We start from the raw sequence: 144,179 nt of genomic DNA on the forward strand, positions 1-144,179 counted from the left end.
GAGGAGAGAGTGGTCATTTCTGTGGATGACAGGAACATCCACAGTATCATAATTCATTAAAATTGATTCAGTGCAAGAGATGTTGAACCACAGCCTTCAGGATTTAAGCCAATTTCAAATGATTACAACTCAGAATAAGCCTTCAAATGTCTGTGGATGAGCAAAGGCCACGTAATCCCGTTTTTGTCTGAAGTATATGACACTAATCATTGCTGGAGACATGGTATGGGATTAGGTGGGCTTTGGACCTAATCCAGGATGGTATTTCCTATATGCCCACTCAGTTCTACTTTTAGCTTTTCTGCTAACCCCCTTCAAGGTGCCCAGAAGCAAAACAACTATTGCCTGCGTTTGTCTTAGCTTGAAACCTTGAGACTAAAATGCTGTCAAACACACCCAAAGACACAGTGCTTCATGTAAGGGTCAGGAAATGAATCCTCCTCCCTAAGGAAGAAACACTATCAAAATATCTCCCAGTTTCCATAATTTTGAACACTGCAAACATTCAGGGAAAACACAGAACTGAGCAAAACTTTTTACAAGTTCAGATGTTTTGTCCGAACTATACTTTTCTATTTAATCATTGTTTCTCCATTCTGCTTTTTTTCATGATGGACTTGGATGGAAAGGGCAAAGACATCTAGCTAACTTCTGCAGAGTCAAGAAGGTTGTTTTGAAGTATATCAGGGTTTTAGAAACCTGGATAGATCCAGGACTATTCCAAGCGTTCCAGTACTACAGGCCAGATCCCAAAGCATCACTTCATAGGCTTAAAAACATAAGAATTTTAAAAAAATAATTAATTTTCAATCTATTTGCCTTTGAAATTAGAACATTTATTCAAGCTACTTTTCCAAATTTACTCATATGCATAAAGCACTAAATTCCATGGTTCAAGGCTTTAAAAAATAATAATCACAAGATTACAAGGACTGGGAATTCTCAGTTCTAATGCCACTACAAAACAGCCAGCATGCCAGCACTTTTTTCTTTTTTCCTCTGCTCTGATCAAGCTGTGAAAAAAATGAAAAAACAGGCAAAGTCCTGATATCAAATAAAAACCTCCTACTTGATCTCCTGGAGCCAGACTTTCATCTTGTGAATTGTTATAACGTGGCCAAGAATTATACCCAGCTATTGTTCAACTAATCAAACATCCCCTTGATAGCAAACCCATGAGATTCAATGTAAATCAGCATCCAGACCTATGAAAGGATTCCTGGGAAACTCCTAAGTCATCAATTCTGTTATAAATAAGGAATGTGTTTAAAGAAAACAAAAGTATAACCGGGTCCTCACAATATTGCACTTTTCTTCCTGGAGCTTTTCTTTACCGTTCCAAATTAAACAATTCACACGATATCTTTTTTCGTCTTTTGCATGCCCTGTTCACAAGCACATATTGCATCTGCCTTCTCCTCAAATTTTCTTGCTGTCTCTGGAGCTGCCGAAGACTTATCTTTACTTTTTTGATATATCCCAACTGCTAATATACTTTGCACATGTTTTTTCCAGAGTAACAGATGTTGTTGCTCAACGAAGACAACAGTCTATGTTTAGGCTAGGAAGTGCAGAAAAAGCATTTAGAGGTAGTTTCTGCTTTTTCTCAGTAGATGCTTCAACAGTATAGATTCTATAAGTAAAGGGTATTTCCAGTGCACGTGCCCAGTGTTTACAAAGCAGGCCAAACTGCAATGGACCTACATCATTCTTGCTGCTCAAGAGTGCAAAAGGAGCATATTTCTCACATATAAAAAAATGAAGGCTCTACCCCTCAAGTCATCATTAATTGTATGTTATTAAATCCACTACAATTATTTTATCTTGAAGAAGGTATTAATATATGATGTATTAATGCATACTAATTGTATTAATTCTTTTGTGTTCTGGTTTTGAACCTTGTTGCTCACTAATATACAACACCATTTAGCAACAAAATATCTCCAACCTGAGACAAACACATAAATCCTCAAATTCATAAGATCATAGAAGTGCTGGTTGGAAACCACCTCTGGACACCATCTAGTCCAGCCCTCTGATTGAGTGGGAGGACCATCTCCAGCACTAGAGCAGGTCATCCATGGCTTTGTCCAGCAGAGTCCTGGAAGCCTCCAAGAGTGCCAATCTCAGATATTTTTGGCAACCTATTCCAGTGCTGCACCAGCCTTCTAGCCAAGAAAGGCCACTCTGAACTTCCCAAGTTGTGATTTGTCCCATGCTTTACCATCTTTCACTGGCCAAAAAAGTGGGGCTTTACTCTACTTGTAACTCCCCTTTAAGTAGTCTGAGGCTGCCATCAAGTACCCCCTTAGCCTGCTCTTCAGTAGCAGTACGCTGCCATTAACAACCCCTCTCTGCCATAGTCCCTTAACACCCTTATCCTCTCCCCACAAGTCAGGTACTTCTGACTATCTTGGTAGCTCTCTGCAAGACCTTCTTTCAGTCCAACATCCCTCTCGAATCAGGGGACCCAGAAGAGGACACACTACAGCAGCCTCAGTACTGCCAAGCAGACAGAATAAAACCTTTCTGCTGGCCATGCTTCATCCAAGGTAGCCCAGCATGGGGTTTGCCCTACTAGTCATGAGAGACCACTGTTGACACATATTAGCCTGGTTTCTGCTGTAAAACCTGGTCCTTTTTTATCAGAGCTTTTCAGCTGGTTGCTCCATGGACTGTGCTGATGCATGGAGTTACAACTCATAAGTCCCTGCTGAGACTTATTAGTTTGTTGGTTTTCAGTTTTATCAAAGTCCATCCTAATTCAGTATCATCCACAAATCACATGGTCCACAATGTTTTCAGGAACAGGGGCAAGGAAGACTAAAGCTCCCCTCATCCTCCACTTACCTTTCCCATCCACCTGCCATAGTCTCTCACCTGTTACTCTCAGTAATGGCTCTCCCTCTTCTTTCCAAACCATCATGGGTTTGGTTTTCATGTGAAGACTGGAGGGGGAGGAAGAAGTGTTGAGTACTTCAGCCTTCTCCGTGTCATCCCTCCCTCAGTTGTCTCCTACCATTCACCCAAAGCCCACATTTTCTCTGAACTTCTCTGTGAAGAAACGTGTAAAATGCTGCTGTTATGCCTCTTGCTACTCTCAGCTCCAGCTGGGCTTTGGCCTTCCCAATATCATATCTACATGTCCAAGCAATGCTTTTATACTACACCTCTGCAGCCTGTTGTCATTTCCCCTTTTTACATGCTCCTTTTTGCATTTTAGTTCATAAAAAAACTCCTTGTTTAGCCAAGTAGGCCTTTTTCCAGAATTACCTGGCTTCCTGTAAAATGGGATGATTTACTCCTGAGCCTTCAGGGCATTTTCTTCAAAAATAAACTGCTTTCCTGGACCCCTGGCAGCTTCTCAGTAGATTTTTACCTGGCCACCCCCTGAACAAGCCAAAGTTTGCTCTCTTCTAAGGGGTACTGGAAGGACAGACAGATTGCCCCTGCCTTTGTGGTATCTTTCCATAACATTAAATTTCCTGAGTTCTGTGTTGATGGAGAAGTTCCTAGCATACCATTCCACTCGCTGCTTTGTGGGTGAATCTTCCCTTTAACATATCTTCCTCCTACAACAAACATCCCATTACTATTTCCCACTTCCTCCTGGTTTCCCCCCAGAAACACTGGAGCCTTTTTTTCTTCCTGTAGCCTTGATGATTCACACAATATCACGTGGAACTGCCCACAATTTCTACAGAAAAACTGCTCTTAATGTGAGTATTCCCTCACTGGTACTTCATATACGTTATTGAGGGCAAAATACGGAGAAATTTGTTACTTGGAGACATGAAGTATTTCTTGTAGTGACCACCAGCTTGCATTTCCCAATATCCAGTAGTGTAGGACACTGGATGTCTGGGAATCCTGGGCAAATAGGCACAATGTCAGTGGGCATCAGGAGCCTGACTGCCCATGCATCAACACTCTGCACAGCACATACGTACCTGGTACCGCGGATTCACTCTGTAACGCAGCCTCCACATGCACCCTAAGCTCAGAGCATCAGGAAGGCACGCAGCCCCTAGGGACTCCTTGCTTTCCCCAGTTTTCTTTCAGGCATAGAAAGACATTGCTCACTATCCCACTCCAGATACGTCCTGTCTGCTTCTTTGGACCACACTGCATGTTAAACAGAAGATTTTATTACCTGGTCTACAGACATAGGCCAGCTGTCTCTTAAGTAGAGACACTACAATGATATAAACAGCAGAAATGCAGTAAAATGCTCTTTAAGACTTCCTTAGAAGTAAATGTCTGTGATCCCATAATTTAATTATCTCATTTTCTTCGAGCTTTGCTGTTTGCCACTAGAACTTGCAAGCGCTTGGAAAAAGCTAAGTGTTTGACCATTCGTTTTTGTTCAACAGCTATAATAAGAACTTCCTGAATTTCTGTGCTCCTTCTGTGGAAAAGGTGTCACAGCACTCAACTGAAAATAAAAATATTTCTAGATGGTTGTGGATTTTTTCCCTTTATAGAAACATACTGATTTTCTATTTATCACATTTTGAAGGCTGCAAGCAGCAGCCTTTCCTGATTTCCCTCACCTATGACATGTCTAACTCATTCTGCTAAGTATCCACTTTTAAGAATATTGTCACAACTTTAGCCTCACTGTTCTCCTTCATTTACTATTTAGGGCTACTTTCTCCTATGTGTTAGTTTTTGCAGATCTGCTGCAGCACTGCTTTTTTATTACCCATATTTGGGTAATATTTCTTCCCATTGCATTTGCCTATGCCTCCCAGTTTCGAGAAAAAAGGAGAAAAAGGCTGAGAAAGGTACACAAGACTAACCAAAATGGCACACAGATTTCATTTTGGCATAAAGTAATGTAACTCCAAATATTTGGTATTGCTATTTCAAATCAGCTCAGCTCATGAACTGTTTGCACAAGACCTCAAAGTCAGATTGTATTTAACTAATTCATATTCACTTATGAGTACTATCATTATTCTAGGAGAGAATTGTTTTTAAGCTATTAAATAAAGCCAATAATTTCTATGACATAGCTGTATTTAAAATGTATATATGCTGCACCTACGTGTTACTTACTAAACTTTAATCTATTACGTTTATGAACAAACTTAAATGCCAGACAGTGAATGCCTAAAATTCATTATGCCATCCTCTGAAAATATGCCTTTACTCTTGTAGCAGTGGAAAAGCTGCACCTTTCACCTGAAAATAACAACAAAATGGAGACACAATACTGCCCTCCACTTAACAAACTCTCAGTGGAGCCTGGACCTGCGCTGTTACAGCACAGATTTCTAATACAACAAAATGCTGTATTTGCCAAAAATTTTTATAAATATGGGTCACGTCTGTGCTATGATGCGCTTCACAGCTGTGATGCACTTGTGTCTAATGCGATAGAACTATCAAAGCTGAAAGTTTCTCACAGACAGTTTACATTTTATGATGACATTCTCTTGAATCTTAATGCAGCAGCCTTCCTTGTTTGTGGGCTTAGAGCACTCCTCCAAGAATGGAAACATTAGCTACTGACGAAAATATTCATGAACTCTTTGTCATGCTGTTTTTATGGAAGGAAATTCCACCTATATCATGATCATGAACCGACAAGTAAACTAATCTTTGCCCTTATGTATTAGTCATATTTTCCCTTGTGCTCTTTGTAGAGCAAGTGGCACATGCGTATTTAATTTAATTCCATATAAATATTCAACAGGGCCTTTACCATATCACCTTGATAGTTCATTTGGGCTAATAGCATTTAGCCTTAGAGCCAGAAAAACAATAAATTTTTTACACTTAATACAACAGCAAGTGACGTTTATCAGCGCTCACCCTTGCTGATTTAAGAATAACTAATCCTAAATCTGCGTGTCTTGTTAAGGAACTGCCCAATGACAACTAGGATCTCCGCTTTATTGGTCACTTTCAGTTGCAGTATTCATCGAGTTATCTGCACATTTCACTCATTATTGTGTGCACGCATTGTTCAAAGAAGTTTTCCAGCGATGATACACTTGAATTCTCCAATTCGCATGTCTGTTGGTTTTCTGCACATTGTTAAACGGTTGATAGTGAAGAGTATAGGGTATTGACACATCCTGTGTATTATGATGATTATTAGTTAATACCTGAACAACTTTGTGACACAAGACAAATAAAACAAAGCCTCTCCTGCACACAAACTTACTGCCCTCAGAACAGTTCCCACAGCTTTCTGATGGGATTTCATGGTTCCAGCTCACAAGAGACCTCTGAGAAACTCTTGTACCTTTTCTGCCTTTTATCTATTGCAGAGAGAACTTCTCATTTTCATCTTCATCAACAGGACACATTTGTGCATCACTATTAGTGTTACAGTTGCCATTAAAGGAGCACGGTAAGCACCTTCACTGCATGGAGCTGCAGTTTTCCTAGGAAGTGATGGGGGAAAAACTTCCCACCTAGTATTCCTCTTCTTTAGAGGACATGCCATCCAGGGCTCTGCCCCTTCAAAATGAAACAGCTAACAGGGATGGGAAGAGTCATGACCATGCAGCTGCACTAATTACATGTTGGATGGGGCACAGAGAAGCAGCCTCGACATCCCTGGCTGTATTCCTGCTTACCATTGCCAATGTTACCTCATCCCACTAGCACAGCCAGACCAGTTTTTAAACTGCCATTGAACTGGAGGACAACTGAGTTCATCTTTCCCACCTGTACTATTTATACGTAAGATTTTCAGGAAAATGTGTATTGCGTGCTACTGTATTTCTGACCCAAACATATGCTTGCAAGACAGCCTACAATCATGTACAGCTTAGAAATACAGTGGGACGTAGGAAGGAAAAAATTCTTACGTAAGCTCCGGCATCACTTAATGCTGTAATACCAATTGAATTTTCCCTACAAGCCAATGATAGGGAGTTTAGAGTTATCAAAAGTGAGTTCAGCCATCTGAGGAATGCGATTTCCATGATTACCCACTCTGCTCCCCGATGCCTTTCTTACGTGGGAAGATGCTCTAGCTGCTTAACTTTGTCTCACTGGAATGTGTTTTGCAAATGTTTTAATAAGTTATGACCCTACTTGTCTATGTAATGCAGTTCCTCAAATACTTCAGCTGTGCTCCTATCCTCTCAGCTGCTTAAGCTGCAAATTCCATAACTCCTGGGATGTTTAGGAAAAAGGGAAGTTTATACCTCACTAAATAGGGCTGTTGCTACCCCAGTGACAAATTCTCTGGCTGGATTAATATCTGAGAGGCTTTTTTTTTTATTATTTTTTAAAGCACATTTATCATCTTTCATGGCTCCTGAGAACCCTTCAGAGTACGCTGGATGTTTTCCACCTCCCACAGCGTGAGTGTTGTGGGAGATGTAACCTGCTTGCAGGTCTCTCCACATCTGGCAGCTGCAGCAGCTGAAGAGATGCTCACAGAGAAAGACTACAGTACTTCCCACTTAAATGCTCGTTCCCAGCATCGGCATCATGTCCTGCTCAGGTACATGTCCTAAGGTGTGGGAAGCCTTGCCGTTCATCAGCTATCAAGGGCCCTCTGCCTCCAGGAGCAGCTGTCAGAGAGACATCATTTGTGTTTGAATAAACCTTGATATTACCATACCATCTAAATGTTTAGGTAATAATTTTATTTAACAAATCCAGATGAGAGAAAGATCAAAAGGCTAGAAGTGGCTTCAAATCAAGTTGAAGAAAAAAAACCAAACAACAAACAACAAACCCAACATGCCTGTTACGTTTCAAGAAGGCCAGCCTGAAGAGACTGTTAAATGCTGTTTTGAATGAGTCTGGAAAGAGGAAACCATAATCAGTTCTTAGTTTACTGAGCCAACAGCAACAAATGCCTTTGAAGATGTGTTAAACCCATTATGTCTACATGAATGCTAGAAGTATAGGCTAAGTAGTGATGCCATTAACTGTTACTGCCTTGATTGTTTTGATTGCTCTTGTGTTTCCCCCCTTGTTAAGGCCTTGAGAAACTGCATGAACTGCTTTTTATATGATTTTAAACATTATATTCTTCTCTCTTCCAAGCAACCCAGAGCCTTATTCTCCAAAAACCAGCCTCGGCTTTGGTCTCTGCAGCTTTCACCCAGTAGCAGTCAGCCTACTCACTTAGTGGAGATATACTCATCACATCTTCACTGCAAATGAGACGTCAGCGTGGAATGTGGAAGCAAGATTAGTCAGTAGAACCTAGGTTCTTGTCATGGACCCATCGAGCTATTAATAGCTCACCCTTGTGTTCCCAGTCCAGATCCACCTGAGTCACTCCAATCTTAGCAGCCTGATCCACCTGGTCATTGTTTCGATGTTCTTCATTGGCCCAGCTCTTGGGTATGTGAGTATATACATAAAGTACTTTTACAACCAGGTTCTTTACCCGAGCAGCAATATCCTGCCATAATTCAGGGGCCCAGATGGGTTTACCTCTGTGCTGCCAGTTGGTCTGCTTCCATGGCTGTAGCCACCCCCACAGAGCATTTGCCACCATCCATGAGTCCGTATAGAGGTAGAGTACTGGCCATTTTTCTCATTGAGCAATATCTAAAGCCAGCTGGTTGGCTTTCACTTATGCAAACTGACTCAATTCACCCTGTCCTTCAACAGTTTCTGCGACTTCTTGTACAGGACTCCACACAGCAGCCTTCTACTTTTGATGTTTTCCTACAATACACTGGGATCTGTAAACAGGGCGTATTGCTTTTCATTTTCTGGTAATTTATTATACAAAGGGACCTCTTCAGCACGACTCACCTCCTCTGGTGGCACTCCAAAGTTTCAACCCTCTGGCCAGAATTCCTGGGCAGTCGGGGTTTCCCTTTCCAGCCTGTTGTGTTATCAGTGTCACCCACTTACTCCATGTAGCATCAGTTGCATGATGCATAGGGGTGACCCTTTGTTTGAACATCCAGCTGAGCACAGGCAATCCAGGTGTCAAAATGAGCTGTGCTTCAGTACTAACTACTTTTGAAGTGTCTCGAATTCCTTCATATGCTGCAAATATTTATTTTTCAGTTGGAGTGTAATGGGCTTCAGATCCCCTACATCTCCAGCTCCAAAACCCTAGAGGTTAACTCCGAGTCTCTCCAGGCACTTTCTGCCAGAGGCTCCAGGTTGCGGCCATTATCCCTGGCTGAGGTCTAAAGCATTTTTTTCACATCTCGTTCTGCCTGGACTGGCCCAAGTGCTACTGCACAAACTATCTCCCATTTAACTTTTTCAAAGGCTTGCTGCTGCTCAGGCAAAGAAGTCATTCTTCTTCTGGGTCGCTCAATAAGAGAGGGTTTATCAGACCTGGAATATGCATTCTCCAAAACCCCATGACACCTAAGAAACCTTGTGTTTCTTTTTTGTTAGTTGGTGGATGTGCACAGATACACACAACACACACAGGAACTGGACCACATGCTCCCTCCTGAGAGATGTGGAGTCTTTGCCCTCGGAGGCTATCCGCTTAGAGCAGTCAGTGTGGTTGGTAGATTTTTGTGAATGCACCTTAGACTTGCCCCCCTGCCATGAGCAGGGAAAAAAAGAAACAAACCCAAAACTCTTAGACTTCTAGAGATCAATCTATGCAGTCAGTCAAGAAGAAGAAGAAGATGCTAGTATCTTCAGGAGGGGACGATGCTTTTCTGCGTCCCATAGCCCAGCAAACACAGGGTCACTCAAGCATTTTTGCGTGCAACATACCCTGTGGGCCCTGTCTAATGTGCCCTGGTCCAGAGACCAGAAAAACGAGAACACAACCTGGAAACTGAGCCACATGCATTAAATTTAGCAGTCAGACACATGTTTTTGTTCATATTTTTGGAAAGTTAGATTAATTACTGTAACAAACAGCTAGGAATTAGTAGGAGTCTTAACACCAAGACCTAGTGTCACTGTGGAAGACAGGCTTGTGTGAAGTTGTTTTTATTTAGGCAGGTTGTGTTCAGTTCAGTTCTAATGGAGAAAAATATAATGGCCTGTAACGTGCCAAACTGAGGTCAAACTAAGTGATTTAATCAGCTTTCTGACTTAAATACTATAAAATTTACACACAAAAAAAAATCCTAACATCCAAACAAACCATATGAAAACACTCAATAGAATAGCAGCAAGAGAAGTCATCCCCAGCTCTTCCGGCAGACAGAAGAATTGCTCACGTTGGCTGAAAATGCAGTTATTCTAAATCCTTTCCTCAGCATTGTAGAAATAGATCAGTCTAAACAAAAACTAATTATAAGGACCTCTGTTGGATTACTTAAAAGAAATTCATATTTATCCATAACTGACACACTTTCTCACCATGAAAATTACTCTAAGAACATACTTGTAAGTAAAGTTGACAGCTCAATGGATGTTTTTTTTTTGTTAAGGCACTTCATCTAATTAGCTTGTAGTGGAAGACCACTCTAAAGGCCCAATTCCGAAAATAGTTACCTAGCTATTTAAGCTCATTATAATGAACGTACATTTGCTTAGTCTCACAGCACAATGTCAAGAAGTTTATAACATGACTATTTTAGTTTTCCCAACATAAATTAGCATCAGCTTCCCCCCCTCTTCCCTCTTTTCAATACCTGTACTTTCCTCAGGCGTCAGAAGTATAGAATCATTTTTAAGGACACATTTGGCATAAATCTGTGAAAAAGTATTTTAAGTGAGATTAGATTTCTTTTATCAGTGTTGAAAAAACCCAAATGTTAAATTAGATAGAACAGATATTGAGAGCTTTAGCTTATACATGATTAAAAAATACCTTTAAATAAATATATATCTTTAATAAAATCCCAGATGGCAGCCTTTCTCATGAAGTGTATTTTTATTTTGGCGCATGTATTTCTTTGTAGATGGTTGTTGGTCCCTTTTATTAGTTTAAAGATGTTGGAGAAAGGCTCTAACAATATTTTTCTGACGAAGCTGGCCACTGCATGATCCTGCAAAATCTCCCATGGTGTGTTTAATATCTAGGACTGCTTGAACTCTTGCAGAACACTCCAGAGCAGTTAATGGACTACCTTGTCCATGGCATTGCAGATGTTAAAGGAGCCAAGGGTTCATCTCAGCAAGACACTAATAGAAACCATTCTTGCTAAAGATAAGGATTCTCATGAATAATGAAAAAAATCAAAGGCAATTTCATCAGTTGTCTTTTGGCTCATATTTCCTGTCACAGATGACTTTTTACTAATTTTGAAAAAAAATAACATTTCAAAGCAACAGCAGGTTTTTTATTAGTTTCATAACTTCCTGGGAATTTCCCGTGTTGTGGCTGTGACATTCAGGAATTCAAAGTACCAAAAAAATATCTGCTTTCCTCACTGATACCCATCTAGTTGCCACCACTTTGTCTAGCAGAAAAATCTCTACCCCTTTCTCCTGCCAGTCAAGAAACTTAGTGGCGTAAAATTATGAATTCCTATCACAGAAAAAAAGAAAAAAGAGTAAAACTACCCCTCCTAAAAATTGGCAAAAAAACGTTCCAAACTCTGAATAGTTAGGACCAGTCCACTAAATTCGGTTTATAGGTGATGTTTTGCTGTAGCCTGGACTTGCAGGTCTTCCTTTACATAGCACTGCTCTGCACTCAGGAGGCATTACATTAATTTCATTTGGCATCACTGTGCCTCAAAGCAAGAGAGCTGCTTTCCTCCATCAGGATGGAAGATCTGGCATTTTTATTTCACTTTCTCATGTGTCTTGAAGTCACTTAGACCTCTATTTGCCCGTCTCTGAAGATATCTTAATTTTCTTATGAGATTATCTTATTCATAAACGCTGTTATCAGAAAGAACCACCTTTCTCCCTGAACACATCATGCTACTGCTGCAGTGTCAACTGCTAGCATCCTAAATAACCACGGATTTTAAATAACCACAGACTTTAAAAAAAAAAAAATATTATTTTTACTTTTAACCATTGTCTGTTTTGACACTTCAATGTTACAGAAACTGCAGATAGGTAGGTTTCTAACACGACTATTCTGAGGTTTGTTTTACACAAATCAGAAAATGGCAAAATACCTTGAAAATATAGATCCTAGATTCTTGATGGCTTTGGGCATCGTCTTCCCCGTCAACCCACCCCCCACCCAGTGCTTTAGAATGAGGAAAGCAAGTACCTGGAATCACGTATCTAAGCCTGGACTCCTCTGCAGAGGCCCCAATTTCATGCTCAAATTGTGGCTCACAACAAACATTAGACATACATCAGATATGCTTCACCTGAAGCCACTGGGATGTTTCCCTGTAGTAGGTGTCTGTACTATGTAACATCACAGCAAAGCCTAGGCAAGGATAATGGTACAGAAAGAAATTAAGGGTAAAAGCATAAGTAAGGCAAGTATCTATTTTTCCCCTGCCATGTAACACAAAACATCAGAGTAACTCTGATCTTCCCCAAGCCACCAGCTCGGGTGCTCCTGCTCCTCTTGGCCTTTATTTTTAGCATATACAGCAGAGCCTTGAGCGTTTCTTCAGTTCCTCCAGTCAAAGCACCATGAAAAGGCCTCCTCAAATCTCTGACCTGGTCAGAGACTTTCAAGTATTCTTTTAATAATCTTTATGTAACACATGAGGGATTGTCATTCTGCTCTGGAAATACAGCCCCATGCAGGATCAGGTGTCTTTCATTAACTACTTCATATATTTGCATCTTACTAAGAGTGAGGATTATGGGAAACTTTTCCCATGCTAGAAAACCATCCATACTGGGAAAAACAGGATCATCGGGGTATTTGGTGAAGCACATGGCAACCTTCAGAAAGCGTCCATAACCTTCAGCACAAACAAAAAGCAGCACACCTCGCACTGAGCCATGCTACGGATGCGTAGGAGGCTGATATTGCCGGTGTGTAACCCTTTTGCCCATGTGGAAACGCACCTCAGCAGGCACCGCTCTGCGGGTGTCACTGGTCCCCCCTGAGCCCCATTGGCTTTCCCTGGGGTCACAGCCACTGCTTCCCAGCAGCCTGCACCCAGCCATCTTCCCTCAATCATCCTTTTGGCTGTGGCAAGATTAAATCAAAATTTCCTTCGCCCTTCCAAGTCGACAGCTATTTCTGTTACGAGAATATATAAGCTATGAACTTTCTTTCAGGATTATTCTAAAATCTGCACCACATTGCTAATTTCCACCTCAACCCTGAATAACGCCATTTCCCCTATGATATTTCTTACAAGTACTGAAGCTTTTTCAACCATCTAATACCATGAATAATCAATTTTCACTTCTACCCTGAAGACAACAAAATTTTTCTTTCCTCTTCATAGTTTAAATATCTTCCTGAAATGGAAGCAGCCATTTCCTCCTTAAAATTACCATCAGAGAGGCACTAAAAGTCTGAAGTCTTCAGGACCAAAGCGAACTATCAGCAGATGAGCAATAGCTGCCCGGCATTGCTCCGCTCCTCCTCTTCTTTCACAGTTCAGGACTGTGGGGTAGGAAATGATGCAATCTACTTACTCAAGGAAAAAATTCTATAATATTCTCCTACAGTATCAAATAATGAAGATGAGAAATCAGAGACAAGGAAAACAGCAAGGGCTAAACATGCCAAGGAGCAAGTAGAAAACATCACAAATGGGAGAAAAGGAATAAGATGCAGAACAGCTGCAGGTTGTAAGGCTTAGCCTACGTGATACATGGACCTGGAGAAGCAACTCAGCCAAGACCCTCATTTCCATCTACCAAAACATTATACAGAGAAATGAGTGGAATCATGAGTAGCTGCTATTACTAAGAACGAAACTACAGTATAGTAAAATATTGTTACTTATCCATAAGAAAGTATCCACTAGCCCAATAGCCAGTAAGTTATTTTATCCGTTAGCTGTGGTTCTTCCTTATGATTTGTTCTAAAGCTCCATTATTTCTCTGAAAGTTGAGGGGTTTTCTTCCTTGAAAGCCTAAAATGTAGTCTGTACGGTCAGTTCCATATAATGTCCCTGGTAAGGTCAGTCCTTTATAATTTTTCCTTTCTTTCTTTTTTTTTTTATTTTTTAAACAGGAGATATTTTCCCTTAGAAATCAAAATTAGAACTTAGTGGAAAGAGAGGAGATACGGGCTACTTAAGCTAATGCCTTGCAGGAAATTACTCTTTTTTGATGTCTGTCTTCAACACATGCAACTTTTAAAAGCAGGCCTAGAGGAAGCGGGTCTAATGAAAAGACGAAAAAAGATCGCTGTTTTCATGCTACATAACCTATATAGAAACATACGTTAGAAGCAGGGCACTAACAGCTCAGGCACGCTGCCTTGGTCACAAACCTTTTCTAAAGGGTGAAACACAGAAGGAAGAAAGCCAGTAATTCCATTGTAGCTGTTACCATATTTATTGTCTACTTTTATTATTCATTAAATAAACACACGTGAAGGGTGTCTTAAAACCACAAAATAACTGTTTAACTACCCTGCACACATAATTAGATATAGTTCAATAAAAGAAAACCTCAATTTTTTAAACTCTGTTTTTAAAATAAGAAAGCATCTAATTCTGTATCTTTAAAAATAGATTTAAACATTACCTATGTCAAAAAAATTGTATGAGAATAATAAGCTTGCTTTTTTCCTGTTCGTTGAAGTAACCCACGGATTTTGTGTTATAAAAAGACTCCTGGATTCCTGGGACACACTTGAAATAGTAACTCATCAAGATCCATTTTATGCCTTCAAAAATTTAATAATAGTTCTCCCCTGCATTGGAATTTCATCACAATTTTTTTTTTCACATCTAGAATGGATTTAAAATGAAAATAACTACTAAATCAACTACGTTAACTTCCACGTTATAATCATATGCTTGTTTAAAAAGGAATAACTAAGCATGCAGAGAAGGAAGTGTTACTATTGCTCCCTCATTTATCTAATAACTGTGTTCATAGACTTAACAAAAATATTCCCTCGGAAAGAACCCAAAGAAAGTTATGCAACAGTGACAGACATCGTCCTGTGGAAACCATTCATCTATTGTAAGAAGCTAAAAATGTGGAGATTGTACTTTCTGGAGGTGTTTTAAATATATATAAATGACACAACTGCAGGTGGTTTGAATATTTGTGATTGGGAAGAGTTAGAGCTGGCAGGGTAATGGACTGAATTATTTTTTTTTGGCGGGGGGGAGGTTGCAAATGACTACTTCTTGCAGCATCACACTTCGTAGAAAAGGGGGTAAGCTTCAAACAGCGTCCTGGGTTTCGTTTCTTTGAGAACAACATGTGCAGAACTGCTTCGCCACTGGATCCTGCAGAGACGCCCTTAGCACTCAACTGAACGTTAAACTTGAAGAACAGTTTCAGAAGTGAGCTTCTGTTCTGCTGGCCAAGGAGCTAAAACCTGTAATAAAATGGTCTGGACCATCTGTGTACCAATACCTGGGGTTTATGTCAAGAAGAATCACAGGAGGCTTCTGGCAGGGCTTCTTCAGTCCTCCACTGTCCTCCTCTTCCTTACACCTACATCCAGGGGTCAACGCAGCTGCAGCAGCCTGGCTTGATGTAAGAAAAGGCACAAGGCAAACCAACATCCTAAAGAACCTGCCCCTGTTGATCCTGCGTCACGAGGACGGTCACAGGCCAAAGGCAGAGTCTCAGCATGGTCTACTGTTCCTCAGCATGTATTCAAGCACCCACTCCCTCCTTCGCTCCTTTAAACTGCCTCCACCACCTTCACCGAGAGTTGACAGCAACAGGGACGGGGCTTGTAATATAGAAACAAACCAACTCCAGAACCCACAACACAGGACTTTGCAAGCAGGTCACACTGTTAAAGCATCATGTGGGAAAGAGCATTTTGTTGGAAGCAAATATTTAATTCTCCACAACGCTAACGCAAGCGGTGGGATAATAATTACAGCATGAAGCAGGCAACCTCAACATCTGACTAACAACGTGCTGCGAAAACACATCAAACAAGTCGCCCAGGCGGCAGAACTGGCCATAAACGGCGGGTGCGTCGCTCCCCTGGAATGTGCACGAGGTACCATTGACAAAGAAAGCTAAAACACTAAAACCAGAGCGGAGCAGCCGGAGAGCTGAGACCATTTTGCTGGTGCTTTCCATTACAACCGCTACAACCCAGCCCGAAGCCAATGCGTTTAGTCTACAGCAAAGCGCCGCCGCCATTAATTTCCCACCTGTAAATTCAGCAAGAGGGTCACAAGTATAAACAGTGCACGCAGGGAGGCCGACACCGTATTTACTGAAGATGAGAAGGTATGGCCATAAGAGAAAATAGCATCCAGCCTGTAGCAAAGGGATTCAGCTTCTGCAGAAATCCCCATGGCAAAAATAAAAATCCCACCAACCCAGGGAAATAATTAAACAAGTTAAAACCAACAAATATGGAGCAACTGAAAACACGAAGAGTAGGTGAAGACTGTTTATAGATGATGGAGTAAATTCTGTGACAAGTAGAAAGTAAAAGGATTTCTTCCCCTCTTTTCCTTTTTCGTACCAGCATGGATTTCTCCCCGCTGGTCATTAAACAGCGTTCCTGTACTCAGCACATGCGGGTATGAGCTCCCACCCAAGGCTTTCTCTTCTTTAGGCTGTAAAAATTCACTTTTGTTTCAAAGGTTTCCAATTCATTTCTCAGTACCAGTGAAGACGGTAACCATAAACTTTTAAGAATATTCTTCTCACACCAGTCAACATATAAAGTTCAGCAAAAGAGAAATGTAGCCACTAGTGCAACATAGCAGATTTGCCATTTTTCTCATCTTTTAAATCTCGTTTCCAAGAACATCTACTGGGCAACGATTGAACAACCTTATCATTAGATTTCCTTCTTATTTAATTACTTTATGCTTAAAAGTACAAGACATACTTTACAGATTTCTATTCCTTACAATAAAAAGAATACTTTTTAGTATAATTTTGTCTCTCTTTATCAATATCAAGGATGCATGAACAAAAACTTCTATAAAGTTGGGAAAAAAATATCAAATTATGCATTGAAAACCTGAATAGGTTTACAATTTCATCTTCTATATCTGTCATAGGAAGCAAGGAGAGATGCATTCATTTGAATAATTACCATTACACAATACCATCTTTAAAATGTTGATTTTTGCCTCAAAATTTGATTGCCAGTGAAATTACAGCAGAATTACCTAAGCTAGGCTGAGATTCAGTGACATCCTAAGATGTTTCTGCAGAATAAACTGCTATATAGCCTGTCGTTTAAAACAAAAGATGCAAGACAAATGTATTGATTTCAGCTGAGAAATACAAAACCCGTAAGTCATTGCCTGATGGGTAAAGGAAGACAACATTACAAAAATAAGTTGATAGAAAAGTTTAAAATACCAACACTTTGTTTAATGGATACAGAAAATAAAATCATTTTAACCTCTTTTCTTTCTCATAGTTTCTTATTTATCTATTAATATATGTGGTTGTAAGACTGCTTTGTAGGTAGGAGAGAGACTGGTGCCACTGATGGCTACTAAACAGCTGTTCCGTTGAATAGAGTGTGGCAGTTTTGATGCTTAATTCTTGCAATTAAGGAAAAAAAAAGAAAAAAAAGAAATATAGGACCCCTTGGAGAAAGCTGTTTAATCAACACCCTAGTAGTTAGACAGCAACATGTCATCCCTTAACAGCAGATGATTCCCTCCAGGCCACATTATACTGTGGCATGTCTATTAATGAGAAGTTTCCTAAATGTTAAATGTTCTTCTAGGGGACGTTTCAAGTTCGTAAGAGTTGGGATTTTCCAAAAAAAGAGAACTTTCTACTACAGACTTACCAACCAGCTCCAGCACCAAGGCATAAAAGCTTATACACGACTTTTTGTCACCAGTGGATAGGTTAAACTAACGTACGTGCAAAGGAAAATATGATTCATCTACACGATGAGATAAATGCGTTTGCTTCATTCAACCATACATGGACACGATTATGGACTTGAGTTGTCAACAGTAAGTTCCTCCTTTCGGAACCCACTAACGAGCTGGAAAGAGTAAAGTGAGACTAAAATGAGAGAAAAAGAAAGGTTCTCAAAGGCAGTCAGAAGGCACCATATAAGAATCACAGCTCTTCCTGAGTTTCCTCTGCAGTATCGAGTCATAAGTTTAACAAAATTTCTCAAGATGATTGCTAAGGAACTATATCACAGTTCCTTAGCGCAGAAAGATTGGAAGTTCAAAGTGACACTTGCAGATTAGGAAAGAAAGAAGTAATTTGGCAGATGAAGAAGCACTGAGATTGATTTTTCCTTCCTTTTTTCCAAATACACACAATATGGAAGTCTAATATAAAGCCAAAAAATAGACATCAAAACCTACAACACTCAGCTGAAAATAAGTGACAGCTTTTTAAATCAACCATTGTAAAAAATTATTTTTTTATTTATTGTGTGTGTTAGGTCTTACTCACAGATAAATTCTAAAAGGGGTATGTGATTTTATGTGCAGCACAGTACAACTGCCTGCCTTGTGTTATACAGGAAACTGGATTACAGACTACGAATTGACCCTGGCAGACCACCAACCTGCAGTCCCCCAGAGGTACCCGAGAGCAGAATCAGAAGTGTCAAACAGGGCATGGATGCAAGGCTGCAATTTTTACTTCTGGCGCTATGTGCCTTTGCACGCACCGTTTTACGTTGTAATAGCAGTTTCTCACTTCGATAATGAAGAGTGCACAAATTGTGAGAGCACAGTATTTGAAGACATAAACTGCTATGCTCTGAAACAGCAGTCCAAGTATTGGTCACCCTGGTTTTCAGGTACCAAAAATAAGGGATAATCTGGAGACCCTCACGTCTTAGCGTAAGAGGCACATAGCAAGCATCCTGCTTGGAAATGGTCATCATAAAAAGCAGAACGTAATCTTATGTTCAAGGCAAGGTTTTAATGTATAACCACGAGAACAGATGCAGAAGAGGGAAAGAGCAGGAAAAGAGCACCTAATTAGCTAATTGAATACTGCATCCTCATGCATATGAAAGCCAAGTTAGACAAGCAGTCATAAGCTGACATTTCCTAATTTTTCGGTGCTTAAAAACTTAATCATTGCAAAAATTGAAGCATATGCCATCACAGTATACACACACAACACAATCACACGTAGGTTCAAAAGAACTGGTATTCTGGACCACCCACAAATCTAGCACAACACAATATATGTGTTTGCACTTTACTGTTAACTTGGAAATTTTTTTGCAAACTCTACACCATATTGCTGGAAAGTCAACAGAAGCATATTTAACTGCATGCATCATATCTGGCAAATTATTTGTGCTTACAGAAGTTCACTTATACGTAACAGCTACAAACATAAGGATTATAAATACGATGAGTATTACAAGGTCTAAAATTAAAAGAGGGAGTTTTACTGCTTCACTGTTTTGTTGATCAAATACTTTTAAAGGTACAACCTCTGAAAAATTATTTCGGTCCAATTCAGGAATGCTTAGTATATACCAAGAAAGGTTATTTCCTGCTTACAGCCTTTTTTAAAAGCAGACAGTTGATTTTGGGCGGTTGGTTTCAGTTGAAACTAAATACCTTTTTTCTGTGTATAGAGTAGTTACATAAAATAAAGCTCTCTTCTGAAACTTAAAAAATTACCAGTTTTCTACAACATTACCAGGAACTTCTTTGCTAACTTCAGTATTCATCATAAGCTTTTTTTATTATTTCAATCATTGTGCTAAAAATACACCCCGCCATTCACAGGAGACGTGTCAGTGAATTAATGGTGACCAGCCTCCTGTGAGAGCCATAGCTCAGCAGTCTCCCAGTTACAACCACAATTACATTAGGCATTACGTGCTAACATTCCAATTGCTTAAATTAATAGACTCAGAGGTGCAAAGGTTCTTAAAACTGACCGCTTCTCCTTAAGTGTCCAGGATCTTCAAACTATTTTATTGGTTCTTTCTTGATATTTTTCCTACGATGACTATAGAATGCATAAGCTTATAAATGTTAAACTCTAACAAAACAGAAATGCTTTGGTTATACAAACACGCAGGTCCTAGTCCTGTAGCTAACCTTCACAAAAACTAAAAAAATTAAAAAAAAAACCAACAAAACAAAACCACACAAAACTGAGGCATTACTTACTTTCTGAATTCTCCTGGACGTCTAATACTCCCAGCACAGGTAAACAGGACCAAACCATAGCAGCTTTGGCTGCAAGTATCCGCATTTGTTAAAGGTGCGTACACAAGCATCCATCCATGTGTTTTGAATAGGTAGAACCCATGTAGAAACGTGGGGCAGAAATAGGATTTATTAATCTACATGGGTGTGATGACAAAGGTTCTCTGTTAACAACCTTCAGTGAACTGTAGAAACTCTTGTTCAGGAGATAAGACACTAGCAGCACTCCTCCCACCACAAAAAAAAATAATGAATAATCTGCTCCTTGCTCAGTACTTTTGTCTAAAAAGTAAAATACATGGTGAAAACCACCTGTTAAAGAAAGTCCCATGACAAATAGGTAAAAGGCAAAGTCCAACAAGCAAAAGTTAGGGAAAGAAAAGCAAGGCTACCACCCATACTCAGTGTCATTGAACTGCAACAAAAATACGGAGCAAGTATTCAGCAATGCAGTGATATACCATAAAATCATGGCCTGAAACATTCTATTGAAAGTATGAAATGGAGTTAGTACACAGAGCAAAAATTTGGGGTGTTTGCCAGGAGGAGCCACAGAAATAATAATTTGGCAGCTGTCACATTTCTTGCATTTAAAATTAAAAAAGCATTTTATAGTGAATGCGTATTAAAAGCTATCATTAATCTAAGGTAATGAATTTTTCGAGGGGAAAAAATTGATATTACTCAAATTATACCATCAGTTTCAAGTCAGGCTTCAAAACACAGGACTAAACTGAACGTTTGCATTTGGCAAGTGTTGTAGTTGTAACCTCAACACCTTCAGTAAAAAAGTCACAGCGATTCAGCCTGAGCAAGGGGTTGGACAAGACGACCTGGGGAGGTGCCTTCCAACCTCAATCCTTTTCAGTCTGACGCCCTTCGAGTGTGTCAACACTGAACCCAATTCTTAGCCAGTATTTGGAGTCTGGGGACTAGATTTTCCCATGCTGCTCTGTCTTATATGTGGATGCTGTTAATGTGAGTGTTAATGTAGTGACTGTTAAAGGAAGTAACTGTTTATCATTTATCATCACTGCTTTAAGACTGCAGAATGGCTCATGAAGTGATCTAAAGGCATCGGTGACCTTAAAATGCAACGCTGAGCTCACTGAAGTTTAATAGCCAAATGTAGCTTGAAAAGGCAACTGAGTTCTTCTACGGTAAATGCTCCGTTTCTAAAATTATCAGTTTGGCATTAGGAAATAATTAGCTGCGTTGCAATTTATTAATGAAAAAAATTTTCAGAATGAATACGCATTACGACGTAGTATTCAATTTTTGGTGTAACGTTTACAGCCAATCTGGCTTCTAGCTAAAACTCCACAAACCAAGAAAGAATGCACGATTAGGTCATGGAGAAAATCTGCGCTGCAAAAAGGCACAGAATAATTTTGCAGAGCAGAGGGCAGATTTTCCAGTCCTGCTATGCAACATATGTAATGACAACGATATTTAGGGAAAAGAGTACTTTCTTTACACATACTTAAGTGTAAACTGGTCCTACTCATAGACCACCTTAAGATTTAAATGAACCGGGGCTGAATTCTACACAGCGCAAGCTCCTGACTCGAGACCTACTGCAGAGCAGTGCAAAAGCCATGCGCTTCTCAGAGCATTCAAGTGGATACAGCCTTCCAAGAAAACTGGGGGGAGAAAAAAATCCTTTTTAAATTATTGCATCCTTTCTGTGTTAAGTCCGCAGGATAACATTTGCTGTCAAGCAACTTTCTCTGCCATTCATGTTCCTTTTTGCACTTCCAAAATATAGTTGCCTTTGTCTAAAGCCAGACTTATGGAACGAACAGATATTAGCAGTAGCACAAGAGGCTTTCCTGGTAATCACTGTTTCCCACATGAAGCTGCGCAAAAGAATCAGAGAAATCTCCGATCATCAAAGTTATCCTCCAACTTCCCCCCATTCCCTCTGAATACGCTCCTCATCCAAATTATATAGCTATATACCAAGTTTTATTATGGAGCAAGATGAAACACATAGGTGGTGCATAACAAGCATAGTTTCAAGAACTAGTAAGGCTGTGACACACAAAAAATATGTAAACTGCATTTTTTTCAATGACTGTTCAGAATCATTACTGAATATGTTAGGAGTTTGTTTGACAGAATTTCCACTTTGAATATACATAAAGATTATAAAATGAAACACATGACAAATATTCCTAAAACCCAAGCCCATTGCTGGTTATTTATATTTTAAAAATAGGATGTCATGTAACAATAACAGATACATCCTGGTATTCTTTTAAGTGGCAGATATCAGCAGGGAAGGACTTTTTCTTCCCTCATGGTTTGCATTACAGTACTTTATTTTAATCAATTTATTTAGGTGCTTCACAAGTTCACTTTCATGTATCGCTCACGTGTTTCTAAGTTACATAAACGTCACTCACGCCTTTATCTATCTTAAGCTAGAAATCAAGCCAACCTTCACAGCATCATAAATCATCATTGCTACTGTCCACATACAAGCTTAACTATATATATTTTTTAATCTGGGCAACAACGTACTGAGACTAGAAAGCTTAGATTTTTTACAGACAAAGATGAAAGGATTTTTTTTGTGGTTGGTTTTTTTTTTTTTTTTTTTTTTAAATTCTCAGCATAGCGCTGTGTACTCAGCCTCACTTCTGCATTCAGGACACCATGCCAGAGCCTGCAATGAACTTCAGTGTTTGTCAAACTGTGGAATAATTACTAAATTGGCCAAGAATACAAAAATACAGCATTGTTCACACATTAAGGAAAGTCATAAAATCAAGAGGCTTCTGAGGTAGAATACAGCCGCAGCTAGCACACGAAGAATGCAGCATCTGTGATTCCCTGTACAAGGTTGTTTGCGAAACTACATGAGGGATGGAACGGAACACGCTTGTTCCGTGGCCTTCCCTTGTGACGAATAGCAGATATGGGGACGAGATGGTACTACGGAACTGATAAGCGGCCTACACGCTACCCGAGCCAACATTTCGTCTAATGTTGATGAAATGCTGTCCTTTTGTGCGAACTTTGCTCACCACAATGTACCAAAACACACCTCCATCCCGGAGGCTATCCGCCCCCGAGGTGTGAACACTCCTCCTTGAATACATTAATCATAATAAAAGTATGTATGACTAAAGTCACTCAAACTCCACTTTGAAGATAAAAAAATAATATAAAAATAGCCCAAGAGAGAGGGGATGTCAGGGAAGACACCATCGCGAAGGATTCCACCGCTGATTTCCAGGATCAGTCGACGGGCTGAGCCTCTCTTCCCCCCCATAGGGACGCCTTTGGGTAAGACTTCGATTACACTGAGCGCTTTCTCGGGGACTTAGAAATTTCTCTAGAGAATCTCTACCCTACATTTATAGCCAGGCTGTATCGTTTATAATTTTGTCGCGCGTTTGTATACCTAGCAGTATCTTTATTTGCACGTGCTTTGCAGACAGTGTATTTATCACCGGCAATCCTAAAGAACCTGTATATCTGTTGTTTAAATAAACTGCACTGTTTAAGTAGCTAGTCGTTCCGCTTTCTCACTGAACGCGACCAAAACTACAGAGAGGCCGTGCTAGTTCAGGAGCACGACTAGACTGAAGGTGCAGTCCACTATTAGTGTATCCAAATCGTAGTAGTTTAATATATATTAAACGCGATTGGACTGATAGTGCTGAATTGGGCATCACTCAGAATTTAAACCTAGCCGCACCTAGCCTCCCACCTCGGTGAGGAGTGTTAGAACGCAAGGGGGTTTATCTTCTGCCAAAACCGCTTGGCCCCGTTTCACGCAACAGAATTGGCGTAGTCGGCAGGATTGCCATGGATAAACTGCTGCAAAAATATGATTGTGCCCCTTCCCAGGCTGGGAAGGAGTGGGCCCAAAAATTTTGGAAGGATGAAGAGAAAGTGGTGGAACGTATTGAAGAGTGTCGGGTTTCACAGAAGCTCAGAGCAGGGAAAGGCAAGGGTGTGATTTGTGCTGTGTTAGGCGCCTGTTTATCTTGTGCACAACAAGAAGCTAGAGAAACCCCTGCTCCTAATCTGATTTCAGCTGTAGAATACGCAACCCTGAAATCGGAGAATGAGGTGCTGAAGTCATCATTAGCCTTGCAAAAGGAGACAGGAGAAAAATTAAGAACTCAAGTTGATAAGCTTGTGAGCGAGAATGAATGTTTAGGAAACCGGAATGCTCAACTTGGGAGTGAAAATCTCCAACTTAAAATGTTATTGGAAAGGGTGACTGGGCTCTTAGATAAAATGCAGCCCTCGACCCAGGTCCAACAGATTCGTAAGTTAATGTGTTATCCAAATTCCGGAACCCAGACCGGAGATTTTTTGTCTAATAGTGAGGATGACGAAGAAGATGAGGAGGAAAGGACTTTTACTTTGAAATCCCAAGTTTTTCCTTTACGTCCTCTGGTTAAAACTGAAACTGCGGTTGATGACGATGATGAAATTCACACCACTGTGCGTACCGTTCCATGGACACCAACCGAGTTAACAAAAATAAGGGAGAAATATTCGAGGCGACCAGAAGAGTCAGCTGTTGAGTACGTGTGGCGAGTTTCTTCTGAAGGGGGGGACAGAATCATGCTGAGTGAGGAAGAAGCAGGAGACTCTTGGGGACCAGGAGTGTTTTTAACCACTATGCCTGGGGATCATAATTATTCCCTAACTGCTCGAGCAGCCTATTGGGCAGGGGGTATGGATCCGCGAGAGAGGGGGGAGCCGTTAGAGATTAGAGCTACAGGCTACTCTGATCTGTTTGCGGCTGTACGGAAAGCAGCTTGTCTGCAAGCCATGTATGACAGAGAGGAATTTCGGAAATCCCCAATGTCAGCCCCTATCGACCCCGATCGATTAGCCCCTCTCATCCGTGGTCTTCCCGATTGCCTGAAACCGTTCCTTGTTCGTACTCAAGATCGTATACGAGAGGCTCGGGGTGCTCATAGGCGGGGCCGTCGTCACTACATGCCCACCTGGAATGAATATGTACAGGAAATAGATCAATATGGGCGCCAAATGGGCTGGGCCAGCCTAACTAGTGAGAAATCCTCCGAACACCCCCGAAAGGTTCGCCAAGTCCGAACTCACACAAAAAACCCTAAATCGGAGGAAAGGTTTAAGCCTGATAAGGACCGGAATGAGTTGTGGCGTAAAGCCCTACAATTAGGGGTGCCCCGACAATTCTTGCACGGTGTCCCTACGGGAGACCTCCGTACACTAGTCCAATCTCTAACTAGAAAGAATAATTCGGCTGGGGAGAAAAGTCTAACCAGAAAATCCCCAAGTCGTGAGAAAATTGTGCCTTCTGCACCGGAACGTAACTTGATTGATTTGACAGAGTCCCAGCCAAAAAACTCCTATCCCCGGGGAGGGCAGTGAGCCACCCTGTCCGGCAGGTACTAGCAATTCAATGGCTCTCTCATAAAGACTCTGAACCCGTTATTGTCATTCCTGTTGGACCCCGGAAGATATTGGTAAATTTTATTATTGATACTGGAGCCCAAATGTCTGCAATCACTAACGAAACAGCACAACTTCTAGGTATAAATCCCACCCGACGCAGAGTCAACTTCACAGGAATTGATGGTGTGGTAAAAACATGCCCCACTGCAAAAATTAACCTCTGGTTGCCGGGAGAGCAGCGAATGACTAGGGCAGAAGTGTTAGTGGGTGCCTCACATACTAACCTCCTAGGATTTGACGTGCTGCGTGGGCGAATGTGGAAATTCCCGGATGGAACTGTGTGGAGTTTTGCAGGATGCAAAAAAGGATTAGACACAGTTAAACTGGGCCTATTAGAAACATCTATACCTTTGCCTCCCTCTAAAATTACCAACGTCCGACAGTACCCACTGCCTGCAGCTGCACTTGCAGGAGCAGACGGGGTGGTATCAGATTTAGAAAAAAGAAACATCATTAAGAGGACTCACTCGCCTTATAATTCACCGGTGTGGCCAGTAAAGAAACCAACCGGGCAATGGCGTTTCACAGTAGATTACCGAAAGTTAAACGCCAACACTGCACCCCTGACCGCTGCGGTTCCGAGTATCGCTGAAATTGTGACAATGATAAAAGGAGCTGCCCATCCTTGGATGGCTGCCTTAGATGTAAAAGACATGTTTTTTATGATTCCCCTCCTTGAGCAAGACAAAGCGCAGTTTGCATTCACGTGGAAAGGAGTCCAATATACCTTTAACCGACTTCCACAAGGATACAAACATTCCCCCACCATTGCTCATAATGCTTTAGCTAAAGTGCTATCAGAGATTCCTGTTTCACAGGGATGTACAGTATACCAATATATTGACGACATCTTAATAGGGGGAGAGAGCCAAGAAAGTGTACAAGACATGATGCAAAACATCCGAAAAACATTATCAGATTTGGGATTGGAAATTCCAGACTCAAAATGTCAGGGACCCGCACAGGAAGTTAAATTCCTGGGGGTCTGGTGGATTAAGGGAGCTGCTTCTGTCCCTCAGGATACCCTGAAAAAAATAGAACATGGACAGAATCCTTCCAGCACGAAGGAGTTACAGCAAGTTCTGGGAACTTTAAGTTATTGGCGTAAACACATCCCTGGCTTTTCCATCATTGCTCGCCCCCTTTATTGTTTGCTCAAAAAAGGTAAATCCTGGGAGTGGACTGAACAACATACTAATGCACTAGAATTGCTAATAAAAGAGCTAAGGTTATTCCAACAACTTGGCCCCATACATCCAACTGACCCTGTCCATGTAGAATGGGGGTTCAGCGAACATGGTTCTCATTGTAACTTATGGCAAAAGGGACCAGCAGGACCGGAGAGACCATTAGAATTTAGCTCTCACTCCTTTAATGATACTGAGAGCAGATATTCAGACCTTGAGAAGGGTTTACTGTCCCTGGTGCGAGCATTGCAACGAGCAGAGCAGATAAGGAGAGAACAGAGCGTGATTGTTCGGGGCCCTTTTCGTCTCCTAGATGTGGTCCGTAAAGGGACAGCACCACCAGCCGGCATTGCCCAGAAACCCACAGTTCGAAAGTGGTATGCTTATTTAGAAGGCATTAATGATATCATGCCAATCTCTGAAGGTAGTATCAAAGTATCCAAGCTCCAGAAGGATATAGATGGTGCCCTATTGTTCCAATCCCCACCAAACAGACCATCTCCAATCCAAGAAGCACCTCCTCTGAAAGAAGGCAGTGATCTTACAGGAGTGTGGTTTACTGATGCGTCATCTCACCGTGAAAACAATAAGTGGAAATACAAGGCCGTAGCACTGGAAGTAGCAACGGGGGAAAGAGCAATTGAAACAGGAGAAGGTAGCGCACAAGTAGGGGAACTCAGAGCCGTCCTACTAGCTGCACAACATGGGGCTACTTACATTTACACTGACTCATATGCTGTTTTTAAAGGAGCCACTGAATGGATTGGACACTGGGCAGCCAATGATTGGCAGGTGAATAGAGTCCCAATCTGGGAGACAGATAGTTGGAAGCAACTGTTAGAAATGGGAGGACAGAGAACATTGCACATTGGTTGGGTAAAAGGCCATGATCGTTCGAACTCGATCACTGCTCAATTCAACCAACAGGTAGATAGCCTCACGCGGTTGCAGCAAATTGACATTGTAGATGATGGTCGGGAATGGGAACGCTTACTCGAATGGTTACATATTAAGCGTGGCCATACAGGCCGTGCTGATCTGTATCAGGAAGGTCTAGCCCGGGGGTGGCCTGTGTCAGTTAAGCTGTGTGAACAAGTAGTAACCGCCTGTTCACAATGTCGCCTACGACTCAATAAAGATCATCCGAGTAAGGCGCCTCCTTTACACATTCGGGACAAGAAAACATTGTGGCATTCATGGCAAATTGATTATATTGGGCCCTTGAGATCATCAGGTGAGAAAAGATACGTCCTAGTCGGAGTGGAGATTATCTCTGGCCTCACTATGGCCACCAGCTTCAAATCAGCTACTGGGAACAACACAGTGAAAGGCCTAAAAGGGTGGTTCAGCACACTTCCCCTTCCTGAGGAAATCCAAAGTGATAACGGTTCACACTTTACCGCTACAGTGGTACAAGATTGGGCCAAAGAAGAAGGGATTCGATGGGTATTTCATACTCCCTATTATCCTCAGGCTAATGGCATTGTTGAACGCACCAATGGATTGGTTAAGCGTTTTGCAAAAACTCATGAACCTGGTTGGCATTTGCGATTGGATGATGCCATCTATCAATTAAATAACAGATGGAGTGGAGATGGCTGTCCTAAAATGAAAGCTTTCTGTGTATCTGCTGATATCATCACTCCAAAAGTTCCCAATGAACCACGAAAATACCTAGGACAATTTCACCCTGGGCAACCTGTGTTAGTGAAAATGCCTCAAATTGGCACAGTACCAATGGTGTTAGCTACTCCCAAAAACCCCCATGCATGGGAAGCCAAAGACTGTTCAGGGAAGATACACCGGATCAGCACCCGGTGGATCTCGCCCTCTTTTTAACCCCGTCGGTCAAATGAGACCGAGCAGATTTTCTTTTCCTTTGTGTCTTACAGGAACCTTGGAAGAACTGTACTGGACAGACGCATTGGCCTACGCTAACCTCGAGTGTCTCCAGGGAATCCTGACATTGATCCTGGCAATAATATTATTTTTGTTATGTATGGCCATCTGGAGGCCTAAATTTTAGAATGACGAATTGGCAGATGGAATTGATGCTATTCAGTTTTATCTTTTTACTCCCTGTTGTTTGTAGTCAAAGAGACCCAGAATGGCCGTGGTCTCAAGCTTATGTAAAACACAATGCGATGGCAGGAACAGGAAAAGGAAAATTGAGCCTGGCCACTGTAGTCCTACATGAAAATGAGGTGTTTTCAAAACATGAGATAGATCAAAGCATAGATATAGTCGAACCTGACTCAACTCCACAGACTAGTCTGGTTCCACTGCCACTATCTGAAACCCCCGATAATGACACCTTATTGAGCGGACTTAAGAATCTGCCCCTTGATGATGAGCTTTGGGATAATGCACTGTCACGATACACTGCAAGCACTGAGACACTAGAAAACATGAGGGATTTAAATCTCTCCACTCTGGTTATACAAGGAAGTGAAGTATATTCCAGAGATAAATGGAGTTGGAAAGACTCACTCCAAATGGCTAAGCTTGAAGCCGTCCCAGGAAAGAAAATACAAATTAGCTGCCGAGTAATCAATGGGTCTGCTCACCATAGACCAACTGTAATTGAAACCATCCATGTAGACTCTACTAAACCGGACAAATATAACACTGATTGTTACAAAATTATAGAGCCAAACTCAGATTGCTGGCACAACTTCACCTTTATCAAACCTATCGTAGTATATTGTATTTGGGGCTACAGGGGCACGGAATTGTTATTTGAATTTATGATTGACTCAAATACATCTGAACCTGTTGAAATGAACCCAAAACCTACACCCCCACAAACTTTCAAGGGTGTAGCTACTCAGCCCTCCATTAGTCTAACTCCTTACACCTTTAACATTGGCCCTTATGCCATTAAACACACAGGTCAACAACAAATACTGTTTAACCCAACATATTCCCTCAAACGAGTAGAATTGTCAATGCAGATTAATATCTCTGCGATCAAACCCACCTGCTCACCATTCCTGAGTACATCTTATGCAGGATGGTCAGCATGGTTAGGCCGGCGAACTGTTGCCACCTCACAACGACTGAAGAGAGAGGTGACTGGTATCTTAGGAACAGGACTGGGAGTCTTAAATAGTATAGATGCTGAGATACTTGCAAACAAACTAGTCACAACTACTAGTGATCTAGACAAATTAGAACATCCTCTACAGTCCTCTCTATCAGCATTGGGAAATCACCAATGGCTTTTATCGAATATATTGCCTCAGTGGGAGGAAACGGGTGAAAAAGACCATCAGCTGATCACAAATGCACTTGGTACAACCCAAAACAATGTTTCCTTGGCCCTTAGTTGTATCCAAGCCCAACTGTGGATGCAATCTATGACAGCCGCAATTATAAGGGAAGGTGAAGAAGGCACCTTGCCCACCGAAATTCGAAAAGTAATATGGGATAATGCAATTGAGTTTGAGAGAAAATTTCAATCCTGGTGGTATCTGGTTAATTTCATCTATGATCCCACTGAGAGCAAAGCCACAGCTTTTGTCTTAACGATACGCAATGCCTCAGTATACACCATATACCCAATCATTGCACTGGGGTTGAATCACCATGGAGCTATACTCCATCCGGTAGAGCATAGAGTGTGGGCACAACAAAACGAGAATAAATGGCAAACTGTTGATGTTGAAGCATGCATTTCACGAGATCAACAAGGATTCATTTGTGAGAGTAATACTCTCAAGGCACAAGACATTTGTCTTGACACCAACCAGAATGTTTGTCATTTTGAGATACAACCTGATGAAACCCCAGAAACTGTGCTTGTATATATTGGGAAAGGGTGTGTTTGCATGAGGTCTCCCTGTACTTTTGTATTCGTAGATGACATAGCAGTAGATATAAGTAATAACTCAAATCTTTGTGTTTGTAACTTTACTAACATCATTGGATGTGACTTCAGTTATTCAGCTCCTGTTACGTCTTTTCAATTGCTACAATCTAATTACACATTGATTCGAGATTTGCTGCCTACCCCTATCGGAATGAATCTCTCACTAGTGAAGAAGTTGCTACAACACGATGAATTGAAGCGATTGTTGAAAGAGGCCCAAGAAAATGGACAAAGAACTCTGATTACTGTCCATCATGATGTTGAAGAAATACACCATGTACTGGAAAGGGTCAAGAGAGACGGAGGACATGAATGGTGGGACACCCTCTTTGGATGGTCACCAACAGCTACAGGACTTTTTAACAAGATGCTCCATCCTGTTGTTGTTCTACTAGTACTCACTGTATTGTGCTTTGCTTTGACAGTTGTTTTGTATGTTAGACTTTGGATTATGATGAAACGCTTAACTCGCTTAATCACCCCACAAGAAGTATTTGCACTTGATATCCCTCGCCATAAGAGGACATGTGATATTCCCCATCAGTATTGATTATCGTGGAGCTTGAGTGACTGTAGTCACGGGGTGGATTATGTGGAATAATTACTAAATTGGCCAAGAATACAAAAATACAGCATTGTTCACACATTAAGGAAAGTCATAAAATCAAGAGGCTTCTGAGGTAGAATACAGCCGCAGCTGGCACACGAAGAATGCAGCATCTGTGATTCCCTGTACAAGGTTGTTTGCGAAACTACATGAGGGATGGAACGGAACACGCTTGTTCCGTGGCCTTCCCTTGTGACGAATAGCAGATATGGGGACGAGATGGTACTACGGAACTGATAAGCGGCCTACACGCTACCCGAGCCAACATTTCGTCTAATGTTGATGAAATGCTGTCCTTTTGTGCGAACTTTGCTCACCACAATGTACCAAAACACACCTCCATCCCGGAGGCTATCCGCCCCCGAGGTGTGAACACTCCTCCTTGAATACATTAATCATAATAAAAGTATGTATGACTAAAGTCACTCAAACTCCACTTTGAAGATAAAAAAATAATATAAAAATAGCCCAAGAGAGAGGGGATGTCAGGGAAGACACCATCGCGAAGGATTCCACCGCTGATTTCCAGGATCAGTCGACGGGCTGAGCCTCTCTTCCCCCCCATAGGGACGCCTTTGGGTAAGACTTCGATTACACTGAGCGCTTTCTCGGGGACTTAGAAATTTCTCTAGAGAATCTCTACCCTACATTTATAGCCAGGCTGTATCGTTTATAATTTTGTCGCGCGTTTGTATACCTAGCAGTATCTTTATTTGCACGTGCTTTGCAGACAGTGTATTTATCACCGGCAATCCTAAAGAACCTGTATATCTGTTGTTTAAATAAACTGCACTGTTTAAGTAGCTAGTCGTTCCGCTTTCTCACTGAACGCGACCAAAACTACAGAGAGGCCGTGCTAGTTCAGGAGCACGACTAGACTGAAGGTGCAGTCCACTATTAGTGTATCCAAATCGTAGTAGTTTAATATATATTAAACGCGATTGGACTGATAGTGCTGAATTGGGCATCACTCAGAATTTAAACCTAGCCGCACCTAGCCTCCCACCTCGGTGAGGAGTGTTAGAACGCAAGGGGGTTTATCTTCTGCCAAAACCGCTTGGCCCCGTTTCACGCAACACAAACACACAGAGTAGCACGACATACTGGTCTTAGTGCTTAGTGGGATTAGAGTTGCCGGAAAAAGAGTTTAATTTTTGTATGCCCAAAAGAGTGCTGCTTGGAGGTGCAGAGTCCTGTAGGGCTATCATCAAATCTGACGTTTTATCCAACTTGAAAGAACTTGACAAACACATCTTTTCTCCATGGACTAAAATTTTTGGGACTTATCTCTGAAGTAGACAATAAAAGACTGGGGTCTACATTGCCACGTAGATCCACTGCTGCTACTCAAGCAATGTCCACAGAAGAACTGTCCTCCCAGAAATGGAAGGACTCTGTGCCTCCTAGCTCAGCCTGGGCGCCTCTGGGAGGTAACTAGTTCCTGAAGGACAAACAATATTCACAGCAGCAGGGAGATTATCTGAGGCTGGGAAAGTTCTGTCAGTGGGGTAAAAGATATCAAGGCTTCTAAACACTTGGCACATTAGAAGGAATGAATCGTGCTACGTGTGCACCTTCTGAAACCACTTGCGACTCAGTTGACTAAAGGAACAAGACTGCACCAAATCGCAGACAGAACTGAATTCCCATTTTGAAGGTCAAAAATTCAGTGATAAAAAAAATAATATTGCATCATGATTATTTTTTTTTTGCCTTAAACCTGTACTATAGATCTATGTTATTTACATATTTGACACTGGGGAATACTCAACTATGGTCATATATTGAAGTACAAGGCACATTTTTTTGACAAGTAATTTACAAAAAAAAAAAAGTCAGTACATCAACTATCAAATTTAACAAATGCAACTTGACAAAATGACATTCTGCTTTCCGGAGATCAACTGTTTTAGATTTATTTCATCAAAGGTGTGATACAGTTACAAGCCCATGCATTTCATAAAAATCTGAACTTAAAATTGTTATGGAACAAAGTTTTAAATAAAGCATATACAGAAGTTTCTGGGTATTCAAGTGGACTGGTTAGTCTGGAGGAATATTATTTGCAACATATGGGCAGAAGCACTGACATTTTCATGTGATCATTTCTTTATCTCTTTTACTCCTCCTCTCCCCACCTTCTGAAGATAAATCACAGTTGAATAACTCTATGGATTAAGTCCTAGACATAAACTCATAGTTGAATCCAGAATTTTACCTTCCATTGGCTACACATTTATAGTACATCTTTTTATACTGTTATTAAAAAAATAAAATAAATTATTAGCCAGTATAACTATTTTGAAAAATGGCATGTATCCATTTAATACGCCGACAACATTAATTTCTGTCTACTGAAATTATTTTTTATTATTCCAAGGTAATTCTTGTAATTCCTGAATGTTGTCGAATATTAATGCCTCTTGTAGAAAATTTAGGTATTTCTATGTAATGAAACTGCTGGAGGAACCAGAGAGAAGCTGCAATAGACTAACATGAAATAAATACTATAGATAGTATTTAAAAGGCACACAAATACTTCAAACACATACAGTTTCAAATCTTTATTGTTTTAAAATTCTACATGTCTTTTACAATTACAATAATTTGTTACTTAAATGACTCTTGAATGGTTAATGTACAATGAGTTTTTTCCTGAAACTCAACCATGAAATACAATTTCATCAATATGATTTTTCTAAATAGATCAATACAAGATTTCTGTTTCGTTGGGAAGAACAAGTGCTTCACTTTGAACAAACGGCACAGATGTCTTCCCTTCAGAATCTGTGTGATCAATCCATCGAAAGTGCTTTTGAAGATTGCAGATCTAACTTTGACTGATTTTCAAAATCAGTCTATCAAATTACAAGGTTCTTTTTTAACATTAAAGAGCATTTTCATGTAATGAAACAAGTTGCAGTAGTTATTTTTATTCATCTACTGAGGCAAACTCATGTTGAAGAAAAATTATATGATTATCTGCATGCAATGAACACTCCTCTTTAAATAGTTGATGAATTTTACACATATAAAGAATCTGTTAAAGAGTGCAAGTACTTTGATAATGATTTCACAAAAGGACGTATGCTGGTAATAATGGTAACTAACATTTAACATCTAAATACAAGCTAATGTATATTTAACAGGCAATTAACATGGCTAACAAACCATGTTTCATGGGGTTGCCCTTTGAGAAAATGAACTCATTTGGTCCACACTCCTAAAGTTATCTGGGTAAAAAAAACTGGAACAGTTAGGGCCAGAGTTTTTCATGAATTTCTTGTTTCTAAAATGTGACCTGTTAAAAAGTAAAAGCAGTACATCAATGACGTATCTTGTCACATGACCTCAGTATAAAAAGATGGCCTGGTATTTGGAGCGATGAACGAGCACTGAAGGACGAGTCAAAAAATGGAGACAGAATGAACTAAAACTTTGTTGTGTTATACTTTCTTGTTCCACGGTACTGCTTTCACCCTGTAGAATTTTGTACCCAAAGGAACTTTAAATCTGTTTTGTGCCTACAGAAAGAAAAAAAAAAATCAAATTACATTAGAAATGTGGGATTATTCTCCGTTTTTTTTTTTAATTTTTAAGCAGAAACTGATTCCCACCCCTCAGCATTTACGAGGGCCTTTGGAGTCTGGCAAGGTTCTGGGCAGTATGGACGCAACTACCCAAGCCACTGCTCACTTAACGCTTTTTTCTAGTTGCCCTTCTCTTGCTATTCACTGACTGAAAAACAGAGCAGGAATAGCAGAACCTAGGACAATTTTCATTTCACTTATTATGAAGAGAGTACTTTTCACAGTTGTTACAAACATTAAATCTGATTTTCTTCTCTATTCATTTTATCAGGTAATTTTCCATTACTATTTCCTTACCTTTTTTGCCTGGCAATATTCTTTTTCCATCACTTTTCCTAGCACCCAAGGTCTCCTAGATGCACCTGAAGCTAAAGAGACAAAATATTTATTGTTTTAGATAGTCAACTACAGGTAATAGGATATTACATTTAATGCGGTTAAAGAGTATTTGAAAGCAGAAGTTATTAAAAACACCCAACCCTTTTAAAAATAAATTAACAAAAATTAAATAAGTTCCGATTTCAAGACAGGTTGCTGGTGTTTTCAAACAAAAAAAGTAGATTTTCCAGTTTGAATTTTGTTTTAAAAGTTGACATCAGAGGAAACAAAAGCAAATGCAAACTGAAATTAATTTAAAGATTCAAAATTGTTCTCATCAGCTAAGCTTAACCTTTTGGTGTGATTTAAAGGTGAGAATTTCTTGAAGTACTTCAAAGGTTAGAAAGCCTTCTGTACTCAGCTATTATAATTGCCCTTACTAACATTCGATTATTTTTCTGTATTAGTGATGGAAATTAGTTACTCATAAATAATAATTTTAAAGCCCTACAAGTCTGCTAGTTTGGGTTTCAGTCCTCGGAACACCCCATACTGTTCAGAAAGGAGAAAAGTGAAAAACCTCAAAAATAAACTGACATGTCAAAAGAGCAACAGTGGGCATAAATAAACTTTCAGCTTGTGTCTGTTTCTGAAGAGTAAGGAAATGCATGTTTATCTTGCATACCAAGAAATTATATCCATTTTACTTGCTTTGCTCTTTTCTAACTATCACTATTCACGGCATGAAGAAAACATCAAAACAGACGGAAGGAACAGCTCACATGTGCTCTGCATAACACTAAAATCACTGCTTTTCTAAGCATGACTATTTATGAGATACTCTATCCAGTGACTAGAACATGAGTCACTCAAGCACCAGAGTTTGAAATTTTAATCTTACCCTTCAAGACTGATCTGGCTATTGACAGAGGAGCAGATTCTGTTCTACTCCACACTCCTAAAATCAGTCTAAAGTATTCATATCCTGCCTGAATGCTCTACAACTAATATTTAAATTATAAAAAAACTTAAGTTATTTTTTAATTTGCTTGTCTGACAGACTTCATTGATCTAACAAAGACAGTGAGAAATATGGAGGGTTTTTTTGCCTACATTTGCAGCTGAAAACCTCCATATCCTGAAGGGACAACACAGAAACCATGCAGTCCTCAACCAATTTCAGGATTGTCATAGCATTCTAAGTGCTCTTAATGTAGGCAGACACCCCAGAGACAGCCTAAATCCCTGTCACTTAATACTGCAGGTGGTTTTTATACAAAATTATTAGCTTGATATGTACACGTTGGTACAAAAGGCCAAGATGCAACATTTTGGAGACCTTGAAACAGTAATTTGCAGTATCTAGGTCCACACCAATTTTATTCTATCACAAATACTATTAGTGTTCCAGGTTTCATTTTCCCCACTTCCCTGATGCATAAATAGAATCAAGACATGGTTTCCTGAAGTACTGAGCTCTAGACAAATGTGTTACTAAAGCAAATGGTAAGTTTTCATGTTTGTTGTATGTGGAGTTTTGAGACTAACTGGTTAGCAATTAGTAAGGAATGGAGCAAGCTAAGTCCATTTGAAAACAGACAAGGTCAGTGAATTGTGTACTCATTGTATATAAACTGACATGTCTTTAACCTTATATATGTAAACCAATAGCAAGAAAATAAATCATGTATCACATAGTTACATAGGCATTACTAATGCCATAGTTCAGAATCTATTACATCTCTAAGTAAGATAGGAATTCTTCCTGTACACACATATGGGACATACTCTTCAGCAGTCTCAGAATGCAGTTAGAGCTTGGTGGTCTTCTGGAGACTACACAATTATTTCAGAGCTATCATCTTTCATCAGAACTGAAATCTATGAGTGTGCTCATTAAGAGTAAGTTGACAGCTTCTGACATGCTCTCCTGACATAGAAACTTTTACTGATAAATTAGAATTACCATAAAACATTCTTAGACATTTCTGCAACAAAAGCTGGCAGCACAGGTGGGTTTGCAAAAAATACTAGGTGTGATAGTTTGAAGACGTTTATGTAAATCTAGTGTTGGACATAGTTTAGTGCAAAGCATTGTTATTTTTCCTCATTTAAAAAAAGATAGATTAATTTAACTAAGTTTACACTGCTGCTAAAAAATAGCCAACAAATAACCTGAAGATTAAGGGAGGAAAAAAGCAAATATGCTATCAACATGAACATAAGCAAAACACACAGAAACTGTTCTCCGAAAACTTTTAAGTCTTGCTAACCACCATTTAAATCGGGTGGAAAAACTTTATCAGCAAAAACATGGCTTGCAAATCCCCATATACTGTGGTCTACATTTTGTTATTTCAGACATTTATTTGGGTTCATAAGTTCCAGTCACTTTGCAGAAGATGAGCTACAGAGAGAACAAATCTTATCCAATCTTCAAAGCGCATCATAAAATCAGCTATTAAAAAAAGTAAGTACTACTGAGCATGTAGTTTTGACAGAAATACTGCCTCGAGTTTTGTACTTGGTTTCCTCATCAAAAGAGACACTGAAAACATAAATCCACAGTTATACATTATTATTCATGTTACTGAATAGGTTAGTGGCCTGATGGGAATACTTTTCCCATAGACATATTAACATACACTGGGTGTGTACAAAATTGGCATCTTCTCTTTCTCTCTCTTTTCTTTCTTTTTGAGGGGGCAGGGTTCAGGATTTTTGAGTTTGTGTGTTTGGTTTGGCTTTTTGTTTGTTTGTTTTTAAACAGCTTACTTTGAAGATACAGATATTTTCCCCTGTTTTTCCAAGATATTAATATCCACATAATTTCTTGATTTAAAATGTTCGGCCATGAAAAACATTTAGCATCAGAACAAATAACAAAAGCTACAAAGATAGCTGATACTTATCTACATTACACACTTCTCATTTACCACATACATATTTATAAAATCACTCTAAGTGTTAGAAAGTTAAGAGTGTTATTTATAGGAGAAGATAATAATTGGAAGTAATCTGACACTTACCACACTCACCTGGTTTGAGATCCAGTGCAGCAAGAGATTCTGAATGCAAGAAATACAAGGTTGGACTAACAGTAAACAATACATAGTTGTCATGCCTTTCATCCAAGATGATGAGAACCAAATCGCCAACCTGAAAGCTAGAAAAAAAAAAATACAATCAAGGAACCTAACTAAAAAGAAACTATAGAAGTTTAAAGCTACATTAATTACACTACAGTTTTTTTCCCAAAGTACTGCACAGGCTGAGACTTAGTTGAACAGCAGCACAGGTGTTTCTACTTGTTATGCCAGCTCATACATATTTTACATTTTCTGAAGTCAACAAAAACACTCTACCTTTTAAAAAACTGTTTTTGAAATGTTTTTTCTACATCCATCAGCTCAAATTATTGTTTTCAAAAGACCTGACAGCTTTGCTTTTACCTAACAAAACACTAGCATTTCAATTTTATATTATTTTTAATTTACCAATACTTCTGTTAATGATCACTGTACCATTGTTTACAAACACTCTTTTGATGTTTTTAACTAAGTCAATTTGAACATGGAAAGATACAGCGAAACATTTATGTAGCTATTCAATCTTAAAATTTTAAGGACACAGGACAAAGAAGGGATGAAGTAGTCATCTGACTTTGATCAAAAGGTTAGAAGCAAAGAAATATCGCGGTGACTTAACATAAAAAGTTTCAAAAGCTCTGTTTCTTCCTGACATCAGGATAACACACAAAGCCACAAAGTTCTCAGGCCAAGTTTCAGTAACAGAGTTCTGAGAACCTTTTCTGTCTCCAACTTCTGTTTCACGGGGCAAACGTGTTGGAAGTATATTAATTACCCATGAGTGAAATGAAGTCTAAAATAGCTACAAATTAAGCATTAGATGATAAGAGCGTTCCAAGAATAAATATTACTACTACTCTGAGGATGGGGAGGAAGCGGCAAAGAAAGGGGAAAACTCTTATTCTTAAAAGGAGATCGCAGATACATAGTCAGAGATAAATAAGTAAATCTAGAGAGAAATTTAGCTCATCTTCTTTGAAGCTCGCTTTCAGATTAAATAAACGATACTCCAGGCTTTTCTGCTCAGGCTTAGTATGATGACAGATATACAGACTCAGATAAAGATATCTCTACTGGACAGATGAATTCTTCTTTCATGACATTTTCCTCACCAAAGACTACCAAAAGAGTTGCTAGAATATGCTAGAATAACACGCTCACAGGAAAAACTGATTCTGCACATACCGACTTTGTTAAAATAAAAATGCAATTTGGTGTAATTCAGAAAAGATTAAAGGAATAATCTGTGTTGGTTTTCTTTCCAAAAGCATTTTTCATATTACTCAAATAATATCAGACTGATAAATTACTTAAGAACATTTGTCTGTAGCTTTCATATCTTGCAAGAATTAATACTTTTTTCCAGCAACAATTCTACATGCAGCTGCTAACAGATTGATAACATCTAACAAAATATTTGAGTTAATTTCATTTCATTCTCTCAAGGTAAGCCAAAAATTTTTTGAAGACTTCAGGAAGGTAGAACTTCCCTTGAAATATAATGGGGCACTACACATATTCAGGGCAAACAGGATTCCTTCTACTTTTTCTTCGCATGATTTCAAGGGTACGGATAAACAAAAAGTAATCTAAAAGAAAACTCCAGGAGGATTCTAGAAATCCCACGAGGTATTATCCATATAAGGAAAAGTACAGAATTCAATAAAGCCACTGATATACAAAATTCAGAAATGCCTTTTTGTTCAAAAAAAATATATAAAGTTTGATTTATGCTCAACTGGGATGGTTCAATAACTGACGGCTAAACTATAGAGATAACCTACGTATCTTTTTACCACAAAGCAAGAACATAAGAGTCGTGACATTCTTTAACTACATACTTATTATTGAAGGCATATCCATCTGTTTATATGATAATTAACGTGTACTTACTCTCTAATTGCTATTTTTTCAGAATGTCTTGAGGACACTGATGACATGCTCTGGGACATCTATAAAAAAAAAGAAAAGCTATGAAGTATTGGCAAGCTACGATGAAATGTACATTGTGGGTAACAATATGGTTAAGACAAAAGAAATAATTTATTATTGATTTCAAACAGTGTCTATTCTTGCCGATCTCATACCCATTCAAGAAAACAGCATACCTTTCTGTCATCCTGGTCTGTAGCAGGTTTGGTTGGACTTTGTTTCTCAGGGGTTTTTTTTGTTTGTTTGTTTTATATAGCTACCTTTGATTATGATATTTCTTACATAATTGACTTCTCCCTCATTATTTAAAACTGAAAAGTGCTTTCCAGATCAGTGCCAGTGAAGATTTGTTCTGGGCATACCAAGACTTATGATACAGCTGTGCACTCTAACACAGAATCCACTCGCATTCTCCAAAAGGCTGAAGGTAAAACACTGGAGGTTAAACATGTTTCTTGCAACTAAAATACGGATGTTGAATTCAATATGGTCTCTAAGCTTTACTAAGGATTGTCACATAATCTAAAGTTTACTGTAATAGATGGAGCGGCACTCCCTGGAATAAAACTGGAGTCAAATTTACTAAGACCAAACAAAGGTTCTATTAAAAATTATGTTTGAAACCCTACATATCTCCTATATATGCACAATATTTGCCTTTAAACCTGTTAAAATTAATTAATACTGGCACATGAACCAACTTCAATAGGATAACTATATCTAAAATGAACATAAGCATACATATACTTTCTACAGTAACTGCGATCATAAGAAATGAAAATGTGTAACACTACTTCGTATCTACACTAAGGGATACGTAGCCCACTTACAGGCAAGTAGACAGAGAAGCTGATCTGAGGTAAGTGTGTCCATTTCATTACCCTTTGGTAACATCCTTACAGAAGACAATTCATAACTGCCCTGTAGAAACTCTGACTGGAGGCCTTGCAGTTTTTCCATAGGTTCCTACTTCCTGGACCATTTATACATGCTGTTGAAATCTAGATTACTCATACTTGGAAGTTTAGCACATGATTTTTCAGCTGTAACTCAAATATTGTTACCTACAGCACATTTCCTGTTGTCCGTCTTCCCCCTGCCACTTCCCCAGAAACAGTATCAGCCTGTCTCAATAGCAGCTTGAAGCCTATTCACTGCTTGTTTTCTTCATTTCTTCAAAGAATGAGTCCAAACTGAATACAGTACAACGCCAAAAGCTCTCAACTTCTGATGAAACTTTCAGCAGTTTTTGTTTATGGAGTCCAACTTCAGTTGGTTTTTTTTGTTTTGTTTTTTTTTTTTTTGTTAGAGACTGCATTTTGACTTATTACCATTGTACTTTTCTTTCTTGAAAAAGTTGCAGCTAACTTGAAAGCTGTCAAAATGCACATAATCTGCTTAGATTGTTCACTAAAGTGTTTGACAGTTCTCTTCAGGTGTTAAGACCTCCAGTTTCATAAAACAGTAATAAAAACTGTGTGTTAAAATGAAAATGCAAACTAGCTTGATTTCTATATTTTTCGTTATTTTCTAACTTTAAGAAAAACAAATTAGAATCTTAATACTACCATTAAAACTCAGTAATGAATATTTCATGACTAAGAGTTCTAATAGCCTTTAAACATAACAAAGGGTCCCTTTCACAATAACTTATATAAAATAACAGAAATCCTGCAATAACATTCCTCATATTAAAAGGAGCTCCTTTGTATCTTTTATTGCTTACAGAGGTAACCCACAAGTTTTGCTGCAAAAGACAGTGACCTCAAGAGATTTTATTTTGTTATGCACAACCCCTTTTGGGTTCCTTATCTGAAGTAGCTGGAGAGAAATAAATACCGGTATTTAAATGTTGATGTATATTTCTGTTTTAGAAGGGTGAGAGAAAGGGAGGATGAAGAGACAAGAAACAGTTTATTTTAGCTATGAAATGATCAATTTATAAGTAAGAAATTGTGATGATATTAAGTTCCTATGTCCCTTTAGAAACCAATTTTGAATTGCTTTAGACTACAATGAGCAGCTGATTTCTCTTGTGTGACCTGGTATTATTCATAATGACAAAAAATGATTTTGTATTTGTCTTGTATAATGACAGTTTCTTCAACTTCATTTTATTCTGAGGTGACAAGAGATCAAGGGTTTAATTTAGGAAATCTACAGAGAGGTTTGGGAGACTGCCCAGTGTGTTTGAGTTTTATTGTAAAAACTACACTGAAATACCTTTTGTGCACTTCATTGGCATTCTAAGTAAAAACAAATCTTCTTTTACAAAATATGCTTTTAGATGTTTTGCAATCCTTTCTTATGCCCTGCGCTAGCCGGGTTATTATGGACAGGTTTTAACATGGGATAAAAGTGTTTGAAAAAAAAAATATCTATTTCATACACAAATATGTGGCAGGAGTAAACTACATAGTAAATTTCAATCCTATCCTGGACAGAAGAGTGGCAGCTCCTACTGGAAAACCTTAAATACTTTTGCTATGAAATGTAATTTGCAACTACACAGATAATAGTTTCTAGCAAACTCCTAGATATCACCTGTCACTTAAAGAAAGTGAGATCTCCATGGCCAGCGCAACAATAAACTATCAAAGGACATGTCTATTTCCCACATACACAGTAATTTTTTTTTAAGACCTAATGTTGAGCCCTGCTAGCAAGGATAAACTGTGGATAAATAAAAGGAGAAAGATTCACGGCATGGGAATCAAGGGAACTCTGTCACTATATTCTTTTTCCTTCCATTGGCATTGACTATTATTCAAGTGCTTTGGTTTAAGAAAGGTTATCAAGTTACCTATTTGCCACTTGCCTTAGCACCTAAAACATTTTTGAAGTTAATAAAACACATTTTTAGATTTTAACAAACTGAACATTTGTCAGCTTTTCTTATTTTTTTATAGACTTAAAACATGCATTGCACAAATACTTACCAATCTTTGATTTAATCTCTTATTTTCCTCCTCTTTCAACTGCAAAGTCTGAAAGAAAATATCCAATTATCTTATACGGTATAAACATTTTAAAAAAGTTTTAATATGACCAGAGCCAGACTACTTATACAATGTACCTATTTACTACAGCTTTCAGTTTTAAAACAATATCAAAACATCTTTTGAACAAAGGCATGTAAAAAAAATTTGAAGTCTAGCAATTACCACAGTGCTACAAAAACCCACTGCTAAGCCACGCTTATCTCCATACTCATCCTTCTCCTTATGTCAGAAAAACATTTCACTGATAGAACAGCAAAGGAAATCTAATATATTACTATTCCATAGGTTCTACCCATGGCTAATGTATTACTATTCTATAGCTTCTACCCATGACAAATCCTTTGTAAGCAGATGACGTAAGAAAGCATACAAATGGTCCTAGTCAAACATCCAGCCACTTGCATCATACAGCGCCACAATCCGTCAACAGAAAACATTCACGCTCTCTAACTGATCACAGATTTTAGTCTAAGTGATCCTAGAAAGCTGAAAGTTAAAGACTTTTTTTTTTTTTTTTAAGGTCAACTTTGAAAAGGCAAGAAGAGGGAACTGGAATGGAGTTAGATACAACTGGATAGTTAAAAATTACTAGAATATAAGAGACTGCAGTGTACCTACTAAGGCTTAATCTATCCTTTTACCAAGAATAACAAATTTTATTTCATCACAAAGGTTCAATTACTCAGTGTACATTGAAAACTATGCCCAAAATAAAAGTTGTAACAAGTGAAAATCTAAGGTATGTATTCAGGAGAAGCAAGGGGGGTGAGGTATAAACTTAAAGTTCCAGCCTGTAGGAGCACGACAATAACCTTAGAAAACTGCAATTTTAAGCACATTCATAACAAGTGTTATTTCACTTTTTACAGAAGCAACATTGCCAAGTTTACAGTGCACCCCAGGTAGAATTAAAAATTATCTAAGTAGTAGAAGCCTAAGAGGAGAAATTACCCATTTCCAAGAGAAACAGGTAAATCAATCTTAATTGCTGTCCAGCTGCTTTGGATGCCTTAATTTGAAAAAACTAATCAAAATGGTTTTGTTTTTGTTTTGTTCTACAGAAATTCTCTAGAACAATGACCTGTCACTCTCAAGAAGAAATACTACACCCGACTCAATTCATACTGGAGCCTACATAAACAGCATAAACAAACTTTAAGTCAGGCCAAGTATAACGTTGAAGTAATTCAAAGTAAGTATTAATACAAATTATACTGATCTGAAACAAGTACAATGAAAAACCCATTCCCTGGATTTATATTTATAAGCCTTACAGATACTACATTGCATCAGAATATATGACTGACCACAGCACAACTTCACACATACATATAAGTACTTAGTTGCAATGCTTAACCTCACAAGCAATCTACTCACTCTTTCTAGCAACATTATCCTCTGTTTTTCTTCAGACATATGGACATTTTCACTAAAAGAGAAAGAAGAAAATGGATAGGTTAAAAATTAATTTTTTTTTCATGATCAAAAAAATTATCTTTCCCACTCCTCCGTCTTCACTAAGCGATGACAGCCATGTTTTTGCTAGCACCATGGGAACAGCACAGAAAGATACCTTAAGAATCAGCATTGACATTTCTGGCAGGTTTTCGGGGTTTGTTTTTTTGGTTTTTTTCCTTTTCCTTTTTTTTTTTTTTCTTTAAACCCAAGGAGCTTCTTTGTTGCAACAAGCCAGTGAATTTTCAGTCATTGATCAGTTTATAAAATTCCATGGGACCATTTCTGCATATTTTGCATTACTTTCACAACATCAGGATGAAAGATACAGCTCCAAATGCTTTAGCAGTTAACCCTTGATACTGTGGTTCCACTCTACAATGTCATATTTTCCTAATCTTTGCAGTTTAAAAGCTCTGTGCCCTGGGACTGTCTGGTAGAGAGATGCTAATGTGAACTTGCTATTTGTCTGTTTATCTGCGAGATAAACTGAGCACTGGAATCACAGAATCTTCAAAGTTGGAAGGGACCTCTAGAGATCATCTGGTCCAACTCCCCTGCCAGAGCAGGATCACCTAAAGCACATCCCTCAGGGCTGCATCCAGGTGGGTCTTGAAAATGTCCAGAGAAGGGGACTCCACAACCTCCCTGGGCAGCCTGTTCCAGTGCTCTGTCACCCTCATTGTAAAGAAGTTTTTCCGTGTATTTGAATGGAACTTCCTATGTTCTAGCATGATAAGAATGATAACGATAAGAACATGATAAGATAACGTTAACAACCTAATAAGAAATCTCCTAAAAACATGGCGAGAAATTCCTAATACACTTAAAATATATTTTTAAAAGCAGGTTAATAGGGAAAAAACAATATCTTTTGTAGTCCAAACTGATTTGGTTGGAAAAAGAAAATGGACAAGTTTTTTGATGCATAGTCCATTCATCCAGTCTGACAAAACATGCTATAAATCCAAGAAAAATGCCACGTAGAACCAACAGATTATAACTGAAGCCATGCTAGTCATTAATTCATTTCAGTTAAAAGGCTGTTTAGCTCTCATGTAATATGAAGAAGTCAACAGAAACCTGTAATAATTTCTACCTATTTATTACTTGACTTTTAGTACATTGTGTCAAAATATTTTGTTTGCAGGCTTAAATTTTCAAGTGCTTTTGTAATCCTGCTGTGAAATTTCAGGACTAGAATAATTACTGTAAGAAACAGTTCTCCTTCTAAAGATGGGGCATTTCAGTATTTTATTGATTATCAGAGCAAGTTTAGTTTGGTAAGCAACAACTGTTCTCACCCTTGCTTCCACAAAGTTATTTAGTGCACTGGACATACTGTTCTGGGTTAGGCAGCACTGGCTGAGATGTGCACTGGTTAAAGAGAATGTAAGTAAATCTAAAAACTCTGCTTTTGCTTCTCTGGCAAAAATCTCATTCCACTTGTGAGTTTTCCCAGTCAGGTTCATTACTTCTGTGAGAGGTAGGCAGAAGTCTGAGATCGCTCAAATAGCTAGTGGCACAAAAGTGAAAAACTGCATAGGCTGCAATTTCTTAATGATCTTCCACAAAGATTCTAGGTAAAGGGGTAGCAACGAAGAGCTTACAGTCAGTTATTATGTTTTCCTTTCAACAGTGTAGTAAAAACTCGCAAGCTGTATCAAGTGGGTGATTCAAAGATGCAGCCAATTTCTTCAGGTAAGTGCTCTTAATGAGTAAAAAGAAGCTCTTAATCCTATTAGGGGTATAACGAAATTAGTGTGGGATTCTAAGCGTTTTTTCATGCAAATGAGTACAACAAGCATTACAGTGTACAGTTCTGGGACATAAATGGTATTCCGAGAAGTCTCAGAAATAAGAGCATATAATTTTTTTTTTTTATTTAATAAGATGACGAGATCTGTCTTCCCAAAACACCTCATTGTACTGAGGTTACTGGAACAAAGCAGACTCACTGTTTATTCAGGGTAACATGACACAGCCTACGGTATTTACCAACTTCACAAATGAGATTGCCTATGGGAGGATTAGGAGAAGAGGGAAAATCTAACAACACAATCATAACTGCTGTATTAAAAAACTACTGCAGGTGTAAAAGCATAAAATAAAACATTCCATGTGACTGCTAATATTTAAAAGCGCCTTCCAATTCAAATCCATATTTCCTTAGACACCTTAAACATTGAAGGAAAGGATCTTAAAATGAATATTCCCAGTACAAGGGAATTAAAGAAATGCAATCTTCCACCACAAGGAAGTAGAAAGCATTAGTGTGAAGAACAGTTCTCATGAATTAGTAAAACGTACTATTTCAGTTTTCTCTTAGGCTCCTACCGCAGAAACATAACAATACTGTGGATTTTTTAACTTTTCTAGTTTTCCCAGGTTTTATATGGGCTTAAAAAAAAAAAACAAAAACAAAACAAAACCACAATTGCGATGCCCTAGATAAAATTTCTTCACCCTTCTTTCCTGAATTTTCTCCCAGTAATCTACTCTGAATGGATTATCATATTGAACTGAGCACAATAATAGCTGAGTTACCTTGTAGTAATAAGTCCTATTTTAATGCACCCATTTCATGCACTATTTATTTTGTCTTATTATAGTCAGAAAGTACATGTAATAGAACGTGCTCATTTTAGTAGAGATTTTTTTAAGCCTAACATTCTACATTTGTTAAAGGAAATTTACAAAAATTGTTAAGAAAATTGAAAAAAAAAAAAAGAATATTTGCATGCATCATCACAACCCCTTCTCTTGGAAGGGAGACATCAGACAGTCTTTACTATTCAAAAACCTTCACAAAATTACTAAAATTCACTAAAAAAAAAAAAAACACCTTAGAGCAAGAGTCAAGGCTCTGAACTTGATGTACATTTTCATGGAAGTCAGTATTGAAAAAAAGCAGAAAGTATATCCACAGTAGGCTGGATTCCTGAGAACAACCAAGAGGATGGCTTTGTACCAGTCAGAATTAAATTAACCAGTCAGAATTAAGAAAAGTTCAGAAGACTTAATAGTCACGTACTGAGACCAGATCACAGTCTAGTAGCTTTACACTTACTAGGCAAGGCATTATATTCCAATAATTAAATTATTGCAAAGTTTTTTCCCAGTCCCATCACGCTTTCTACTAAGTCAGCAGTGCATCACAGCTGACAGTACTGATGATTCAGAGGTTACACAAACAAAGGGATGCTGAATACCTGTTCTTCTCTCCAATAATACAAAACATCAATCCATCAAGGCCACTTAATCAACCTCAGTCCCATTACTTGTTTTGAATCCTGAGGATTCAGCCCAATTTCTACCAAGCACAGCTATCGCCCCTTCCCCTTTATCGAGGAATGTTATTATGCTACCCCACAGCCCTCATGTACACAAACAAGAATAAAGTTTTCATTTGTTTTTTCAAATGAGAGCCAGCCACTGTTCAAAAGATATGCCAATAACATAAAGCCACCCACCGGCTCCTCCTAGGCCACTATTACGATTGTTCTTCTGCCATTTGACTTACATTTCATATACTTAAGCCAATTTTTTCATCTAACAATTGCAGGGCCAGATTTCACCTTTAAGTTGCATACTTCTAAGTCATTAAAAAACACATATTTCTGATGACTGTGACACCCCAATTGTACGCGTACATTTAAAATAATATTTTTAGTAAGAACATCGAAGCAGAAGGAGTGTTAAACATGCTCATTTGTACTTCACAACACGCAACAGCACACGCTTAAAGAACGAGAGCATGCTTATGTATTTCTGCTATAATGCCCCACACTTACTGCACAGCCATCATACTGGTTTCCATCGTGGAGTCCAGTCTCCCTTCAGCTCCAATGTCAGAAACCAGCCTGTCTGTGTCAGTGGGAATATCAGCTGCGCAGGCTCCACAAACTTCTGAAGCTGCCACTGAGTAGGTTGATGGAGAAAAATTACTACTCCTCAGTTTATTAACTTCTTCTTCAAGCTTCTTCTTCTCTTCAAGTAAGCGAGCTCGATCTTCAGAAAGTGTTTCAATCAAATCTATGACACAAGTAAATAAAAATTCTTCTAATATCAGCAGCACTAAGGATCAAAACCAATCTGTAGTGAATGGAATTATCCTATTAGAAATGACGAATGATTTATTTAGAACATTGCTTACCCTTATCTTTTTCTTGCTGTTGCGTTAGCATTTTTAATTTGTCACTAAGATCATTAATTATGTTTTCTTTTTTCATTTTCTCTCTTGCCAGAACAGTGTTAAAGTTGGTCTGAAAACAGAAAGAAGCATTACAGAAATAAGAAATGTACCGTATAAGTGTAATGCAAAATTCATCACTAGAACAAAGAAGTACCAAAGATATCGCTCATTTCCGTTTCCTAAACTATAATTAAACAAGGAAGAAAATTTGCTTACATATTACTTTGGTGAGGAGAGAACTTGACTGAACATTTTATTTTGAGGTTTTTCTCTGTAACAATTTTTTTTTTTTTCATTTTTACCCTCCTGTTCACCAAGCCCAATATACACATCGTAAAATTACAAAGAAATCATCATTTAATAAAGAAATAATTTGTAAGTTGTTTTATTTTTTTAAACATAATACTTTATATTCCAATTAATATTCCGCAGTTGCATGTTTTATATTAAAAAACAGTTTCTTTAAGGATTAAAATGGTTATTAAGATAAAGCTGCACTGCACCAAGACATGTTACGTGCAATAAAAAAGAAAATATTATTGATACACTAGAATAATATACGGGAATCTGCGTTAAAAATAGATTTCAAGTCCTGCATTAATGCCTCGGTGAACAACTAAAGCAGAAGTTATACATGAATCCTGGCTAATTAGCTTGAATAACTGAACATAAGAGGCTAGCACACCCTTCTGTATCAGTCTGACCAATCTGCTCCCTGAATCCTTCTACTAACCATTAAGCCCTCACCCCTTCTCCTCTTGCAGTTGTGCTGAAGAGACAGACAAACACTAACAGAAATCATCTATTAAAAGGACATCTTAAATCACAATTTCACTTTTTTTGGTGAATTTTAAGATCCAGTCATGACCTATGATGATCAACTCTCATTCTTAAAAAGCAAGCTATTTAGTGGACTACACATCTTACATAGTGGTGCCCAGCAGTATTTGGTACGTGCCAGCATTAACAAAACTATCAAGCACAACAAGCATAAGTTACACCTCTAAGATAACTTTACAAAGAAAAAAAAATAAATAAATTTCACATCAAGGGTGAAGTTCAATACCCAGAATATTCAGTGAGCCAGTCTACTATGCTTTCAGCACTGACCAGTACACCTTTTTTTTCTTTAAAAAAAACCCCAAAACACAGAAGGTTCCATTTTTCACTGGAATTTCCTGTTAATGCATCAGAACCTTTCCTTTCATGCTCCGCTGCATGAATGAAGACAATTATTAAATTGTGAGGAAAATGGGTTAATTAAGGCAGATTCTGATGAAAAAAGAAATGTTACAATTACCTATGTTATGTATAAAATGTTTCAGTTAGATATACTATGTAAGGCTCACTTCAGTATTAATGCCCATAGTCCAAAAAACCAAAAATATTCCTTTCTTTCTAACTGTCTGCAATTTTCTGCTCTCTGCACCAAGTGATTCATAGCAATCGTACACCAAGCTGGTTGATCACTACCACTGTGTCTTTGTCCTTATTTGATCCCACCACCGCTAAAGTAAGTAGAGGTGCTTAAAACAGAAAATCCTTTCTTAGTGTTTAAATGCAACAAAGCTGTAGATAATAGCTGTTAGTAAGAGAGATTTAATTTAAGAACTTAAGACTCATCTACAAATCTGTGAGATTCAAGATGTTTTGAAAGGAAAAAAAATGTGTGGATACATACATAATTATTAATCCAGTGCAATATGATTTTGTATCAAGGTATGGAGTATGTAACAAGTTTATTAAGTAAAATATAACATTTGTTCTAAATCTTACATGCCACCTGCCCAGGCTAATAACGTTTAAAAGCCATTAAGTAGCATTTCAAACCAATTAGTATTTCAGAGAATGAATTTTGCGCTGCCCACAAATTTTGTGCTAACTTTAACAATACTTAACTGGTATCTTCCTGGAGTTCAATAGATTAAAGGATTAAAAATTTACAGCACTAACTTATCAACATAAGCAAAAGTGAAAAAAATAACAAAAATTGAATTGGTACTGCCCAGTTCACAAATATTAAAGGTAGGGTGGTTTTGGTTTTTTTGTTTGTTTGGTTTGGGTTCTTTTCTTTTTTTTTTTTTTACATATTGGATTCCATTAACGCATACTCCAGATAATAGTGCAAATTTAGAATGTACACAGAAGTGCCACATCGAAAAAAAAAAAGTCCATAACTTCAAAACAGCAAGAGAACACATAGTTGTCATGGGAGCAAAAGCAATAGAAAAGAATCAGTTTTACCTGCTGTTCTGCAGTGAGCGATGTTCTGATGTTCTGCATTTCTTCATTCTTTCTTTTCTCTTGTTCTTCAAGTTGCTCCAAGAACTTCATTTTTTCTTCTTGAAGCTTCTCTTGAAGTTCAGCAACCAAGCTTGATTCAGCAGATGATTCAGCAGGAGGACTTAAAAGAAAATGTTTAGGCTTTAAATTTGCAGCACACACAGAGTCCCAGAATACACGAAATAAGCAAACAGAAGAAGGCAAAAGTTCATTTTGAGACATTTTTTCTGAAATATTTAATAAATACCGTATTCTAATTAAGTCACTACTAATCTTCATTTCTACTTTTTAATCATGAGCATCTTACCAAATTCTTACTTTTGGGCATTCTGTTTTTTAGTGTACTACACCAGCTCCTCCAATTTTGAAGTTTGGTTGAGGGGGGAGGTTTTTGTTTTCATGTTTCTAACATAACAGAAGGCATGGAAAGCACTAAAAAGAGGAACAATGATGATCAGCTCCCTGAATATTCTTAGTACGTCAAAATGCAAAGCCTCCAGAACTATCACATAACTATAGCAATTCAGCAATAAATCAGATGCCAAGGAATTCAGCATGGGAAACTCAGGCTCTGGCTTGCAGAATTTGGAGAACAGTAGTCATGATTGTAAACAAAGGAAAGCATCGACAGTCATCAAGACAGGAACGATGAAGACTTTAAATGGCTCTTGAAACAGGCAACGTTATGTAGGCCAACTATTTTCCATTACCAAAATAAAACCATTAACTACCATTTGGCTTGAGTTATCAAGAATTGTAATTGAAAAACACTGGGATACAGAAATCCCTTTGTTGAGCAACATTTGTTAAAAACTGCATTATTTTAGATTTCTACTATGCCTCTACACCAGAATCATATTTAATATAAAGAAAATCCCCCAAACCTAACTATCCATTATACATGAATATGTTAATGGTTTTCTCTAGTCAAGCAGCCTGAAGGTATGGTCTCCTGACATTAGGCAGGCTGTGCTCAATGCAAAACATCGTGTGCTGAGATACCAACACTCACAAGTACAACTCCTAATGCTAAAAATGCTACAAGAATTCTTCTTGCTTCATAATGCAAAGCTGCTCTTTTAAGGCTATGGGCTACAGAACCTCAGAGACACCAGAAAGGCTAAGCACAGAGACTATGAAAGAAAACTGAATTGCAGAGAAGGCAGGGACCCTAAAATTCTGATGACTGCATACTGGATGGGAGTTTGGGTATCCATGAAGTGACCAGTTCTAGCCATTTCTACAGTGTTTGCTTTACCACACAATCCAGCACATACGTGTCTACCTCTGTTTTGACATCAGTTCTCCCTATCACACAGAGCACAGGACAAGTTTGAGAAGTGTAGAGAGGAGGTATGTCTGCACTTTACTTTACAAGCAACAAAAATTCACTCATATTATTACACATTATCTAAATGCCAAGTTTACACATTATCTAAATGCCAAGTTTACACATCAGCCTAAACCCAAAGCTATTAGCTGCATTAAGAGCAGCTCAGATAGGCTGCCTGGACTACTGACTGACTGCAAATAACACCCAAGTAAAGGCTATTGCTATTCTGCAAAGGATGCTAACATACATTCCTAGTTTTTAAACCTCATCACTATATCAGGTATTGGATTTACACATTTAATCTGTAAAGGTCTCGACAACTATGGCAATAGTGACACTGCCTAACTTTTTTTATTTTTTTTCAAGACACCAAAAGGACATTTCTTCAGAGATTGGGATTCCTGTGCAAGTAAACACTGTACTACTTTGAGATGACAAAGGATGTATTTAGCAACACTATCACTGTTCTACCACATGGGCATATACTGAAGAAACAAAATATTGCGCAATAGCTATGCACTCCAAAAGCTCCTAAGAAGTTGTAAATAAAACAGCTCTGAAAGCCAACTGAAGTTCTCAGAGTGGCAAAACAACCTTTGACATCTCAAAAATCATAAGGAAAATAAGCAGAGAGCAAAGCAAGTCATGAGACACCCAGGCAGATCTTTTTTCTGCCACTGAGAATGCATTTTTTGTGCTGGATTAAGTTTCATTTTATTTCTAAATTAAGCCTAGCTGGGAGAAACATCACATGCTCTACAGAGAAGTTTCACTACTGATGACGGTCTGATAAAAGTTGCTAGACAATACCAAGGCTGGAAGACACCACAGCCATAATTCAGTTTTCAAGCTAGTCAGGATTCCTACGCTATTTTAACATTCTTTACAGCTTATAAATCTTTTAACTAACCAGCAAACCATTTAACAGTGAAAGTCATTACAGAAACTCTGTTTTTCAGTTAATCTTGGCTAGTACATACTACACACAGTAGAAAGATTGAATAGGAGAGTTACAATGATGAGGTACAAATGACGACTTGAATTTTAGGCACATTATAACCAAACCACATTAATTTTCCTATGTTGGTAATGCATGGGTCACAAACATTCCTTTGTCACTTCTAAGTATTTTTGTTAGTTTTCATGTAAGCTCAAAAACTAAGTTCCTGATACCAGTGCAACGCCCAGGTCAAATTTAACAATTCCATCTCCCCGTCCATGACTTCCAGATGGCCAATGTAACATTGCTCTGTCAGAAAAGGGCATCCATCTGACAAGCATATAGGCACGTGCCAAATAAAAGTTGGTTTCTACCATTGCAAGTTAACTGCTAAACAACAACTGAGTGAGGATAACAAGTCAACTCAAATTACTGACGCAGCTTGGGGTCTTAGGAACTCAAAAAACCAAACAGCTAGACAGTGACTTTGAAATATTAAGACAGATTCACATAACATATATGCCCTCTAGAGATAAAACACAGCACGTCTTTATTCCAGAGAAAAAGCCTAACAGCAGATTAAAGGCACAAAGAGCAGCCTTAGAAGGCAATGCATATTTTAATGTCACACTGAAAAATAAATTACTTGGCAGAGCTCATAACAAACTACTAACACTTCTTTAGATTGAAGCAGATATTTCTTTGAAATACATTACTATCGGTTTTATCCAGTTTGTATAAGAATACACATAGCTGTTCTCAGTTGTTCAAATTTAAGTGTAGATGGTGAATTTTTAAAGTCTGATGACTTTTTTTTCCTGTTGAGTCAAGTTTTTAGAACTTCTGCATTGCATTAATACATAGAAAAAGAACACACAGTTCATCTTTTTTCTCCTAATTTTACTAAGAGAATATTTTGTTCAATTAAGAAGGGCAGTTCTTAATTTCATCATATCCCAATCACAATATTAATTAAAAAAAAAGTAATATTATCTTGATATAATTTTTTTGTGCACTGACACACAAAACAGACACTGATACAACATCATTTAATGATGGATATGTTTGCATATGAAAATCCTGAGGAAATGGGACTGAAGCGGATAATTCAAGTGAAGTGGATACTCGGATTTCCCTTGCACTATGTGAATTGTGCATGTGTGTCAGAGACTCTGCATAACCTCCCCTCTCCTTCCCTTTTCTTTTTTACATTACATTGATATTTGAAAGTTAAATGCTAACTTAAGCCTGTATCCATATTCTGTACTACTCTTCTGGCTTTTATGCCCATTCTGTCCATTTTATTGGTCTTTTCCCATTTCATGTACTTGGTATACCATAGTACCTAGAAAAAATGCTTTATTTAGGTATTGTACAAACAAGATCTATCTGCTGCATTCTGTCACACTAGAAGAACATAAACGACAAATTCTAGCATTTCAAAATAGCATATTGTTTCTAAGCAGTAGTCACACAGAAAAATGTTAGTATTTCCATTCCACAATATCATAATCTACTCTGCAGAGAGGCATTATGAACTAGTAAGTAGGTAGGATATGAGAAGTCAGAAAGAGTAATTCTAGGCATTTATGGGAAGGGAAGATATGTTTTTCTTTTTTAAATGGAAAAACACTGCAGAAATTGACAATGAAAAACGATGTTAGGATGTTCTTTAAAATTATGTTGCCCATGTGCATTTCATTATAAAGCTCAAACTGAAGACCCTGAAACACATAACGGTGGCAGCTGAAGTCAATGGGAGTCCAGGTAGCCATGGGGCAGTTCTCAGTCAATCATAGATATTTCCACACACTTTTTCATGCCACTGTTAGCATCAAGAGTGTATAGTTAGCCAATACAGATATGTAAGAAAGATACCAGCCTAAAAGCTAGCCACTGCATGCTCACACAGTGCTAATACCAGAGCAACGTATGAGAAAGGATAGAGAGGCTGAGACCATCAAAATTGGTATTTCAAGCAACAAGCTATTGTGGAAACACTCCTTCAATGTAACACTACAAGACTGAAATACAAAACTTTCATTGCTGTCTGGAAATAATATTGTATAAGATATTTTACAATCTTTAAGATTAACTACAGACACAGGAATATCAGTACCTATAAAATGGAAGTAACTTGAAACTTGAATATGGAAACCAACCCAGATAAATACTATTACAACGCATAGAAAATTTACTTGCTGCATAGTACATCACAAATATACCATATTAATTACTTTAAAATACTAGGAAAACACAGCAACTTAATTCTTACAGTACCTCCGATTTACTTGCATCTCAAGTTGTTGTATTTTTTCCAAAAGCCCTTTTTCAGCAGCTTCCCTCTGTAATTCAAACTCTTTACAAGCAGTTTGTACTGCATCCTCTTTTTCACAATTGAGCTTCTGAATGAGCAACTGCCTGTCTTGTTCTTGGTTAGATACTAACAGTTCTTTCTCTTCCTTAAGCTTATGGATAATAGCTTCATATTTTTCCTGCTGCTCACAGAGAGACAATTTTTCTGTTTTTTCTTTTTCTAGGGCATTCGCTTCCAACTCTAACTTACTTTGTAGCTCTGTTATTTGCTCTGAAAGTCTTTTTTCGGCCTCAGAAGTTTTTTGATGAAGAAGCGTTACTTTATTTAGTTCGGTTCTAAGCAGGTTTGACTCTTCTTCATATCTGTCTACCAGCTCAGAAATGCACTGATCTTTCTCAATTGTCATCAAAGTCCTTAGTTCCGATAAGCCCACTTGATATTCATCATTGTTAATTTGTATTTTATTGTTTAATTTATCTATCTCCCTTTTTAAGCTTTCTGTTTCCTTATCAATCTGAGATTTTAAGGTCTCTTGTTGCTGGTTTCTGCTTTCTTCCAAAAGAAGCTTCATTTCATCAGTTTCTGCCTCCTTCAGGGCAAGTTCAACTTCTAATTTGCACCTCAAATCAGAGAGATCTGAAAGCTTGAGTTGCAACTCTTCTACTTGTTGTTGTTTCTCTTGCACAACTACCGCATGAGATTCCTGCATTTGTTCAAGTCTATGCTGGTTCTCTTTTTTTAATTTGTCTAAACAGTCCTTGTGCTCAGCTAGCACCTTCTCAAATTCCTGTAAATGCCTGGCCTGTAGGTTGTTTTCCAGTTCTTTTAAATGGCTTTGCTCTAAACTCTCAAGTTCTGCCCTCAGAAGTTGTAGTTTTTCATTGTTTTCAACATGAAGTTTTTTCAAGTCTTCAAGGACTATCTCACGTGACTGTCTCAGTTCCTTAATTTCACAATTTTGTGTCTCCATTTGGCATTCCAATTCAAGTAATTTCTGGTCTTTTTCATTCTGAAGGCAAACTACAGCTTCTTTCTCATTTTTCACCATTGCAAATTCATCATTCTTATTCTGAAGAACTTCCTCAAGGCCTAATAAGTCACCTTTTAACTTTTTAATTTTCTTCTTATTTTCTTCACCATCCTCCACTAATTTATTTATTTTAGTTTCATATTCACTTTTCAAAGACTGTAATTCTTTTTGATGTTTATCTTTTAGTGTTTTTTCAAGTGAAAGTTTTACCTTCTCAATGGTATTTACTATTTCTAATGAAGTGCATTTTAAAGAATTAGAAAAGTCACATTGTTCTCTTTGTACAAGTGTTCTAAAGTGGCAAAGATCTTCTTTTATACCTCTTAAGTGTACCTTTGAGTCTTGGGCAATAACCTTACACTTCTCCACGCAAGCACCGAGAGATGCATTTTCTACTGAAACGTCCTTTACACAAGCATTTGTATCTTGCATACGCCTACTGTCTATTGCATTGATAACTGAAGAATAAAGAGATTCCACCATCATTTCTGGACTTTGTGGATCACTTATTACATTAGGAGACACTGGATTTTCTTCTATTACAAATTCATTTACTGCTGACATAAAGTCAGATTCTGGACTTTCTGCTAATGAATCCAAGTCTAATGATCCTTGCTTAAGAGCTTGCTCCAAGTTTGGATGGGCGATAGTTTCAAAATCAAATGTATGAGCATCAATGCTGTCTGGAGACAGCTCTTCTAATGGAGCTGGGGGACACACAGGCGGACAGAGGGGACCCTGAAGACTGAGTGATGGAGGAGTTCTTGAAGAGGTAGCAATTGCGGTTGCTGTTGTACTTTCCATCCTTGGTGTAGTAGCAGATTGTGGCGATGCTTGACTATTGGAGGCCTACAAGTTATAAAATATGAAACAAACATTTAACAAAGTGAGAGGCGAAACTGTTAATAATTTAAATTGATTAAAAATTCCCAGGCAAAACAAAAGTTAAAAAGTCAGCCTTGTTATTCATAACAGTCCGAAATACATATGACTAAAATTAAAGTAAGAATTGCAGAAATTCAGAGAGATTTTCAGTAAGTTTCAAAAAAGCACCATTTGTAAATACATAAATATTAAATGTTCATCTATCCAAAATTCCTACATAGATCACATATAATTGTATTCGAAAGTCCTGAAACCTAAGTTTGGATGATACAAAGTCTGAAGTAACCAGTCAGAAATACTGGTTACTTTGTTTTCTAACAGCCTATTGATTTCAGTTTTCCTAATAATTTTGTTACTAAAATATTTTTTATTGCAGCCAATACTGCTTATAAAGATCAGTGTAATCCACTCACTATTAATATAGTAAACTAAGGCAGCATATAAAAAGCTTTACTACAACAAAATTTGTCTAATAACATATCAAAAACATGCATGAGAATTGTTCTGCTTGTGAGAGTGTAGCACAGTGTAATAAAGGGCACATTCTAATTAAAAGCAACACCCTGACTTTTCAGAATGCAAGGCCTCACAGTCTGAGTAGAATTCCTCTCCCGCCCCCCCCCCCACTGCTCCTACCACTCTCAATTTTTGTCATTTTGCCTCTAGACCTTGGATGCCACCAAATCTGATTCTGTAGCAACAGATCCTTCAATATTCAGCTGAAAAGCTAATGGTTAGAATAATCACGCATAATCATCCATGAGTAACAGTTTGTAAGCCAATACAAAGATTAAATGAAGCTTCTCCACCTTCATGGAACTGTTCCCAAGTAATTTTGATCAATTCCAGTGTTTTTTTTATTCTTAAAAGGCTAAAAACTTCCCTTCAAATCCATTTTCCAGTTAACTATGATTAGATAACATGTTTAAATCTCATTATCATCAGCTCTTGTTCGTTACTATATGAATTATAAAGCAAGATCTCAAGCTCCAGTGCATAATCTGTTGTAAATTCATGCACAGTTTTGGAAAACGAATCCTTGCTATTCCAAAGACATCATACTTTTCCATACTGCCATGGAGTATATACTTTAAGTGAATTCAGGTGAAGTTTGATTAATCATAGCTATAATAGTTTTAACTGCAGGCTAAGTTACATGCACTTATTTCTATGCACCTGAAATTCAGTAAAGCACCATTTTGAAAGGCTTTAAAAAATAATCAACTTCAGCAAGGCCTTAGAGATCGTGCAAACAGCCTGTGTCCTGTGATTTTCAAACTTGTTGTATGCCACTAAAACTCAATTTAGCTCAAAGTATGATGTATTTACAAGATTACACTTCAGTTATCTTTACTATTTAATAGCTTGCAAGCTTTGTTTCACAGATTAAATGAGATGTGTATTAAAGTCCTTGTCCTTTACGATCTTCACATCTACCAGAACTAGGAAGAAATGGTCAACCTGTAGTATCTTATACTATTAACTATTAAATACAACAGGGAATATAAAAGCCCTAATGCCAACAATAATATCATCTGTAGATTCTTAGAACAAAAATATAAACCTGAAGCTTCAGCAAGTGGAGAACACATCCCAGTGGAAGCCAAAAAGCAATGTACAGCCTCAGTATCCACCAAGGATGCATTCCTGAACAAGTTTCTAATAAGATGGATAGCAAAGCAATGTTTCCTAAGAAAATTACAGTGAAATACGTGGTCAAAATACATAAGGAGAGTATCTGTGACACATAGGATAAAGAGGCATGAGCAGAATCATCAGGATCTGGAAGAGATGTTGAGTTTTTTGAACGGATCAGCATTCTGAAAGATCTCAGCTGCATTGCCTGTAACACCATAGCTCAACCATTACCTTGCTTTTCCATCCTTCATCCTTGAAGGACTTGTTTGATCTTATTCATCTGAGGAACGTGACCATCTTGAAAAGAAACTGTTCTTAAAGACTCATGGGAATATTTGTAGTAAGAGATTCCTATAAGATGTTCAGTCTCAAAATGCTGGAGATCTTTCAGAATGGTGCTCTTCTCCAAAAAGCCAACACTGCCTCCAGCTGATAATCCTGATGATCCTGCTTATGTGCCTCTTCTGAACCACCCAGCACTGTCTCCATGCATTAAATCATGTGTCTGTTGTTCTTTAGTACTTTAGTTTTTACTGAAGAAATTTTTGCTATCCATTGAACTCAGCTACTTGACTGGTGACAGTTAGTGGAGCCGGGCAATAAATGGTCATTAACAAAACTCAAAAAAAACCCAGACAGAAGTGACAGGTATTGGACTGCTGGGACTGCTGATGTATAAATAGCTGATTTGTGTTTTCTCAATCTTTTACAAATGGCTGCTATCCAAAAAGGGACCCTGCTCCTCTCTGTACCATGTAAATGTTCTCTTAATGGAGATAAATTGTGACTAACTGAATTCTGAACTAAGAGTTAAGAAGAATCTATTTCCAGCTCTGACACTCATCTATTCAGCAAAACTGTATTTACACCTCACCTCTATTAGCCTTTGCATCTATATGAAAGTAAATCATATAATGATTTTTAAATCCAATGATGAAAACCCACTGTAAAAATCCTTATGTTCATTATATACAGACTATTGTCTTTATAAAAATGAATACAGGACAGGAGACAAAAAAACTTGAAGGGAAATGCTGCTTTTGTTAAAGGTACTATTAGTCCAGGTTTTCCCTTGGGTTTAATTTCAGTTTGTTGTTTATCTGAGAAAATTTAGAAAAACAAATGTTGAAGGATACTGTATACACTGACACATGCCCAGATTCAAAGCATATGTTTTAAGTGACAAACATTTAACACTGATAAACCAGAACTTAACAGTAATAACAGCTAGCATCATAGAAATCAGTAAGCACATGCTAAAAGACGACTTTAAACACTTTGAATATTAGAAGGCCCTACAGAAAGCCACATGCAAAGGAAAGGTATTTACTTTTGTCACCCCTGCAGAATCATCCTAGAAGGTAAAGAGTAAGAGCACAGCATGAAGAATAACACACACACACAAAAATATAACAGTCACTGTGTGGAGCAACACTCTACTGAGCTTGATTTCTTCATGACCTGGGGCTGTAACAAATTCCATGTCTTTGCAGAGGCCGCTGTGAGCTGGCTCTCTAGTTAGAGTACCAGATTTCTGCCTAATGAAGAATTAAACCTCATATTTTGAGTAGCTGAAACTATACGGAAGACTTCGTTTACAGATGCCTATTTCCCTGAGAAGCTGGTGCCTGCCATCTGGTCTATTTACAATCTACAGGCAGCAATGTATGCATATGTCATATACTGTAATTCCTGTGGTGACAAAGGAAAAGGAATGAAGAGCAAACAAGAAAAAAATAGAAAGCACAGACAGAGAAGCAGAGTTAAGTTCTCAGGTGTTGCTGGATTACGTGCCTTGTTCTAGTTACGTTACTATGATTGACATAGTCAGGGAAAGATTACAAACAGTGTTTGAATTCCAAACTCAACTAGAACAAATGGTAGATTCACCGTCTGATTTGAAAAGCCAAATCTCTTACAAGAGAAACTTTTAATACCAAAGGATCACATATGTTAATCACCTACTAACCGTGCAGAAGACACCTTAATCATCTTACCTGACTCCTACAGGCACCTTAACTTTCTCCTGGACATCTTTAACCCAATCACTGATCTGCTTAAACTTTGTCTGGATTATGGAAGTGAGAGGGCACAGCAATCTTTGGTGTGAGACCATTAAATTACAAAGAATAAGCACAAAGCTTTAAAAAGGAAAACATTTCAGATTTAAAAAGTAGTAAACAAATTAAAAATCCACAACAATGTTCTTTAACTACTCTGATATAATACAAAAAAAAATAAAATAGGTTATCAGAGAAGCACATTATCATTAATGTTCCAGGAACTTGAAAGCTGAAATAATAAGAGCTATGGGGATACTTAAGACATGCTACTAATGTACCCAATAAGGTGTTGGATCTCCTCTCTGACTTGCTCTTTGCTCACTTGTCTGCAGCCACAGCTTTTCACTCCTGCCTAAAGTAACTATCAAAACAGCAGCTGTTGTGGCTGATGCAGTAGGATGAACTTGTCCCCAACCCAGACAGAGATAAACTGCTGCACTCCCAACAAGCTAGAGAAACTATCCCAGTCTAACTTAAAAGAACCAGGCTTCTGCTGCCACTTGTGTGGAAAGGGAGGTCGGTGTTGAATGTCTCTCTTCGGGAGAGTACAAGAGCAACATTCTGCTATATGGGCAACACTTAACACCTGCACAGACATTGCCAACTCGGGCAAAACTGGGAATATATCTCACAGTTCACCAACAGAGTGCGTAGGGGCACGAAGCTACAGGTATCTTCAGGACTACTATTAAATGTTTATTCATCCTTCTAATTACGTACTGTAAATTCCCAGCAATACTAAGGATAAGAAAGGAACATTTACAAATTATTTCAGTAATTTCACACAAAAAAAGAACACAGGCAAAAGGACTATAATTTAAAAAACACTTCTAGATCATCTGCGGAACAAAGCAACACAGAGAAAGGCCTAGTATCTTTCATCAAGTAACAACAAGAGCGCTGTCATTCAGAAAGAAAAATATCTCTGGCAGATTATTTGCTTCAATTCCAAAAAAAAAAAAAAAGTTCAAATGAATCACTGAAATTACACACAGAGATGGGTGTTTTCAAGATGACATCATGAATGGCCCAGCTCTGACTGTGCAATGCAATTTACTCTAAGGAAAGAGACAATTATCCGAATCTGTCTAAGCACTTGATGTTTCTGAGTCAGACAAGAATCCAAACTGGTCAAAGCACAGCATAAGAGAAGAGTGGAAAAAACAGCTTCCCCTGATCTGGCAAACATCTTTTTTGTGAAGCCAGACACTGATAAAAGTTTCTCAGATAAGCAAGTCTGAGCCAAAAAGGGCAAGCCATGAAGACTTGAACAAGTAAGGCAGCTTTGCTGTTTCTTTTTCTACTGTTATTATATTTAATTAAAAGTTGCTCCTTTGATTTATTTCACACTCTTCTGACACTGCAAGCCTTAGCAAAAAATTAATTCATTAGAACACCTGTCACTATCCTGGTTTCTTTTGAGAAAAATTTTAGGATGCTTCAAGTTGAGGGTGGATGTCTATATTTCAGAGCATGGTCTGTTGAACAGCATGTTCAGAAAACTCCCAAATTTCACAAAATTTACACCACTCCTAGCCATTCCATTGGCTAATAAAGCTGCCAGGCCCTAACACTCTTGTTCTTAATGGTTGTTCATATAAAAACCATCTAAAGAAAGAAAAGAGCTCAGACATGATATATGACATGCTTTTTCTATATTACAGAACAAAGAGCAGCCCAGATCTCATATTTTACGTATATGAAAGACTGCCAGTAAATCTCTTGTCCGAGTCCCAGAGGAATAAGAAGATAGAGGACTTTGTCACCTGGTTTAAACAGGAATTTGCTAAAAACCTTCTTCTAGTCAGCAAAGTGCATACAAACACTTACAACGCAGAGAACAACATAGAATCCCACATAAAAAAGAATCCCAACCTGCTAAAGAAACCAAATTTGAACCAGTCAGCTTCATATAAAGCTTTAAGCATTGCTAAATTCACCCAGAGTTTCACTGGGACAGGCTACAGTCAGAAGCTAAAAGGACCCTGTTTGGTGTATTAAGAAAGTTAGTGTCTGAATGCACAGAAATGATAAAAAGTAACTGGCACAAGCAGAGCTTTTAGGGGAAAGAATCTGCTTGACAGGCAGAGTGAAACTAGGAAGAGATCTTTTTGCCATCTGTTCCTTCTATACGTGAAGACGACGACTGCACATATTTTTCCCTTCCCCAAAAGCAGGACTGCAACAAGGGAGAAGGTGACACATCAATATTCAGGCTACCGGGAACAACCAGCCAAGGCCCTAAATTCTCCTTAACTGTTTCTGGCAAAAGGACTTTTTGCAGCAATGCTAAAATCTAGAGAAGTAACAATTTCATTAAATACAAACTAAAGTGACAAAGGCAAAATGCACATATTCTGCACAGAGAAGCTTGAGAAATTGTCAGAAAAACAGAAATATTAACAGAATAATTCTACTTCTACAATTTCTGTGGAATATAAGTGTCTGTTAAATGTTAAGATGACATCCAATAACACCTGACTATACCCTAGATAGACTCACTTTACTCACTGAAGAGCTCAAAATTCTCAGAATATTTACTAGTATGCAGTTAGAAAGGAAACTATTATTATGCAGTTATGAAACAAACTAATCTTTACATCTGGAATGACAGTTTCTATCTGACATGACTGATAAAACAGTATTATGAAAATACTCTGCTCTCTTGAACAGAATATTCTCTTTTCTTGGTAAAGAAAAACAAAAATACCTTTTGTTCATTCAGCAGGTCTGTAATGGTTTGTGACATTTCATCCAAACTCTGTGCTGCCTTTACCAGGTTATGTAGAGCACGTACATGCTGGTGAAGAGGTTCAAAGTCACAAAGTATGGGAACCCTTAAAAACAACATAGGATTAAAATTTTTTTTCCACATTGTTAATCTAATATTGAAATATATTAAGTTATTATGTGCATATTCCCACAAGACTAAGCTTCCCTCTGTGTAAGGTTTGTACTTTCTTCATTTAATCCATTTTACATGGAAAATCCCCTAAGAGCACCTGGTATTTGTGTTTTAAATTAAGAACTTGAGAGCTTTTAAGGAGTAGATAGTGATAAGCACAATGATGGGGAAGTAACATGTCAGACTCTTTCCTTCTGTGGAAAACGTTTACCAGTAGTATCTAAAGTAACAGTAACAGAAAAGAATTTATAGTGATTAGATCTGTAATTGAAGCACTTGTGTTTGCAAATGACTCTATTCTCTCCAGTTGGATTCTCTCCAACCCAGCTCTTCCTTTGAAGTAGCTATTAATTCTCTACTATTTCATTGTAATGATAGATAACCTAAATTAAAAGACTGATTAATGTGTCACGATCGCATTGCAAGTGTTGCAAGATAAGCGTTCGATTGCAAGTTTTCTAAGCCTCTGGAAAAGCAAGATTTATTTAGTTTTTCTTGAGAGTCCGTACATCCAGAATTTTTAATTGTTCAGGAATAGCTCCACTGAAATCATGAAACAGGAGTTCACTTAGACTAACAAGACAATGAAAGCATTTTGCATTCTCTTTTCTATGTATAGAGCAAGTGCTATCTAGTGTCTTTTTGTAGAATTAAGATTTCAGTAATTGTTCAAACATATAATTTCAGAAGACTGAAGCGCTGTAAGTAAATAGAAGCATCATTTTAATTATGCAGCTTAGGGGTTCAGTGCTGACAGAAGAGGACTTTGTACTGGGTCTCAGTTTGCCTATTACTTGCTCTTTGGATTTTAGATTTTTTTTTTGCTCTAAAGTTTCTTCTGAAGCTCAGTGTCTACCAAGGTGTGCAAAGAGTCACCCACTCGAGTTGCAAGTCCACCACTATCATTAATATTTCCATCAAATGTAATCCTGAGCCCAGCAATCAGGAGAAATGTGGCATAATCCCACCTCTATTGCCATCAAGTGGAAACCTATGTCACTACAATTTAGACCAACTAAAACAGCTCAGTTAGCGACTAGTTTTCTGAGAATAGCAAGGCAAAAATTCTTCCTGAACTCAGTCCAAACTTTCCAGGAGGGTCATAAAATTCTCAAACCCAGAATTCAGGCAAACGTCAGCAATACGATACTATAGTTTGCAGTTTTTTCTTGCAGAAACACTGAGGAGCAAGCCCAAGAGCATAACAAGAGAAATTAAAAGGGTACATCAGCTGCATCATGATCTAGGGCAAATCCAGTGTCAAGCAGACTAAGCTCACTATACTTACTTTTAATTCCAAAAGCAATACTGTAAGGATGGCCGGGAATTCTGAATCAAAAAAAATGTCAGTACAAAATAGAGGTGAAAAATGCAGTGAATTCGCCTCCTGCACTGTGCACCAATAACAGGTATCAGGCTGATACTTTTGGTGAACCTGACAGATGAGCATCCTCCTCTTGGATTTACCTCATCCTCCTTTGTGGGATTGTGGCCTTGGGGCCAGAAAAAAACAAAAGGAATATCATCAAATCTCTAACTGCAGATCTCTTCCAAGAGAAGGATGATGGATACATGCAGCATCTGATTATGGTCATACTGACAGACAGATCTCTTCCTAGACAGAACCTACACAGAACTTGCTACTGCCTATTTCTTGCCCATTATCTTGGTTGGCATTTCTCTGCTTGCTACAGGTTTAAGACATATAAGTTTGAAAGCTCACTCTAACAGTCTACTTTTCCAGAAAGACATCTCCAAATTCTAGGTAAGAAACTAATCCTGTCGAGTTGCCTGTGAGACAAAACAGGAGCTTTCCTGTCTAAATTTCCATGTCTGCCTCATTGTTGGGAGATAAGAAACACAGAAATAAAGCTTTGCTCAAAATGATGGACTTTCATAGACAGCAGAGGCACTTAGAGAATATACCTTTTCTTAAAATAAGTCTGTCAAAGAAAAGGCAGTAACTGAATACAGGAGATCTCTATGATCTCATGCTGGGCTAAAGAAATTTATTTTATTTCCTCCAGAATACCACTTAACAAAGAGCAAATAAAAAAAACCCAATCTAATTCTGATCCAACAAAACAAAGTTATGAATTTCAGTTTAAAACTGACAACTGGTTTTTTTTGGTTTTTAGCTCTGAGGCAGCTCAGAGGAACATCCAACATCCTTGACATCTCAATACAGAATACATGTGTTCAAATTATCCCAGCTTCAGTACGTGAAGCATGTAGATAATATGTATCTCCATTAAGTCAGTGAAGACTACAGCTTAAGAATGACATCAGTTCAAAAAATATCTTGCCCATTCCTTATGAAAAACGATCTCGGGAGGGAGCGGAGGGGGGGCAGCTATTTTCATAACATACAGTTTAAAAAGGTGCTTTACCTGAGTAGTGGCTGTACTTCTGACGGACAAAAAGACTGCAAAAACTGCAAGTCACTTAATGAGATATCTGGAAGCTCACTGTCAAATCTGCGAGGTTTTCGTGTCTGTATGAAGAAGAAATTAATTTACACATTGTTAAGGTAAATAATATCAAGATAACTAAAGAAGGATTAAAAAAGAACTTAACTAATAACACAGAAAAGTTGGTGTTAAGTTTCTCTCACAAAAAAAAGTCTATTTTTTTTTTTAAAGGAACCATGCCTGGCCTCACATCCCTAAAAATAATAATTTACATTTATAGTCATTGATCTACCCATACTCAGGCAACAGTAGAATAGAGTATTTCAGTTGGAAGGAACCTCAACGATCATCTAGACCAACTTCCTTCCTATTACTAAGCTTCATAAACGTTAAGGTTGTGTTTAAAAAGTTAAGGGATAAGAGATGATACTGAAGCTTTCTTTACTGTGCTGCTAAACATACAGTCAAATATTAATTCTGTTCAGTATTCAAAACAGTGAAGTGAGTGGCATTTTTATTTTCCCAAGTATCCTATAAAAAAAGCTGCAAAGGAGAAGCTGAAAAGGTTAAACAAGGCAAAGTGAGATGGCAACATTAGAATCAAGGAGAATTATCTTATTTGAACTGACCAAGCTTTAGGAAATCTAAGTTAACCATCAATGCTTGATTACAGGTATACTTTTTCACCCCTTCACGTTAACAGCCAATAAAGAGACAAAAATGCTTTTCTACTCATCCAGTGATTATAGAAAAACACAAAAACCTTTTACTTCCTTTTACCATCCGATTAACTTTATCTCTCTGCTATTCAGAGGAGATAATTAGATGATGAAATTATCCCCATGGCTCCTTTTTTCTGATCATTAATAGCAATTTTTTGTTCAATACCACAGACCCCTTGTTAAAAATGAGTACTGAGTTGACATTTCCTCTCCCACTACACTGCAAGTTATGAACCAATGTTAATACAGGTCACTTGAAATAGCAAAGAAAACTATCCCCCAGCTTTTTCATCTGTGCCAGAACAACCTGACAGGCACTGATCTGCCTGTCAGGCAACCTGACCTTGAATGAATTAAGCATAAGTTTTAAATAAAACCCAAAAATATATTGAGTACATACACAAAAGGATGGAGGCCAGGAATCAAGTCCTCTAAACAAACGATTCCTTAGAAAAGACTTCCCTGGACAAAGAAGAAACAGTTATTTAAAAGAAAGAAACACAACATACAAACAATGTCTCAAGAGAAAACAGTTAAGCTACTGCAGTTTTAACAGCTGAATTAAATTTGAAATTATTACTAACTATGCCATTTCTTGACAACATCAAAACTGCAAGTGACAGAACTTCATGCAAAACCCACTAAGTAGAACTACTCACTTCATTGAAGCTTTTTTGCTTAATGTTTACCCCTGCAAAAGCCTCAACTCCTTTTTCAAATTTTCATTGTAATCTTGCTAATTTCCTTTCCAAAATTTTGATAAACTTTCACTCAACTTTCTTATTTTAGCAGTTCATTCAGAACTTAAGTTGCAAACTTTGCAGAAAATGAGAAAAAATAATCAGATTTCTTTTACCATCAACTTCAATTATTTTTTTTTAACTTTTGGTCAAAGTCTTTAGACATGGGTCTTCATTATTGGTTGTTTGTTTGTTTTTTAAAGTTGTACAGAGGAAGTTATAGCCTTACCCGAATATTCAGTACTGGTTTTAAAAGTGTGATTTAAAAGAACAGAAAAAGCTCATGCACAACATTCAAACAGAAACCACATTCAAATTTAATAATTAGAAGTCTTTTACAATCACTAAACAAATTACAACTTTCACAGTATTTTGGATAATCTATATGAAACAATTAATTTGATTACTAGAAAAAAATTTGTTCATAATATGACCATCTGCCACACTGCATGCATTTTCTATTTAAGTCTAAAAAAGAAAACTTATAATGTATTAAAGCTGCAACGTAACAAAAGTATTTTAACTACAAAAGACAAGTGTCACTTAACCATAATTCTGATCTCACAGAAGAGAAAGTACTTACTGAACAGTTTACCAAAAGATTCCCTTTTTGCCTTTTCAGCTTCATACAGGTGTTTCCCATCTTTTATCAAAGCACCCGCCCACTGTGGAAGGGAAAAATATGTAGTTAGTTGTTAATTTATACATTGACACAAAGGTTTGGTCTCGAAGTTTTACTTACTTACCTCCCTGTAGTGTTTTATGAACATTTTTCTTCTCACAACCTCAACAACAGCTAGACAGTACATTTGAGGAACAGTACTGAGAGCCTCTACAACCTTGACCCTTTCTAGGAGCTCTGTTACAAGACGAAGCAATGCTTGTAGTTTCTCTCCATCTTGGTCAGCATGAAGCATTACAAAACAACACCACCTACAAAAGTAGGTTACACTTTAGAAGATAACAACTTCGTCATCTTTTCTGCATTTAAATTTCACTAAGATTAGCAACATGTCTGGATGAACTGAACATTGACATCATTGTACGTGGGACAACAACAGGTTATCTGGAAGTACCAAGCAATTCAGAATCCAGTAGTCACCTTGCAGTTCCCTGTTAATTTCTCACAGTAAGATATTCACATTAGTGCTCAAAAAATGATCACTTGCCATCATTTCAGTTAATTTTTTTTTTTTTTAAAAAGTAATGCTCTTAACACACATAACCTTAAGAGGAATGAAACATACCTTTCTCCAGAAGAATTAAAAAAACATCCAGAGCAAAGAAGGGACTACTTTTTGTTTATAAATCTTAAAAATACTTATTGAAAAGCATTAGCAAGAAATATTAAGAGTAGGGATACTGTCAAAGAAATAAGATCAAAACACTGTTTGGGAAGCTCACACCATCTACTCACGTACTACAGATAACAGCCCCTGTGACATACAAATTCTCACACCTTGTAACCACACCTTCAATTATCTTATTGATACAATCAATACATTAATTTCAAGCACAGCCACCAACATAACTAAGTCACAGGATAACTAATGAAAAGGCGATCATCTGGTGATGGGGAGAGGAAACATTACAGCAACTTTGCAATCACAGAAGGCAAAAGGTGGAGGTATATCCCACAAGTAATAAAAAAAAAATTTGGTTTTTTTCTTGACAGAAGTGAAGTGAAAATGAAACAACAAATACAAACAAGTCAATATTAAGCGACTAGGAACATATATTAACATGGAAACTACAAGACCCACTCTGTTGACTTTCTCATAGTATTCAGTAGTAAGAAATAAAAAGAAGGCATTATATGAAGCCAACAAGTGGCCAGTTCAAAACACAAAAAGGAAGTACATTTTCCACACAACATACGGTTAAGTTGCAGAATTTGCAAAAAATAGAAGTTTGTGGATTCAAGAAGAAGCTGGACTAGTTCAAGGAAAAACCTCTCCATCAGCAATTAAACAGAAGAGCTGCTTCTAGAGCAGATAAGAATATTCTTCTCTAAGAATATTTAGATATAGTTAAGTTTATGTTCTTTCCTCATTATTAGATTCCCATTACGGTCATTTGCTAGTAACTGCTTCTGAAGAGTAGCTAGAAGAATGTTTGGTTTGACACAAAATACAGTGGGGGTTTTTGTATGTCTGTTTCGTGGTTGGGTTTTTTTGGGGAGTGGGGGGAAGTGGTGGCAAGTTGTTGATGGGTTTTAATTTTTTGTTTTTTTAAACATCTATGCTTTGTTCTTCTCTTCAGATCTATCCTCTTTCCATTCACTCTCCACACCTCACTAGCTTATTCCTTCATAAAGGGATGTAAGCCTTTTCCTCTAATAACTCATGAATTAAGTGTATACTACACAAATACTTTAATATATAGGAAATAAAAGTGATATTTATGTCAATCTAGGCTCTACTTACTATCCCTAAATACCTGCTACAATGAAAAATAGTGGAAAAATGTTATCTTTTCATTGGGTTAAGAGCAGATGCATAGGCAACAAATTCAAATTTCGATTTACCTAGCAGTAATTTATTTTACCAACACAACAGGACCTTTGTCACTAGTACACTGCTGCTTCTTCCCGCACCTTGCATCTGCCTCATCTATACAAACTGCAATCCCTTCAAGAAGAAAAAAATGGATCTTCTTGATGGATATCACAGAATCCAGTATGCAAGTCTAACAGAGTCACAATGTTGCCTAATTATTTGCTGCTAGCATAAACAACTTTTTTTCCTTCTAAAAATTATTAAACTCTGTATACTTTTCCTCTTTATCTTGACAAGTTATCTAAAGTTTAATTATTAAAGTGCAGTCCCCATTGAGCAATACAGACTACTTACTGCCTTCCACATTATACATTAATGATGCTTACATGAAAAATCACCATTTTTACTGGCTATGACTAGATATAATTATTTTTCGTGAACTACAAGTAAAACAAACTATTGCCATTTTTTTCTCCTTTGATGTGATCACAAGCTACTGAAGAGTGTTTCACTTATGCTTAATCCTTTGAAAATATCAATATAATTGCCAGTCGAATTTTAAATAAGATACTGTTGGCTTCTGAGGTTGATGAGAGGAGCGGGGATTGTAGGTTCTTGGATACTGTTTTATTGATATGAAGACTGTTTAAACTCTAAGAAAAGTTTCTCTTGAAATAGTATTTTGTTTCACACTTAAAAATAACTTCATATAGATACTGAAGTAATCCAACTTTCATTTTCTCTCCCATTAAGAAAAGCTTTATGCAGTACCAAAGATTTTCTTATGACACACCTTCTTTAAACAGCGTTATTGCAAATGAAAGCAATATAAAGTTGAAGAGTTGTAACTTACTTCAATCTGACTTGTAGATTATTTGCAAGCTCCTGTTTGGCAGTGGTACATTTCTGTTTAATATCTAACAGTTTTCTGTGATTAGTTAACATAATCATCAGCTGATTTGCATGACTCAAACACAAATCAGGCAGCACAGAAGGATCTTTCAAGTTCTCAGCTCTCTTCTGATTAGCCAAAAATCCCTAGAGGAAGAGACACATTTGTTAAACAAGATTTGTGACAATCAAAAAGCATGGAAGTGATCTATCTTCTCTGTAAGAATGCAAGCATTTTAATAAACTCACTGTAACCATTCAGGAGTATAACAGAATGCTACGTAGACAAGTGTCAAAGTTGCTTTCTTTTCATTCTATAAGCCAGACCAAATAAATTTCATCTGATATTTCTCTTTCAAACGGTTACCAACACAACCGTCTAAGAACTATACACGATTAACCAACACCAGTGAAAGATCGCAAGAGCTAAGGCAGCAGAAAAGTAGCTATTAGGATGGAGAGGATCAACCATCATTCTAATTTCTGAAAACAACCAGCCTGTTAACTTCTGGCATATGCAAGACTTCACATCAACTTAGAGCACATTCAGTGCTACTGTGGGTTAAAGAAAATATTTTTTGCATGAAGAAATTCATACATGAAATTAATTCTTCTTGAGAGTCAAGATCACAGCTAGACATCTTATTTATATGTAGGAACTGGGCACGACAAAGAATTATCTGTTGTGGATGGTAACAGGCAACCCCTGGAAGGGTGGGGGATAGAACAGGGAAGATGGACGGCCTTAGATAAACAAGTCTTAGATGGCTGATTACAGTTCCACAAACTTGTTTAAGCCTTTGTTTTCTTAACAAAGAATTCAAAACCAGACAATAGTTTTAAGTGTTTCTTTCTGAAGCTGAGATTGATGAGAACCATAAACCATAGAGAGTTATACAAAACTGCTGAAAAATAAAACCACTGTCATTGCTGACTTGATATTGAATGTAAGGCAATCTTGTCATAATATGCTATAAAACATATTTGCAAAGCCTGCAAGAAATATTTCTATCCTAGTGAGAACACCACAGAAATCAAAGAAAAGTATCAAACAAGTATATTAAGTGTAATTAAAAGAAAAGGAAGAAGATGCACACTGAAGATGCAAGAGAACACTGAAGGGTCAACCATTTACTGAACTCTGAGTAAGTTATGTACTGAATGAGCGAGCACCCTCTGTGAAACAAAAGCAGGCTGCAAACACTTTAACTGTCTGCATTATCCAAGCCAAGTGAATGGAAACTAGAAAAGGTGGGAAGAACTGAATCTTACCGAGATGAAGAAGACAGCCCCATCAAAAGAACTTGGGTTGTTTGGTCAAGGAAGACAAAGACATTGAAAAATATGCTGCGATAAGCATTAGGGAATTGCTAAGCACCAAATCAAAGGCAGTACAAGCATGAGAGATTTGAAGTAGTGAAGAATACTTTCAGATCTGAGATTAACTGATGTTTATAAACATTAGGACAATCAGATTCTATACAATTTTGCAACAAGATTAGAAAAGTCAAGAAAATAATTGCCTTTAAATAGCAGCTCAGTAAGCTTTTTAAATGAATCACATGGCATGGAGCCTGAAGTTACACAAAACTGCATGCACTGAGCTAGAAAATCCATTCCAGCTTTACTCTCAGTTCCAAAGGGCTTTTCATAAATTTGAGAATCTTTTGCCATTTCAGTATCTGTGGATACATTTTAAATAAAGTTTAAACTAAAATTACCCTAGTACGCAAATCAGAAAAAAGAATACCAGCATACTAGAAAAACTACAGTAAACTGTCCAAAAAAAAAAAAAAAGGAGGGGATGGAACCCCAATAAATTGTTGAAAAATCCAAGATCTAAATAATCAATTGTTCTCACAAGTTCTTGCTTTTCTAGCCCTGATCAGATGACAGGATTCATTACATGAGCATCACAGTCAAACTAAGAAGGGTCCTGAAACGGACAGGATAATGCCTTTATAGATATTTCCCTATGCCTATTTCTAAATCAAAGAATCAAAAATAAAGGATATTCAAAAACATTTTAGACCAAAGTTCAAGCAATCAGCAAGGAAGTGTGGCAGTCTGATGTAATAAGCAGCTGAGATGACCCTGAATCACTATAAACCTGTAAATCTAACTGTATCAAGAAGCAGGAGGGAAATAAAAGTACAGAATATAACAATAAGTGTAACTCTTCCTTTTTTAGGTCAAAGTCCTTTCCCCAACAGCTTCAAGTGAAAAATAACAAGCTGAGAATCAAGGCGGCCATCTGCAAACCATTTTTTTTTTTTTTTTTCCACTCTGACGGAGCTAACAGAAGACTAACGCTTCTACGAACCCAATTGATGGAAATGCATTTTAGTGTAACAGAATGTTTTGAAAAGCTACACTACCAATAGTGCAAATTAGAGAAAAACAAAACAAACAAAATGTTGGAAAGGATAAGCTATCGGGCAGAATCACAATGACAGATTAAGAGGCTCCCAATTTTCTAGAGGCATACTCTTATTACCTAATGCCACCTACTGACTGCAATTCTATATGCTTATGTCACAAATTCCAGCTTCCACAGAGAAAAATAGTTTTTGAATTTAACAAAGTAGCTTTCCTTATTATATGTTAGGGTCTGGAGATCAATTATTCACAATAGTTTTTTTTCATTTCGTTTTCAAAAGGCTCTCTAATGGTCAGTTCACTGAAAAGGCCGACTGGAAACAAAAGAACTCTTATGGAACAAGCCAATTAACTAAGCAATGAAGAACTAAGCTTCTAGCAGCAGATGATTTTGTTCCATGGGATAAGTTTGCTTTGTGTTCTTGTAATGAAACTGAGACTGGAAAGTCAACTCAAATTCTGGATAGCGTGTCAGCTTTTTCTGGCCTGAGGAAAGTAAGCCTACAGCTTCCTATACACACGCTGCCAATGGAATTACTGTTGAGATGTTCCTTGTCTTGTTCAATAAAGTACATCCACTTACTTCTTTATGAACAGAAATAGTTCACTGCTGAAAGGTGTGACATAAAAGAAAGTTATCTGTGTTTTTTTTAAGGTAACACCAAATATTAACAGTTATTACACAGGTTGCAAGCACTACCTTTAAAAATACATAAATACTCGTCTATAGATGTTCTACAGTTGGCAAAAAGTTGTCTGCTCTTAAATGTAGCTGTAAGCCAGGTGCAATTTAGATTTGACAGAGATATGTACAAACAGATACTAAGATAATGTTTAAGTCAGATGTTTTCTTTTCCTTAAGCCAAGGATGCTCATTAAAAACATCAATTTTCAAATAAGCTTTAAAAATAAGTATCTACAAAGTTTATAGCTATTAGACAACTTCATCGGATCCTATTTTTATTAGCAGCTTTCTACACTAATGTGCAAAATGTTACACTAACACAGCACAACCTGTTTTTAAACCATTCACTACATGTAACAAGATATACCTTAACATAACAAGAAACACCTTTAAAAGTATTTTCAAAGTTTTTAAATTTACCATATTTTAAGTGATTCTTACTCATTCAGAAGAAATCTAATTTCTAAAATAAACTAAATGTATTCTATTCCAGAAACAATACCATATACTGATGTATCTCAGAAGCCAGCAATTTTACACCAGTGCTTTGATGAGAATGCTGATTAGCTGAATTGGAATTAAATATATGTTTCCAAATTACAACCAAGAGCATATTGACAGAAATACTATGGCTATAAAAATATACAGCTTACTATGCAGTTGCCAAAGTTGCAGTGAACTACAGCTCTGCATGTTCCTAGTGCATTAAGCCTAGGATAATTTAAGTAAGACATTTTTATTTTGTAGAGTGTCTTTTTCTGCAATATAGATGGAGCGACATAAATATAAGCCCTATATTTAAGTTCTGGTGCTGTCCTCCACCCACTGTTGCATTTTCAATTATTTTGATGTTTTAAAGAAAGTATTTAAATAAATGTGTAGTTGGAGTTATGAGCTGGAAACATGACCACAAGATGTAAAACTACCAATATTTAAATGAGAAATTATTATGAATATAGCACCTTTCGGGGCATTTCCAGTGTGATACATTGAAAACTATCTTCCATTAAGACATGCAATTGTTTTGTTGTAATCTTTAACAGCATACACATATCAAAAATCTACCATCTTCCAATGCTACACACACAAACGTGTATTACCTGAGCAAGTTCTTTTTGTTCATTCACCAGTCTGCTGCAGCTTGCTATCATCTGGTCCAATGCATAGAGCCTATCCTCAAGGCCTTTAATAGCCTTCATGTTCTGATTATCTAGTTTGGCGATAGTTTGTCGACATTCTGCCAGAAAGGGTTGGATGATCCTTGGATCAAGCTGGAAAAAAAAAAATTATTAGCAGTTGACATACCAAAAGGTGACATGAGCTAGCTACATGAGTTTTTATAACCTTAGTATTTTCTTCTATTTTTTAATCTAATGTGTGCCTACATCTGTCATCTGTTTCAGAATTCTGAGGTAATAAGCCTGTGGATTTTATATCACAGCATGAATTTCTTCGAAGCATTCCAACCAGACCATCATACAAACCAGGATCCTTACAAGGGGAAGGGATGTTAGTTGAGGGGACAAGGCAGGGCTGGGGGGGAAGAAGCAGTTTAAAGGTAATGGACACAGTCTGCACTGTAACAGAGTCCACAGAGCTACAATCAAAACAAGTGCTGAATGTGACTCAATGCAAAGCGCAGTAGGGAGGGTAGTGGGAGAAAGCTGCAAGACCCATTAGCCTTTTCCCACTAAATTAATGTTTTAATTGATTCCTCAGACAACCAAATCAGTTCTAAGTAACTGGAAAACAAGCTACAGAAAAATAATACATTTGTAATACTTTTTTTTTAATAATGTTTTAATAATGTTTTTCCTAATAAAAAAGCCATTTTTTAAATTATTTCATCATATGCCTTCACAGCCCATTACTCAGAAAAAAAGTAGTGTTTGAAACCTTAAGAGGCTACCAATGCTGCACAGATATTAAGGGTGACTCTTGCAAGTTTCACCATAAGAGCAGTGAAATATATTAGTCTATTTCCTTAGTTCTAAAAACAACATCGGTAATTGCAGTAGCTTACATAGGACAGAGTTTAGTCTAAACCTGGAATAAATTGATTAGGAAAATAATCTAAGAGTCATTAGGTGTTAGCAGAATATGAAAAAAAATTATCCAAAATGGTTATAGTGTGCCATCTATAATATCAGAACCTAGTGGAAAGGATCCTATCCTGCAAGGTCCCACTAGCTATCACAAGATGGGCTTCTTTCATCAATGTGCAGGGTTAATGCCACTCACATCACAGAGCACACAAATTAACCCATAGAAAAGCCACCACTTATATGAATCAATATTAGCATAAATAAAAGTACTATGTTCCCCTCAATCTATATATTTAACTGTATAAAAGCTTTCATACACAGCACTTTTTCATTCTGGAAACACCCTTCTGGGGTATATAGAGAGGAACCTGAAGAGGAAAAGCATTACAAATTAAGGAGCAACTACAAAGAATAGGTCTTTCATTCTCTTCAAACAAAAAACCAAAACAAACAAACAAGACCGTAAGGGGAAGTACTAAAAACTGGTAATTAGCCCAGAACTTTTCAGAATAAATAATTGATGTTATTATTAGCGTCACAAAATACATTACAGTTTTCTGAAAATTACAAAGGTCAGGTTTTAGTATGTTATGGTCTTATGAATCTTGGTCTTTCTCAAATGAGTTGTCCATCTTCAAGAACCAAAAATAGTCTCTGGGATTAAGCCAGACTGCTTTTATAGGATCACCTTCATTGCCATCCTATTCAGGATTACTCCACTGTGGCATCCTGAACAGTTTCTTGACAGACAAAATACTGAAGAACAATATGGTGTGGTTTTTTTTTTTTTTCCTTTTTACCTTCAGAAACTAATTGTTTTTTATCTCTCCTTACAAAAAAAAAAAAAAAAAAAAAGAAAAGCCTGTTCCTCTCATTTCACCCTATAATTTATTTCCTCCATCAATACTTTTTATCCCATCTTTGACCTAATTGCATCTGTAGCACTCAGCTTTATTTTCACTGGTAGATAATATTGCTATCCTCATCTTAAAGGCTGGAAAAGGAAGAGACTTTTAAGTGGCTATGATAGCACTTAACAGAAATGTCTATTTAGCTCCTACTTAACCACTGCTTTTGCTGCAGCCTAGGTTTCTGCAACTGGAAGTGTCATTTTCTATAAACACCTAGAGGCTAGGAGAACAAGATACCTAGCAGCGCTCTGTGTGACACACCAGTTCTGCCAAGGCCACCGACATCAAAGGTATAAAGCTCATATTCTGATGGCTTTAAACTCTCATGAAAACCCGAATTCAGAGTTTCAAACAAGAATTGCAATCACAAACCATTTTTATGGTTCATATTTCCAAGAAGGAGAGCGCATGGGGGGAATGCGGGAAAATCCATAAAAAAAAGTTAGTGCCATTTTATTCTAGCTTGCTATGATAAAGGTTCATCTCAAGTAAATATTAAAAAAACAATCATATTGCAAATATTTTTTAGTATTTTCTTCTCCTTTTCAGCTAGAGGCCAATTCTGATTTGAAATTAATCCTAAATCAATAGTAGGTAAAGATTCAATCCTTTCTTTGTGCTGCTATCAAAACAGGGTAAATTAATGTTTTCCTAAGGAAAACTAGGAGCTATCACATCACTTCAAAGCTTTGGGGATTTTTGTGAACTAAAGTAGTTCAACGTTGACCAATTACAGTTCTGGTAGTGGCCAGAATAGTCTGACTAAAGTGTTTTCCCTACTGCCAATTCTGCTTATGCCAAGAAAATAAAAAGAAACTTCATTTTTGCAGGAGCAATCACATTTTTTTCCCCTACACAAACCAGCTTAAGTTACAAAACAATTACAATAGTTGTAACAAAGGATTTCTAACTAGTCTTAGATAAGGCAAGGACAGAAAAGCACACAACTACATGACAGCCTCTCTGCAACATGCGATGTATGTCAGATATGACTACAAGCTCATCAACACAGGCACAGTAAGTATATAACTAAAGTGGTTATTGTTTTCCTTTTTGTATCTTTAGTATCACTATAATTTATTTGGAAGCAACTGTTTAATATCTGTCTCTTAAAACATTGATCTTTATGAGACATTACATTTGTGCCCTTTTAAGGTTATGTACAAAGCGAATTTATTCGCTCACAACCAAACTACTGGGTTTTGTTACTCTTGTTTTAGGCTAGTAGAAAGAAAGCACTTTGTAGCATTACTGAACAAACAGGACAGATAACTGTCTCAGACTTCTGCAATTAGGAAGTCTTTCACACACAAAACTGACTATTTTTTTGGCTAAAGGAAAAAAAACTTGTAAAGTCCAATCTTCCTTTTAGCCTTTTCTGTATTATTATTTAAGACAGCTGAAAATTTTAAGCAGCCGTTAATATTAAGTCAAATTCTCCAACTACTTTTAAAACAGAATTGAAAAAACAATGTACAGAACTGACTGCATCATAATGATCCCTACAACAGATGGGATTTAGATATAACTGACACAGTCTTCCAGTCCTACCTTAAGGAGGAAATAAAGTGTCAAAGACAACAGAAACTGTTTTATTCGTTCAACATATATTGAGCTGTAGTAGTATAAAATTGTACATATGCAAACAAGGCTAGACAATGTAAGAAAATTGAAATGAAAGCAAAGAAAGAAGGAAACCTCTAGGCAACAGGTTTTTAAAAGGTTATAATGCTCACTGGTTAAAATAATCATTTGGAAAATAAAGAAAGTGAGCAATGTTTTATTCTACTACTAGCAGAAATGCAAATGGACATGGTGGGCTCTTCCAAGTGCATCTGTACCAGCTAATAAAGAATGCATGTATAGAGTATGTAAATTTCTCGCAATTAACCACATTAATTTGTCCTATGTTTTAACAAAGGCTTCAGTATTTTCAACACAAAGAACATTAACTTTGGTCCAGCAAAAGCTTTACTTTCATTACTAGAATAATTTCTATGAAAAAGGCAAAGAAATAATAGAAGTAAAGTCACTTTACTCGTACAGTACAAGAAGCTATTGGCTTTCCAACATGAATGGCTATTTGAGAAACAATCCAGATAACAAGCATACATTGTGAAATTATACTTTTTCCTACAGATCAAATTCTTAACGCTCAAGAACTCAAATTACTTCCCACACCCCCACTGCCCACCCCACCCCAGCTTCTGCTTGGGTCTCCATGCAGAAAGTTACGTGAGAAACAACGAATTACAAAAAGTTGAGTCACTTCAAAAGCACTGTTGTCCGCAAACTAAACACCAATATTCAACGCAAAATAATTTGATTTAAAAAAAAAAAAAATCAGTAACTTACCCGGCTCATAGAATCAAAACATTTTCTGACCAGCGATTCAACGTCATTAGGTCTATCTTGAACATTTATCCAGTCTAACAAAGACACGTTGAAGGAAGGCTGATCATCATCTTTCAATTCTACTGATGTTTCATTGTCCTGGACAGTAGCATTTTCACCAGATTCCTTATCACCTTTTACATTTTCAGAATCTGTGCCTTCCAAAGCTGAATGTTCAACTGACTTGCAAAATGAGGCTAACATTGATTTACTGTTCACTTTAGATATATCAGAAGAAACCAATTTCCCATCCTCAGTTTCTTCACTTTCTGCCCCTCCATGCTCAGCTGAAGAATCCAGTCTTCCTAAACACTCTCTGTAACTATGTCTCGTTAGGCACTCCAGCAGCGGTATCTTGGCCATGATAGAAACAGCAGAACCCAAGCTTTTTTTTTGAAAAAGGTAAAAAGAAAAACACATCAGTATCTAGAAGCCAACATGACATAAAAACTGAGATATAAACCACGCGTAATATAAAGTACTATTTATTTTAGAATTGAAGCTGATTTCAAAATTAATCTGGTAACTACTCTTTCAAAATACTGTGTCAGTATCAACATCGTGGGAGGACAGCTAAAGTAGTTATAATTTTTGCTCTCCTCCACTGCTGAATATGAACTCTTCCAAACTTCCAAGTAAGCTTACGTTTATAATGCAATAAAAAAAAGGACAGTTTGATAAACTGTCTATATATTTGGTAAAAGCTACAAAGTTCAACTTTTTTTTTTCCAGTTAAAACATATTTATGCTTTATTTCTTTAATACCTTCTGTTAGGCAAAGCTCTTGCAGCTTTATAGCAGATATACTATAATATATCACCATATTCATCACCATCATAATACTATGTTGTTCAGAAAGATGTCACATATATACATATGTATATACACACATATATACACACACGCTCTCAAAGGTATACATATACACAGAAAGATTGCGTTATGACTTCATACTTTTAACACAGATCGTAATTCTTAATACCAGCTCAAGTGTATTAAAAAGCAATTAATTCAGAAGTGCAAATATGCATTTTAAAATGTTGATTAATATCTAAATTTACTATCTAGCTATTTCTAGTGCACATTTGGAAGGACTTCAGCTCTTAAACAGCTGTTCATTAACAAATGCGTCTTCCATATAATTCCATATAATTTCTGTGTGCCAACGTATACAAGGAAAAAGTGTCAGTCAAAAAAATAAATAGTATAGAACAGGAAGTGATACATAATCAAACACACACACACATGCTTGATTAATTAGAACTAGCACCAGACACACAGCACTCAAAAAATAAGTTTAAAATATAGTAACTTCGGGGACTGAGGCTGAAGTTTAATAGCAAACCTACTGTGTAAGTTTCAACTTGATATCATCTATGGACTGCAAATAGCTTGAATATACATTTTCAAACTTGAAAAGTAGCTTTTGGTAAGAGTATGTACAATCTTCCAAGTTGGCCATTATGGCAGCCCAGCCTTGATGCTGAAGATGTTCATCATGTACAAGACCTTCACAAAAGGAGCAAAGTTTCTTGGCAACCTCATACATTTCCTGCGAAAAAAATATCCAACAAAAAATGCGAATCATTTCAGGTTATTAATGTTTTATATAGTTACCACAGTAAAGTGAGACTTTTAGAAAATGTTAACATAAAGTGTTAGATTTAGGTAGCTAAAGAGTTGTGCACCTTAAAACCTCAACCAAAAATAACAAAACTTCCTCTATTCTTAATTAAAAATTTTAATTAGATGACGAAAAAATGTGTAGACTATTTACTGGGAAATATCTTCAAAACAGGCAAGTGAAAGTTGCAGTTCCAAAAAACCTTATAAAATTAATTAAATGCTTCTAATCGAGAATATTCAGTGCACACATGCATAAATAATAATGCCTGTACTAATGTGGTAGAAGGAGCTGGCAAACAAAGTCCATTAAGGAGAAAATTATTGATGAGCCAAGCAGAAGCCCAGAACAAGACAATGAACTGCAGGATCAGTCCACAGAAGCACAGGTGCATCAGATGGAAGAAGAGACGCATGAGGAAAACAGCAGGGTAGATAGTTAACTGAAGTCTTCCATGGATTAATAAACTAGATGCAATGTGATGAGCAGCAGCATACAGTGTCCAGAAAACTCTAAAACACACCCTGAAACTTGGTATATGCAAACCAACATGGAAGCTTTTCCATTAAAGAACTGGACGACAGAGGCATTTTACTGGCATAAGAAAGTGAGAATTTAATTACCACCCAACTTGTCAGAGTTAAATCAGAGATCTACATATGGCAAGTACTTTATCATACTAAAAGTGCACTAACAGCAATGCCTATTATATTAAATTCAAAAGTTGTAACTCCTAGTAGAAAAGTAACTACTTTAAGTTTACCAGTTTAAGAAGACAGACTGTCCACCTCAAAGTGCCTACTACCCAAATACCAGAATAAGAAAGTAAAACAAAAGTCATACAATGAATCTTTCAGCTCAATACTTCGTCAATAACATACTACATGGAAAATACTCTCCTGAGCTTACTTGTATGTTGGGTTCTAATATATACCCACCCTCCAAGAAATAAAATCTTTACTTTTTGCAGGTTGAGCATACTGTTAAACTAGGACTGAACACATAACTCTGGCTCTAGTACACGTGAGAAAACCACGCATGGACAAGTTATACAGCAGCGTTAAAAATGCAGCACACATATTTCAGAATGCATTTGCTGCTGAACACACGTTTAGCAGCACGTATGCATACACACACACAAAAAAAATTTAGCCCAGCAAAACTTATCTTCCTGAAATAAACAACAAAACTGCAGAGAATTTTATTGAAACGTTTCAGCATTAAAACTGACAAAACCTGAAAGTTATGAACATCCCCCCACCTCCTTTTTTTTTTTTCCTTCAAAGTCCAAGCCTTGTCTGAAGCAGCATGACAAAAATTCCGCTGTCCTTCAAATCATTGTTATCTTAAGCTATCGGCAGAGGAACAATTAATATATAAACATACTTATACAAGCAACTCCAAGGAAATCAAAAGCTAGTACAAATTACTAAACTTTTATAGTAAAGATGCTATTTGTCATTTTGTTTTCTGAACTTTGCTCACTTTCTGTGCACATGAGAAGAAGGATTTCCACTTTGAAAAGAACAGTTATTTTATTTGCTGCATAAGGTCTTGCTTCCCAAGTCAAAATCAACCGTTAACACAACTGGGACAGCATCCAGATAGTGCCAAAACTTGCAAGTTATCTTCTTCAGACTATCTCCAGCTCGTCTATACAACTTGAATTCACATAAGCCGACTAAAGCAATACTGACAACTTGAACAATTTTTCTTATTTTCTTAAATTCACTTTGTATACAAATTACACAAAGGCAAATTCCACAGCACATATAAAAAAAGCAGAGCCACTGCTTCCTCAATTATCATATTAAGAACAGGCTGTTTCACCCTAAGGTATACTATAAAATACACCAGAAATATGAAGCTGAAAAAGTAACTACGTGTCCCCATCGTGTTCTAATAGATGTCCTGGAAATGCACACAAGCGTTTCACTTTCAACACTATTCTCTTCCTAAAGCCAACCTTCCTCAAAACTATGGGCAATAATTCCAGAAGTGAGAGCACATGCAGAACCACGCATTATTTGAAGACTACAACAATATAACCCATCTATAAAATCAAAAACGGATCATAAAGGCTCTTTATGCAGTTCCTTCAAGTGAGTATCACAGTTCACTGGGAAAGGAAAAACTGGACTTCTCCCACCTTCAAATAAAAATGCTTTTTAAAAGCCCTGGGTAGAAGCTTCTGTTAGTTCTATTTTCCTTTGGACAAACTCACTTAGCATGGCACAACTCACATGTAATAAGGAAATGTACATGTTAGGCTTGATATGACCACACTTTCCACTCTGAGACATACTCTTAACTAGTGGGCAGTGTTTGTTTTTTTAGCTAGATCTATTTATTGTGTTCACAATGGAAGTCAAAAGCTACAAGTTTGTGTCGTCCTATGAAGCTTTATTATATGTCATTCTTGATGCTCCCTTGAGAAACTAAGTATTGTCGATTTAAGATTTTAGTTTTAACAAGGTTATGTCCTCAGCAACGCACTTTCGAACACAAAACAGAGGTCACAAGTTACCAAATTTTAGTAGGAAAAAAAAAGTCATTACAGTTGAGACCATTTGTTACACTACTGATGACCAGCACTGACACTGTGTCTACGAGTCCGACCTGTGTCAATTTACACAAATTTAACCAAACCAGAAGCTTGTATCCCAGAAGTCTGACTCCTATAAAAGTAAGAGTAAACAACAGTATTTCCCAGAGAGCTAAATTCATGTTTCTTTATTTTTTAGAAACCACCTAACAGAAGGGCATTCTAGTAAGCGTCAGGATCTGTCATATAATAGAGACATACCCAAAGGAACTGTTACATAAAACTAAAAATACCCCAATGCCATCTAAGTATTCAACCAGGTATTCATTGTCCGATCAGCTGCAGCTCCTCGTTGTATATGCAGATGTGGACATTAAAACAAAAAAGTCCCCTTATGAAAGGAATCATAAACACAGTACTGAGAGACAAAAGATTTGTTCTGAGCTATTTAAAGCTCAATGAGCTCAAAATTCATTAGCCTGAAAATATAGCTAAGTTTCTTTCAAATAACATATTTTCAAAGTTACCTGCAAGCTAATACACTACAGCTCAAATTGTATGGCTAAACAGAGACATGACTGTTTCACGGCACATGTGCAAGTTATTACAATGGCATTCCATATTATCATCCTCCCGAAGTTATTTTTACATGTGTATCTCAAATACTGAAAAAATTCCCTCCAGGTGGTGAGGGGCAAGCAGTAGAATTCCATCTGCATGGATGAACCCAAACACAATGAGAGTCTGTAGGACCCCACTACCGCTTTTGATGCTGGTTCCTTAGGCAATATCATGAAACAAGCTCATTACATTCAAATAGTAAGGAATATTACTCTGAATTCAGGGTAGTAGATGGTTTTAATAAAGTTCAAACCACATGGAGTAACTATTTGTCCAGCTATCAGAACTGTTTCAGTCTCAGACCATACTAAGCAGACACCAATGCAGGGTATAAGAGCACTGCGTTAAAGCATTGTTTTATTTTTTTTAATGCTGCATGGAGGGGTTAAGAAGTAAACACTATTTCAGTCAATGCTACAACCCTGCTTTCAAAACGTGAGGGTCTGCAGTAAGAAAATGAAGTGGTCAAGCTTTTTGCTTCCTTTAGAGCATCTATGTAGCTTATAAGTAGTTAAGAAATTAAAAACTACACAGATGTTTGTTTCTTATCATTCCGTCACTACTGAAATACATCTTCAAGTCATTTAGCTTGTTCTTCCTACCATTTCCATAGACAACATTTCTGGGGAGACCTCCTCAGGCTGTTTTAGAAGGATCAAGACCAATCCACTACACATAACCAGTATGTCTATATGCAGAAAAGAATTAAGCAGTTCTCTGCTAAAAACTGAATTATGTCACAAATATAAATAAAAGCCTGCGATCCAAACATGTTTTAACACTTCTCAGTAAAGTTGCCAGCTCCAGCATAGAAAACAAAGCCTGCATAACAACAGGCTTGCTTTTGTCATTGATTTTTCACAGACACACTCAAGGGTAATTGGCAGACACCCAATGGTTCACAGAGCATAAAAATTAACTTCAGTTGCCTTGTAGAGCTACGTCCACCTTACTTGGCTATACCAGCATAGCTAGAACATTGACAGCTTCACCATACCACTGGAACGTAGACCTCAAGAAGCACCACTACCAGTACATGACTAGACAAACACGAGCTAATCTCTACTTGCTGTTATACTGAAGAGTAAATAAAAGCCTCTTCACTTCCTAATTTGTCAAGAAATTCACAGGCCCACCAGAAAGATTTTTATCTTTGGCTGGGTGCTTTAACAGAATGTTTACTTGAATTACTTCCTTCAAACATCTTAACTTAAATTTAGGTGATTCTGATTATAACTACTTTCATTTAGTATGTTTCAACCAAAATTGGTAGAAGCAAAGTATATTTTATCTAAAACAAAAATTAACTGGTAAAATATTTCCCATCAATTTCAAGACTTTGTCTTTGTATCCCACTGTCATTAATTCTGCTGATCTGAATGAAAAAAATCCGGGGAAGGTCTGTTTGTCTTAAGTGGTCTTTGGACTTACCTCTAAAGAACAAAAGTTCTCAGGAAATGCAGGGTTCTTTCCATTCTCTACAACCCTGTGGTAAAAGGAAACAAGTCATCAAAGTCCTCTATTGCCACGTGTCTGAAATCCTGCAAAAAGGACTCCTTCTAGGTTTCAGTCACCCTAAAAACCAAACACCTCAAGCCAACAAAAAAGATCCTTGAAAGTGAAATTACACACGTCCATACACTGTAACAGCAGATAAATACTTATACAGAAGGTAACCATTATCTTGCGTACCAAAATTAATAACCAAGACCATTATCTCTAATTCATACACCTCCAACTAAAACATCAGTAAAGCTACTGGATTAACCACTTCAAGGTTCCAGCTTTTAAAACCTGTAATTGGAACAGTTAACTTCACTGTGAGGGAGACTGGTATTTCACGGCAATTTCTCTCCTTCCATTAGACAGCTGGTTATTCCATTCTCCTTTAGTATTGGTCATTTTTGGTGACTGCATCCTTTGGACATTTGTGCACATAGTTCACAGCTTATTACACACTCAGAAAGTATCTATTTCATCAGCATAATACAAAATAAGTTATTTTGTAAGTCATAGATAAGTGGCTTTTTCTTCAGTACTGCTTTCACTAGCTCTTTGCTCTAATATTAAAAGGAGGCTGGGAGAAGTCAAGTGACAGAATTTACTACCAAAAAAATACTGAGAAGCTGACAAGCCACCACAGCCAGTGAATCAAAGCATGGTACAAGGTAAGTGATAATTTCTACTAGCTTGATTCCAAGCCACCCAAGTCTTTTTCTCCTGGTGATTTTTCTAAAAGCTTGATCTAACAGTTCTGGTTACAAAGGCCAACCAAAACACATATTATATCTTTTAGTATACCTTAGGGTAAACCAAAGCCTACTCCATTTTAACCCCACACAGCTCAATTACTTTAAAAGATTAAGAGATTGATTGTTAATCTGAGTTACAAAGAAGTCTGGACTTCTCTGGAGGAGCTAGAAATCTGTCTGCCGATTAGCCTAGTAATTTAGCCAAAAAGAATGAGTAGCATTAATTTAGCTACACAATTGCTACAAACATTACAACACCTTAAAGAACATTAAAATTTTAAAGTAACTCTGTTCTGGAGGGTGTCAAAAAAAGCTTTCTAGTAGAAGTGAAAGAGCATTTCTCTAAACAGCAGATACGCAGCTTTCAGGAAGCGTGACTATGCTTCTTGGCTTAAGTATTGTGAAGCATTTGGAACTAAACCAAGAATGATCTAGGTACTACAACTGCAGCCATGGTTTTGGCAACCAAACAAAATGACTACACAAGTTTCTCATCCTCATTCCTATTTCTTAAAGAAAAACTGACCGGAATTGACAGTTTGATAATGACAGCAACAGTACCACATGAAATGTGAAACACATCCACTAACAAAAAGTCCAAGTTTCCAATAACCTCCTTCTGGGACAAATAACATGGGAACTTCAGTTAGATCACTTGAAAAAAAAAAAATAATCCTTTCCTAAAGGCTAAACTACCAGAAATTATTTTAAGCAGTAGTGTTAAAAGACCATAAGAATAACAAAACATAGTTTATTGCACAATCCGCTATGTAGAGAACAGCTTGTCTTCTCCTAAGCTGGTGCGTACATAACGTTTTGCGAACACTGTGCACCTCATTGTCCAGATACTGCAGCTCAAGGCCAAAACTGCCGAACAGAAAGAGAGGTGGGAAACCAGGCTAGTTGTAAAAAGGCAAGCTGTAACTCTTTAGGCACAGATATCTCAAAGGTAAGATTTTAGTCAAAGGGAAAGCAGGATACTAAGACATAAAATGAAAAAAGAAAGTTGCTTTAACTGAGATTTAAAAGCCAGAGAGCAGCTGCAACAAACACTGACCAAACAGGATCTGGTAACAAAAGTTTATAAAACAAAGACATTGTGCTGCATATGACAAAAACTATGGCAAGAATCTCAGTTTAACTGGTAAAAGAACAAGTTAAGGTAACAGACATAGCTTCTTTAAAGCTACCAAATATTTATGCGATGAATTCTACATAACAAGATCTTGAGTAATCAACAAGAACTTAAGAAAACCTAGAGATGTTAAAATCATGAAAGAAAGAAGAAATAGAGGTATCTTGATATAATAATCACAGTACCACAGAAAACCAAACAGGAAGCACTAAGTTTCCTACAGGAATGATTTTTGGTTAGGAGGTATTAAAATCTAAAAAAGGCTACATATAAGTTAGTGAAATTAGTTTTGATTGTGGAAAAAAAAAAAAGGCTGCTTTTATGTATACTTATACCTTATACACTTACGGACAAAAGGCTATAAGAATGTCAGGGCCTCCACTGTGAACTAAAAGATGACTTTTGGTTATATCTGAGTAGTAACTAAGGATATCTAAAAATTATGCAAAAAATGCAGAAAGCAAAAGCAGAATTTCAATCAATAATGGTCACTTTTAGACAGACAAAAAACAATGGAGAGGAAATAAAGGCATAGAGTAATAAAAATACTTGTTAAAGGAGAATCTAGAACTACTTGTTACTGCGAAAAAAAAAGTTAAAGGCTATATACCAGCGTATACAAAGTATGGATCAGAAAAAGTGAAACAGAAATATCTGTCCACCTTTCTCCACAGTACAAATAAGGCTCTAAGGTAAGGTAAGGTGAAAAAAACACCTTTCATACAGTTCTACAGCATAGTTGCCAAGTAGGTCTTGGCACCAGTTCATGTCACAGGTCCCGACAAACTTGAATAAACTAAACAGTTTTCAAGCAGGCTTAAAACGAGGGAGAAAAGACAGAAATAGAAGTCCTCACGCCCTGAAATATTGATAATACACATGGTGAGTTTGTCTGTTGCTGAAGTAGATGTAGGGCATGAAGCATAAGAGATAACCAAGAGCTCCTGAACAGTAAGTTAGCAGCCATCTTCTAAGCAATTTTTTACTATTTCGTAAGCTGTTTACAATTTCATATCAGGTCTGATTTAAAAAAATCATACTCTCTAAAATTAATAAAAAGACAAAACTTGGATCACTGTAAGGCAGATTTTTCATGCCACTTTTACAGGAAGTCTCTCGTACAGTACTCTCAGTGTGGCTTTGTATGCATCAGTCTCACAATTACAGAGGTTCAAAGCCTTTCTAGCTCTCCCCAGATCTTAATCAGTTTCGAGAAGGATTAATATCTCATGTTCCCTATTCCTCCCAGCCAAGAGGCTTACGGTGAACCTTGAAGAAGATTAATGTTCTAACCACATTCCCACTTCTCCCTCAGTCTCTTCTCAATTACTGCTCAATATGTTTCAAGCAGGGACCATGAAAAACTGCTTTAGTACAAGACTGCTACACTCTTTTATACAGTTTTCACACCTTGATACTTCTAAAATCATGACAGACTATTTACTAATCTTCCACCATGTATGATGGTTCTGTTATTCCCCTGACCTCCCAAAGAAGCATCCAATGAATTTTCACAGCCTAACACAGAGCCTGTGGTTTTGAAAGATTTAAAATCTTGGATGAAATTAACTGTGGGTATAAAGGTGTATCAGATTTAAGAATATTATACCTATCTAGTCTTTAAATAAATTTGTAAGTTTTTCACAAAGATTCTATTACCATTGTAGTCCTTCTACAAGCAGGGAAGGACTAGAAGAAGTGGGAAACAGAATAATCATTTTAAAGATAAATCTACAAGCTAAAAATAAAACCTCAACTCTATTTAAATCCATTTCTAAATACCTTTAAATACTAAATTCCTCCCCTATCCCGTAATAATATTAATAGGTGCCATCAAGAATGGCAGACCAGCTCAGAATGATTCTCTCTAGAGAAACTTTTCAGTCCCTAGCTAAATATTATAGCTCCAGTTGGCCAATAAAAGCTGTACTCCATGCAGACACTTTTAAGAGTATTTCTGAAATATGGGCTTCCCTTACAGAAGGCTTGCTACCAGAATGAGCCAGTAAAGATCTGAATTAATTTAAAAGCAGAAACACTGCAATAAACTTGCATGCTCTGCATATTAATACACCCTTCAGAATCAAGGGGGAAGAGAAGGTAGCACTAACAATCCTTTTTAAGTCTAAGTAGCAGAATTTTTTATAAAACTCCTGGAATATGAAAACCTTACTCCAGAGGAATTAAATCTGTTCTATCAGTGTATACTAACTTCACCAGATCAAAATCAAAATTAAGACTCTTCAAGACCACAAAATCAGGGATGGGATGAAGAAAGAAGATAAAGTATCAGCAATGAGAAATGTGAGACTGCGTACCATCACCCTTCACTTCCATTACCCTAAGTAAAGCACAAACATGAAGACCACAGTAATTACTACAACCCCTCTCCCCCTTTCATATCAAATCAATGTTAAGCATTTAACAGGTATCAGTCTTGCTGACTTCTGTAAGATCCTCGTAACACCTCACAAAACATGATTTCAAAGCACTTTCCATTTCAGCTGCTACAACGAGAATCCTCACACTCTTCAAGGAGCACAAATGAAAACCTCCCACTCCAAGCTGAATTCACATCGATATCGACTCTTCTCCATATGACAGTCAGATAATTCACAGATCCTTAATAACTCAAGGTCCTATTTACTAAGTCAGCACTAACTGTCAACAGGTGGTGGAGAGAGGAAGAGAGTCTACTGGACTCAATCCTTGCCTTAAATCAGACAGTATGTCAAGATCAGATTATCCATGATAACTTTCCCCCTCCTGACAGGTCAGGAGGCCAAAGGGAAAAACCAAAAAACTTTGTACTACATGGAAGACTTAGCACTTTTCTCTGGATTCAGCTGTACAGTATTAAACCCCAGCAACTTCAATTGCTAAATATTCTTTTGGACGGCATTAAAGTTGTCACTGAAACTAAGAAACTTTATTACCAAGACAACATGCTAAAAACATTCCTATTCATTTTGTTCTATGTGCTAAACATAACCATTCCCCCACTCACCGCTGTTGGAAGTTAAAATAACCTTTAGAAACATGAAAAATATTTAATGCATTTAAATGTAAAATTTGAAAAGGAAAAATGAAGGCAGTATTTCCTAACATGAAGAAAAGCAATCAGTCCAGCTACAGAAGGCAGTGTGTCACTCTCCTGAACATGGCAGCCGTTTCTCCTGCACGCACACTTGATACCCTACTGACTATGTTGCAGGGAACTAGTTCGCCCTGTCAAAATAATACAGAAGCAATCAAATTGGAATTCTGACAAATTTGCTTTTTATGCAAGTAAAAGCCAACACTCAATAATAAAAGACTGGAATTTTAGGAAAAGGAAACTTAGTTTTATGAACACCTCACCAGTTTTTTTAGACATAGAAGATGAAACAGAAGCTTGGCAAGGTGCTTTTGAAAATTATACTGCTAATTTTCTACTTGGGTTAACAACATTTTCAAAGTAACGAACTTTTCTGTTTTCAGGTTGAAGCAGACTGAAGACATAGAAAATAAGGCAAAGCATTAAGGCAAGCAACCAGATTGTTTTTATTTTGCAAATGCTGTAAACATATGCATCCATAAAGCTGTACTACAATATGCTTTTGAAAGAAGCTTTGAACATGCTGAAGAAACAAGCGCATTTCAATACCTACCTTGGAACTTCAAGACAAAAGATCTGAAGAATACATCATCACTAATATGCCGTTCTTACTGTCCTTTGAACAAACTATTTCATAATTTGTACCAGGCTTCCCCTCTGACATACAAAAAGGTTATTTTCCTTTGTTGTGCAAGTACATTAAGAATTTACTTACCACAGCAAGTTGTGTCCGTGATGCTACCGTATGAAACACTGCAGGCATCATGAGAGATTCTTCTACTTTCAATTCCATCTCATTCTCTGCTGAAAACGTGGTTTTGGGGATAGCTGGTGGACGTTCACATAAAATCATTTCTTTGTTGAATAAAAAAATTGGGTTGGTATCCTACACTCAAAAAGAAGATGAAACCAAACACTGAGTAACAGTAACATACTATTCAATCACCAATTATTTCATCATGTGGGTAACATATCTTAAGAATATGTTAAAATCTACTTGTGTAAGCTGAATACATAAACGTCTGTTTCTCAAAGCAAAGAAATCCAGCAAGCAGCACACTACAGAAAAATACTTAAACACCCCTTCGTAAAACGTCTTTTTCTTCCTTTATAAATGACAGTTTAGACAAAGAATGCCATATGCACTTACTGTTCCAGCACTGTAACTACACACTCTTCTGTCTGGTGCCATACACTCTCCTCCATTGACAACCAGTACTTGGTGCTGAATGGCAATCTTATATTTCGTTTGAATTGCATGTTTCAGATCAGCCACGCTGGAAAAAAAAAGGGAAGAGAAGATGACACTACCAGCATATTTGTGTCTCTAATTTTACATATTCCTGTAACAGAGACAGATGACATGTCTGTATCAAAGCAGAACTTTTTTTTAAAAGAGCTATTACTTTCTGTTCTGCACAATGACATATTTCTACGTTTTTTAAGTGCTGTAACGTGTTGCATTCTGGATGTCCAGCTAATAAGCTATCAGCTAAAAGACGACACCCTCTGCATTACTGGCAAGTCATCAGCAATCTTTTTCCAAGATGATCTGATAGCATGCTGAAATTCTGGATAAGTCACATCAAGCACTTAGGATAATAACTGTAAAAGTTATATTATGTTCTTCGAATATATACTTTAAAAACAAACAGCTGACTTACCGAAACCCTAGAAGATGACAACAATAGTATTAACACTTCATTATGCATAACATAAGAACAATTTCACCTAATCAATTCTAACTGATTTACCGTACATGAAGTGCAGTATAGCATTTAACAATAACAGGGAATTAAACAATCCATACAGTTGCAACAAATTCATATAAACATTACAGACACTTTCAATGTGGAAACAGTAGATCAATAAACCATTCCTGTTTTCATTCACCATGCTCATACCTTACATTCTGGATGATGACTCCTTCACTTTACTGCTTATTTTAGACAGTTCTAGACTTGGTCTTGAAGGCATAGGCAAACACCAAACTAAACAAGAATTTACTAATATGACACAGTAAGTGACACAAATTAACACACTAGGGTAGTACCTGTGCAAAGGTATTTAAAAGGTTCAGAGTATCAATGGTTTTGACATAACTGTCAGGAAGCATAACTGTGTTACTGGCTATATGGTACTTCAAAAATAAAGATCAGTTATCTAAAATAACCATGATTCAATATGACATCATGAATTCACTACAAACATTTCATGAGCACAAGCTTGTACTCGCTAGCTGCGTTACAGAAAACATTCACATGCCACCTCTGTGGTCTTTGGGAAGACAGCTTGGCCTGTCCACCTACTAGGAGATAGGCAAAGAACCTAAGAGAGTCAGTCTTGATAGAAAGTAAGTCTATATATACAGATACAAAGATAAGAAGTTAAACTGTTCAACTGAAGAGTCTTGGATTTTGTGCGGTTAAGTCATGGGAAGGAGTCTTTCTCAAAGAACTATCCAACTGAGCAAAAAGTCAGCCCATATCGGACTATTAGGTGCCAGGTCAGATGCTGTATCTCACTCACCATGATTTAGGAACAGAATGTCTCAATACACCAGACAGCATACAGGGGTGCTGACACACCTGCAAATGACCCAGTAGATCCAGAATGGCTGAGATGAAACACTATTTCATACTCAATAATACCCTGAATGTCAGTGGGCTTTGCAGAAGTGCATACAAAAACAATCAGTATAGACAGTCTTAGGGCCCTTCCACCCCAAACAAGTTTCAAAATCCAAACTCACTTGTTGAGTCATGAAAATTACAAACAGGAATTCAGGAGAAAGAAAACAACGGATTTGAGCACAAAATCCATGGTAGAATTTTTTCAAGCACAATTACTTGCAACTTATTCATCACTGATAAAATATGAAGACAGCAGGTAAGCTCGGCTCTTGCTAGCTCCAAGGTGTATGGGCTACTGTGGTATTATACACAATTTACTTATTAGATCAGAGTTCCATAGGAGAACAACGGAAAAGGGTACAATACACCCAGTATACCTACACCTCTCTAAATGCATCTTTACATTTGCAAGATGCCTTTAATGTGCAGTGAAAAAAATACAAATAGTAAAGTTGCTGGGACTTAATTGCGATTCCGTAACACTTCTCTTGTTTCAGGCAGTTGGTCATTCAAATGTTCACGTTTTACATATAAATTGCTGTAAAACATTTTAGAGCCTTACAACATAGGACAGAACCAACTTTTACCCACCCTGAAAATGAGACAAAAACCTACATGCCAGTTCTTTAGCATCTAATCTAAAAATATTATAAAGCACACATTTTCTTCAGGATGAGTATATACTGACAGGAAAAAGAGCAATCCGCAGAATTTCTTCCGTGATGCCAGTCAGTAAAAAATAAACCTTTTACAGATGAATTCTAAATAAAAACACCATCTAATAAAAGGTCACAGAAAATCAGAAGTCATTCTGACAGTTTTTCCAAAAAACACCAAACATAACACCAGATTCAGCTAAGAGCAGCTCATCCTGCATCACTGCCCCATAAAATAAACAACCTCTCCACTCTTCCATGGAACCTCAAACATGCACAACCACCTGCAAGGCACTGAAAACACTAATCCAAAAAAAATGCCAAAATTCACTCAAATACACAAAAACCTAGAAGATAACTACATGGGCATACTGAAAAACAACTAGGTATCATCACTCCAGGACTCAGTATAGAAAAAGTATATACACTCATCTTTTAAAAATTTAAAATACAAACAATATGCCATTAATTTACTTTCTTACTTTTGTACAGCAAGTTCTGTGTCAAAGGTAAGGGTAGTTCCGGTGTTGACCAGAAACACGTATAGCTTCATGATGATTTGTTTAGGTTTCTGAAGTTTATAACTTCCACAGCTAAAATCATTTAGAAACTGAAAAAAAAAAAAATCAAGTGTTAGTTTCACATACAAGTTACAAAAGATAAGAACATGCCTTTGAAAAAGTACTTTTAGATATATAGTGGGTGAATACCTCAGCTTTCGTATTACACAGTTCCTTATCCATTACTAAACGTACAGATTCTCCTCTGACCTGAAACATGGGAACGGTAGACCTCTACACATGCACATGGTTAGAAGAACACGAGAATATACACTGAGGAGAATTTAAAAGAAAAGACAAGACAACTCTCAGTTGCAGAGGCCACCATCTCAGATCATCACCTGGCTTTTCTCAATTATGAATTTTTAAAGCCCCAGATACAGCTATTTCCAGACATCTTTTCTAGATTTTACAATGCCATAAGTATCAATTCCTCAACTTACAGCTACAAAGTCTATCTGCTCACTACTACCCCATCCATAGTTTTTTCACTCAGACATACAGAAGCATTAGCAAAAAATAAAAATAAAAAAATAGCTAAGATTATGTAATTCTCTTTTTGTACCTCTTCATAATTAAATAATAGTTTTAAAAAATATTTTCCTCCGTTTTCAGCACTAGCTAAATCTGTAGCTAATTTCTTCGTAACTAATAGCAAATACGGAGTAATCAAGAAAGTGCAGTCCAACAAACTGGATGCATTTTCAGATCTGTGCTTTACAAGCATCTGGATGAGTGACTATAAACGCATGTTTTTCCAGCGTACGTAAAAGATGAAAACCATTGAACTGCTTTGTAAAAGGCTGAGGTTTAATCGGAGATTTTATCGCTGAAATACTCCGTACTTCTGAGTCTTTTTCTCTTCTTCCCCATAGGAGCTCAGAAGTTTGTGAGTAATTTACTCCACACTAACAAAGCTGCTGCAGAAGTACAAGTAGCACTGCAGTCGCTAATGACCTGACATTTTTTTTTTATGGGACAGAGTTATGAAAAGGTAAGCTGTAAAAGTTTTAGCCACTCAACAATATTCTTATATCACTATAAAAATTACTTTTTGGATTAAATTGCTTCACAGGAAATATAGGAAGTCCCTCTTTCCCCGAAATATGAACAGGACACACACAAGATCTACACAGCTAATTGTATTATTGAAAAATAAGTCTGAATTTACATTTACCTCTTTGCCTACACAGAGGAGAAACTGACAAACCATAGAGGAAAAAAAAACCAAAACCACCATTAAAATGCAGGGCAGGGGGGGAGAAGGGGGGGAAGTGGTTTTACCAGAATAATTCCAGAAAGTCAAAAGAGTTTTCTTTCAAAAGCATGGCTTTCCACACATTTTTCAAGCATTAGTTATAGTACATAAACCAGTTAAAACATGTATTTTCACAACAAGGCTTCATAAACAAAACCACAGCAAATAAAGAAGTCCCAGTTGAATAATTTGATCTGAATTGAGTTTTACTGTCCTTATACTTGAACTCTATTGTACTCAGTTGCACCAGTTCTGATTTATATTGGAAAAAGAATATACTATATAAACAAAGTAATTAGCCAAAACCTGCTAAACACCAAGAACAAGCTAGCAATAATTCATTACTAGATTCTTTGGCCTAGATTTCAGAATTAATCAGTCTCGTGCGGACAGAGACTTTTTTTCACAAAGGGCATATATGCAACTGTAGTCCAAGTAGGATTAGAAACAAGTGTTAAATAATAAAGTACTTAAAGCAAGCACCATGAAGCAGCCAACAAAAAAGCTCTTCTCCACCTAAGCAGAGTAAAAAGCTTATATAGCATCTAGTTTTCATATAAACGTTACTTTCCAAGCTGAAATAATATTTAAGAGACAACTTGTCCAGAAACCTCATGTAACATGAAGTAAAATTTTAATCAAACAATTCCCTCTCCATACCTTAACACTAAAGCTAACTATTTAAAACATAGAAAGAAAAAACATTATCAAGATCAAAAATATTTACGACAGCATCTGCCATACAAGCATTTTTTAACTTCAAGCAAAGAAAGAATTACCTTCAGGCACTATACGAAACTACTACCTTCTTCAAATTCAAGAGGAGAATAAATGCGCACATTCGCTTTACTTGATTTTTGGCAACAGAGTAGCATGGCTGTTCAAAGCCAGAGAAGATCTGCAAAGAAAAGAAACGGAATGCAATTACAGGTATTATTAAAGTGTCAGAATTTTACGGCCTTCATTACATCTAACCCAGAAATCAGTGTATGTCAACGCCAAAAAGAATAATTAGGTGGTATTATTTATTTTTTTTTAACTAACAATGTTATCCAGTTACAAGTCTGCTCAAAACTGCTACTTACCTGAATATTTTTGCCTGTAAGTTTGGTTTAAAATAAGTGATATTCTTCAGTACTTACAAGGAGGCAAATTTAGTTCATTAAAAAGAACTGCTTGTATTTCAATTAACTGAAAGTATTTTTCAGAACTGGCACAGAATTCTGGTATGATGATGCTAAGAGAAATACAGAAACTCATAACAAAATGCAATTTATCTAAGGAAATCCAGTGTAACAAGGCACACGTTCTACTGCTGTTGAATGAACAGACGTATCCTGCAGCTGCATCCAACAGATTCCTTCAGGAATCAGCACCACCTTCCCTACCTGAAACCAGGTAACCTTGCTTGTTAAGCCATTCACCTACTTTCAAAACATTTGTTAAGTGTGGGTTTTCTTGGTTTTTTTGTTTTCTTTGGGTGTTTTTTTTTTTTCTTTTTTTTTAAATAAACTGAAGATGTTACCATTCCCAGCTGCTTGTCACTGGCATCCCAGCCAGGGGCTTCCTCTCCCAGAATTGCTGTTTAAACTACAACAGCCAAAATGAGCCAGATAAGCACAGGTGGTCTCTTTAGACTCCCCTACTTCATTTGAACTGTTGTCAGTGAAGTAGCAGTGCCGAAGGAGAAGGAGCCCTTGGCAAGGAAGGTGGTGATGAGCAGTTGGGCTCAGGGAAGTCAGGCAAATGCACAATCAAACTCCAAACCACAAACAAACAGTATTTCTATCATGTTAATGCCCTAGCAAGCTTTCTGAGAAGATGATCAGGCACTATAAAGGGTGATAATCCATTACTAAAAATAGGTTTGCTGAAGCCTGAAAACCATTAGAATGTATAAATCATTTTATACAACTCACACTACTAATGGTAAATCAAAACAACTTCATCCTAAATTTTAAAACCTTATGATAAAGGGAAAAGTTACACAACTATTACATGTATTTTATGTGCATAGAACAGATAGCACTTTGCTATGCTGTTATTTCAGCTATTATCTTCCTCCCTCCTGTCCACTCCCTCTTTCCTCCTATGTCAATTGCACACACATCACCTTGTCAGAAGCTAAAAGGGAAAAAAGTAATGTGTTTAAGTACTACCATTGGAAAACCAGTAACTGAACTGTCCTCTTCCAGTTTAGCTATCGGCAGACAGTAGTTGTACTTGAACAAAATAAATTTATGAATACTTGCTTTAGATCAAAGTAATGCACTTTAACATGAATAACAAGAAACTACTGAAACATTGCTGCCACAAAGTAGGATCACAACACTATAATCTCTATTAATTCCTTTGCAACCATTAAGAAGTCAAAAAAAAAAAAAAAACAAGTGTTGTTTCTTCCACCCAACATTTCAACAAACAATTCTGTGGGAACAGAACTACACTCACACAGGCAGAGCAAATTTGCATTAGGTTACTCTTTAAAGAAAAAAAAAGGGTAGAATTTACCCAATCCCAAGGCTGCCACAAATTTCAGTCGGTACTTCTAGGAACAGAGGAATTGTGTAAAGCGACGTTTCAGAGAATACACGCCTTTAAGACCAAGCTCTCCTGCAGTTTCACTGGTGCCCAATAAAGGCAGGCTGCAGCCCTCCCTTTGGCAGGAACTATGCGCGCTACCTCTCTCCAGCTGCCTGGTTTCACAACACTGGAAGAAACTGAATTTTGAAAGCACTCCCTAGTCTTGCATCGTCAAACAACATCTGGCTGAGTCTGGCCAACAAAGTCCACGATTAAAGAGGGAGATGTGCAAAAACTAGTCACAGTTGCCTAAGTCTCTTTTCCTTCAAAGGTCAGGTTACAGCAGACTGTTACAAGCAAGGTCAACTACATATCACAAATTAGCCTTTAAGTCTGTTCCCAATATTCACGAACATTATGATTCAGCAGTAACACAAGCTTTTAACATAAACTTGGAGTGAAAGTCAGGGACTACCAAGCTTCAACAGAATGTATCCATAAATGCACACCATTTTATTATTCTTCTGTTGGTTTTACCTCAACCGGCCATCAAGACAATTTCAGGCTTTTTTGGCACTACACTGTTACACAGTGTTACGAGTTTCAAGCTTTTTAGTGTTACATTGCTGAAATTATATTAATTCAGAGGTTGAACAATTACAAAATTTGAAAACTACTGAAGACACAGCCAAAATGACTAATCCACACAGACTACTTGTTTGAACTGTGCGACCCACAGCATTAGATCCATGCTATCATATAAACTAGATCCTTCAAATTACGGAATGGAAGCTTCTATGATCAACATCCATGACTTATCAGTAACATCATTAAAAAAATAGCTGAAAATTTGAAAAGGAAATTTCTGTAGCAGCTGACAGAGAAGACAGAAGATCGTACATATGAATATAAGAAAAAGAATGATGACAAAAAAAAAAAAAGAAGTAAAAATAGGACAAAGTAGGAAAAGCTTCCAGAATTAATTCAGAAGATGTGTATTTTGTCACACCAGCTAACAAAATACCAAAACCAGCCACGAATATACGCTGGTTATAACATTTATTTCACTGCTCTGCAATGTGTTTACATTGCAATGCAATTACTACATCTGCTTCACTTCATGAAAGTATTGTAAGTTTTTCCTATCCAACCGAAACTCTTCAACAACCGAGAACTTTTGAAGTCTGTGTTGATCAATACTTTCAATGCATATTGTTTAAAAGTTTTGAAATGTATCTTATTTCATTCAGAACATGCTTATTGTTACATCTGTAAAACTAAATGAATGTTTGTTTACAGACCTTACCTTTTTGTAATTACAGTACAGGCGTCATGAGTTTCACAACATTCCACAAAAAATCCTACGGCTACATTAACCAACCATTTCTGGTTGCCTGGTTCCACTATCCAATTCTGACTGTTCCATTGTTTCACAGTACAATTCTTTCCAACTTCACAAACTCAAAGCACTGGAATATGGCATTCAGGGTAGGACAAAGACAGAAATCAACATTTATGCTGTTTGGGTTTAAAGGGGGATCATCAGCTTCACTTTAAATAAGCTTCCTCTACGATGTCCCAATATTTAAGTTCAGGCACATGCTTTTGACACCTCATTTCCCATGCCTCCTTTATAAACTGGATTACAAACCAAACTTAAGCAAATGAAGTTATTAATTAATACATTTTTCTTTAACCCTGTGGTATTCAAACTGAACTATGCCAAAGTCATGGCTTTCCTTTAAACCCAGTGGTTTAAAATTCCACCTTCTACAAAAGCAACACACCAGCAGCATAAGGTACCTTGCTGTTTGTGCCTGGGGAAGTACTGCTTCACGTCTGTACAGTAAGTGCCATCCTTATCCATGCTTCATCTCCCAGGTCATAGAGGACCAAGAGACCCAAACTCTTTCCCCTCCTATGTATATCTCCAGGGTTGAATGGGCTCAACTCTGAAAGGAGATAGACAAAACTAGCTTAACTACATAGGCAGGGCGAGACTCTCACTGTTCACTCAGAAGCCTGCAATTCCACATTGCTAATTATTAGACATTCACACAGCTCTGTAGGAACATCATCTGCATGCTGCTAATAAAGGTTGTTTTTCTTCTCTTACTGCAGGCCAGCTGAGGCTATACTGCAGGTAACAGCGCCTCCAGTATGAGTCATAAATGTTACCCCTGATTAAAAGGGTCAGGCATCTCACAGGAGATCACTGCACAATTCCTGCCTGTCAAAAGGTCAATTCATCTGGGGCAAAGGCTGACAAGTCTGTCACATGCTACTCCTCATTCACTGAATAATATCTGGAGAACATCTCCCCTCAAGGAGAATATACCATCTCCTCTGGAGATAGATAGCCAACTTCAGGGCACATTAACATCTTATTAAGCTCCACTTCATTTCCATACAGGAAATCTTAAGGTTTGCCTTTGAGATGCTGCAATTCCTGTGATTTCACCTTTCTCTCCTCTCCTTTTACAACAGGATTTCCTGTCCCACATTGACTTAGGTAACTATAATAGACAAAGGTACAAGACTAGCACAGAGTGTTCCTTCCAATTCATTTTGTTTTCAACAAACCTGTCTTCTACCGCTACTTCTTCGTGGGGTTTTTTTCAGGTGGCCTTCTCAAAAAAATGCTTTCTTGCTCCAACTTGTATACCTCACCTCATAAGCGAAGGATTTTATAGCACATAAATGAAAGGAAAATGAACATAGAGACTGAAGCTGACTATAAGGAAACACACACTTTCCTTCATGTTAGGTTTAAGATCATCTCTAAAAAGCAGACTTCAAGGAGCTTTCTTCAATACTGCAACCAATGCATCTAACCAGAAATATGTTAATTTTGCAGAAGACTACTACCACCACTAGAACAACAGACAGAATGACCTCATTATGAGGGCACACATTCTCTACTAATGCTTTCAGCGACAGAAATGGCTTAGTTTCTAAAACGCAATGCAAACGGATACCCTTATCTGGAGTATTGAAAGAGAACATGCTTTGAAAGACACTTAGAAAAACTTAGAGTAAAATTTTTTTTAAAAAAATAAAATCCTAAACTGTGATGAATAAAATCCTGACCCAGTTGCAGAGAATAATTTCATCCCCCACTCCTCCAAAATAAATTTAACCAGAAGACCACATCTAATCACTGAGATACACGTTACTCCAGGTGGAGATCCTACTATCTCCCATTACCACCTTATATCAAAGCCCACAAACCTCATGTTCAAGCCACACTGTAGTCTTAAAGATCCCTGACATCTGTAAGGTGCCATCTCTTATTTATACCCTGTTGCTCTATTTATACCCTGTTGAGATGTGCATCAGGCACAGAGGCGGTTACTTAATTACAGCATCTCCAACAGTCACTGTGGTGTTAGCAGCTCTCAAACTCAGCTGCTGGTCAGTAAAGCAAGTCTTTGCCACTCAGCACAGGAACAAACCTGCATTTCTGCAGAGCAACCAGGAAACATGGCTAAGCCTCTACTTCCCAATTCACTACAGGAATTTCAAAATGCAGTAATTCAGTACACGGTAATTCACAGGAGGCTTTTTTATTTTCCTCTAAGATGAATCATTTTACACAATACCAACTTCAGAGTTACATCTGACCACCATATTCAGAGTTGCTACTGCAACTCTGTATGAACATCATCTGCATGCTGCTAATAAAGGTTGTTTTTCTCTTACTGCAGGCCATCTGAGGCTATACTGCAGGTAACAGTGCAACAGATAGTTGCTACTACAACTCTGAATTACATGGAAGCTCCTCATTCAGCAAAGTAGGTGCAGCAATACTTTCACAGATTCTCAACAACATCAACGGTGGAAAAGCAGGAGATCAAAAGCAACTGTATCTGGGCAGGTAAAAAAACACTGCACATGAAAGAGTAGCTTTGAAATTGGTATGGCCCCAAACACTGCAGCTTCTTACAAGTTCAGGCACAACTTATATTATGAATTCTAGGAAAGCAATAGTTTCAAACATGTTTATGAGGCAACTTTGTGCCTCATAAACATTATTAGGTATTGTGTCATGATTCTGTATGTATGTAATCATAAGGCTTCAGATATGAGGGTAGCATCTACTTACACTGCTCTTTTCACTAACTCAAGGGGCTGCCAAAACACAATCCATATAATGGATCAGACAAAAGTTTTTCTCCTCCAACAGTAAAAAAAAAAAAAAGAAAAAAAGAAAAAAACACCACCAAAACAAACCAACATCTCTTACCTGACAGACAGTGAAATGTCTGTGCCTCAGTTAACAGGTTCAAGTCAGACAGAAAACAAACCATGATTTTCCGACATTTTTATTGCTAGGAAACAGCCCACAGCCTGTAGAAGTACCCTTTTTCTTCCTTTCTTTTTTCCTTTTAATTGATGGAAAGTCTTTCCACAGCTGTCTGTGACTTGCTCTTTGACAAAGTTAACTGAAGGTTTTGTCTGCCTTTTTTTAAAAAAAAAAAAATGTATAATTTTGCCAGTTGAAAAGCATTTAGAAACTAAAAGTCTCCCTCCAGTTACACAGATTAATGCATTCACTTTGCAAAGAATGGTGCTGTTGGCTATGTGGAGCTTCAGGTGGTTTTATTCAAGTTACTGACTGACTCTGTACTGGTGGGAAGGTTCTCCCTGTAGACATACTCTTTAAAAATAATTAGCATGTAAAATCTTACAGTGTTTGCAAACAATTATGCAAGAAGCAGCCAACAAAAATTCTTTTATTTCTTACATCAAACTCAGACAAGTCGGCACCAAGGCTTCTTTCACTAACACTCTCTCTTCGGTTAACCAAGACCACAATCACATAAACACTGGTTATATTAAGAGCACCAGACTTATGAATTCCTTTCCTCTGCCAGTTCTTCTGCTCCTCTCCCTGCACCAACTTTCAGTGGTGCAACATTCCATACTTCTATGGAGTAAACTGGATTACTTTGCTGTAACAAGTTAGAAACAGCACACTTCCCGGGGTTACTCTAGCTCAAGTTAGTTCCACGATTCAGTTCGCTACGCAGCCCCACAAACTGTTACACTACAACTGAGGCTGGGAAGAGGCTGATGAATACAGGGGGTACTGAACATCAGCACCATCATCCAAGACGACAACGAGAATTTCCAGAAGGCAACATTCACACTCCTAACTGCCCATGCCATCACCAGTTATTAACAGGTAACTTCTCAGAAACGGTAGCCTATTTAAAAAAAAAAAAAAAAAGCCAGTATCCTTTTAAAGACCAGGCTAAGATAACTCAAAAATGGGCAATTACTACGGATGCAATTGAGGACAGAGTTTCTCAAAACACAGACTATAAGGCCACTCCTCCTGTGCTCCCCTCTCCATATCACCATCATCATGGTACAAGTTTGTGGTTTCTCTCTTTTATGTGGATAGTACAAGGTAACTTGGCCAGACCTACTTTAAAGGATGAAAGCGCAGAAAGTAAGACTGATTAAAAGGCATTTATTTAACGGGAATGAAAACACTAAGGATAGAGAAGTAAGTAAAGGATGGACAATAATGAAATGTAAGACAACTAAAGATCCTTGTGATTTAGTCTGATTGGCTACATAAAAGTCACAGGTTCTTCCTTAATTAATTTATATTCATGAGCAATCATACTTTAGAATAACATAAAAGTTTTCCAGTAATAAAAAAATCCACCACCATCTTCGTAAACTGTTTAAATGATTAGCAACTTCCAAAACAGTTTTAAATTTTTCTTGTTCATATGGATGTTTCTAAGTTTAGCATTTGAACTTCCATGATCCAAAGACAGAATTTCTCTAATTTCTCCTTTTTCCGTTCCTTATAATTCACATGTCACGTATGAACCTCCTCCTATTTATCAAGATTTTTTTTCAGTGATATCTGAAACAGACAGGTAAAAGACCATCAGTGACACGCAAAGTCAACATAACCTACACCCTCCTCCCTATGAATACATATTCAAAAAACACATCTAGATTTTTGTCCGACCAGCTTACTAGTCTATTTGCAAGTTTCACAGTTACAAATCACCTTCAGATCTCTATTAGCATCAATACAACAGCAGTATGTTGAGAAATGAGAAGAACTGCAGGATGGGTTTGAAGAATATTAAATTTTATCTTATCTCAAGATGTTGTTTAGTTTCAACTGGCCTTCTTTGTCTTTCTGGGATAAACATTGGTGGTTTAAAACAGCTAACAAAGTGCATTAATAAATCTCTTTATGGAATATTACCAACTTAAGTACTACACAACCTCACAAACACAAAAAAAAAAGAAAAACCAACCCACAACTGTTGAGATTCTACAACTATATTCCTACTTTATTGAACCCTGGTTGTGCTGTTTGCAGGCATAACATGCATGTGAAATTGTTGTTATACGAAATCAGCTTTTTGAAATTTATAGGTATTTTATCTCTGAATCTTTCGCATAATATTAAGTAAAGTGAAGTTTACACATTACACCCCCTCTTTTCGTTCAGACAGAACTGAGAATTTTGAGTCATATTTTCTTTTTTTGTTTAAAGAAGAATTCACTGGGTTTGAATCAAGTCTCTTTCGATTAGCAGACAACACAAGTCTTTGTGAAGAATATTTTTAATTGTAATAGATAAATAAGTCATCTTGAGTTTACTAGCAGAATACTTGCAATATAGCATAAGCATAATATATTAGAAGAGAGCTGCTAGTCCAGTTACACAATATATTCTTATATAAGAATCTCCACTTCATCTGAATTTAATAAAAATACACACTCTGGAGGATGGAAGGAAAACTGTATAAATAAAAGCACCATTTTGCCAGTGTGATCTGTCTACCCTAGGCACAAGTACACTAAATAAGGGTCAAATACCCACACTTTTGACATACTGGCACAGCTACTTGTTATCAAAGAACCCAAAATAATATTTGAGATAAAGCACTGACATTTAGAGTCCCTGAAATATCAGGAAAACACCACCGTTCAAATGATAAAGAGAAAAAAATTGCTGCAGCCATATACATAATAGACATAAGAGTATATTTTATAGAATGTAGCATGAGCATATTCAATCCTACAAGAGTGGCAAATAAGCCAATTACAAAAGGGAAACTAAACACTAAATCAAAATAAAATTTGGGAATTTGGGAGCAGCTACCTCAAACGTTCACAGAAATCGGATCTCAGCAAAGTGCCATTCTTAACAATTAATATTTTAGCTTTACTAAGAGTTGCCTGATTTTTGAATCCATGACAGAAGTAAAACTTTCCCTTTAATTAGTTTTTCAATGCTGCTTTCTACCTCTAAAATGCACATAAGTTTCAACCTGTTCAAATGGAAAACGGCATACTGGCCCTTCAAACACATCTTCAAGAATAATAATGAAGATATGATGATATATTGTGTTTATATCATTGAGATGCTAGTTTACCCAAATCCCTCCAAACTAAAATAACAGGCAATTGAAATACTAAACACACAATCTCCCCACCACCAAAACTTTCCTACTCTCCTGAAAAAGCAAAAATAGGTCTTAGGAGGTAAGAAAATATGAGCTATTTCATAACAAGAAAATAAAACCATGTTCTGAAGTCAGAGACCCATTAGAACATTCCTTAAGCAGAGATGCTCTCAAATATTCGCACATCAGTCTGCTTATTAGACCTATGGCATTACGCAGCAAGACAATACAGGACATTTGCAACCCAACCATTTAACAAAGCAGTTTTACTCTTTATTTTCAATCAACAGATAACCAATACAGGTCAGAGAAAAATTCATACAACACTTAAACAAGTCATTTTACATAGAAAGCAGGCTACCACATTCTAAATCAGGTAATTTTCTAGATGCACAAACTACTAGAGATTTGTATATAGCATGCTGTAATCATTTCACCTTGATGCGATAAAGACAGCAGGCCCACCTTCAAAATCTGTTCCCAAAAGAAATCGTCAACATCTTGTAAGCATGTTAAAAAGCTACGCTAGCTGTTGCTTGAGGTGGTGGTTTGAGCTCAGAACCCTACTGGAACCATGGACTGCAAACCTGAACAACAAAAGGAAAATACACATCTGGATATGGACAGAAGATCAGCAAGAATTGCCCTGCCACCCCGGGGTGGTTCTCCTCACCAGCAAACAGTAGCCAGCCCCATCTGAATCTCCGAAAGAAAATTTTGTTTCAGTAAATTTGTTTTGATATTTCTATTGACAAGTGCCAACAATTTAGATTTAGACATTATTTATGCATTATTAACAATTTAGTTATGCTCAAATCCCATTAGAAAATACATCACCAAAGTATATCCACTTCCAACCCCGCTTAGGAATGGGGATAGAAATAGCTGACACATTGCTATAATGTCTTCCAACTTCTCTTTCAACTGAACTCAAAATTAAATTAAAAGTGGATCTGCAATATGAATTAACTCATAAATAGACAAGTGACTTTCACAATAACCACAGAATCTTAATCAGCTCACAAAAATCATTGTTAACAATTTCTCTATTGACATTAATCATGCTGTATGCTTTTACAACAACAAATTCATGTAAGGATCTTTCAACTTGTACAATGAAATCATTACTCTGGCAAATCAGCTACAAAACAGACTTTTTTAATTCTAGCAATTAGATTAGTAATTTACATATTAGTGATATTTTTTTTTGCTTGCTTGGTATTAGTGCATTCAATCGGGTCCTGCAGTATAACACAATATTATTATGTAAGTTGGCATCTTGTAATCAAGTGCTTGCCACTCGATAATACAAATTGCCAATTTTGCATCAGAATGCTCATTATTAGTAGGGTCCTTGAAAGTAGGACCCTACCTATATAAAGTTTAATACCCTACCTAATTAGCAGGGTATTAAAAACTTTCTCCTCCCCCCGCCCTTCTTCAGAAACTCCTCATATAATGTCATTGAGCTGTGGTCCAAAATCAGGAGTGCAACTTTCTTGAGCAATATGCACATGCAGAAGGAGACGTATGACTGCTTGGACACTGTCTAAGTGACTCTGAAGCAGCTCCTGTGACAGGCAGGTACGCACGCTGTAGTTTTTCATTTTGACTCACTTCACTTTAACCACAATATGCGAATGAACCCAGTCTCTGTAATAAAAGTCTCAAAACCCTCGCACCACACTGAGCCAGCCTTCTACAGAAACTAACTGGTAGCTTAAAACCAGAGACTTAAGAACACACTGATAACATGCTACGCTACAGGACAACATACAGAAAAATTCTTTGAAACAATCCTACTGTAACTGCCACTGTCTTATCAAAAGGAACAAATCAACACGTGCTAACCCTACCCGCCCACATACACTCACCCCCTACTTAACCAGAATAACTGAAACTCTAAGAAATGTGCCGATAGTTTAGAAATTATGCTTTTCAACTTAATTTTTGCAAGACTATGTAACCTTAGCTGTGTTCAGACAACATGCAAGGGACAAACAATGTTTTAAACAGACACCATAGAAGACCTCAAAATAACCCTTGCCCTCTTCTCCAGTCACAGCGCAAGTCTGCTGCATACACTTCTAATTATAAATATGGTAACATGACATGGGGAGAGAGCCAGCCCCTCAAATATGATCTCAGAGACTACAACCCCACATCTGTGCTGAGCACAAGCCTAGACCAAAACAATACAGCATAAAACAGGTTTGCTTTTTGTTTGGTTTTTTTAAATCCACAAAATATACTGCTATTTATACAAAGTATACAACAGCAACACACTTCCACAGTACAATTAGGTCTATCTTACACCAATCCATTATCCCTAAAGATATCATATTTCCAGCTCTATAACTGGCAAGCTGAAGTCCCTTACCTCGCGTTCTTCAGTATGTTGTTTTCTTTACTGCTCCCAACATAATAAAATAAAACCATTTTGAGTTCCAGACAGCATTTAGAATAATACAAATATGTCCTCTGCACACTTCCATTTAAACAGTCTTCATGATTTTTAAACGTCTAATTTCCTTCAGGTTAATATTTGTTTCTTGGCACTAAAGTTTATGTTAAAACATTAGGTAACAGTAAAGTCACACGCCTCATCTTCTAAAAACTTCCCAAGGTACTAGATATTAAACATTTTTAAATTTCACAGCTTAAATATACCACAATAGCACACAAGTCTTCCTTATTGTTATGAAGTATTTATAGTGTCTAGTAGTCATCACAATACTTGCCAGCTGTATGAACTTCCAACTGTAAGAAGCACGTTCTTCCACCCCCATTATTTCTGCAGCACCACCGAAGTATCTTTTACCATGCAGTCAACCAAAAATCTTCAGAAGTGTATGGTCTTCCATAACACCAATGGTGTGAACTACTTCTAGCGCACATTTACATGAGTGGCAGAAAAAAAATACTCCACCACCTCATTCTCCCCCATAAGGAAATAAAGGCGAAAGCTTTAAATGCAAACCATGGGGAATGGCTCATGGACAGAACATACCACTTAATTACTTCAGACAAAAAAACAAACGACAGAATTAAAAAAGCCGTGGCTATAAGAGGACTAAATTAAAAATTTCTGGGTTGGTTCCGAGTATCTCAGGTTGACATGACTATTTTTTTCCCCATCTCTAGATGAAGTTAAGTAAGAAACATAAACATAGATCAGTTCATTTAGTTTTCCCAGTGTTCCTATTAGCATTTCCACCTCTGGATCGCTGTCAAACAGAACTTTGGGGGGGCACTGAGAAGGAAACAGCAGCACCGACCAAGTGAACAGCCCGACAGCCTACACGAAAGCACCAACCAGAAACCGATGGGAAAACTGGGCACACGACACATGCTTCCTCGGGAGCAGAAACATGTAAACAACCGAAGGAACGGCAGAAGGACGTCTGTAAACACAAGAAGGCTCCTGCACGGCGCTGGTCCGGCCGCTGCCACCGGCCAGCGCGGAGGCGCAGCTAGGCTGAGTCATTCCTTGTAGTAACTTCACCGCGACTCCCTCGCCCTGGCAGCGGAGCCCTGGGCAGGGAGGGATCGCCCCGGCCCGCCCGGCTCTGCCCCCCCGCCCCGGCTGCGCGGGGTCACCCCGACACTCCGGGACCGCAGCCAACAGCGACATCACGGTCCTCCACGACACCCTCCACCCCTCCGCCCCCTCCCAACTCTTTGTCGAACGGGTGCAGCCCCGCGCCCGCAGCCGGGACCGCCGCCCCTCGCCAAGGCCACCCTCCCGGTAACAGGGTCCCCGCCCTCCCCGCGGTTGAGAGGGGCCGAGACGGGGAGCGGAGAGGCGGAGGGGGACTCAACCGGCGCCACTCACCTGAGGGTCCCGCGGCAGCGCCGCGCATCTTGCGGCCGGCGGCGGCGCGTCGTGGTTCCCCCCCCGTCCCCCGCGCACGGCCGGGCCCAGCGGCTTGGCAGGGGCACGCACCGCCTCAGCGGTCACCGGTACGGGGACGGGGAGAGGCGGCGGGTGGGCAGGCTGGCTGCCGGACGGGGAAGGCGACGCGGGGCCAGCGGGACGGGCTGGAGTGGGGGGCTGGGGAGACGCGGGGCCGGGTAGTCCTGGCGCAGCCGCCGCCGCCGATGTTTGTTATTGTCGTCAGCCGCTTCCGGCGGGGGTGCATGCCGGGAGAGGGCGGCTCGGAGGAGGAACGGCCGGGCGGAAGCGGCGGCGGCGCGCGGGCCCGGGGGAGGCGGAAGTCGTGCCCTCGCGCTCACCCCGGGAGACCCCGGGGACCGTTGAAGCGCCGTTCGTGACCAGCGGCTGTTAACCGGCCCGTGCGGGTGCCCGCGCCGAGGCCTCCCTCGCCTGGGGCCGCAGGACCGCCCAGGCCTTACCCCAGTACGGGCAAGGAGGCGGGCAGCAGCCGCAGCCCTCCTCTGCCTTTAACCGGCGTGAAATCCATCGCTCCCCTGGCAGGGGAGGGCGGCGCCGGGTGTGCTTACCGCCCAGGCCGGGCTCCGCTCGCTGCTGCCCCGCCAGGGCCGCCGGGAAGGACGGGCCCTTGCGGGGGCACACGGAGCTTTTGAGACAAAGGAGGCCGTAGGGTGGGAATCGGCCTCTTACTTCTGTCCTGAAAATATGAAAATGAACTTCATACATCACTTTCAGGTTTCTCTTTTATTACAGGCTTCTTTAGAGGCTGAGCCCACAGAACTTTTCTTTGAGATGAGGACACATTGGAGAAGAGCAAATTGGAGAGCAGTGTGAGGAAACAGCATGCTTCGCTTGGAACTCAGTCACGATGCTGGTGTTAGGGACGTCCTCCAGCAAAGATCCCTTGAGCAAGGCATATGGCTAGGTTGTACCTTCTCTGCTGCCTAACATGACCTCTTCTTCTTCCATAATATACATTATAGGCAGCTAGTGATGGAATATAAGAAATTCCAAGCACAATGTTGTGGCCAGAATATGAAGCAAGCAAGCAAGCACATCAAAAGAGGAATCCAAAAGAGCGCAAGCATCATATTTTCAGCCTGCAGGACAGATGCATTCAGTAAAATAGCTAGGTTCATTACATTTTCTTCCCCTCATCTAAAGTTTCTTCTTAGGCCTGTTTAAACCTCATATGTGCAGCCCTTCACCTAATTTTATTTTTTACCTCCAGTTCATCAGCCTGTAAGTCTACCACTTCTCACAAGTTGGACCAAGCCTCTGCAAAGTTGAAAAGGTTCCTGCCTCTCTGTCATGTTAAAGACCATGTTGAGTGGTCATGGCCTGTCCAGACAGTTATTTGTTCTTGGAAAAAGCCACTGCCATAGCCTTTTGGAATGAAACTCGGCTTCACTACCCCAGTTGCCACCTTGTGGCACCTGCTAAACAAGTGCTCTTCAATTTTGCAACTTGTTAAGAGACATGTCCTAATTACCCATGTTCTGAAAGACATCTTTGATGTTTCAGACTACAACAGTGAATGGAGCTGAGAAGACATCAGTACTCCGATGAACAGACATAATGTAATGGGAAATAGAATACAAATTTCTAACAAAGCAAGTCAAGGCAGATTGGTGTAATATAACACTGATTATGTCAAAGTAAAGGGTTGTTTTAGTTCCACAGATGTCAACAACTGCTTTTTGCATCTCCTAAAATGGTCTTCTCCATCATAAATTCTTTGAACATAATGAAGGACTAATCTTTGGTGTGAAGGGAATGAGACCCAGCTAGAACTTCACTAAACAAGTGCCATACATGCTATAAACAGGTAGGTAAACCGGAGGTAAAAAATAACTGATGTTTAGTAAGCCTGAAGCACCAGTGAGCCTCATAAAACTTGTCTTGAGGAGATACTGCTGAGAGTGACCTCTTGCAGTTTGAGGAGCTGAGAGACCAGCAAGGGAAGCAGGAGCTATTCAGACACCGAAGCTGCAGTACCAACAGGGTTTGCAGTTTTCTGGCAAAGCATCTCTGCCACTCAAGCTGTCAGCAATTGCATAAAATGAGGCTCCAGGCACTTAAGCACTGTTCACTTTTTTTACAGCATGTATGGGACAACTTGATTTGAGAGGCAGCTCAGGCAGGACCGAAGCAGGAACTGGGGAGTAGGCAAAGCGCTGCTAGAAGAGCAGGTTGGTCTGGCTTGTTCGTGTAACATTTCATTATGTTGCTTCCTCTCAAAGTGATCCAGAGCCACTTCATGCCAAGCAACTAATTACAGGGTTTTTTCATGAGCCTGTCTGAACAAAAACAAAAGTTTAACATTATATCTAGCACTTGTGTCCTGAAAAAGCAGTATTTTATGAAGGTTATTTTGCTCCAGGATACATGAAAAGAAAGTATTACATCATGGTTGCTGATAATTCTTCACATTTTCAAAATGCTGTAACAAATGTAGGTTATTCTTCTTTCAACATACTGTTTAGGATTCACTTGTATTTTTTTTTTCCACATTCTGTAAAATAGACACAAGAAGATTGAAGGAGTTTTTCACTGTGTGCTTTTAATTTTGGGTGCTAAATTTAGTGTACTAAAGAATGTGTCTCTTTCAAACTACATGTTTATGCAGCTGTAGTCAGGGAGCAAAAAGAACAGTCTGCTCTGCAGGGGAAGGCAACTTGGGAGCCAAGGTTGACAGCAAGGCAGGAAGGGGCACTGTCATGGACGAGGGGCACAGTCCCACAGCACTGGAGTGAGGTCTGGTGACAAAAACCTGGTTCAGCCACCAGTTCAGTGACTGACGGACAAGTCCATGGTGAGAAGGCAGGTCTGGGGTAGAACCAGCACAGTGCAGCAGGATCAGTGGGGTCACAGCTGCAACCTAGCTCAAGAAAGGGCCAAGGCCAAGGGCTGAAGCTTGAGTGCAGCTCCTGAGCAAAGGGGAAGCAGCCCCTACACAGCGCTCTGATAGCAGTCTGACCAGGTCCCATGGCCACGTCATGTTGGACCTGGCCTCGAGAGGGGCAGCCAGGGCCCTCAGAGGGGCAGGAGGGGTGGCAGAGCATGTTAGTGCTTCTGGGGCTGTGACAGCTGCCATGACGGGAAGCAGATTTATATGCAAAGTTAAAACACAGTGTAGATACAGAACCCAATATGAAATAAATAGGTAAACCCATTTCTCTTAGACATTACCATCACTTTCTTGTAGTCAATCTAAAAATTGATTTATCTGTTATGAGTGTTTGTTCCCCAAATTATTGTGAAATTATATCCAACCTAATACCTGAATATGGTAGTCCGTTCTGCCTTAGCTGGTGTATTCATGACCCCTTTTGGCTTACTGTAATGAGTCTGCTTCTTTTAATTTAAATATACACTTCTCAGTAGATTTTGTGTAGTAAACGGGATACTGTAAATGTGATTTACAATTAAAAATTCCAATTGTAAACCAGAATTATGCATATAAAAAAATTGGAAGCATGGTTGTTTGGCTACTACAAACGTCGGGGGTGGCAGATTTCTTGAAGTCAAGAATGGTTTTTGAGACATGTTTCAGAGAAAAAACCCAAACAAAACAAAAAAAATTACTGAGTTCATTCAATTTCAAAAGAAAAATTAAGAGAAAAGTAGGAGATGGGAGTTAGTCTGAACACTCCACTTCCTTCCAAAAACAAATGGGACAAGAGCGTGAAAACTGCTGATTGATTTACAGTGTGTTTTTGGAAAGATATCAAGTGTGAATCTAAACTTTCAAGGATTACAGTGGCTAATTAGCATCATACTGTTACCTCAACTGGGCAGCTTCACTGTCAGCCATTTAATTTGTTATATGTTTCTCTCTGGGGATGTTTGTTCACATATGGTTCCTTAATACCTCTTAGTTCTCTCCATGGCACCAAATAAACTAAGCCTCCTGAATTCTGCTCTTAAAAGTTTATTTCCATAGTTCATCTCTAAAACTCCATCAAGCATCCTTCTTAAACTTATAACATCAGGTCAGAAAAATTATTTCAGCATGAAACAGAGAAGTAGCGTATCAGTCTTCCTGTGCGATTGTAATCTGCCGTGCCAGTAATGGACCAATACTGTTAGTATTTATTTAGTTCTAAATGTACTTGAAAAACCACATCTTCCTATTTTCTTTAGCTCTGCTTGCCATAAATTCGCCCTGTGTACTTCTGCTTCCCTTGCAGTTGCAATCTTCATCAACTTCCCTTCATTTTTGTCTTGGGTTTTTTTGTTTGGTTTTTTTTTTTTTTTAATATTGGAAACAGCTGCATTCTGTTCCCTGCTAAGCCGGACTGATATTTTAAGCCCACGTTCCTTCTCCTTTGAGGCTTTGTGGCATCTTGTAAAGTCATCTTGAACAAGAATTCATTTTCAATTTAATTAATTTTCCTACAACTAAACATTTTAATCACTTTAAAAAAATAGTAACTTTTTAAAGCACAAAGTGTATGTTATTGTTCTGAACTGGAATATACAAAGTAAACACTAGTCTCCAACCACACAAGTTCTCTGCGTGTTGCAGGGAGATACTTCAAGAACTTCAGTTATCCTTTAAGCGTAGCCTGGCAGTCCATAGCAGACACCAAGTACTATCTCATCTTTTGCTTCTTTTCCAGAGCACTGACTTGTCCATAAGCTCTCAGTAATTTGTTTTTGAATGGTCAATGACTCAGGAGCAGCTGATGCCATTTTTGAAAGCATGCCACTCCCTCTGACCCCTTTATGGGTCATTCCTAACCAGTGATTTTAACATTGTGTGGCTTCCCAATATGTTTCAGTAATTCTGACTATACAGGTTTTGAATTCGTAAGCAATTTTTCTTGTTTATTGCCCGAGCTTCTTGCAGGAAGGGGATAGTTAGCTTCAATTTAACATCTAGGTCATGAGATCAGTTCTTGGTCCTGGGCAGAAATACGCAAAGGACATTTAAACCTCAGATAACATAGTCAGAATGGACATACCCTCAGAAATGGTTAAGAACAGAAGCTTTCACGGGAAACCAGGCAGCCTGAATAATGCTATAAAAATCCCATACTGCACGTTTTGATATAAGAGACCCTAATCGTGTAATGTACCCACACAACCACCTCTACGCAACACACAGATGATACAGAATGCAAGAAGGCCAAACAAGTAATACACTGAAGGCTACATGGAACAGCAGCAGTATTACATTTATGGAACGGTATTGCTGTATTAGCATTACTGAATATTCAATGTTACTGAGAACAGAGTTCCCATTTTTTACTGTATAGCAGCTTTGGGTTTTTATATTAAAGCATTCAAGTTGTGTTCACCTATAGGTTCACAGCTTAAATGTTAAGTCTAATTCCTGCTAACAATAAAATTAATTGCATAAGCAGTTATTTCACTTGAAGAAGTTATACCAGCAATTAATTAGGCCTACATTGCTAGAAACCTGATTTATTTTTCTTTTTGCAGTTATGGCACAGGAAATACTGTCCCCATTTGCAAAATAATATTCTAAATATCTAGTGGTGTTTCTGTTCTCAGATAACATACTCTGATCCTTTCATGATTTGCATCAGTCACTCTCCTTGTTTGGTAACCGTAAAGACAGAATTTATAAACCAAGGGGTGCAGACACACCTGTGAGGCTTTAGCTCCTCCCTTAGTCCCAGAAGTGAATTTTGCCTCTTGCTATAGCCCCTGGAACAGTATGGGAAGCCAGATGCAAATGGCAGTATTGTTCTGGGAATAGGGATTTTGGGTGTCTCCAGCTGAAACCCCAGGCCACAAGCCAGCCAACATCACAGCAGCCGGCCTGGAAATGTACTTCATCGGGCACTCCACTGAGACAGACTCAGATGTTCTAGACTATGTCCACTCCTTCTATATTTAGATTTTAATGTGCAGTCTGTTTTTTTAAAGGCAAGAAAAGTATGATTACATTTAATCTAAGTTGCTAATTTAGACATTTTTGTTCCATTTGGTGAATAAGGACTAATTGCCTTTTTAAATAAGCATATGAATTCCCCTTTCCTCCCTGAGCTTTCTATCAACATAAACTGGAAATTCAAGATGCAGAAACTCTTCATTTAATATATTTTATTAATTGTATTTAAATCAACTACAAAGAGCCTTAAACTAAATATGTAAAATCCACTTTGTGCTTTGTTAAATTAAAATATCATCTATTAGCATATTGAATTAACTTTTTGTCCTTTGTTCTAGTAACTTATAGCATCCAGCCCTTTTTGTTTCATTTTTATTAGTGAATGGAAACGAAACAAAACCATCACTTTTTTCCAGCTCCCAGAATCTTGATTCAAAGAATTAGTCATTGACCTCAATCAACTGAATAAACTGAAATCGTGAACTAAGTAAACTGAAATGATGATTCTTTGCATCTCCAGTAGAGGCTACAACTATTAAACATTCCTAAGTACCTAGTTACATTATTTTAAAAGATACTGTAGGAGTAGACTAATTTAAATTAGGTTTTAAATCCTTTTTTTAAAAAAAAAAAAAAGAAATCTGACTATTCTGAGTGCACTTGCATTCATTACTCATTCTTAGGAGCTTTTTTATATTCATTGATGAGATCAGGCGTGGGTGCTGGTAGAATCCTCTTTCAGCGCTTTGCAGCTTTGGAATTTGCTCTGCACTTGAGCTTTCCGATACAGTAACTCAGATGACTTCTGCTTTGATTGCATCATTTCTGTTCCCTATGCATTTTAAAAGCATGTATAGATTGTTCAAATCAGTGTAGACCGGGAATTGTTTAAAGTGATGGAGATTGTGGTGGGCTATTTTGAAGTTAAGAATAGCCAAAGCTCTTAAATGACTGTCTTTCTGAAATGCATTTTTGAAATGATTGCATTTAGCGTATTTATAGTCCAATGGATGAAGGACACCAAAATGGAAACTAACATGTACATATCTCTACTAGTGACAAATTACTCTCTTCTACTGAAATAAGCAAGCTAGAGGTAATAGCCATCAATACCTGCGTACTGTTTTCAGCACAGGAAAGAAAGAAAAATACGTCAAAACTGTAATGCTCCCTCTCCCCCGCCCCCCCCTACACACACAACTGGGGAGAGAATTTTTTCCTGGAAGACTGGTTTGGGGTTTTGCTTTTCTTCATTTTTTACACAATAGGTGCAAAATCAGATTTCTGCTTGAGGTTTTGCAGTGCTTGTGATTTAACCATGAAGAAATTAACGTCAGTAAGCAGCACGTATGTTGTTTGCTCCGATTTGTAATCCTAGTCAATTACAATTTACTGGTTTGGATCCATTTTCACAGAACCTTTCTGAGCAACTGTTGGCATCATAAAGAAAAAGTGTGATATGGGCATGACATCAAACTATAGATTAAGCAGTTTTATCTATTTGCGCTTTTTGGACATTGCCCTAACATTAGTCTTCAGAAGTTTCCCTAATTTTCACATTTTTATTAAAATTAACTTTAGTGGACCACAGTGTGCAACCCCAGGTTACCTGGACTTACTCACTTAAATTGTGTGAGTTTCTGGTAACTTTCTTAGTTAGCAGTAGACAATTTTCATGTCATTAACATTTTCAGCATCTTGTTCTAGGCTCAGTGGTAGTTCTAGGACTTCAGGAACAGAGGAGCAACCTTGACCGGCTATGGACTTTAGCTTTTCAGTGTTTCATGTTTCATAGCTTGCAGTTCACATTGCTCCCATCTATTTCTCTTTTCCTCTAGTGTGTTATATAGTAATGATTAGTTTGGGGTTTGCTTCTGTTGTTTAATTTCAAACTATGTCTTTTATGTAAGGGGAGAATCTGGACAGGCTCTTAGCAATAGCTCTCTAGATTGCAGAGTTGTGACTTTTTGTCTGCTTATCAAATCCTTTGAAACAATACTTAATTTTCATCCACTTTTTTCTTTGTATGTTTCTTTTCAGATCAATTTTACTTATTACCTTTACGTCTGGAAAATTAGGCAAAAGGAATTGCCAAGTTTAGATATGTCCCCTGATCTGAACAAAATATACCTGTTCCGAATGTGAGAAAAAAAATATTGGTGGTCACTAAACAGTCACAAATCCCAGTTGAAGAATTAGTTAATCTAGATTTATTTGCAGGAGGAATTGTTTTTTTCCAGTTTACTTATAAGAGATTATTTTTGAAAGACAGAGCCAGAGAAACTGTCGTAAAGAATTTTGTTTACTATTTCCCTAAGCACTAACTCAACTTCGGAGTTTGCTTAGGATGCAGAAAAAGAGAACCCCAAAATATCTGTGCCAAATGCTTCTTAAAATCTGAGCCTACTTAAGCTTGCTTTTGTGTTGTGCTCTCCAGAGAAACACAGAAATTCAGGTATTTCCTGCAATTATCTTTAATTCAGAAATACTCCAGACTACCATCTCAAAACCCCTTTGTTTTCCACACACCCCTAAGATCATTGTGCTGCTTAATATTTTCTGAGGTACATTCTAGTGTGAATCAGGGTGTTTTGTGATTTTACTGCAGACAGCTAATCTTAGAATCGACACACCGTGCTAATGCGTTATATGGGATTTCAGATTGTAGAAGTGGGGAGGAACTTGCTTTACGCAAATGTCTCTTTTATCAGTGCCAGCCCAGCTGAAACATCATATGGCTCAGCCAAGGCTGCAAAACCAGCAAAGGGGAAATTCACAATCAGCAAACCCAGCCTGAGCCCTGTGTTGCTGCAGCTACGGCACTGACAGCGCTGCAACCAGTCTAGGGCTAGCAGAGTCAAACCTTTGATGAGAGGTTTTATGGTGCCTTTCTGTCTAATTACAGGGTTACATTTCTGAAAGTCTATGATAAAAATCATCTCAAATTACAGATAAAGATTGGCTAGAGGATTGCACAGGTGTACTCTGAAAAAAACATATACACATTGACACAATAAGTAGCAATAAAATGGAGGCAATTAAAAAAAATCAAAGAGCTAAATAGCACACGAAAGCTCTTACAGATGTAAGGAATAGCTCAGTGGTGTGCTTAACATTGTTAGAATGAAAAAGAGGAAGAAACGCTAAGAAAAAAAAGTGAGGAGCAAGGGAAAGTAGGGTTTTCAGATCCTAAAGTGGCATTAGGCACGGAAATGTTACACTCTGGTGCTTGGTGATCAGAGCAAGCCCTGGAAAAACCTTGTAACATTATTTTATGATTTCCGTTCAACTGTAGTTTTGAAGTATTTCTGAATCCTCTGATAAGCTGTGCTGCGGTTTCACAGCAGATTTTGTATGATCTTTTTAACCATCCTGCTGTGGTGATTTGCCCCTAAAGACAATTTTTCATATTTTGCTGAAGCTGTAGACTTTTTTTTTTTTATATATGTATTTAGTAGAAATAAATTGATCCCACTCCTCAAGTAGTTTCATGGAAAATCTAAAAGCAGTGTCTGAGCTGTAAGAGTTGGGCCAAGGGTTCTTGGCATGTCTGTAGTGTGCATGTATTTGTATTTCAAGTAGAAGTATTGTGTTTCCTCTCAAGCCTACATGGGCAATTGATTTAGGTCCTAGAATTGTCTTTTTTAAACCACATCTATGCATCTAGGCTTGTTCTGTTCACACTTGTGCCTGATGAAGCTAATATGCAACAGGGACATTTCCTTGTGTAGGGAGCAGTAATAGCCTTATCCTTGCATGAAGGTTGTCTTAGGAAATTACACTGCTCTGTCCTTTCTCCACAAATGGTTAAAAGGATGCATATGCAACAATTTTTTGTTTTGTTTTTGAACAGGCTCTTTTTGAAAGAGCCTTTCATTTGCTCTTCTTGTTGGGATTTAGTTCACTTTCTCCTGCTCCCTCTGTTCTACCTGTCCTGGGCATATGAGCCAGCTTGAGTGGCATCTCATCTGCTACTTAATCCTTGTTCTTGAACCAGGTGCAAAGAAGCGTCAAGAAAGTTCCCCCCTGGGACTATTGTCATTAGCAGACACTATCAATCCAAGCAGCATTCCACAAGTTTTCGCTAGCTTTTAAGGAAAATGGGAGAGTATTTCTGCTGCTGTTATCTTTAGTTAATAGACAAAGCATTTTTTGTTCTTTAAAAGAGCTTCTTCTGTGTTGCACCATATAGCTGAATAATACAGTCTAGAATTGCCTGGCTGTTTCATGGATGCTGTGGTTTATTGCTGCAGTACTTAAAAGGCAACACTAGAGGGCATTGCTACTCTTTACATTTTAAATCTGTCTGACAGCAAGTGTTGGAGATCTGAGAGTTAAATGATAGGAATTACTTTTTTTCCTTCTTTGATCATACACGGTGTGAAGTATGTCTGGGATCCAAATCTCTCTTGATCTATGGTTTCATAAGTTTTCACCCTTACATTTTGGATTTCTCTTTAGATTTTTTTTTTAGGAAATAGGGTTTTTAAATTTTTTTAGGTGCTCTTTTACTCTAAGAGTAAGTAGAAAGTTCAAGGTCAAATGTTTAAGTACTGATACTTAGATATTTTACTAGAAACATAAACTTCATTTCACAAAGGATTTATATTATTGGAATTGCTTAATGGGTTTCGAGACTGCCAATTGAAAATTAGTCTATTCAAAAATCAAAGATAACCATAACAAAAAATTTCTTACTCAGACAAAATTTTTGTTTTCTTAAAGAAAGTTTTTAGGTGGGATAGTCATCTGTGGTATAGTATACTGAATTCCAAAGTTACTGTTAGATTTTCTTTCAGCACACCTTAATGCAAGGAAATTATAATTCAAATTTACAGAATAAATTGTTTTCTTTACAGAAAATGACTGAAATACTTTCAGAACCCCAAGCTACTGAAGTTTTGTTAGTTACTAGGTGAGGCAATAGACAGGAAAATAAATAAAGCACAGTTTTCATTAGGTTCTAAATGACTTTGCATTTGCCATATGAACCTCTCTGAGGACATACCGGGACTTAAATGTTACTTCCTGTTCATTTTATTCTAACACTAACTAGAATTCTATAATCAAGGCTTCATCACTCATTACTGTAACCCATCAATTGAAAGAGGATGACAGTGTATTCTTTCTTTTCACAGAATCATGGAATCATGGAATTTCAGAGTTGGAAGGGACCTCTAGAGATCATCTGGTCCAACTCCCCTGCTAAAGCAGGATTGCCTAGAGCACATCACTCAGGACTGCATCCAGGCGAGTCTTGAAAATCTCCAGAGAAGGGGACTCCACAACCTCCCTGGGCAGCCTGTTCCAGTGCTCTGTCACACTCACCGTAAAGAAGTTTTTTCTCATATTTGATCGGAACTTCCTATGTTCCAGCTTGTGCCCGTTACCCCTTGTCCTGTTACTGGGAACCACTGAAAAGAGTCTGGCTCCATCCTCCTTAAACCCACCTTTTAGATACTTGTAAACATTAATAAGGTCTCCCCTCAGCCTTTTCTTCTCCAGGCTAAAGAGTCCCAGCTCTCTCAGCCTTTCCTCGTAAGGGAGATGCTCCAATCCCTCAGTCATCTTTGTTGCCCTATGCTGGACTCTCTCCAGTAGTTCCCCGTCTCTCTTGAACTGAGGAGCCCAGAACTGGACACAGTATTCCAGTTGTGGCCTCACCAGTACAGAGTAGAGGGGGAGAATGACGTCCCTTGACCTGCTGGCCATATTCTTCCCTGTGCAGCCCAGAATTCTGTTGGCCTTCTTGGTGACAAGGGCACATTGCTTGCTCATGGATAATTTACTGTCTACCAAGATCCCCAGATCCTTTTCTTCAGAACTGCTTTCCAGCAGGTCCACCCCTAACCTATATTGGTGCCTGACATTCTTCCTCCCCAGGTGCAGGACCCTACACTTGTCCTTGTTGAACCTCATTAGGTTCTTCTCTGCCCAGCTCTCCAGCCTGTCTAGGTCACGCTGGATGGCAGCACGGCCCTCTGGGGTGTCAGCCACCCCACCCAGTTTGGTATCATCAGCGAACTTGCTGAGGATACACTCTGTCCCCTCATCCAGGTCATTGATGAATATGTTAAACAATACTGGTCCAAGTGTTGACCCCTGGGGGACACTACTAGCTACGGGCCTCCAACTCAACCCTGCTCTGTTAATCACAACCCTCTGAGTCCTATCACACAGCCAGCTCTCAATCCACCTCACTGTCCCCTCGTCTAGTCCACACTTCCTCAGTTTCCTAAGGAGGATGTTATGAGAGACAGTGTCAAAAGCCTTGCTGAAGTCAAGGTAGATGACATCTGCTGCTCTGCCCTCATCCAGCCAACCAGTTATAACATCATAGATGGCTATGAGATTGGTCAAGCATGATTTACCCTTGGTAAATCCATGTTGACCACTTCCAATAACTTCCTCCTCCTGAACGTGCTTGGATATGACATCCAGAACGAGTTGCTCCATTACCTTCCCAGGGACGGAGGTGAGACTAACTGGTCTTTAGTTCCCTGTGTCCTCCTTCTTACCTTTTTGAAGACTGGAGTGATATTGGCCTTTCTCCAGTTCTCAGGTACCTCTCCTGTTCTCCATGACCTTTCAAAGATGATGGAGAGTGGCCAAGCAATAACATCTGCCAGCTCTCTCAGCACTTGCGGGTGCATCTTGTCAGGGCCCATGGATTTATGGATGTCCATGGACTTATGTTTTTGGTCACTAAAAACTGTTAAACATGATTGGTTATTTATATATGTAGTAAATACAGGAAGAAAACGTAAAAGTCAAGAAAAGTCCTGTTAAACAGCTTCAAACTTTTATTCCCTCTACCCTTTTAAATTCAGTATCTACCTTAACTAAGAATACCAAGTTTATTTTACTCTTGCAATAACTGCCAAATAAATATTTTAAAACAAAGTTCTCATGAGGGTTTTTTTTTTTTTTCTTGTAAATTGTATGGACACCAAGATTATTTAACCTGATCTTGTAAGAATATTGCCACCATGTTGCAAGGATAGCAGATGAATATGGGTCTGTTCTTTTTAAACCTCTAAATCAGTGCAAGATTTACCTTTTTTTAATTATTATTATTCAAAGAATAATTGTAATATTCTGATCAATTTTTTTGCAGTCTAAGGTGGCATGAATCTGATTTGTAAAGACTGAAATTTTCTTGTAAAACCTTCATATCTTTCACAGGTCATCAGAGGGTGAAAATAAGATTGTTTCTATATTTGAATTACCTATCAACCTAAACAAACAGTATGGTTTTTGTTGTTTGGGGTTTTTTTGCGAAGGCAACTTTTTACATGTTTGCTTTTTTTTTTAAATCACCCTTTTATTAATATGTTTTATGTTAATAAATTGCCCTTATGTCATTTGGGCTTATTTAGCTTCACTATACCACCTTTCGCCCTCGGAATAACATTTTACGAAGTAAACGGATAATATAGATTTGGCACCAACCCTACATTGAAGAAGAGATATTAATGCCCTGTGTTAAGTTTGTCATTTTGAGTCCGGTGCCGTGGTTGGTTCCTTAAGGCTAATTTCAGCAGGGCTAAATACAACATCCCTGGTTATTGACATTTCTTTTTAATCCTATTTCCTTTTGCATATGTAATCATAGTCCACTCTTTTCTCAGAATATCTTGTGCAGTATTTGAACGTTGTCAAATGAAAACTGAATTTGATCATGTGGCTGTGGCAAGTTGGAAGCAACAGTTTCGCTTTGAAAACTTAACAAATAGTTCCTTGAAAAGGTGATCAGATATTCTCAGTGCAATATTGCTAATCAATATTATAAGCATGGGTGTTTATGAAGAGTAAGGCTTAAAGCTATGAATATGGCTCTGTTCTTCACTATGCAAGCTGAAACAGTCGGTCCACTGAAATACCTTCCAAGTGTCCTAGAGAGCATGACTCAAACCTGTCATGTTCGCTTTCTTGTTACTTTATGTACAAAAGAGGGACAATTCTTAGGAAGGTATGAAATATATGTAATGCATGTTCTTGTTTTGTCAATTTAGAGTTTTATTTGGTTTTGTATATTTGAGGGGTTTTTTAGCAATATGTCCTAATGTTTTTCTTCACTAGATCTATTTACTTACTTCTTCCGTTTAGTTGTACGGAGATATTTTGACTGTGCTTTCTTCTAGCCCACAACTCCCTTAAAGCCCTGACGCAACTGGACCCACAATTGTTCCTTCCACCATCTTCTTGAATTGTACTGTTTTTTAAAGATTTGTATTTCCTCTCCATTTCATAATTCCTTTCTGGACATGCATGTTCAGCTGCACAGACTTTTTTGAGGCTGAGTAACTACATAGACAGAAGAAACCTTGAATATTCAAACTTCAGGAATTAGTTTCTGATTAAAAGTTTTTAAATGAAGTTGGGAAAAAACAGTATTTAATTCCTCTGTGTAATCACCAAACACTTGCAGGAAGTTTTTTGGACACTAGATGACAGTGGAAGATAGTAATTGCAAACAGGATTTTGAAGTAGAGCATAACTGGAAACACAGATTCCATTAAGGTTACATAATGATCATTGAGACACCACTAACATTATTCCTAGAGTTAGATATTTTGCATGTGCAAGGGAATATTGTTGATTTTGTCAGTATGGCTTCATTTTCTTCTAGTTTTAATATTTAGAATGTTGATGCCCCAATTTTCTTTCTTTTCTCAGAAAGTTATGTGGTGTTTAATTCAAAGATTGATGGGATTTCTGGGTTTCTGACATAGCTAAAAGCAAAACACGCACAACAGAATGATAACGGGTTCACTGCACTAGAATGACGGGACCCATACTCCCATTTCATATTAGACTTGAGAGAAGAGGTTGATAACAGAAACAACTATCTATATGCATATTAAAGAAACATTATTTTTATTCCTCATTACCATGTCTTTATAAGACCAGAGATTTTTGCTTATGGGTATTTCTGAAAATCACAGCTTCTGAGTAAAGTGAGACTGTGCTTTGCCTCATGGTTATTTTAAAACTAGATGTCCATCTCTGTGAAATGATCCAGTGTCTGGAATCTTCGATGTTGAAAGTCTATATTAGTTTCCTTTAAAGTTACTCTCCAGTCATTTCCAATTTCTCTTTTCCTGCCTTCAGCTCACAGCCAGACCTAACAGAGCTGGATAAATGTAAAATATACTCTGGTAAAAGATCTGCTTTTGAATTCTTTATCTCTAGATCTTCAGGTCTAAAAAAACTGTTCCATTGTGTATGTAAGAAAGAAAACAAAATTTTGCATCACTGGCAGTCTCCTCATTAAGGGCTTTGAAAACTAGATTAAAACAGGTATTTTATCTATGAATTCGCATTCAGCAAAGCTCTGAAGTCTGAAAAAGCATTTGTCTGAATTATTCTTGCCTTAAGCCATTGCTGTTCATGCAATCAACAATAAATCGAGTGTAATAATAAATGAGTAGAAGTGCTCTTTTTAATGAGCATCTCTTGAAGGAGCAAAATAGAGATCGTCGGTAGTTAAAAATACAGCAGAGCCAACAAACTAGCAACATATTTGTGTTTCAAAGGAAAAAAATTATAGGGCAGTTATAAAAGAAATATGGTGTTCACAATAAAAATTGAGAAACTATATAGATCTATAGGAATGGGTCCCAGGACACTGTATTTTAGATAGGTGAGACAGCCTGCCAGAATTTTAATTTAAAAATCATTATGCCTTCTGGTGACTGGAGACGATAAGTTTGGAAAGCACAGTCTTAGTTAACAATCTTTGTTACAAACATATAGTTGACACTGAAAAAGAACCTACTCCAGAGGTTTGATCAAAAAAGCTTTTCCAGGTCCCATACCAGAACACTTTCTCTGAGAGGCAGGTTATGGATTTAGTTTGTAAAGGGGAAGCTGGAAATACTGTTTCCTGTCTTATTAAAAAGTGATAGGTTTACACCCAAGATATACTCCAACAATACTGAGATTTTTATGAAACATGGTCTAGAGCCAATGACAAACAGCAGAATTACCTTAGATTTCTTCAATAATTCCAACTCAAGAACATACGAAAGAAAGCATGCCTTTTTTTGACATACCACATGATTTAATTGATTTCAGGATAGTGGAGTAGTATATTGAGTACAAAAGAGCAGTATGAGTTGTCGTGATAGTACAAAGAGCTCTTCATGTCTGACAAGAAGTTCCTGCTGTAGCACAACAAATAATCCCAAAGTGATGGATGAATTGCTTCATTACTGTCACACTCAGGTACGTAATAGTAAACTCTGATAAAAATGCTGATTTATAAATGCAGCTAGAAGAAAAACTGAAGAGAGGGCTGATTATTTTCAGTCAAAGAAGCTTTAGGGTAGAACGAAATCTGTTAAACCAAATGAGCGTTCCCCCACATTTCTGTCTCTGAAAAGGAAGTTAAACTAAATGAATACAGGGATACCTTTCCAAGCCACAAGCTATTTTACAAGTCTGTGAGGAGTCCTTACAGAAGCCGTCCCAGGGAGTGTCAGAGGTCTGGCTGTATTCAGAGGTAACCTTGCAGCAATCCATGGAAGGGAGTGGAGATTACACAGAGGATTTGCACCTGTTCAGGAGAAGGTTCATCCCTGTGTCACTGTCAGCTGGACCTCAGCACCTACAAGCAACGGGAGGGTAGTTTGAGAAAAAATCAGTCACAAAATATGGGCTGTAACAAAAAGTGCATTTCCTCCACACTGCTTTAGGAAAAGAACTGATATTGCATATCCATAGTAAACAAATATTTTCTTGAAGCAGTTTGTCAATCCTCATTCCCCAATTGCCTTCCTATGAGCCTAGAAGAAAACAACTCTTCTCAGTGTAGCACTCAGTTTTAAATGAAAGGTCTCAGCCTGGAGAATGAACCTGTTACTGGTGCATGTAACAGTGAAACATCTAAGTCTGCTCTCATGGCAGCAAGGGTAGCTGAGGCTGAAAGGCTGTTGTTCCAGGGCTACGTACAGCTACAATCACTGGCTGGATAGCAAATAAGTTGTCAGGGGTTTTTGCTTGGGATTAATTGCCTTTTGCTCAAAATGTTGCTTTTCAACATCAGTTTTATGTTGTAGACTTAAAGAGAAAAACCTGAAACTGTTTAAGAGTCAAGCTTTGGGCCACAAAAAATTCCCTGGGAAATGAAAATACAGTCCAGCTGGTTTGTGTCGTCCTTTAGTAAAGATTAAAGTGAAGACATTCCTGACATAATGCTGTTGTAGGTGTAGGAGCAAGTAAGATACAGAGCAAGAAATGTTTTCTAGATAATGTATAAAATAATGCTTAGCTCAAAACTGGTTTTTATCCAAACTTTTTAAAGCATTAGTAATCTCCTGATGACAGAACAGAAAACTTGCTATTGCACGGACATACAGCCTTTCACTTCTACAGTTTTGTGGTTAAATAGCAAGAGCTTTCTGACCTCTGATGAATGGCAAAGTGACACTGTCTCCAGTGGCTTTATTTTCTCAAACATGCATTTTCAGAGAGATTTTCAGTCTAATTTATAAAACTGCTACAGCCATTACTATTGAACAAATGACTGGGGAAAGGAGCATTCGTTCATTCATTTTGAGTGTTGGAAATCATTGTGGGTGTTTCTCTCCAGACTCTTCTCCCTCCACCATTTCCATGAAAAGGGAACTGAAAGTTTTTAACACATATGGAATCCAAAAAAAGCAAATTTTGTGCAAAGTCAAAATATTTTTTCTTGGTTTTGTCTATTCATATTATTTTTATTAGCTGCATATGTTTTTCTATTAGACATTTGTGATGTTCCACAATTGTTACAGCTGAGAACTGAAACTGAGAACTATTTTGAAGAAATTGGCCTAAACTGTTGTTTTTTTCTTGCTAATTTCCCCAATATGACATATAATTCAAACTTTGATAACTCATCAATGATAATGTTGTAGATATTTAGATTAAGCAGAAACAGCTTTCTGTTTTGCTTCTCTTGTTTTACCAGTCTTTGCCCATCTGAATGTACAGTCTAAATCAAATAACCCATATTGCCTATTTTTTTCATCCAGTTACTGAAGAAAATGTTAGCAGCCTTTTTCAGAAGTCTAAAACATTCCATTGATCTTAACAGAAACAAGATAATTATAGCACATTTTGCAAGCCATGAAGATATATATATATGTGTACTTTTGATGGCAGGATGGACTTTTTTTTTCTCCTACGAACTAATACAGACCTCAAAGAATAAAAGCTTACTATAAAATTAGTGGTTTTTATTGGAAGAAGAAAGACTATGCATTATGAGCGTGTTGATACTATGGTATTTTATTGAAGTTAGTTCTGATTGCAATGGAAGAAACAGTCTGAGGTGAACATCTAGATGAAAATGTTGCACTGGAAAGAGAACACTGAACATTTCAATGTAATTATAAAACACAGTGGTAGTTTCAGAAACCATTTTCTCTGCATTCCTGCAAGTATATCTAGCAGTGGGTTGTGTGGTATGTATTTTTAAATTGAATCACTTCTTATAATCTGTAACGGTAAACTCTTATCTGCAAACACTCCAGAAATTGTCATGACTCACAGTTAACAATGAGGAATTATTAGTTCTAATTTAACATTCAGTCAAAACAAACACACTAAATGACCAAAGCCTATCTAAAATAAACGTCTTGATCTTGAGATAATTCCAGTCAGTATGATTAAGGGCATCTATGTTTATTTTCTATGTGTGAATTAATAACCATGACAATATTTATTATTCATGGTCTAAAGAATTCATCAGTGTTGTTTTCAGACCACAGCTCTTATCATTACCAGCCCAAAGCTGGCACCTTGATGCCTACCGCATGCCTACTGGGTCTTGTATCCTGGGCCTATGTACTCTGTCTATCAAAGCAAACTTAAATTTGAAAAAAATACTTAAAAGCATGTACGTAAAAAAAAATTATGAAAGGAAAACAGTTTTGTGGAGTCCTTGAACACTGATAATCTCAAAATCGAGACGAGGCATTCCCAACGTAACCCTCCACCTGGGTCTGAAAAGGATCTGTGCATTTATAAGAACGCTGGAGCTATCTGAGACCGCATTACCTGCTTCGGTTCTCAGGACCGTTAAAGGAAAGGTATTGATGAGTTCCTAAGTAATCACAATATTTTCCTTTTCCCACAGATGATGTCATGGCAGTTGAATGTATGTATTTAGCATATCTTTGGAAAGAAAACAATAAGGGTTTCAATAGTATAAGAATACTGAACTAGTATCATAACTGAACTGAATATTCTTGGTAAATAGGAAAATCTAAAATCACTTAATCCAGTTTTCTCTTATGATCTATTTCCCATTAAATTTCTGCCTAACTTGCAGGGCCAACTTCCGTGTTAGTTAAGGTTGTTCAGGGCCTTGCCCAGTTAACTTTTGTATATCCGCAAGGACGGAGATTTTACATCATCTTTGAGCAACATGTTCCAGTGCTTAACCACTCTCATTTTACTTTTTTTTCCTTATAGCTGTTAGAATTTCCCCTGATGCAGCTTGTGCTTGTTGCATGTCATGCTATACACTTCATAGAGAAGCTGGAGTCAATCTTCTATAGCCTGCGCTTAGTTAGCTGAAGACTATAGTTATGCTCCCTCACCTTTAGTCTTCTCTTCTCCAGGTTGAAGTAAGCCACCTTCTTTAGCCTCTCCTTATGTGCTATGCTACAGCATAGCTTAAATATCTTAGAGCCTTTCTGCTGGACTTCCTCCAGTTTCTCAGTTTCTTTTTTGTAGGTCAGACTTAACTCTCAGAAATGCTGACTAGAAAGGAATAATCACTTTCCTTGACTTCTTGATACACTCTTGCTAGTGCAGCACCTAACTACTTGTCTACCAGCATCCCAGGCTATTTTCTGTAGAGCTGCTCCCCAGTCAGCCAGAGCCCAGTTTCTGCTGTTACCTGGGACTTCCCCTTTATCTTTGCTAAAATTCCTGAGATTTCTTCTGTGAAACCTGTTCTTCATGCCTGTCAAAGCCCCTCTGACAGGCAGCCATTTCTGCCAGCGTATTGACTACTTTTTCCAATTCGGTGCCACCTGCAAGCTTCCTGAGGGTGCACTGTATGTATCCCATCATTCAGGACATAAATGGAGAAATTTAACAATATCTGCTCCAGAATCAACTCCTGGGAACAGTGCTTGGCACTAGCCATAGTCAGGCTGCAAACTGTGGACTCCACTTTGAGCCTGTAAGTCCCATCAATTTTCTACTGGCCTTGACGTACACCTATCCAAACCCTCTTCCTCCAGTTTGTCTGTAAAGATGCTGTGGCAGATGGTGTTGAAGGCCTGGCTAAAGTCAAGGTAAACAAAGTTGAACGTTTTGTCCCTTGTTCACAGAATCCATCACTTCATCACGAAGGGAAGAAGGTTGGCCAACTGACTTGGTAAAGCCCTACTGGCTACTTCTGATCATCTGCTTGCTCAGTATATGCTGGGAAATGGCTTCTAGGCAGACCTGCTCAAAAATGTATGATTGGTAACAAGTGGACAAATTAAGAAAAAGACTTGATCTCCAGCCTTTGCGTGTTCTCAGAGGAAGGCTTTAATTGTTACATTTGTGTCTGTGATGACAAGAGTTTTGAGAGCTACTACTCTGAATGATCTAAAAAACTAAATTACAAAAATGTCTAAGCACATATGACATGAATTGCGTCAAAGAATAGCACTTTTATTGGGAAGTCCACATCCTTTATTACATACCAGTAATAGAGTCCAATATTTGATTAAGAACTAAGATAATAAAAAAATATTGCATTTAAAAAAATCAGTTATAATTGAGATTCGGAAATAGTATCTCATTCTTGTACTGACAGTTTATCAAATAATTTCCTGGGTGATGGAAGAGCAGAGAATTTTGCAAGAGCAAATCAGACTTTTCTCTAAATTATGTATAAAAATACTCTAATTTTAATCTCTATGTCTTGACAGGTCATGAAAATCAATGAAAGTAAGGAGTTTGGTTACAGAACGCTTGCATTTTGTTTGCTAGATTACAGCTTATTTTTCATGAGGCTAGAAATTGTGCTATTAAAATGAGAAATTACAGTTTTAGAGTCAGAGCTGAACACATTTCTAACCGCTTGCTTCATAGTTCAGCAAATGTGTTAATGCAGACTTCAAGAGCTGTAGCTTGTCTTGTAAAACCTCTACTTGTGCCAAGCCAGCTGCTCAGCAATGAGGCTACACCTTCAGCTGGGTTGGTATAGCAACGGTGAGCGGTTGTTAACCTGAATAACGTTTCATTCAAACAGCAGCACCTTGGAACAGTGCCAGCAAAAAAAGAAAAAAAAAGCAAGCTGCTTTCCTGCAGGAGATGAAACCACAGTAATGGAAAACCAAAAAACGTAACGTGGTGTGTGAAGAAATGACACATTCACTGATTAGAGCCAAAGTCTTGACTTGGCAAGCTATAGGGAAAAATGTGTAAAAGTTGAAAAAATTGCTTGAATTACTGAAAGACCTAAAATTATGGGGAAGAGACAGCATTAGTTTTGGTGCTAAAGCAACTGGTGCATGGAATCCCTCCTATGAAAGTGGTATCAGGCAAATAGGCCCCCTAAATCCCATAGCTAACTCTTCCCAAATTGCCGCCTGCATGGAAGCACTTAAAGCCAGCCAGCAAGTTCAAAACCAGCCATATCATGAGAAATGAAAAAGTTGAACTGTAAATGTGACAACTGGCTATCTTCATTTTTCATTCCGGAGTACCAAATCCATTTAGAAGCATGTTTTTCCTCCCCTCCAGAAATTCACCCTACCACTATAAAGGTGTATGAAGCCACCTCAGTGGAAAATAACTTGTTGGTATGGAAAGTCATGCTCAAATTGGTTTAGAAATGTCAAAGTAGGGAACAGCTGAGAAATAGCTGTCTAAACAGATTTTGTCTTCCCATGTATATAGTTTTGGGAAATAGTTTAAGCAGACAAAGAAAAACTATTAAAGGGGAAAATTATTTTTAAAAAAACCTTTCTCCATTGTTTTTAACTAAATAATATTTAAAATAATTTTGATAGCTTCTTGTTTTAACCTCCTAAATGTATTTGTTTAAAGATATTAATACTAAACAAAACTGAAAACTCCTCCAAATTCCAGCATTAAAGAAATGTGCTGGAAAAGCATTTTCAAACCTGTTCTGTTTTTTAAAGAAACACTTTGAATGGGGGAGAATTTTTGAGAAATAAGGAGAATATACTGTAGTAACATACATACAGCTTGCAGAAAGGAGCACAGATAGAAGGAGGAACAAGTGTGGAATAAGCAGAGGAGAGTTAGTCTATACGTCTATGGCTAGAGCAGGAATATGCAGTACTTTTGCAAATCATCACTGAAGAGATTTGTGGTTACTTCTGTTCTGTATGAGCAAACCAGACCTCTTTCCTGCAAAATGAATTCCTCAATCAAAACTAATTAAAAGTCTCTGGTCCTACTCCTATATACATTTGATTTAATAGTTCTAAAACCGACTATTTACCTAAATTTAAATTTTAGAGCAGAAAGTCAGTTGAATGAATTTTTTGAGTTACAAAAGACTACTGGAAAGAGAACCTTCTCCATTTCCAATTGGAACTAATTTTCAAAGTGGAAGTACTTAAGGGTTTCTACGAGTAGCAGCTTTTACATTTTTAAATAAGAAACACGTATTCATAACAATAAGTTATACTATGTGATATTAGTGAGGCTTTCACATTTTGTCAGTGTCTGGTGAATATGTCCGGTGGGTGTTTTATGCAGGCTTGAGAAGACCTTAGAGCTGCAAGTTAGCGTGAGCAGAAAGAAACCATCTTAGCTGCTTCATTGATCTTTCACTTGGTGCCAGGAGCTTGCTGCTATTTTGAAATAGGTAGTCTTCAAGACAATTCAATAATGATATCAAACAGCAGGAACAATGGAACTTGCAGAAAAGCTGAGGAAACTAAACCAAAGGAAAACTATGCTGTTAAGCAAGGCAAACCCCATACTACTCAGAATTGCTCATAAGTTTAGTACATATTTCTGGAAAGGCAAGATGGGACAATATCTACTCAACCATAACATTTGCACAAAAATATGCTTGGGAGAGAAGCCAGCACTGAGCCAACATTAGCATCCATTTTACCCATTATACTATATAAGGCATTTTTTGTATTTTCATTTGTTCAAACAGTTACATACATGGGAAGAAGCAGAGTGAGGGAACAGGGGCCTGAGAATTCCTTGGTAATTTTGTTGAACTTTTTATGCGCATTTGGTTTCGAAATGCTTGGAGTGGAAATGAAGGATCGTGAGAGGATCATGTTAGCTGACAGCTTCTGCTAGGATGAAAAGTGATGAAGCAATGTGCAGTATGAACTTTAACATATTAAAATTTCAGAGTTGGTGTTTCATTAAAATTAATTGACAGTTCACAGCTCTCATAAGGATTATTTCTGAAAGGGAAAGCAGACTTCCAAGCACTTGTACCCAGCTCAACACAGCAAAGGAAAATCATTTGTTTATACTTAGGTTTCTTTGAACAGTTACAGCGGATACTGTTCCATGTCATTGCTTGAGTTGCACCACTACAATTGTTTGTGGAGCTGTGGGATAGACAAGAAACAGCGATGAGTTAAAAATAGACTTCTTTCAGGGCTGGTTTAATTTTCAGCCATGAACTTCCCCTTCCAGTCGATCACATTATATAAATGAGACAGTAGGACAGGAGCAAGGATCAGGGCTGGAAGCAGCTTAGCCTTTTGTTGAAAGAAACATGCTGGTAACTGTACTTGGAGTTTAGAGCACAATTTGGCATCTGGAATGTGCAAGGCATGGGAATTCCTGGATTCAAACACAGCTCCAATTCTTGTACTTGGGAATCTAGTTACAATGTTTCCAGTCTGCTAATTTTATCCACCAGTATTTTTCATCACTTGGGATCCATCTGTGCAACTTGATCGAATTATTTACCCTCTCACAATGTGACCAGGGAGAAATGCAGAGGAGAGACAGTGACTGGGTTTGTAGGTGCCTGAAAAAAAGAAATCCCATTCCATATAAATATCCAAAATTAATTACCTTTACTTTCATTCCATATCAAAGCCTCCCCTAGCTCAACCAGAAGGAAACACCATGGTACACTGAGGAGCTGCGTTAGGTACTTGGCAAGCTGATATAAGTTCCTTTCGTGGAAGACCAAAAGTTTGAATGAACAGTTTTCATGAAATACAACAGCAGTTGACCTGGACGTATTGATTATTATTGATAAAATATAAATTCAAAGCACATTTTGAGTCAATACAATGCAACATTCATGTAATTTCTTCAGAGACATTCCATTGAACTACTTCTTTTCCCATTAATTTTTTTTTCAAATGAAACTTTATCGCTATTATTAAGGAAGAGAAGAGACTATTAAGAGAAGAAATTAGCAGAGATCTTATAATCGAGAAGTGAAATTCTCTCTCCTCTTGTTAGAAGATTAGTATAGAGCAACACATTAGGGTTTTTTTAATGCCTTTCAAAATGCATAAATAAAATGTTCACACATAGTCTCTTCCATCTGCTTTAGCTATCTAAAGCATCACTAGGGTGTTTTTGTTTTTAAACTACTGCGCTTATAAATTCTAGAAGAAAGAAACATCGTGTTGCATTGAATCCAAAAATCATCCAACATTTTAAGCATTTTCCCTTTTAGCGTCTGGCAAAGAGCAAAGCAAAGACCCAGATATCACAGGGGACAAAACATATTCTCTACTTTGGCATCCAACAGTCCTGTCAAAGCCAAATGTGCTCCCAGACAGGCTAATGGCTATTACTACTTGCTTGAGGTGCCAAAACTGGTGTTTGGAGAATGATGTTAGAAAATGAAAAATTAATCAGCATACATTAGTTTTCTTCATAGCTATCTATGGTAGTAGAAACTGTGTGATATCACATGGCAGACACCTGCACCAAATATTTTGTTTTGCATAAGTTCTCTTAACATTTCTGGTAAGCATCGAGTTAAGGTTCAGTTCCTCTTACAGAAGAGTACAGTGGTAAAGGAAAGGACTGAAGGTATTACTCACACTTTCCCCCCATGCATTAGCCCACAGATTATCCAATTTTCAATATCCCTTTTGCCCTACAGACCCGAGTGCAAGTTCTAAAGCAGTACAAAGGCAGAGAAAAATGTGTATCTCACAGAGAACACCTTACGATACTTAAGGGGGCTGCCTCAAAATCACACCGTGGCTAGGATGTACGGTTTATTGATTGTTGCCTCATCCTGTCCTCGGACACTGTGAGTATCAGACATGAAGCATGTCTTGTTTTGTAGGGCAAAATATTTTGTTCTGCTTTGCACTATAGAAAGAAAGAAAACACGTATGATACTGTTCATTATATTAGAGAAGGCAAAGTCAAAGAAACCCATCTTGTCATTGAAAAATGGGTGGTTAGATCCATGATGCTAACTAGCTCTACGTAATTTTCTTTCAGAATCTGTTTCTTAAAAGTTAATCCAATTATAACCTAACTCTGCCATGGTTAGTAATTGTTGCTTTCTTATCTGATTAGTTAATGAAAAGTCAGAAGTCATACATTCAAAATTCCTGAACTTTGCTAAGCTAAGCAATTTTCTTAACATTTACATGCTAACTCCTTTTTCACCTAACACCCTGCTTTAGAGATCTATTCTGGAGTCTGGCAATATCTTTTGACAGTATTAAAAAGTACTTAAAAAGACGTCGTGGGTTGACCCCAGCCAGCAGCCAAGCACCCCCACAGCTTCTTGCTCACACCCTGTCTCCCCCAGCAGGACAGGGGAGAGAATAGGAAGAGAAAAAGCGAGAAAACTCCTGGGTTCAGATGAAGACAGCTTAATTAGTGAAGGAAAAAGAAAAAAACAACTCATGCAAAGGTACTCACTCCCTCAAGCAGACAGAGGCCCAGCGAGTATCTGAGCAATAGTCCCAAATCCCCACTCCTTCTTTCCTTTGCCTCAATTTTTGTTGCTGAGCATCACTATATATGCTATGGACTATCCCTTTGGCCAGCTGGGGTCAGCTGTCCTGGCAGGGTCCCCTCCCAGCTTTTTGCTCGCCCCCAGCCTTGCTCACTGGGTGGCAGAGCAGGAAAAAGAGAGTGCCTTGGTGCTGTGCAAGCACTGCTCAGCAACAGCCAAAATATTAGTGCGTTTTCAACACTTTTCTAGCCACAAATCCACAACACAGCACCTTATGGGCTGCTATGAACAAAGTCAACTTCATCCCAGCCAGAGCCAGTACGAGCACTTTTCAGTGTGTGTGTAAGGGGGTGTGTGTAAGGATGACAGCCTTTGACAACTCCTCTTTGACAGTGACACTCCACCTGCACAGTGCAATTTGCTGTTATTAGCTCTGCAGCATACCGGCCTGCTGCAAGGTCAGGAAAGACTTCTGCTCATGTGGCATCAGAACCATCTGCTAAAGCAGCTTTTTTCTTTTTAAGGATTATTTGCCACCTGTAGGAACAAGTAGTGTCTATCATGGATCGAGTCCAGGCTGAGCACCCAGAGCCACACAAGGAACAAACTGACGGCTTCTGGCCCTCGATGCTTTCAGTTTATGCAGGAATCAAGAGACAGGTCAAGGAAAGAGGAAGACACTATTAATATTCCCTGGGCAGAATACATTTTGCTGCCTATTTTCTCAGAGCACCTAATCTCACCCAACAGAAATGCTTTCTTACAAAGAAGATGTTACTGAAAATACACCAAGCATACCTTTTTACAGTGAACAAAGATAGCAGTGAATGTGAAATGTGATCAACAGCATGAAATAATTTTTTTCAGACAATAGTTCAAAATAAAGGCATTTTTATGTTAGTGGCTTGTTTTCATCCGGAGAATTATTCTTCAACTGTAATACAATTCATTTTACTGTAGACGTGCAGTATAGAACACAGGATTTCATTTTACTTAAAAAAATGTTTCAATTACGGAAAATATCCATTATCAGAAGTCTTTTAAAACACAAGAAAAATAATATTTAATGGGAAAACAAATTTAAGGACAAATAATTAAAACACTCTACAAGATTAAAAAAAATCAGACTAACTCTTGATTCTTATTCTCAAAGAGTTCTTGAGGAAGACCTGAGACTCTCCAAAGGACTACAGCAATTTTTATCTGTCCTGATTATATGTGTATAAACATATGTAAGGTGATGAGTATGCTTTCTTATTCCACGTGGTAGAGCTGAACAGGATATGTGTTACCAGATCCACATAAGAGACTGACAGTGTCATCATGGGGAAAAATTATTTCCCCATATCTAGTCAGCACCTCTCTTGTTTCCAGTTGTCAGTTGCCCGTGGTCTCTTGTACTCCTACTGCTCCATTATGAAGACCCAGGCTCTGTCTTCTTGATATCATATCTCAGGTATTATGCATGAAAGTAAAAAATTGTTTTCTGTCTGTTGTTAGTGTAAAAATACATCCATTTAATATGGTTAATGCAATCACATTTCCAAACGGCTGTGCTATTTTTGAAGAAGACTAGGAATACATAGCAAACTAATTCTAATTTGGAGGAGCAAACCAGACTTACATACTGTTAGGTATATAGTGCTAGTTGGTTAATGACTTAGGACCTCAGCTTAAGCTCACTTAAGTCAATTTTATTTTCAGTAAGAAATGCTCTTGTATCTTTTCTAGTTTATCTTCGATGAGAAGTGATACTGAAAAATATAATAGGTCACACAAGAACACTCCTACTGAACAAGTGAACATTACAATTAGATGTTTTATCAAGGTAACTTGTTCCTAAAGATTACCATAAAGTAAACATCAAATGTTTCATAATATACAAGTCCAACTCATTGAGAACTAACTTACACTTCTCCACTGGAGGAACTACAGCAAGGCAAGAAGCTGCCACGATTTCAAGCTTTGTTTTACCAGTGCTCACTCCATAATTTTCCAAAGGTCAATAACCCGCATGGTTTTCCAAATACTCAGGTTGTAATTTCATTTTGCAGACTGCACAAAAGCAAGAAAGGTGATGTTGACATTAATTTTAGCTTGTTAGAGCTATGATCAAATAATACAGCTTAGCCAATCTGTCTGTCTTCACGGGATGAGATGACCATATATCAGTGCATAGATGTCTTTAACCAAACACACCCTCTGTGTGCATCAAGCTGTAATCCCCCCGAGACTGGCAAGGGACTACCCTCTGCAAGCTTTGATTAAAATATTCCTGCTAATTTAGCTTAGCTGGAATAGCTCTGTAAAATAAAATAAAAACCATTAACTTCAATGGTGGGTGTCGGTGTGTTGGAACAAGGGAATTAGATGAGCCTCATACCATACTGTTTAATTGAGTGTACTCAACAACTGAGTATTTAATTATATGTACTAAGCCAAATTTGGATTGTTGTAGGCTTTGCTTCCCTGTAATTTTTTTCTGTCACTGAAAACTGTGGGGATGAAAATGACTGCAATCAGCTCTGATTTTTGTTTTCTGAGCAAGCAGCAGATTAGCAATTTTATTAACATTTGTAGACAGGTGGGTTGAACCTTTAGTTCTCCTTCTTCAATATATTTTGCATTTCTAACAAATTATTTATATTGCATTTTCCTGCATATATTCATGACAAAATTAATAACCACTTGTTGTTAGATAATTACTCCAGTGCCCAACTGTTGACATATTGCTGCTGAATCTGGAGGCTGAAAACTGGCTTCCAATATGGTCAGTAAAAAACAAAGAAGATGATTAATTTTAAATTTAGAAAGATAAGACTCAACTCGAGGTGAATACAATTTAAAAAAGGAAAAAAACCTTTACCATGGAAGTGGACATACGCAAAACTGAAGAGGAGGAAAATACGAGTATATAAATGTGAATGATAAAGGCAAATTATTTTTAAATATTCAAAAATGTGCTAAAGAAAGAAAGCTCTTCTAATTTAAATTCTGTTCTTGATGAGCTGAAGTGAAAACTGTGAGAAAACAAAACTCTCCATCCCTCCAATACATAGCAAATGAGAAATATATGCAAGAAATTCAAATTGACAATAATGAAATGCGAATAAAGTTGACAGCTACAAAGAGGAATACACAAAAATTATGCCCAGGAAGGTTAAGCGTAAGGCATTTTTTAATATATTAGAAACACTAGAGTCCAACTGTAGCACAGGTTCAATACAGTTGCCAGCATCATAACTACATTTCAAGCAGGAGCTTTACCCAGGACTCTCAAATGTACCTGAGAAAACAGTTGAAGGCACAACTGTGTGTTTGGGTACCCTTGCGAACTTTTCCTGTAATGCCCCTGACTGCAAGAGATTTCCCCATGGCATGGTTTTAGTGATTTTAATATTGGTAGGAATAAAATGGCTTGCTATGTTAGAGAAACTGGGATCAATTTTATCCCTAGAGACTTTTTGAAAGATAAAACTGAGTGTTTTTGAAAACACAGGCTTGCAATAGTGCAATAAAATTGCAAAGAAATTCCCAACACTATTAAGATTCCACTTAACTGAAAGGAATTTGCATAGCATCTCTATCATCCCATTCATTTGTAAAGCAGGCTCTTCATCTTTTGCAGCTTAACCTGGTGCTGTCCTGCCCTGTAAAGGATCTTATTGTTAAAGCCTGAAACTGCTCTGAGGTTTCAATTTCTTTTTTGCCTTAAAATGAAATTCCTGTATTTACTGCCTCTCCCTCTTTCCTCATGCATATATGCAAATTTAGGTCATACCACGTGCTTTTGTGAGAGAATCCTTCATGCTGCTTTCCACCTAAAATTGCAAAAACCAAATATTTTTGCTCTCTTAATTACTATTACTTGTAAAATCTGATTACTACACATGTTGATGGTGCCACGACTTTTTAAGAGATCTGCTGTGAGCTTTGGACAGCTTTTGCATGGGCAAGTTTTACAATGCTCAGTGAAAGCTGTATTCATGATAGTCTTGATGAATGATTCAACACCCATCCCACACTTGGAAAGCTCAAAGAACAGTCACAGAGTGTGCTGTTGCTTGTGCCAAAAAAACTCTACACTTTTAAAATGGACTTTAAATACAGCAGTGGCAACTGGAAGGATGAACAAAAGTCATTATTCCATTTTTGATGGGTAGGTACACATTTCATAAGAGTGTGCATTTACAACTTACGCTTATTCATAGCGTCTCCCTACCAAATCCCATCATTAAGACATATTTGAGGCCTTGTGAGTTTCTCCAAAAGGAAAAAGAACACAAAAAATTAATGAAGATACTTTTTTTTTAGTTATTAAAAAGTGAACACCTTGTTCAGCAAGGACTGCGGAGGCTCTGTTTCGTTTCAAACCTTTATAGCCAGGACTCTTCCCAAAAGGCTTTGTGTTTGATCACTTGCTGTGGGGTGAGGAGGGGAATGTTTCTTTTGCTACAAACCCCTTCTACGTTTTCTTTTGCAATACTTTGATCCTTTTTGCAAACATGCTGCTCCAAGGAAGCTGTTTGTGTCTACCTTCATCCTCTTTACTAAAACCTGCTTTTGCTCACGTAGTTGTTTTCTTAAGCAGACCTTACCTGAGGTAGTGGCTCTTCCAGGCTCTGCTATCTTGTTCCACAAGAAGCTGAACTGCATTTTCACACAGAGAGATGGTGTCATTGAGCAGCCTCTGTGGGGCTCTGCCCACATCTTCCCTGTACAAAACACATCCGTTGGCTGGGCTGGCTGGAGACACTGATCACTCAAATCTGTTTCTGTTTAGAAGATGGTGCTTCCCTTGAAACAGTCAGCTGAGATGTTGGAAACTGTACCTATATGGTTAGCTTTTCACTATATGTGAAATGCCTTTGACGAAGGAGTTATTGATTTCATTCATTTTTCTCTCTACAGAGTAGAATGAGCACCTAGGAAGCTTTTCATGGTCACAAACCTGAATTTACTGGCAACGGAAGTGTAAGTTTTCACATGGTTTTGTACAACCAAGCTTTTTATCAGTATTGTTAAGAGCAATAAATAAAGTATTCATTTGAATTTCTGAAATGTGTCGTCAATACTATAAGCTAGAAGTTTAAATAAAGGGTTTCTGAAAAAAACTATGGTCTTGCATTTGAATTGTTTTCTACAGTTCAGTGGAGGAAGATCCATCTTGTATTGGATTATGGATTCTGCAATTAAATTTCTATGAGCATTCTTCTGAATTTTCAGGCATAAATTACTAATTATGGCTAAAGAATTACTTTATGAAATATTTTTCCGATAGAAAAGTATGGGCAATTTACTAGGTGAAAGAAATTTACCCTTATTTAGAGACAAGAGGGGAAAAAAAGAAGAGACAAAGCTAGCTCATCTGCTTTAATCCATCTGGTAAAGTATTACTAAATCCGAACAAGTGTAATGATAGCACTGTGAGCATGAGGAGAGAGTTAACATGATGAAACAGGGAACGATGAGTCATCTTTTCAGATCTACACAAGAGGGAGAAAAGGAAATTGAATGGAACTGCATTTGAATTTTCATGAATTGAAATGAAATGAAAATGTAATTTCATTTCAGTGTAACTGAAATTGTTATAGAATTACCTTTATGTAGTCATGGAAATGCAACAGAAAAGTATTGTGACAATTACCTTTGTGTGACTATTTCCTTGCTTAATGATGCTCTTCCATTAACATTTTCCAAGCCAATGCCCAAGCCTTTTATGCAAGATCATTATTTGATTTAGGCATAGATCCAATGCACTTAAGCACACAGTAAGACTACTTGTTCCCGGTGTACCCAGCCCCCTGAGCTGAAACACAGGGAAGGGGAGCAGAATGAAGCCCCCATAATCCAAGGGGAAATGGAGAGTGACCTGCTACATCACTTAGACACACACAAGTCTATGGGGCCAGATGGGATCCACTCAAGAGTACTAAGGGATCTGCCAGAAATGCGCATCAAGCCACTTTCCATCATTTACCAGCAGTCCTGCCTAACCGGGGAGGTCCTAGTAGACTGGAGGCTGGCGAATGTGACACCCATCCACAAGAAGGGCTGGAAGGAGGGTCCAGGGAACTACAGGCCTCTCAGTCTGACCTCGGTGATGGGGAAGGTTATAGAACAGATCATCCTCGGTGCCATTACACAGCACATACAGGACAACCAGGTGATCAGGCCCAGTCAGCAGGCAGTTATGAAAGGCAGGTCCTGCTTGAGTAACCTGATCTCCTTCCATGACAAGGTGACCCGCTTAGTGGACAAGGGAAAGGCTGTGCCTGTCGTCGACCTGGACTTAAGTAAAGCCTTTGACACCGTTTCCCCCAGCATTCTCCTGGAGAAACTGGCTGCTCACGGCTTGGACGGGTATATGCTTCTCTGGATAAAAACCTGGCTGAATGGCCAGGCCCAAAGAGTTGTGGTGAATGGATTGAAATCCAGTTGGCGGCTGGTCATGAGTGGTGTTCCCCAGGACTCAGTATTGGGGTCAGTTCTCTTTAGTATCTTTATCAATGATCTGGATGAGGGGATCGAATGCACCCTCAGTAAGTTCGCGGATGACACTAAACTGGGCGGGCGTGTTGATCTGCTTGAGGGTAGGTTGGCTCTGCAGAGGGATCTGGACAGGCTGGACCGATGGGCTGAGGCCAATGGTATGAGGTTCAACAAGGCCAAGTGCCGGGTCCTGCACTTGGGTCACAACAACCCCATGCAGTGCTACAGGATTGGGGCAGAGTGCCTCGAAAGCAGCCCGGCAGAAAAGGACCTGGGGGTGCTGGTGGACAGCTGGCTGAATATGAGCCAGCAGTGTGCCCAGGTGGCCAAGAAGGCCAACAGCATCCTAGCCTGTATCAGGAATAGTGTGGTGAGCCGGACTAGGGAAGTGCTCATCCCCCTGTACGCAGCACTGGTGAGGCCCCACCTCAAATACTGTGTTCAGTTTTGGGCCCCTCGCTACAAGAGGGACATTGAGGTGTTGGAGCGTGTCCAGAGAAGGGCTACAAAGCTGGTGAGGGGTCTGGAGGAAAAACCTTATGAGGAACGACTGAGGGAGCTGGGGTTGTTCAGCCTGGAGAAGAGGAGGCTGCGGGGAGACCTTATCACCCTCTACAACTACCTGAAAGGAGGGTGTAGAGAGACGGGGGCTGACCTCTTCTCCCTGGTGACAAGTGATAGGACGAGAGGAAACGGGTTCAAGTTATGTCAGGGGAGGTTTAGATTGGATATTAGGAAACATTTTTTCCACTGAAAGGGTTATTAAACATTGGAATAGGCTGCCCAGGGAGGTGGTGGATTCACCATCCCTGGAGGTGTTTAAAAAAAGGGTAGATGTGGTACTTAGGGACATGGTTTAGAAGTGGTTTTTGTCAGGGTAGGTTAATGGTTGAACTTGATGATCTTAAAGGTCCCTTCCAACCTCAGCGATTCTATGATTCTATGATCAATGATCGGGACAAGGAGATCGAGTGCACCCTCGGTAAGTTCGCAGGCGACACTGAGTTGTGCAGGAGTGTTGACCTGCTTGAGGGTAGGAAGGCTCTACAGAGGGATCTGGACAGGCTGGATCAGTGGGCTGAGGCCAAAGATATAAGGTTCAACAAGGCCAAGTGCCGTGTCCTGCATCTGGGTCAAAACAATCCCATGCAGTGTTACAAGCTTGGGGAAGAGTGGCTGGAAAGCTGACCAGTGGACCTGGGGATGGTTGAATATGAGCCATCAGTGTGCCCAGGTGGCCAAGAAGGCCAACAGCATCCTGGCTCATATCAGTAATAGTGTAATGAGTAGGACTAGGGAAGTGATTGTCCCCATGTACTTGGCACTGGTGAGGCCACACCTTGAGTACTCTGTTTGGGCCCCTCACTACAAGAAAGACATTGAGGTGCTGGAGTGTGTCCAGAGAAGGACAACAAAGCTGGTGAGGGGTCTGGAGAACAAGTCTTATGAGGATCGGCTGCAGGAACTGGGGTTGTTTAGCCTGGAGAAAAGGAGGCTGAGGGGAGACCTTATGGTTCTCTACAACTACCTGAAAGGAGGTTGTAGCGAGGTGGGTGTCAGTCTCTCCTCCCAAGTACCAAGTGATAGGAGAAGAGGAAATGGCCTCAAGCTGCGCCAGAGGAGGTTTAGATTAGATATCAGGAAAAATTTCTTCACAGAAAGGGTTGTCAAACATTGGAACAGGCTGCCCAGGGAAGTGGTTGAGTCACCATCCCTGGAGGTACTTAAAAGACATGTAGATGTGGTACTTAGGGACATGGTTTGGTAGTGGTTTTGGCAGTGTTAGGTTAATGATTGGACTCAGT

At 38.0% G+C, this 144,179-nt stretch overlaps 1 protein-coding gene across 6 annotated transcripts; it reads right to left on the reverse strand.

Moving 5' to 3' along the window:
• Window positions 1–33,118: 33,118 nt before the first annotated feature.
• Window positions 33,119–110,559, reverse strand: RB1CC1 (RB1 inducible coiled-coil 1). Of its 6 annotated transcripts, XM_074577029.1 has the most exons (25): window positions 110,060–110,360; window positions 97,030–97,148; window positions 94,915–95,042; window positions 92,294–92,420; window positions 91,859–92,029; window positions 86,091–86,145; window positions 81,219–81,421; window positions 79,831–80,254; window positions 75,620–75,790; window positions 71,418–71,602; window positions 68,813–68,999; window positions 68,650–68,731; window positions 67,727–67,788; window positions 66,584–66,687; window positions 63,999–64,125; window positions 55,636–57,551; window positions 51,044–51,203; window positions 48,761–48,869; window positions 48,399–48,639; window positions 44,527–44,578; window positions 43,087–43,134; window positions 40,109–40,167; window positions 38,156–38,292; window positions 35,106–35,176; window positions 33,119–34,742 (listed from the first exon to the last, which is right to left on the reverse strand). In XM_074577029.1, the coding sequence occupies exons 7-25, from the start codon at window positions 81,416–81,418 to the stop codon at window positions 34,665–34,667; spliced, it is 4,413 nt and encodes a 1,470-aa protein (XP_074433130.1). In that variant the 5' UTR covers window positions 81,419–81,421; window positions 86,091–86,145; window positions 91,859–92,029; window positions 92,294–92,420; window positions 94,915–95,042; window positions 97,030–97,148; window positions 110,060–110,360; the 3' UTR covers window positions 33,119–34,664. The 6 variants fall into 6 exon arrangements, with proteins under 6 accessions (XP_074433130.1, XP_074433128.1, XP_074433125.1 ...); XM_074577027.1 differs by lacking the exon at window positions 86,091–86,145 and having other exon boundaries at window positions 38,165–38,292; window positions 110,060–110,559; XM_074577024.1 differs by lacking the exon at window positions 86,091–86,145 and having other exon boundaries at window positions 110,060–110,559.
• Between the last annotated feature and the right edge of the window lie 33,620 nt (window positions 110,560–144,179).

The sequence above is a fragment of the Larus michahellis genome, chromosome 2 (genome assembly GCF_964199755.1).
Source record: "Larus michahellis chromosome 2, bLarMic1.1, whole genome shotgun sequence".
Taxonomy (NCBI): domain Eukaryota; kingdom Metazoa; phylum Chordata; class Aves; order Charadriiformes; family Laridae; genus Larus; species Larus michahellis.

Excerpts from the sequence above, each read along its gene's own strand:
- RB1CC1 (XM_074577024.1), bottom strand. The coding sequence starts at position 94,985 with ATGAAGCTATACGTGTTTCTGGTCAACACCGGAACTACCCTTACCTTT. Across the intron at positions 67,789-68,649 it reads ATCTTTTGGTAAACTGTTCA|GGAAGTCTTTTCTAAGGAAT; the intron begins GTAAGTACTTTC and ends TTCTTTGTCCAG. Across the intron at positions 38,293-40,108 it reads GAAAAAATAGCAATTAGAGA|CTTTCAGGTTGGCGATTTGG; the intron begins GTAAGTACACGT and ends TTTTTTTTCTAG.